Here is a 144,179-nt window from a genome sequence, read left to right as displayed (position 1 = left end):
TTTCAAGCCTCGATGGCGCAAAAGGCAGGCTCGTTAACTCTTAAGAAGCCCCCGGTTCGATACCCGCCATGTACCAGTATTAAGGCGACACTAAATGCCAGCGACCTTGAGCGATATGAGTTCACGGTGGCAGCCGCCATCTTTGTAACAAAGCCAATATTTTCAAAATTCTTGTGGGGAAAACAGTTTATATGCTTACAATCCTCGTCATTCACTACTAATCTGAATAAATGAACCTACACAAAAAAGTACAAGCTATAGGAATAATTTTTCTGAGAGAAATACCAAAAAAATGCATCACGCCATGCCAAAAAACTTGTTTAACTTCATAGAAAAGTGGTAGTTCAAAAAGGCTCGGCAGTGCTAACTATAACCAACAGCAAGCATTAGCAACCTACAAATAAGACTTAAGGATATGTGTAACAGGATTAAGTAGTATTCATAGCTCGAAATGCTATACTTTCACCACAAAACTTGTCTAAAAACACCATGTTTGCGTGTTTTCTGCTTACTCTTCGCCTTAAAGTATATAGTTCTATTTTAGGACTTCAAAATGTATATTGGATGCATAATGAGACCGACAATACTCTTATTTCTCCATTCTTCCATCTGGACTCATTTGTGACGATCAGTTGACCCAAAGGGTCCTTTGACGTTTAATAAAATCTGCTACAGATTATAATGCACCAAAGTGTTTGTAACGTCCTCAATACACGGAACTTTTAACTTGTATTTTTTGTCTATAGCATAGCGAAATACTTTGTCTACTCTCAATTATGACCAACTGTCACCTAATTAGTAGAAAACGGCTGCCAAATAGAAGCATTTGCCCATCAACGTCTCAATCGCCCATAAGAAATCATCAACTTGTTAAATAAAACATTGCCAAACAATAACCAATTTTACAACCGTGGATTAAGGATTACATCAGTATTTCAAGCAACTGTCTTTACCTTTAAAACACAATTTTTAAATGTATCTTAAAATAATGGCAGTAAGGTTTGAATTTGTCTAATGTTATCAAAGCCGTTACAATTACGCTAGAGTTATTGCTAACAGCAGGTCTATTGCTCCGTTCCGAAATCAATCAAAAGGGAACCTGTCAATATGTCCACAGAAAAAAAACAATTTCATGTTCTGAATATAGTCATTATTGTTTTTTATTGATTAGTAATTGTTTGCTTTTTTGGTAAGCCTTTTGGGTGAGCCGTTAAAAACTTGGGTAGAGCAATTTACAAAAAATTCTTTGTTATAACAAAAGACTACGAATATAATTGAGTTTAGCGATACTACAAATGAAATAATTAAGTGTACATCATGTTAAAACCGTTAAATTAATTATTCTAGCACTATTATCATTAATAAGACAATAATGGTTTTTGTTGAAATAAAGTCAAATCTATAAGTACTATTTCTTATGGATGTGGAGGATGTACGAGCGTACGGTCATCTGAGTTAAGTGATCACCGCCGTCCACACTTTCCCGCCGCAACACCAGGGGAATCACAGGAGCGTTGACAGTCTTGAAAAAGGGGGTGGTTGAAACTTGAAATATACTAGAATAACAACACATAAAATCCCAGGTCATTCTAATCAAACCAAAATTAAATCAAAAATATTTTATTTCATAGGTAAATCACATTACACTTTAAATATGTAATTTTTTACATACAGCTCATTCGGAAGACAGATTTCCTTAGAGAAGAACGTGCAAGAAACTCTTAAGGTTGCTCTTTACAAAACAGATTAGGTCAAGAAGTTCAATACAATTTACAAATCATTTTAATTACAATATATGCAAAGTGATGCAACGAAAATACTCAAGCGTCAAATTCTACACAAATAAGTAAAAAAAAAATACGGGTTGCACTCCGGGAGTGCCGGCAGAAGTGAAATTGGACATTAAACGTTTTGCACATTTTGAAATGGTTGGGAAATGATTTCGCAAGAATTGATTTATTTATCAGTATAAAATACTATGCAATTATGTGTTTATATATAATATTCTTTTATTACGCTATCGTACACAAAAATGACAATTTATTTTACATAAGAAATTTAACACTTCAGATCTGTTACAATTATTTTACATTAAAGAGTTTATCTCTCAGAAAAATTCACTTTCATCCGTAATAAACTGAAAAAATATTTCAAGGCTGAGATTCGACCCCGCGGTATTTCGGCTTCGCAATCACAATAATTCAACCACTGATCCAATGACCGTATGATCAAATAGCTAATAGATCAAATTTCAAATAGCCTATAACATCGATCAGGCCACGTGTCCTGGCGCGAATTTAACATTTTATACCGATTCCAAGACTAGCTCAACGCCGCTAAAGAAGTTTTTGATTTAAAAAAAATATTACGTAAAAATACAAGATTTATTGCAGTTAGGAGCAACTCACTAGAAACATATCAAAATATTATCTAGTTATATTATGTATTTAGTTAACAAAGCAATCGTGAATGTTATACAAACTACATACATGGCTTGTCTTACGGCCGTTTTCAATAAGGTATCTCTAGTTACCGATACCGTGCTGTCACCGTTTAATAACAAGATCTTATCTATCCAATATAGTTATAGTCCAATGCTTAAGGTCGATAGGTTATTGAAATGTAAGTAAGCGTAAAAGGATAAATTTATCTACATCTAGTAAGTTAAACTAAGGATAGATAGGTTATTGAAAACGGCCGTTAGCAGAACTTACAGACTTAACCGAGCTTTGACAGCTATTGTAACTTCATACACAATCAGATATAATCAGTTAAGTAGTTGATGACAAATTTGGTTTATTACCGGGTTCGATCCAAACTTTGTACAAGTTCTGACTAACAATTACGAGTAAAAGGTTATACTCCGGGGATAAAAAGAATAGTGAAGTTACCAGTGAGAGACTCTTTTGCACAGGATGCCGGCTAGATTACTTATTTTACTTATAAGATTTTTTATTTTAATATTTTACATTACTTGTATTTCTTCTACCATACTTAAACATGTTATTATTTATGCTATTGGCATTACTATTGTATCTGCTTTTAGTATTATTTGTAGTATTTATAGAATATGTCATTACTACGCTAAAAAAGTTACTGCGTGTTTTTTCCATTTGCTGATAATTATGTTTATTGTTGTTCATGAGTATATTTGTATTTGTTATTTATCTATTTCGGGTAGCGCTGACTGGTATATGGAGTATATGGTTCGGTATACAAATGATTTATTCCAGTATATCATTGATGTATTTAGAAATTGTCTTGTCGGTAACAGTGTTTAATCTTAGTATTTATCACCAAAATGTACGGGGGTTACGAACTAAAACAGAGGTATTCTCAAGAAATATGTCTTTGAGCGATCATGATGTGATAACACTCACTGAAACATGGCTGACTGAATCAATCTCTGACAGTGAGCTATTTGATAGTAGGTATTTAGTCTTTCGGCGTGACCGTGATTACTTAGCACAAGGGCAATCACGTGGAGGTGGTGTCCTTGTAGCCATTAGACGTGATCTGTTGGCTACACCCAGAATTGAATGGCAGTCGTGTGCCGAGGATGTGTGGGTTACACTGTTGATAACTGCATCTAGTCCGAGAACAACATTTAAAATACACATATGTACTCTCTATCTTTGCGAACAGAACCTTGGGAATAATTTTGCTGCTCAGCTTAACAATTTTCTATGTAAACTAACATCTTTGATTAATAACAATCCGCTTGATAAGTTTATTATTATGGGAGATTTTAACATGAGCTCCATATCGTGGGTTCCATGCGAAACTTACTTAAATCCAATTGCACCAACCACGTCCCACATTTTGCACTTCGTAGATACACTCAGTCTGTGTGGACTTAGACAATTTAATAGTAATTATAATGCATTTGGCAAATTATTAGATTTAGTTTTAAGTAACAATGAGCTCACTGTGTCAGCATGCACTGATCCGTTAGTACCAGAAGATCCCTATCATAAGTCACTAATTGTGCACTTTAACTTTTCATATATACCACACTTGAAACCAGCTGAGCGGACAATTTTTAACTATAACAAAGGTAATTTTGAGGAGATGAGTGCGGAACTAAGTCAGATTGACTGGATTAATATTCTTACTCAAAACTCTGTAGATGATGCCGTTAATCATTTTTATTCAATAGTTTATGATATAAGAAACCGTCACGTGCCGAAACGGATCATTAAAAATAATAAATATCCAATTTGGTATAACGCGGCCTTAATTAAAATCCTCAAAGAGAAAAATAAATATCTTGTGAAATATAAAATATATCATAATCTCAATGACTTACATACTTTCCACCTACTTAGAGACAGGGCTAAAGTTATTGAGCGTAGTTGTTTTGATCACTACATTAGTAAAATTTAAAATGATATATCTAATAATCCCAAGGCATTTTGGTCCTTTATGAAAAGTAAACGTAATTGTTCAAATATACCATCTAATATGATCTATGGAGACACTGAAGGCAATAAAGGACAGGACATTTGTGAGCTTTTCTCAAGATATTTTTATTCGACTTTCCAAGAATCCACTACCACATCCAAATCCTATAATTGTTCAGATGAATCTATTATTAGTAATATAAGTTCTATCGAAATTGATAAAAAACAAATAGAAAAGCTCTTAAAATCACTTGATCTAAATAAATCACCTGGGCCAGATAGTTTACCAGCACTGTTCCTCGTCAAATGTTCTAAAGTATTGGCATTACCTGTCACCTTGCTTTTTAAGAGATCAATTAATGAAGGTATCATGCCGATCAGGTGGAAGGCGGCATTCATATCACCTATACATAAAAAAGGTCAGAAAGACAAAGTGGAAAACTATCGACCGATTTCAAAATTATGTCTTCTTGCCAAAGTGTTTGAGCGCATCATCTATAATCAACTTTACCCTAGCCTTAAAAATGTGTTAAACCAACAACAGCATGGTTTTATAAAAGGAAGATCAACGGTTACTAATTTACTTGTTTTCACCGACTTCTTAACTGATTGCATGGACGGTGGTCAACAAATTGACGTTGTGTATACAGATTACACCAAAGCTTTCGACCGCATAGATCATAGAATCCTTCTTCAGAAACTTGCTGGTCTTGGTATTAGGGGTAACTTATTTAGATGGTTAAGTTCGTACGTAAAAAACAGAACTCAGGCAGTTGTTTTAAATGGCTACACCTCCTCATGGATCACGATACCTTCTGGAGTTCCTCAGGGCTCACTCCTAGGTCCTTTATTATTTATCTGTTTCATAAATGACATCGATACATGCTTTCATCATTCCAATTATTTACTTTTCGCTGACGACATGAAGATATTTCGGCCTATCAACGATATCTATGACGTTGATCTCCTTCAGGAAGATCTCAACAGACTAGCAATATATTGTAGTAATAATAAGCTTTGGCTTAATATACCTAAATGTCTTTTTATAAGTTTTTCCCGTAAAAAGCTAATCATCAAATTTAATTATACTATAAATAATCAATTTCTATTGCGGGTCGATTGTGTCACAGATCTAGGTGTAGCTCTTGACTGCAAGCTAACATACGAATGTCACATCGACAATATTGCAAATAAGGCATCACAAGCACTTGGGTTTATAATACGTTCAGCGAACTGCTTCAAGAGAATGAAAACATTAAAAATTATTTTTTGCGCTTATGTTCGTAGTCATTTAGAGTATGCTAGTCAAATCTGGAATCCGGTATATATGATACATAGTAAAAGAATTGAACAAATACAGAAAAAATTTACGAGATTTTTAAATTATAAGTTCAGAATTCCCAAAACAGATTACAAGACTCGGTGTACTCGATTTCATCTCCTACCATTAACACTCCGTAGATCCATGGCTGATATTACGACTATTATGAAAATTGCTCAGGGTAAGATTGACAGTCCAACCTTGTTATCTAAAATAAACCTCAATATACCGTACCAACATTCTAGAAAAAAGAATCTCCTCCATATTCCACTCATGCGCACAAACTATAGATCACACTCCTTTATACCACGTACTTCGTATAATTTTAACAAACTAAAATCATCCGAAATAGATCTTTTTTGTTCCAGTTTAGGTAGTGTTAAGAAACATATTATACAAGATTATTTGCAAGTCACAGAAAAGTAATACAATGACAACATAATATATGTATACTTTAAGTCAATTTAAATTGCAAATAAGCGTAGTTAACTAGTACATAGTAATGCCTTTAATTAGTTTAAGCATTTGTAAAAACGTAAAAAAAAAATACTATTTAATACCTATTTGTGGAGGCTTTTAATTGGCCTATATATAAACATGTAGATATATGTTTTTGTATTGACGGCTGTTAGCCACCCTATGAAAATAAAATAAAATAAAATAAAATAGATTACGGGTACTACAACGGCGCCTATTTCTGCCGTGAAGCAGTAATGTGTAAGCATTATTGTTTTTCGGTCTGAAGGGCGCCGTAGCTAGTGAAATTACTTCACAAATGAGACATAACATCTTATGTCCCAAGGTGAATCAATTGTGTCCCAATTTTGGAATCTTAAAGTTTCGTTTAAAATAAGTTTTGCTTTTTTCCTATTTTATTAAATTTATTCTGACTGACTTCTGACTTCACTAGTTTTAATTTACCAGAAAGAAGGTTGAGCTATGTAACTAACTTGAGATATCGTATTAACGGTAGTCTTATTTGTATATTAGCAGTCTATTTTTGTTTACGAAACAGTCACACAATTGTTAAACTTTTCAAAAACTACATAATACTCATTAACAACCTTAAAAATACTACGTGCCGTTTTTAAAATACGAGTGTACAAAGCGAGGTTGTTGGGAGGATTAGCGAGGGGCGAAGAAAAAGGTGGGGGGACGCAAGGTCAAGTTTATGAATTTGTATTTTTGTGAGATTTGCCCAGTAATTTCACTAGCTACGGAACTGGTAAGCTATATGTCGTCCCATTGACAGAGCGTGCACGGATAAGGTGAGTTACCTTATAGATAAGTTTATTGGGACAGAAAAGTCAACGATAGTAACGATTTTTATCTCAAGTAGGAGATAGACTAAATATTGGGAATGGGCGGTAGACATGTGAAATGAAATGAAATTATTTATTTTACTTTGGAATAGGGTATGTCCAGATCTTAGATATTCCTGTCTCCTCCATCAAGCTTGTATTAAAAGCATGCAAAAATTTAACAGTTATTTAAATATTTATCAATACTATAAAAATTATTAAAATCTTTTGTTACACAGCGATCTAACTATAACAACGTCAGTGAACTAACAATAACGACGTCTAAAATGGTACTTTTCTTTTAATTAATTTAATACAAAACAGTGTTTAGCTTGTGTTTAACTAAAAAGACGTTAGGCACAACATAAACTGAAGTGTAAGTCATCTGTCATTGTATAATTTAAATGTTCCTTTTATGAATATGATCTATCCGTTAGACACATAAGACAACATTCGACTCGTGTTTAAAAATACAGCAATTACTAAAGATTTTTGAACGAAAAACTTCAAAAAGACACAGATTTGTAACAGAACTTTTTTAAAACCAGTGTTGAACACGTCATGTTTAACTTTTTTGTAATAACACAGAATAAATTTAAATTTGGAGTAACTTAACTTCGCGTTTATGAATAACACAGGGGGGGAAGGGGTGTAGAAACATTTAAAAGCTGTTGGGTATATTAAAAACAGGACAGCTGTGAAAAAAATAGATAGAAATAACGTCTATTTAGAGCAATTCACGCACACTAACACAAAGTGTCATACAAATCGCGAGTGTAAGACGTACCTTTCACGCACACTAAACTAATATTCCTGGCAGTGGCGTGCATTGGTTTTCTAGCAAGGTATGCATAAACTCTAGATCTAACTAGTCGTAGTTGAGCTTTGGAATATATTACCGTAAGAATATCTAGGAGTATCTAGTACGAGTATCTGGCGTAAGGTAAAAAAATATGAGTAGGTGTTAAAAAATAACTTTGGATATAAAATAACGGAACGATATGCACGCCCCTGATTCCTGGTCTGGTTTTATCAGTTTTCTAACAGCAATAGTCTATCTAGACGTATAAGAACTAGACTAAACCAATTAATGTGAAAAATGTGCGCGAAGCCAATTATTGAGACAATTTAAAGAAATTTCTAGAATATTACATTAAATTTCTATCGTGAATGTTTTGTAGAACAGACAGCTATGTAAAGCGCTTGACATTTTTTTTATACCTCATTGCATTTTTTAAAATAACGAACGCAACCCTAATTTGAAACGTCTTAAGAAATAGGGTTGTCACGGTAGTCTTAACATCCTGTAGACGCGTGCCTTACACCTCCCAGATAATTAAGTCTTATTGCAATATACATAGAGGCTATTGTTGTGATAACCCGTTTGTAGAAATTGGACATTTCCGTTCTTGTGGCAGACGTGTGCCGTCTTGTGTGCACTATGCGTAACTTACCAGCTGTTTTTGAATTCATTTGCATTTAAAAAATGTTCGTTGTACATCTGGCTTAATAATAAAATAAAAACCAGTATAAATCCACATTTGTCTAATTCTGGAAAAAGCAGAAATTTTTCATTATAATATGCAGAGAAGCGAAGGCAAAAGCAAGGTCTTTCACTTTACTTTTTGATGTGAAAACTTTGTTATTTTAAATTGAATTATACTGACCCGTCACGCTTGAATATGTAACGCTCGGGTAAAGTCCGTTCCAGTTGTCTAAGCCACTGATGGGAGGCTCCTTTGCACAGAATCTCTATAGTTTTCAAGGAACTTACCTCCGCGTACAACTAAACTATGGAATGAGGTATCCGAGGTAGCTTGAGCGGTGTTTCCACGACGATACGAAAACGGGACCTTCAAAAATAGCGTGAACACTTTTCTTAAAATCACTGAACATCTGGTGACCCTCCCTATTCTTCTCTTCCTTAAAAGAGGACAAACGAGGGTACAGGTCACCTGGTGTTAAGTGATCACCGCCGCCCACATTCTCTAGCAACACCAGAGGAATTACAGGAGCGTTGTCAACCTTTAAGAAAGGTGTACGCGCGTTTTTGAAGGTACCCGAGTCGTATCATCCCGGAAACATGGCAGCTCATTCCACAGCTTTGTAGTACGTGGGAAAAAGCTCCTTGAAAACCGCACTGTGGAGGGCCGCCACAGATCCAGATGATGGGGATGATATCCTAACTTGTGGCGTGTCGTGCAAAGGTGGAATTCGGCGGCAGGAATCAAGTTTACCCCTTCTTGGCAAATGCCTGATACATATAAATCCACATTGTTCTGTTCTCTTGCCAATATGTTCCAGGTGAATCCCGGTGCTGATTTAAGCTCATCTTTTCACCTTTTTGGCTTGTCTTCCTCTTTTTCACCCCTACCATCTTTTCCTGATGATAAATCAATCCCAGTGGTTTTACTGGCTACGGCACCCTTACATCTGTAACATATATAGTTATGATTCAAAATTCATGCAGATAAAAAATATTACACCAATGATTGTCGCAGTTATTCATTTTACCAATTACCACCATTTCAGAAAGCAGCTGAAATGAGAAGAATGCTACAATTATTAATCAGCTTTTTTATTTACAGCTTCATAATTTTACAACAAAAAAAATTTAAGTAGATAATAAAAAGAAAACCCCAAGATATACAAAGTATGGGTCAATTAAGACAAACTGTAAATAAATAAAGGTGTGTTAATTGAACACTTGAAGTAAATAAATAAAATATAGCTTTAAATTGAACAATAAGAAAGGGTTCTGTAGGACAGGATCACTATTGGCGTCTAATGGACATCGCTTACCTCGACCATATTTTAGAGTAGGCAACGACCCTCCCCGTGACGGCGCCACAAGCAACATCATTTAAGCAAGCATGACAAAGCCTGCCACGAAAACTAATGCAGAAAATATTCGTTGTACCAATCCAGCAAATCTAAAATCAGAATAGTCACTGTCGAATATAATATACCTAATAAGGTAGGTAGCTTTTAAATGCTAATTTTTGAATTGATTGTGTATGCCACAAAATATTGGCGATATTTAAATATTACATTTATAAGGTAGTAAAAATACGTTAAGACAGTCTTGGTTCAGTAAGTATGTGTTTCTTAAATTCATAACGTACGCACAATATTGTACTGTTGTTGTCAACATTTGGCATCAACATTTTATGTTATGTCACATCAAAAAGCATTAAATATTATTTATTATTAACACACTGCAAGCCACACGCGTTTTTATACTTATATTTAAAATTCAAGCATAAAATTATAACTGGATTATGTAATAAATTGTCTAATAATAAAGAAGAAGCAAGTCGTCATTTATTTTTAAAAAATTGGTAAAAATACACCTAATAAAGGATTTTTCGTCAGAATGTCAGGTGACAGGAGGAAAACTTAATCAATGTATCTGGCATCTGACTGTTTAGATAATTGGAATATAAATAAGACAGATATAGGAATACTGATAATAAGTTTAAAATAATAGCTTTGTAGATTATTGAAATCATCTGAAAATAACTTCTGAAATTAATTTAGTACATAATTGAAATAGCTATGAAATACCTGATATTGATCTAGAGCGGTATCATTGATCCATATACGTAAAAATAAGGTCTTACTCGTGGTGGGCGTGAGTTGATGATCAGAGAAAATATATCAAAATCCTTAAATGACTGTATACATTCGCTTCGTTCACCGCTTAGGATCTATGCAGATCTTATCGTATAGTGTTTTGCAGCGGTGGTATATCTTTCAATCTAATCGAATAAGTAGGTGGTACAAATTTTCTGAAATAAAACGGCAAATCGCATGGTGTAGCATAAGCCTATAATAAATACTACAGCTTCTTAGTGGCTTAAATAACTTTCATTATAAAAATTAAATTAAAAACTGTTCTCCAAATGTTGAGGACGTCTTCATAAAACCGCGCGCGTGCGATGTGACCGTTAAAAATAAGCCACCGTGCATTACTTCCTACGACAGAGACGAACTCAACAGAAAGATTACTTTGTAAATAGATACCATACAGTCACATAATAAACAGACAAACCACAGATTGAATTTACTGAGTAGATTAAAAGACATAATATTCATAAATAAATTTATTTTTTAATATAGATTCCTTCAGAATTCTTTTGTTTTGATATTAATTCATACACTTCCACTGCTTGGGCATTAAAGGATGCTCTGAGAAAGAGAATATCTTTATAAATAAAATATATCGCACAGTGATTCGACGCGTATCGATCAAGCAATATATCAAACTGTAAATCTGCTTCTTAGTTTATTATACATATTTTATTCTTCTTTCTTCTTCTTGTCATGTCATTTTTATTCATGACAAACTGATCAACAGTTAATATTATCAACGGAAGCATTAAAAATAGTATGATTGTTGAAAAAAAATTGAGACTGTAAATTATTATACATTGGTAATTGCAAGTTACTCGTTTTTCAAAATTTTTCGATTCGGTATTGACTGACAATACATCTCAAACTGCGAGCGTGTACAGAAAGAAAAAGTAACGCATGTCAATCGGTGCCTGTATTATTTTTTTATGTTTGAATCCAACCCTGTGAATCATTGTCGCTTTATTCTCAGCAACAACATTGGATCGTGAAGAAAACTTACCCTACTAAATACATTTTTTCTCTCTCACCTGGTCTAAGTATTGCTTGTACCTTATTATGTTAATAATAGAGACTAATATTATACGAATTTCTGTTGTAAGCTTTCGATATGATTAGAAAGAACTGAAGGGAACGTCGCCCTTTTCAAAATTATTTGTATATTCTTTAATTCTGAACTAAATGTATGGAATATAATACTAAATATATTTTACTTTGTTAATATACTTATATATTTATTATAATTCTAATAATTATATTATAATAATTAAGTTATGAAATTATTTTCTCTAAAAGTGAATTTGTAAAATTCTTATGAGAAATAAATTCTTTAACCGTAATTCGAGTTGATATTACTATTACTTTATTTTATGCATAAGTTCTGTAAAATATCGAAGTTATAATTAACATTTCTAAAAATGTTATTTATAAAAAATATAGATACAAGTACTTAATAGTATCTACTTACCTTACCTTACAAAATTACCTTGTAACATAATCACAATGTTAGTACAAAACCTACCAAATCTAAAAAAGCTTTAAAAAAGAATTTTATTTTACAGATAAAAACTTAGGTTTAATAAGAGATACAAAAATAGATTTTATAGAACAAAATAATTCCATAAATATTATAACGGCCACTTGAGAGCACCATTGTTATCACAATTCAAATAAACGAAGGGGAACCAAGGGCTCTATAACGTCTTTTTACCCTAAGACGAGTTCCTTACCGACCGCCTGCCTGTAAGGGCCGAGCGCAGGACATCCCGCCAAATTTTAAAAATAGAATAGTTTAATTCTATTCAGCCAATATTTACAGTGAGGTTTTCAACATAGAGGTTCTCTAGTTAGTGCAATAAATTAATTAAAAATATTAAGTGTCCAAGTCTGATAAGGTGCTTGTGTTATTTAGTTTTACATTATTTTAGTCTGTGATACATTTATATGAAGACTGCAGCTTAGGATTTGTGGTAAGTAATAAGAAACTAAAGAAGTCTTTTCTATTATCTATTACTAGAGTTTTTCTAAATTTTTATCGACATTAAAATTGATTTCGTAAATATTTCTTTTTATTATTGATTGGACAATCTTGGTAAATATTTATTTCTTAGTGGTGTACTTAGAATCCACTAGAGTTTTTGGCATTGGTTGCAAAACGTTGAAACTGAGATTTGTACAATTAGATTTGCATTAACTTAGGAATAATGAACGACAAATCTAATGCGTTTCTAATGAATTTATTATATGCATGCACTTGAAAGAGCGAATAATAATATTATTCGTATATTTATAGATTATTAATAATTATATAAAATAGTTATAATACATTTAAATTATTGCTAAAAATCTTGTTGTGTTAAAAGGCATAAGCGAGGATCCAAATATATATTCAGGATAATATTATCACAGGTCGGGCAGGTAACATGATGTCAGGTGATGACATGAAGGTTGTCAACCATAACAGTTACCAGGAATGATAGGTGGCCACTCGGTGACCTTTGCTTCAATTCAGTCAGTCTGTAATTTCTTCGGATAGTAAAAATAACTTACTTTTATCCATAATTTAAAAAAAACTATAACGAGCCTTAGATAGTTTATATTTCTAGATACAGTCTCTTGATGCAGTGGAATGAAAACAGGCTATGCTTATTACTTTAGTGTGCGTGATAAGCTACGTTTTACACTCGCGATTTGTATGACACTTTGTGTTAGTGTGCGTGAATTACCCAAAATAGAGGTTAGATTTAATCTCACTTTTTTTGACGTTTTCACAGCTGTCATAGTCTAGACGTATAAATGATCCAAGGTTTTTATCCTATAACGGCCGTTCCCAATATTCAGTCTGTCTCTTACTTGAGATAAAAATTGTAACTATCTATACTATAACTAATTATAACTTATCGACGGTACACGCTGTCTGTCAATGGGACGACGTATAGCTTACCAGCTATAGAAGTTTGTATTGAAATTGCAATTCACGCGTCCCAATATAAGGCAATAAGAATGACTTATCGGGTATATTGGGACAGTTTCAGATTATTGACAGCTAATTACTGACAGTAGTAGATACTATATTGGGAACGGCCGTAAATAAGACCATTATGAATGGAAACTAATTTCATATAATCTTCTATCAGCGTTGTCGCCCACGCAGTAACTTCTTTTCTGTTTTACTTGTTTATATTATCTTTAATTATTAAGATTATTAAGATTACAAAGATAAATCAAGCAATAACCCTACTGTATTATCAAGATGGCGGAGTTATTTATCAGCTGTTCGCTTAGAATAATAAGCCCATGGGAGATGGCATTGACAGGAGCTTAAATAATTTATACGTCTAGATGGAGCCTCGAGCTGCTAGACAACCGATGAAAACAGGCCAGGTTAACTGTCAACCTTTATTTTTTTTGACATTTTGACAGCTGTCAAATGTTATGTGTAATATTGTATATTGTCATATACAATATTAATCGCCCGCATAAAATTGTCTCTTCATATATTTGAGGAATTATTGTTTTTTGATAGCTCCTTATTTTGCTTATGAAATCAAATCAAAATAACTTTATTCATGTTGGTCACGGAAATGACACTTAAGAATGTCGAAAAAAAGAATTTTTTATTATCGAATCTACCGCTACATCGTAAAGGGTTGAGCTAATGCGAAGAAGTAGCAAGAAACTCATTGCCACTCTTTCAATATTTACATTTTCATCGTTTATCATTGATTTTAATTACAATATAATATGTAAAGTGATGCAACGAAAATACTCAAACGTCAAATAGTCAATGTCTTACACGAGTAAGTCAAAAAAGTAAATGTAAATTAATACTAAACAAAAGTTATTGAGTACAGTAGCTGCATCATCCAACCACACCGTAAATAAATAAAGGTACCTATTCTGGGTAGGGGACGACCCGTCCCATGTCGCCGCCACAAGCAGTGACATTTAAGCGAGCATGACGAAGCCTGTTACGTGAACTCAAGCGAACGTCAAAAAAAATCTTATTCTACATATCATTCAATTTGATACATACAATTAAACGGTTAACATCAATATCTACTCAAACATTTGTTATTAGATGCGCATGAATATGTAAATATTATCTATACTTAAAATTCAAACTTTTACGAAACTCATTTAAGATTTTCAAAAGTTGTAAGCAAAGAAATAAAAGAGTTCATCAGAGCTGCATCATTATCATAAAACATAACACCTTTTCATCACGGACTAGTAAAAAAAGAAGGACTCGGCGCCGTGATATTAGCAAGTGAAGCACCTTTATGCTAGTGTGTGTGCGGTTACGGGGTATACCAGTGACACAATTATTTCTCCCTTTAATAATCATATATCGACAAACACTCTTATAGTATTGTTTATACACTTTTCCACAACGCACGCCGGCATTATTAAAATATTTTTTGCGACGCAAACTGATCTGTCACAGACGATGGCAAATCTCATAATGGCGGCCGATCGGCTTGTATTAGTGTAAGTGTATGCGTGGGGCTATGTATTTTTACGTTTACCGGCTTGTTTTGGTGCCTCACTGTTATGTAAGGTGACACGGAGTCCTTATTTTTTTACTCGTCCTTGTTTTTCATTAAGGATTTGGTGTTCCAGTAAGTAAATTGACCGCACTTAACAAGTCGATGTCGTTTCGGTGATGGGAAAGGGTAATCTAGGCATATTTTTTTAAAAGTGAGTGCTTTCGTGAAAGACTGGGCTTAAGACCCCAAAGGTCCCAAAGTTTAATTCCGGCTTACCACCACTAGAGATCATTTGCTAATGTCAATGTCCATAAATAAAAACCATTGAATAATAAAAGTGAGATTCGCGTAGTAAAAATCGTAACCACAGACAATTAATTAAAACAAAAACGACACAAAAACGAAAGAGTTCACATTAAAAAATTATCACACCCAACGCCCTTGACACTGGCAATTACAGTGTATTCACCCAGAGCCGAATCAATAACTCATTACACTTTTATTTCGTTTTAACGTTAAAAATAACGCTTTTTTCGCTCTCCCGACTCGATATTGGGTGAAGGTTGTATCGGCCAATATGACGTCATCGGATACATGACGTAATTACGAATCATTTGTGTTTATCAGTAGTGAGTTTTTATATGGAAGGGAGGGGGGAGTGTTGGGAGCTGTCCTCCCGCGTAGGGGGGGGTGTCTCGCGTAGTATACTATTATACAGTTGTTCTTTTCTGATGGCTGGCCAGTTCAGTGTATCAACTGATCAATCAATGCTTGTCTCCCTGACGCTGCGGCGTCGCCAATTAGCGTCATATGTTGCTGCACTAGCTATTAAAAAAACTCGAATTGATATAAAATAAAAATAAAAGAAGCCTTTTATTTCTCGAATAATATTAAAAAGTGTGTGTGTCAGCTCCGACGCACAACTGGAGTTTACTCCTCAAGAACGATTGTCTTTGAAAGGTACGTAGGTAAGGTTTGTAACAGACTGCATTGTTAAGTACAATGCAGTCGGTTACAAACAGAAATACAGCAGAAGCTAATAAAAGCGTATTAATTAAAAAATTGTCTAGTTGGTGTGAAATGTGCTATATATACTCTCCATATTAAATTAAACATTTAATTATGTGCATAGCTCATATAATTTTGTATGAACTATATTGATAATTCAATATTTAATAAATACAAAGCAAACATGTTTATATATACAATACATGTCATATTAATGTATGAATTGTAACTTACTTAGTGCCCACGTGCTTATCAGATTTTCCGGCACTATTATTAACACTACTTTCTTATTTTCTCTCCATATTTTTCTCATACCGGGCGCCTTATATGAAAATCGATTCATTAAGAGAAAACTTCAAAAAGTAAAATAACAAACTCTTTTTTTATGTTATTTATTATTTTAGTTATTATTAGTTAAATTACTGGGGATACCAGTGGGAGGCTTCTTTGCACAGATTGCTGGCTGTGTTTTCTGCCGTGAAGCAGTAATGTGTAAGCATTATTGTGTTTCAGTCTGAGGGGCGCCGTAGCTAGTGAAATTACTGGGCAAACGAGACTTAACACCTTATGTCTCAAGGTGACTGAATTCTTGGTTTTTTCATACTGAATCCTAAGCAGCACTGCATTGTAATGGGCAGGGCGTATCAATTACCATCAGCTGAACGTCCTCCTCATCTCGTCCCTTATTGTCATAAAAATGAAATGATAAATTATATAATATTAAATTTACCATTTGTACCTGTAATTTTTAGTGCAGGCGTGCGAAATTGATAGATTGACAGATGATAGCTATAATCTTGTAAAAAAACGGATATAGCCTTTTTTAGCAACTGTTCGCTTTCAAACTTAGCCGGGTTATACTTGTCGCCAATCGCCATACTGTAATGACTACTATTTCAAACTTATGTCAAATCACTGCACGTTTCATACTAAACTAAATTTAAATTTTACTTGGGCAGCTCCGCCTCTTATTACGTAGTATTTACATCCTCTTTGATGTTATATAGTAAATTATGTCTTGTTGCCTTAGATGTCTTTCTCTTTGTAAAAGTAACCAACACACTGGCCGAATAGTCTTGTCTATGTCCAATTCGAAATTTGAATTAGAAATAGCACAAATAGTTTTCGAATGACATTCAAGTGCGTAGTCAGTGGTCAGTGGTCACAAGAAAGCGGGTAATTGGCCAGAGATTTACGGCGAAGGAACGTGTTTGCCAAATTGAAAGTTCGCTATAAATTAGAATTCGGACTACGAGCTTGCTAATGTGGATTCCTTGCGGTCAACTTGATTTATCTCTACAACCGGATATTTCAATTTTGAGACACAGATGGTGCTTTTGCTAAGAAAACTAATCAAGTACTTTTACGTTGCTTAGATACATATATATTTTTTTTTCTTTTTATGATAAAAACTTAAGTTTTATCCTTATAATTCCAATCGAGCCTTAGGATAATAAGCAATTAAATTTTAACTTAATTTACTAAGTGGAGTAAATATAAGAAAGTGTCCATTACCACTATTCTTATTATCTCTATTAAGGGGAAGACACTATACTCTTGTATTCTTTACAATTAGTACATTTCACTTTCACTATTAACTGCACTATATTACACTAAATTTTCACTACACTAACTCAAAAGATTAGTTCTATTGAGTCCCCTCACTAGATTCGTGCTGTCGAATATTTATGTGTGGCGAGATTTTTTAATTAGTTTATATAATGTTAAAAAAACAATTGTCTCACATACATCTTTTTATTTTTTTTATGAAGAACAATCGAGCATACGGATTACCAGATGTTCAGTGATCACCGCCGCCCACATTCTCTTGCAACACCAGATGAATCACAGACGCGTTGCCAGCCTTTTAGAAGAGTGTACGCGCTATTTTTAAGGTTATTATTTCAGATGATAATGACATTTAAGAAGAAAACCCGCTGAGGTTCTTGTGCCCATTCTTCTTAGGTCTGAATTCATACTTTTTCGAATGGATGCTAGTTTTATACGTGCAGTAATTGATTTGAAATCCCATTTTGAAAAAAATATATATCAATTTCGATGGCGACACTTGGCCCGTAGGGCCCAGAGGCGCGGAGAATGTTCAAAATACTATCTTCGCGCCTCAATAAGGCTACTGGAAACCCAAGCGCTGGCAGCTATCTCGGTCAACGGATCAGCCTAGCTATCAAACGCGGAAATGCTGCCAGTATTCTTGGTACCCTTCCACGTAATAATAGTTTTAATTTTATGTAGTCATGATATTGTAAATATAGTTATCAGATTTGTTTTTGTTTGAATAAATTTATATTTCGATGACATAAAGAATTAAACAAAAATTACCTCACTTTTCTTAAGTATGTTTATTATGTACAATTGTACTTTCTACTTTGAAGAAATTAAAAACTTAAAAGCTCTCATTAGCAAGCGGAAAGAACCGCAATCCTCCGCTAAGTTCTTTTGTGGAACTTTACAAACTGGCCCACGCCCTTGCAATATTATGTTTCGCGGATTACTTACTACCCTTTCTTTCTTTGTCTTCGGCGGAAGCGACTTTGTAAAGTCTTTTATTAAAAAGTTTTTGAAAGTCCTAAACTTTTGGTCAGTGTTTTGGAACTTGGAAGTTAATTCCCTATACAATGCGTTCCACGGCTATGCCACATGGAGGGAAGTGCCTTAAATATTGAAAATATAACATTTAACTGAAGGCTTTGTTTTAAGTTAAAAAATTAGGGAATAATTTCGTATGAATTGGTGTATTTATCAGTATGAAAATACCAGCATTTATATGGTTAAATACAATATTCATTTATTGCGCTATCGTACACAAAAATGACAATTTATATTACATAAAAAATTTAACACTTCAGAACTATTACAATTATTTGTCATTAAAAAGTTTACCTCAGAAAAATCAACTTTCATCTATAATTTCAACGATTGTCTTACGAATTTCCTATCAGATCACGTGTCCTGACGCAAATTTAACATTTTATACCTCATCCCAAGAAAATAATTTAAACTGCGTTCATAGATTTTTTATTAATTGTTCATGATTGAACCGGGAATCGAATCCGTAACTTTAACCCCTGTAGCTTAACATACCGATCGAATCGAAGGTTACATCATAAGGCTTATGTTTTACTTCTTAACATAGCATCAGAAATATAAGGAACACCATGAATTTCAACGTCTGATAATCATATTTTTTTTTGTATTGAATTGTAGTTAAGAGCTCAAAAATGGCGCGAATTTACTGTTAGCGCGTTCGATACATTCTCAGCTGCATGCCATCAATATGCGTGGTTTTAAGCTAGCATTGTGAATTGAACCTTACGTGAACGCGATGAGATTTAATTTTCATTATTAGATGTTTTCAATGTTGACACAGACACTTTTAACTGTAAGTTTTGTATGGAATCTTGATTATTATGTAAATGAGTAAATGTAATCTATTCCATTTTATGCCGTGCTACGTTTTTTGTATATCAATGCGTGCTACGTACTAATGTGAAAGCATTTTTAGGGTTTAGGAAAATGAAAGCTTTGTCAGCTGTCACTCGCTTTGAAACCTTTCAACTTTTCTTTATTTGTGTCACTGCCCACTGCCACTGGTCATAAAATGGCGGCTACTGCTAGCGTTTGCGCATATATGAAGCTCTCGTGTTCCATTTTGCATATTTACACTACTAAATCAATCCTTTCTGTTCTATGTTGTGACAAAATTAAATAACTAACTCTACGCGCAATTTCGATATGGTAAAAAATTAACATTAAAAAGTAGAGTTAGTTATTTAATTGTGTCACAGTATTAAAAATGAATTTTATAATTTGGAGCTTATATATAGATATTTTCGGGGCCAATCTCCAGATGGCACTAGTTTTCAAATAGACAGCTCATAATGCGTAGAGAGGGCTCTCTTTTCCCTATATATTATTATACTCTTTGCCCGCGACAGATGGCAAGTGTAGACGCGTACGCAACTTGTTGTATAAACATGCCAGTAGTTAGTAGTTAGTGCTAAAACTTGTCGAGATTTACGAAAGTTACGGATGTTTGTGGGACACGAATAACCACGTACAACACATACTTCCACGGGCAACATGACTGAGATGAGTGACCGGTGTGGAAAATGTCAAAATGTCTCGCGACATGGCTCGAACGTGTTCCGAGATGTTCCAAGAACACGTACCTACCGTAGATATTCTTGAACATGTCTCACAAATTGTCCCCTAGTGAATACGAGGCTTTACTCGGCCGCTAAGCAATCTTGGGGAGACAAAACTATGAGTGCCACGCTAGACGCCGCCGTGACTAGTCGCTGTCTGATTTAAATTAGCTGTATTTAACAACCTGCTAAAGTTCTCTGCCTATACGTAGGTATAAATTTTAATCAGACCACTGAGTTACGCCACTGTTCTATTCCTTGTATTGTGGTATCGCTGTAGCTTTTTCTATCTCAAACTCTATATCTTTTTTTTATTTACCGCACATAGCATTTGTCATGTAATGACCTAATGCGACAGTTACAAACAGACTAGAATATATGCAAACAACAAACAAATCAATCTATAAATAAGAAATAATACATCACACCAGAAAATACAAAAACGTTGAACATAATAATGTAATAATAACTATTTACCATAACATACTACATATAACACAAACTAAATTCTTAACTGTGGAATGATCACAGAGAGCCCTTTAAAAAGTAACATTTCTAAAGCCAAGACTATTGTACTGAACAATTATATAAAGACTGCGACGTACTACCCGTTAGAAAACTTTATGTCCTTCATGGTGCTCTTACCTTTTGAAAAGGAGAAAACATGTTATTATTAAGCCAACTAGTGTAAAGACCACTTTTGCAAAGCGACAGTTTATAAAACAATCAGAACATGTTTATAACCTTATTAATGAAAAACTCAAGATCTATACGCGTAACAAAGTGGAATGTAGACGAAGTTTAACCACTTGGTTGAAATCCATGAATTATGTGGAGAGAGCTTTTTAACTACACGGAGTAGATAAATTTTAGGTATACCTTCTTGATAGTAAAATAAGTAGTGTTTTACGAAAAGTAACAATGACACACACCACACAACGCACACCTAAACACACACAGACATCCTGTTTGTATAATATTTTTCTTTTGTTACATAATATTTTTAGACTTAATTTGTGATCCCTAGTTTTTGGTACTGTTAATTTTAATTGATATGGAAGAGCGTGGCCTTCTGGCACAGCTGTTTCTCACTTAATATAAGGTCACATCCACTATTATGTTTGTACCATTTTTGTTACTGAAATAAATATTATTCATTTTTCATTTTCATAACAAAACCCTTGCGAGTTCACTCCACGTACACCCAAAAATGTCCACATTGTTGTGGAGTTCATTTATATGGCGAAGGGCTATAGCCGACACATTAATTGTTCTCGCCATCGGAACGTATAGTAGTGGCGGATGGAGGCGCCTCCACACTATCACTTACACCTACCTACTTATTACAGGCAAATGGCAAGGGACATCTAAAGTCTCCGAGTGACGGGCGCAGAATGGTGTGTTTGTCATCATAATTATGACATTATCAATAGGTATCAAAGAGTCTTAAACTGTTTTGACCACGTGAAAACGTAGCAAAGTAATCTGTTTTAAATTTTAATGCTAACTGTTCCATAAAGCTAAGAATATGGCGCTTGTCAATCTAAATAAAAGAGTTTTTATTTTACAGCCTCGCGAAGACCACTTCTACATTAAAGATCGCACTTAACCTTTTTCAAATGACGTCTCGTAAAAACGAAAACAAATCGTCACCTTAGGGCTCATACACACCTTGTAACGGCTAACAAGGAGCTAACTTCTTTTTTATAGGGACACCTTAATGCTTACGCTTACCATGTCGTGTATGGGTGCTTTTATAGCGGACATATTTCTCAATCTATTCTCAACCTTATTTCATTGTGATACCGTTTATAATCAGTTAACGCTACACAGCGACTGAATTTCATCGATAGATAAAAACTTTAAGCTTGTTTTGAACATGAAAGGACTCAAATGCGGTCTGTGATTTTAGATTTCATACTCTATTTAAAGAGAAATACAGTTCAGTTTTTATTGTACTCTTTGTGTAATTTGAGTTTTAACATGCAATATATGAAAGTATCGTAGATTTTGTTTCAAAATATCATGAAATGTCGTTTTTGATGTGTTCGGTTAAGCATTGTTCACTTATAATGTTAGGGATAACTGTAAAGTCAGTTTATGGCGTCTATAAGACCACAATTTGCATCAAAACAATACAACATTTTATTTGTTTATTTTATTTTAAATGTTGCTATAAAGGAATATAATTTAAGGTTCGGAACCGAGAGATGGATTATGTCAGTCTTCAATAGATGTGAGCAAGGCCCACTTTTTGATCAATAAATCATTAACAATAAATAACTAAATATCCAGTGGATTCTTTGAATATGATGCTAATGGTCACCACAGTCAGGGGCGTAGCTACCGCCATATCTGCCGTATCAATTATACGGGGCCTCCGCGTCACGGGGGGCCCCGACGTGCATAAGCAAAAATTAATAAAAACTTGCAATTTTTTTAATTTCAGAAATGACAAAAGTATAAATGTTTTAGTAAATGAGTTTGCCGAAAAAAAGGCAAGGAGATTATATATTTAACTCGAATTATAATAATAAAATAATATATAATAATTTTATTCAAACATAATTCTTTCTTTTGTGAGAAATCTTTACCCTTCATAAGGGCCCCATAACAATTTTTTACGGGGCCCGCCAAGGCACGCTACGCCACTGACCACAGTGCATTTTGCTGCCGTCAAGCAGTAGTGTGACCACTATTATAATCCGGTAGGGCGCCGAAGCATTATGTCTTCTATAAAGCGTACTTACACTTTGCTCAGACTTAACATAAGTAAAACATAGCTGAGTGTGTTAAAACACGAAGTTCACTTTTGTATTGGGCTGTTTTAGCTTAAGCTCATTATAATTTCAACTGTCAAAATATGACTAAAAATTATCTTTTAGCTTACACTCAGCTTTTACCCCATGAGGGTACACTCTACCAGAGCCAGTGGTATTCTGGGGAGGACACAGAACCGCGCCTCTCAGAGCACAAACGAGGTATCAACACCACGGCACCCCGCTCCACGCCAAAGTATGCAACATTAGGGGAATCCACTCTTCCTTACGGAGACGCGTCCGAGCGACACGGCATATTTAACATAACCCGGGTACAATATTGAGCATAATTTTTGCCTTATGCCGGGGTATGTATGTTCATTAGCGAAGATATCTGCTATTGCCGTCTCGGCAAATTTGAAGCACCTGTCTTCTCTCTAACTTCGTTCGTAGACTTTGAAGACCGTGTCCGCATCTATGCGTGTGTCATCTCATGGGCTGCGTTCAAAAGGCACGCTTGCACATATCTCCTCCGATGAAATCGTAGACTTGGGTGACTTGGCAGCAACGGGCATAATGCCGAATAGCTTGGACCACGCACATATGTGTAGATATACTAAATTTTTCAATGTAACAGTGAACGTAATTGCTTTGCAAATTGATTACAGACAGTTAGAATTTCTGCCACAGATCACACCCTTACTGTGAGTCGTTAAGGAGTCCCATTGATCATCATATTCGACTACGACAATTACTTGACCATAACTATGTTATGGTAGATGACTTAAATATCCGGATAGCATAAAAAAGGTTCGGCCGAGTATCGTTAATTTGCTCCTAACAATTGAAGAGTTCCGTTACTATGTCATGGATTCCGTAATCAGAACCTAACCAAACTCTCACCAAACTATCTTTGAAGTATATCCTTTCCAATAAAGAAGAATCATCGAAATCGATTTGCGCGATATTGAGTTATTCGTAAATTTATCATCCACTTTGCTATACGTAGGTACAGCAAATTTAAGACTTTTATGGTTTCATGGATGCCATTGTCAGATCCGGACTAAATTACAATGGGACCACACGGGAAACACCAGCTTTCAAAGAATTATCAAAATCGGTTCCCCCAGTCGAAAGTCTTGAGGTAACAAACATAAAAAAACGAACATATCGACGTATTGAGAACCTCCTCCTTTTTTGAAGTCGGTTAAAAATCCTTAATAGTTTTTCGGCGGCCTATACCATTGGGAATCGTCAACAACCAAGTACATGGTTTGATAATTTTTATAAATATAATAAAATCTTAACACAGTAAAAACTGTACATTGAATATTGTATTTAAATAATACTTGCTTTGTGTTCTTTGAAATTTTTGTCTGATGGTCTGTTTGTCTATGAGTATGTACGGACAAAACTACCCAATAGATTTAATTCTAATTTTGCTTGAATACTAAGAAGAATTTACTATCGGGACAACATATAGGCTACATATAATAGATAAAGTACTATTGCTACTATATAGCGTCCACGCAGACGGCGGCGTCGCGAGGAGCACTTTGTTACCAGTGGGAGGCTCCTTTGCACACGATGCCGGCTAGATTATGGGTACCACAACGGCGCCTATTTCTGCCGTGAAACAGTAATGTGTTAACTTTATTGTGTTTTGGTCTGAAGGGCGCCGTGAAATTACAGGGCAAACGAGACTAGATAGATATGACATAGATCTTATGTCTTAAAGAGACGAGCGCAATTGTAGTGCCGCTCAGAATTTTTGGGTTTTTCAATAATAATCCTGAGCGGCACTGCATTGTAATGGGCAGGGCGTATAAATTACCATCTAACCGTCCTGCTCGTCTCGTCCCTTACTGTCATAAAAAAAGTTTATAATAAATTAAAATCAATAATTAAAATCACACTTGCCACGAATGAAGCCGCGCGAACAAGCTTGTTATGCACACATTTCATAACAGAGAACGTACTAGAAAGAAAGTTAGCTTTATCGACAATGTAACTTAACAATTTCTTTTTTTCTGTAACTACGAATGAAACATAAAAATCTTCCTTAACTAGTTTTGAGATCGTAAATCATTATTACCGTGGAACTTATTCTCATGTTATTGATGCTGAACAGGTTAGGGAGGACAGATGTTGTAAGACTTTTATATCATGAAGGGTTCCATTTTGTGGTACGGGGGACATATTTCTAAGTACCGTAACCGAATTGTTTTCTACTAGAACGGAGACATTTGACTATGTCAGAATTTAATTTTAAAATATCATATATTTTATCAATATCAAAACGGATATTTATTACAAACAATTATGCGTTTCCTTAATAAAACTATTAACTTTATCAAGATAGTTTAAGAGAGCAATGTTATTAATAATTAAATTGCATACAATTTTTTTTAACAAATATTTTTTTGGAATCTATTTCTATCATCTATATTTATCATTTAAGCATGAATCGGAACATTTAATTAAAATTACTTTTTTATCAGTTTATATTACTACTTTTTTGTTATTACGAAGACCTTGCGGTTTTATACATATTTGTTTTTACAAATAAACTTTGTAAGAACAAAAAAACAAAAAAATTATTACTTTCCTTTTTGTACGCGCTTTGTGTGTACGCGCTTTTTTTGAAAGTACCCATGTCGTATTGTCCCAGAAACACCGCACAAGGAAGCTCATTCCATAGCTTTGTAGTACGAGGGAGAAAGCTCCTTGAAAACCGCACTGTGGAGGACCGCCACATATCCACATGGTCGGGATGATATCCTAATTTGTGGCGTGTTGTGCGAATGTGGAATTCGGTGGCAGGAATCAGGTTAAACAGCTCTTCGGAACACTCCCCGTGATAAATGCGGTAGAAGACACACAATGATGCGACGTCTCTACGCAACGCCAAGAGATCCAGCCGTTCACAGAGCACGAGTCCCCGACAATTCGAGCTGCTCTACGTTGCACGCGATCAAATGGATCGAGCTGATACTGGGGTGCGCCAGACCAGAGATGACAGCAATACTCCATGTGAAATCATTTGATTAGTTTTTTTGAAATTTTTTTTTTCAAATCATTTAAGTATATGCGTATAATATCTTTTAATTGTTTATTTAAAATTGTGATTCTAAAAAATGTGAAAATACCAGTATATCTTGTTATTGTTGATATAATGGTAAAGGTTTGTTTGTTTGTAATCTTATATAATAAGTTTGTAAAAATTAGAATAAGTGTTTCATTTGTCCAGCAGAAGGCGTCTTCCGGCTGATGATGATGACGATGATGTCTGTCTATCGGGCACAGAGGATGCACAAAAATAATGCTTAAATATAAAAAAAAAAATATAGTAAAAAACGATTATTCGTAGGATAATATATATAACATTTATTCACACAAATAAATCTTATAACTATATTTACACTACTATGACTACATAAAATTAAAACTATCATAACGTAGAAGCATACCAAGAATACCAACTGGCAGCATTACCGCGTTGGATAGCTAGGCTGATCCGTTGACCGAGATAGCTGCCAGCGCATGGGTTTCCAGTAGCCTTGTGGCACGAAGATAGTATTTTGAATATTATTTGCGCCTCTGGGCCCCACGGGCAAAGTGACTCGACACCATACGGTATAAAGATGTATGACTCACTGAGACCAACATATTTGCGACGCTTGCCGTCTTCGTCAGTCGAAGCAGCAGCCATGAGAAGGAGCCAGAGTGTCGACTCAAGTCGCGTTCCACACCAGCGCCCTTCCCCGTGCCCAAGCCACCAGCGTCATTCCATCAGGACGCTTGCCATCGCGGCGGGTAATATCATTTGGCATTTGGCTGTAAAACAGCTGGTATATTAAGAGCGGCAAATGCCCTGCGGATGACTTCATTAATGCTGCCGATTTAAAGCAGGATAACCCGTGATGCCCAAGAGCATTTACCATTAGAGAATTAAATACATTACATAATATTATATTGTAGGGAATTTTAAAATATATTTAAATGTTGAATTAAAGGAGTAGAAATAAGTTCCTTGCCACTTCTTCTCATTTAAGCTCAACCTTTTCCGAATTGGTGGTAAATGTAAAAAGAAAAGAAAACTTTTTACATTCATTTTGATTTGAATTAAAAAAATTATACTTAAGTATAGTTACGTAGGTCATACTAAAAGTTTTGCGTAACTTAAAAAAACAACATGTTATAACCAAAATACTGTGTTTATTGCTTTTCAAAATACTCTCCTTTACATTTGAAACATTTTTTCATGCGATCGAACCATTTTTTAAAACAGGAGGACCACAGATCTGAAGGCATGTTCTCTACGTGCAGATTGAACGCTATCACTGCCTCTTCGGAATTGGTAAATGTGAAACCTCTCATCAAATCTTTGATTTTGGGGAAAATACAGAAATCACAGGGTGCTAGGTCGGGGCTATGTGCAGGATGGGTGACAAGATGTAATTTTTCGGAAGCTAAAAATGGCTTGGTTTTGTTGGCCGTGTGTGAAGAAGCGTTGTCATGATATAGGAGAACGTGGCTTTTTTGGTCGTCTTTCGTGATTTTTTTTAAAAACCTTGGGTAAACAAATTGTAAAATACCACTCGGTATTAACACTCTTTTGATTTTCGAGTGGAAATGTGCAGATGAAACCCGTAGCTGAGAAAAAAAATGCGATATTTTTTTTACCAACGTTTCTCGCCTGCCTCACTTTTGTTGGCCTGTTCTCATTTTCAAACACCCATTCACAAGATTGCTTCTTTTTCGGGTTCATTACAATAAATCTACGTTTCGTCTCCTGCGACAATGTCATAAACAGCATAAGAATATCCGTGGTCGTACTTCAGTAGAATCACATTAAATTCCATCAGAGTAATTATGGCTTAAACTCTCCCCTACAGCTAATGTTACAATTATATAATAGTAATTTCAATATACATGAAAACATTGATATCTACTTTATAAATTTTCTTTATTTAAAAAAAATATGTATATTCCTCTCCAAAATTTGTAGATTTTAGATTTTAAAATATCACATGTATTTCTTATAGTAATGTTGTGCCTACCTATAATTTAAGTACATTAAAACTATTTTATTATATTTGATTAATTCTCAGAGCATAAGTTAATAAATTGTATTTAGTTGGTAAGCCTTTGTGAATAAATAAATAAATAAATCTGTGAGCACCATTCCACGCGAGCCCGCTTCTGCTCGGCTGTCAGTTCTTGAGGGATCCAACGACAACATAGTTTCCGAACTTACAATTCTTCGGGGAAAATTTTCTGAATTTGTCTCATACCAATCCCCAATATCTCATAGGTAATCTGCGGGTTTTTTTCAATTAGCCAAATTTTTTTCGTTGACGGCAGTTGAAGGCCGCCCTTCACGAAATTCGTCATATAAAGACGCCCGACCTCTCTCAAATTCAGCAATCTATCGCCTCACGGTGCTCAAGCAGCAAGGTACTTCTCGCCCAAAAGCATTTTGAAGACGAACAGCAGTCTTGCGAGGGAACTTTTAAAATCATAAAAAATCGCTCATAAAATCATAAAAAATCATCGCTCCAAAAATCTTTTCGACTGAATTCCATTTTCGTTGCGTACGTAGAACTTTGATGTGTGATAAAAAAAACAATTGACAAATGATTTCCCGCCAATTGTTTTTTTATTACTAAGAAGGTTGCAACTAATAAAATAATAAAATATCGTTTTCCAATATTTACTAAATGTTGAGATAATTATTAAAAATAACCGGTTAATATTGGCAAAATTTCCAATTATTTTATTACTTATACCGGAACATCTTAAATCGTTGGCGCGACGCTGACGGTAGCAAGAGTTAGAGAAGTAAATAAGAGTAGAGTGCTAGTGACAAGCATAATAATTGCAATCCGACTCAGAATATTGAGGTTCTATCAAAAATAGTCAGAAGACATAAATATATGAGGAAACAATACTATGGCATGCAAAGCAAATTACTCTTCGCTCACAGCATTATCAAGTTAAATTAGAACTACTACCGCCATCTATTATCGTTGTATTGAGACAACTCATTACAATCTAATTATTAGAATAAAAATGTTCGTCATAAATACAATTTCAATCAAGTTGTCAAAATATAAACGATATTGTTTGTTATTGATTTGATGTACGAGTATTTGTTCATGTTTCACAAGCATTTTTAAAAATAAAAAACGTTGACATAACATTTTACCCACTTCAACAAGTAACATGATAAAAATATCTGTGAAACAGCAATGAGAACCAAAAAGAAAACTGCAACGAAACTGGTCGTTGAATACCCGGTGAAGTGAGCGTTGCACTTTCACGATAAAAAAAAAAACAAAAAAGTCCAAAATAAAACTACGTGTTGGAAATGAACCATCTATAGTTCCAATTTGTGTCGTCTGTAGTGTTGTGGCGCTGGAGCCACTGGCGCAGGTGTAATTAGTTACGCTATTCGCCGCCGCATTCAAGGGCAGCACTGGCGATTTGGAATTGAAACTTTATAGCTAATACTGCTGTTTTGATACAATTTTTTTTTAAATATCTTTTGAAAAACATGTACTTTACGATACCGATATATAGTATTGGTATAATAAGATCATAATCATAAGAAGAAGAGGTACATACACAAAACTGACGGGATATTGAAGAAAGCGTCAGATTGTTTTGTTTTATCGAAGTAATATTTAAACCTTATAGTAGTATAAAAGTTACGCTACAGAACTGTGTTGCCATTGCCTTGATCCATGCATTCATAAGTCACGTTATACGTCCGCTTGTATTGATAATGGACCTATACCGTATTGAAAAAAAAAACAGAAACCTTCGATCAGGTGTTCGGTCGACAGATCGAAACGGGTCAAGCACAACAGGTGAGCTGTTGCAGAGTGCATCAACTAAAAAATAAAATATCGAAATGCGAAAAAATAATAAAAATCAGCAAATATAGTAAATTGAAAAAAGAATAGGGCTATCTTTATCGCGCGCGCTAGTTTTATAATAGGGTGTCTCGTTCGCGGGCTCGCGCACGTGGTTTTCGGCGGTTGCGGTGCGGGCGTGCGGGGAAAGCACACGGGGTGCGCGGGGCAACCCACGATTCGGACGCCACATCTCGTCGCGGCCCTCGCCGACCGGCTGCGTTGCCCGTAACCTCTATATGACCTCATTTTTTTTTCTTCAATGTAAATATTCGGCTTATTTTGCCGCATAGTGTGTAAGCGGTATTAGTTCCTCCATCAAGTCTACACTTTTTATTTTATATTTATTTTTGTATCGGCACAAGTTTGGCGGTGTACAGGACTTTTCGGTACTTTAAAGTGATTTTTGTGACTGTGTTGGCAATTAAAGAACTTTGTAAATATTTATTTTTTCAAATAAGAAAACTATTTTTATTTTAAGTGGTGCTTTCGGATTTTTTGAAAATTTCTCAAAGTTTCATAATAGTATATTGTTGAAGAATTGTGTTTATAAAAAAAGGTAACTGTGAGTTTGTTTTGAGTGAATGTTTTCGTAGATGCTACTTTTTCTTTGATTGTTATATTATTTTGTGTTTTTTTCCTTTTTAATATTTGTAAATGTAAATTACTCCAAAAATGATTTAAATTGTTCATACGACTCCTGTTGAAAAGATTGAGCAAAAGCGTCACATATGGACTTTTGCTCCAGCAAAATGAAAGGCGTTAAAATAATTTTTCTTATCATCGCTTTATTCCTGGATGGTTTTAAATTCGTATATTTGCAGTTAAACCACTTTTCGTTGTTTTATAATTATAAATAGCATTGTTTTACTCTTAATAAAACTGATGTTTCAAAATTTTTAAACTTATATTAAATGATGTTTTTCTTAATTTACCTGCTTATGTTTTTTTTTCCTTAATATATTATAATTTTTTGTAACTTAAATCTTAGTGCTTTTTTTTCAGTTGTAAAATTTTGCTAGATTATTTTATTTTACTTCTTAAAATATCTTCCAAGCTGGTATAATTATTTGTTAATAATATTTTTCTTATTACGTTAGCTTCGCCGTGCTAAAAAATCAATGCTTGAATAAAATCTCTGCCAGTTCGGCGACCTCCGCGTAGGTTGAAGCTCCGATAAAGAAACAATAATTGTTACACATTTTTAGCAGTTATATTTAATTATTCAAGTTTGATTTTTTTTATCGATACGCATTGCTTTTTGTATTGTACAATCTATCTACAATAGAAAAAGACAGCGCGTACATACCCATAAGTGTCTGCTGTAAAAATGTATTTTACTAGTAAATTACTAGATGACAATAATTTTTTTCTGGATTATTTTTGCTTTTTATCCACTTATGAAATTCGTACTGCAGGTATGACAAACCGTTTATTCCAAAATATTTCTTAATGGAATGTGTAGGTAATTAAGAATGAGAAGTAAAATAATTTTTCAACTTGATTTTCGTATAAGTTTTGTTTGATTTGTATAAAATCTTACCGAAACTCTCCCCGAATGATCCGAAATATTTTAACAGACTCAATAACTCCAGGTTCTTGTTATATAAAAGCACAATAATTGTTCGCGGATCATATTCTATGTAAATTCTTTTTTTTTTATTCATTTGAATGGCGAGGAACTGTCAGTAATTACAACTTACTCTACGGGTTCTTAGAGGCTAAAATAATAACGGTAATTGGAGTTTAATTTTAGAAAAAATATCATAGTCTTTATAACTAATTTAAAATTAATTCAACTAGTTTTAATGAACGACTATTTTTTTTAATTAAGCATTTTTTATCGCTTCGTTAATAATATCACCCTGTCAGTGATATGTGAAAAACCGTTCTTTGTTCCTTTTATAAAGCAAAATTTTGTCGTTTTATGCCAAATATCGCCCTCTAGTTGATTACTGATCTATTTAAATTGCTTGTGATCGGTAAAATACGGTGACCACAAAAGCCAGTCAGAGTTATAAGCTTTCGGTCAGACAGTGGCAAAGCCAAAAAAAAACCCACTTTATTCATTTTTGTAATAAATTGATACTTTGTTTCTTCTATAAAGCAGAATTTAGGTAGCCGATTTATGAATAGTATCAAACCCTAGTTCATTACTGATATATCTAGATTGCTTGTGATCGGTAAAATACTGTGACCACAATAGTCAATCTGAGCCAAACTTTCGTCTATACAGTTAGTGGGAAACCAAAAAAAACCTATTATATTCATTTTGATACCGATAGGACCCGATATTAATTTGGTTCTCATTTCAATAACTTAAATTAACTAATGTGCATTTAGCAGTGATGTTAAGTTCAGGACTCAATAAAAATGACTCGAATTATTTGAATTTACGGTTGATACTATGTTTTTTAACATATAATTTGGTCCTTTCTGTCTTTCTTACTGATATTGAGAGAGTGACTCTGTAAAATATAGGCAGATATTATTAGAGGGTCCTGGTTAATACAATCTGCTTTGACGTCACAATTCACAAGAACTGGCCTCACTTAATAGTATGGATCACTCCCATCCATTTACATCAATACTGATCCTTCGATTAAATCCGACGAATTAGTATCATATCATTGCAAACAAAGGAAATTTGCGAACTTCAGTATAAATTTTTTTTACTCCAAAGTTTAAGGTTTAATTGTCCATTGACAAGTGATTAGCTCTAAAGGTGCGATTAACAATAATCGGCCGATTTGAAAAGCTAGTAATTTGGTGTTGATTGTACTTTTAAAATACTTACGAAAAAAAGATCGCGAACACGGTAATACATCCTATAATTGTTGTATTGTGTACCAGAAGATTTGAAACTACCTTAGAAGCTCCATTTCCCAAAACAATCATTAATATGAACCGTAAATATTCAGTGGCCAAATATTTCACTTGATATTCAATAAAAATAAAACTCACGCCAACCGCCATTATTATGCACAAAATGTGTTTTAAATACGCGTCTCTCATTGATACGGCGATGGCGATTACGCTGATTTTTTGCGAATGATTGAATTTTATTTACAATTAACACGGCCTCCGTATCGTTGAGAGTGAAAGTGACGATTAAATGCCATTTAAAAATAAAACAGCTGCCTCCATTTCAATGAATTGTTGATTATTTTTAAGCATCAGTTTCTTTTTTTCGATGCGCGTCGGTTTATGAGCTTATGTATGATGGTTGGCATAAATGTTTAGATTATTCGATTAATTGAGAATGTAATAATGATATTTTAAACAGTGTTAAAATTAGATCATAGTTGAAACTGAATTCTTAATTTTAATTTGAGACATTTGAAGTTTATTAAAATACAAGTCAAGCGTTTCTTTGTTAAGTATTCTTAGATTAAGTAAAAGAAGTCAAAGGCGTGAAAAGCGAAGCAAACGTCTTAGTCGCAAGAAACCGCCCAAACGCAAGGCTGAATGTGGAGGCCCGGGACCGCCTAATTTGTCTAAGGCGGAAAAATCGCGCGCCGATTACAAGTGGCTCGTAACGAAGTCGCCCCGCGGCGGGAGAGGCGCGGCAAGTCAGGTTGGGGGTGTAGGGGGGAGGAGAGCGGGAAGCTAGGGGATGAGGGGGGTGGGGGGGCTACTGGATGCAAAGCAGGGTGGTGGCGCGACAGGCCGCAGATAGTCTCAGTCGTCCGTCTGGAGTCGCGGCGGCATGCCGTGCCGCGCGGCGCATTATACGTTCCTCGTGCTCTTGTGATTGTAAATTTAATACACAAATATAAAAGTTCGCTTTACTTAAAATCGGTGATCGCTCGATGATATTATATCCCATTAATTTTTAATCTATCGTTGGCGTATCGAAGTGTTTTTGCGAAATTTTTTAATATTTACGTCGGTTATATTTATAGGTAGCCTACACGTTTGGACATTAAGAATATTTTATTTCAATTCGATTTGAACTAAGAACGAGAAGTTAAGTGAGCAATAATTGATAATATAGCAAATTTAATAGTTATATAAATGTTAAGGACTTGAAGTAAGTAATACAATACATTTTAGTCGAACTATTGTGATCTAATAAACGGAGAATTGACAGATACAACAACGACACTAAGGTCACTATATACCTACTAAGTTATTTACGTAGTGCTAAATTATTATGAAACTTATACGTAATCATTAAATTAAAAAAAAATGAGTAGATCAAGCTTGGCATGTTTTAGTTTATGTAATTTTTAAATATGTTTTTTAGTGTAACGGTGAACTTGGCTTTTTTAGATTGTCCGTCGGGTGAAGTTTTTATGTTCATCTCACTTTTTTTATTTCTATTGTAAATATTTTTAGATATTGTTTTTTGTTTATTTGTTTTTTATCAATAATAAATATGTGTTTCTGTTTTGTTTTATTTTAATTGCCTTTTCAGTGTTTAAGTTATTATGTTTATCTCAATATTAATTCTGCATGTTCTGATAGAAAATTGTTTCGCCTAAGTGCAGGTAAGAAAATATCATTAGCATATTTACCTATCAATGATTAAATCTATATTATCTACACATATATATAAGAGATTTCCACGTATATAGTCACTCATCACGATATCTATATCTCTGGAACCATAAGTCGTAGAGATTTGAAATTTGGTAGGAATATTCCTTTCGCCGAAAATATTTGACGAAATTCTGCAAGTTTTTTTTTTATTATTAACAGAACAACGTCTGTTGGGGCAGCTAGTTATTAATACTTTCGTGAGACATTACAAACCTTATTTGTCAAAAACGGCTAAACTCAAGGTTTGTCGGAGTTGGTACCGACTAGTTTCGGACCATTCGGAGGTCCTTCGTCAGGGTGAGTGTAGTAACTTCGCGGTAATGTAGGTACCTGTGATGTCAAACTAATAACAGGTCCGAAACTAGTCAAAGTCTAGTAGTGCCAAAACTCTGACAAACAGTGATTAGTGCCGTTTTCAATAAATAAACTATCAACGAAGTTAAATATTGGCTTGGTACCTACCATTTATAAAGTTGACAAATAGGTTTTTAGTTTTCGTCTGCAACTTTTATTATTTTAACCCCCTTTTTCATAATGATCCGCTAACTTAAAACAGCCGCTAAGGAGTGTTTTTTCTCATTCTGACTTAGGTCAATAGAAAAAGACAGAGTGAGAATTAGCAATGCTTTAAGTTAGTTGCTTATGAATAAGGGGGTAAGTAGATATTCCTAGCAAGGACCCTGATGAAATCGTTAACGCATGTAAAATTAAGCTTTGGAGAGAGAGAGAATATACTAGTGTTTAAGCTATGCTTGTAAATAAAACATTGCTGTGTTAAGGCATTAGCTGCAAAAAACTAATAGATATGTGTTTTAAATTATGTGATAAATCGAATATAAGACGTAGTAAGTACTAAGCGCCATGATTTTTTTTTTAATTTTTATTCTCTTTAAGGCTAGCAATAAGTGTAGTGTAGATTTCTAATAATTATCGATGAAGAAGAAAAGTTATCGATTCATTACATTATTAATGTATTAGATGCCTGTTTTAACCCTAGGTACTTGATATGAGAACGTCGACCGGTCACGCGTACCTTTAATGTTATTAATACGTAAGTAATCTTCTCTTATAGTTCAAGATAGTACCAATAATTCTTCTACGGCAAACAACTAACTCGAATACCATAGGTACAGTCAACATAAAAATTGACGTATTACATCGAATCGGTTATGGAAGTGCATTAAGAACTTATTATTCGGTTTTGTTCTTAAATCAACTACCACTTTAATGGTTTTAGTTATTCAATACTTACTTGTTGAATCAACGAGTTAACAACGTTTTTTTACACCTAACTTCTTATTCGAGTCATTTACAAGCAAAGTTTCAATAGAAACAAGTTAATTTTAACCACAATTACGAAAAACATAAAACCAGATAAAAGTCTTGATTATTACTTTTTATTAAAATGTTAGGACCTAGGTGCTACTACTTTTGGCGCTGAGTGTACTAACATGATCTCCAAATGTAACCTTAAAGAAACCTAGCTATGAATTAGAACTTTCATTCAAACCTACATCCTTGTCAAAGGAACAACACGTTTGTAGAAGTTTTGAATAGTGTTCGTCAAATTCTTCAATAAAAAAGTTTAGTTTCCGTATTTCCAGCACTATAAGACAGGAGTACTATATTATAAAAATATTCATCAGCTTATATGGATTAACGCTAAATATTAAAGATTCACTGATTCGTATTATATTTGATTGAATATTTTTTTTTAAATAAAATACATAAAAGTAAGTAAATAAGTATATAGATAATCTAAATAACAACGCCACCTGTCAGTTTAATTATCAAAATCCAACTTTTAATAAAATATAAATAATAAAATATAGCCTTTGGAACTCTCTCTAAAAATAGCTTTATTTTTTTTAAGTATGTGGTTAATATGTTATACAAGCGGTTAGGTATTGAATAAAGCAGAAACAGAACCTTGTGACTAAAACAACTGAAAGGTTGCGCCTCAGAAGACACATTGCACTTTGCAGTGTATTTGCTGATATATTTTAGCAGGCGTTATTTAAATTTACTGCATTTAGATATTTATTATATAACTCTTATTCTTTGCCTTGGATAAAAAAGCAACTGATATTGATGTTCAATTAATATTTTAATGATATAATAAAGATGTTAGTGATAAACTATTTATTTATGTTCAAATTAATAGAAGTTTTTAAAAATTACTGCGTGCCTTTTTAGCCCTAAATTCATGAGATAATAATATATTATTATTTGAATGGTAAAATTAAAATCATGTACGAAATATTAATCTCAGCATTATTATCACATCTAGAAATGTTATTTTCTAGTATCAAACAATTGAATTCATTTTAAAGCGCCATCTATAAAAATTAACATGCACCTCAACAATCGATTAGTTAGTAGCATGCAACAAAGCTGTGTTTACATAGCTTCACTACTAGATGGCGTAGTGTAAATAGACGCAGGCGCAGGTCGCATAGTTCCACTCATTTTGTATAGATGGCGGCGCTGGCTGCTAGCATTATTATTTTGTTATAAAGAATTATTATAATATATGTATTTAGTTTTTTGTAGGATGTTGAAAAATCTTCATTTGGCGACTTAATAAGAAGAGTTATTGAATAGAAAGATAGATAATTTTTAATTATTTTCAATAGAGACTTGTCAATTTCAAGTGTTTAAGTTTATGTACCGACTAGCGAATACCTACCTTAAGTAATAAAGGCAGGTACCGAATTTCCTTTCTGCTATTTTAATAGCCAAATTAATAATATTATATTTCCTTATAACTATCCCATTTGCACATTCATTTTAATGATTTTCCTACTTCTAACAGGGTTTATAAGATATTTTATAGATTGTAGGTAGGTACACCTATTTTTTAGAGAGAGATATCCGTAACACTCTTTAATAAGCATGAGATAAAGCTTAGTTTGACAATATTTTAAATATTAAATTTAATATTTAGGTATATTAAGTTTTTGATACACAAGTGTCACGATAGATGTCGCTCTGTACATTATGAACAAAATAATCTTTAATTAATTAACTATTGATATATGATTAAATGTACTATTATATTAAATATGAGAAACTAAGTGGGTAGGAGGTAATACGTTAAGTTACTGTTAAGTTTTGTCAAGCAGCGGCCCTTTGAGTGGACGCTTTAAGACATTGGGCGTGGCTAAGATATGTGTAGGAGGACTAATCTAAACTTCTAAGAAAGAGGGCGTGACAAGACGATGCCGTTCCTTGTCGTCGATTGGTTGTGCTTAGAATAAATTATATTGTGTTATAATAACTTGACTGTGATTTGTAGAATTGCGTGTATTAAAATAATATTTTCTATTGGTCGTTATTCTTTTTACTGAAGTCAAAGAGAAAGGAACTGGTAGATACGTTACCTACCTTTTTTTTTAGGGAAAAGCGGACAAACGTGCGAACGGGTCACCTGTTGTTAAGTGATCACCGCCGCCCACATTCTCCTTTAAGCAGCCTTTAAGGAAGGTGTACGCGTTTTTTTTGAAGGTACTACCCATGTCGTATCGTCCTGGAAACACCGCACAATGAAGTTCATTCCACAGCTTTGTAGTAGTACGTGGAAGAAAGCTCCTTGAAAACCGCACTGTGGAGGACCGTCACACATCCAGATGGTGGGGATGATATCCTAACTTGGGGCGTGTCGTGCGAAGGTGGAATTCGGTGCTACCTGTTAATTTTTTTCGGCCGAAGCCAGAAACACCTTACATCCTACTATCAGAAGGTACCTATAAGTTATCTAGGTACCAATCATTAATAATTCTTCTTGATTCTTGACAGTGTAAATAAAACCACAATTTTGTAAGTACATACCTACCTAACCTACTTTTAGGTTGTAGGTAGGTACCTAGTAGGGAATGTTTAACCATCTTTGGTAAATAATCATTTAAATAAAAAAAAATTTTTAAAGTCAAATTCACTTTATTCAATAAGGTTTTAAGCGCTTTTAAATTGTCACTATAAATATTTCTTTTAAATTACTATCTTCCTACCATATTATGTTCGGAAAAAGTAGAGCTCGTGAGAAGAACATACAAGAAACTCAACGGCCTGTTAACTTAACGATTTATATAATATCTAATTATGAGTATCACAAATAGTATATATTAAATATCCATTATGCCCGACACACTAATATTAGGAATAAGTCAAGACTTGATATGTTTTAATAAGTAGACAAAGGTAACAATCACTACTCAATCGTGCAAAATTAATAAACAATTAGATTGATAGGCAACTACTGGCTAATACAAAAGGCTTATGTACCTACAAACCTTCACAGAAATCGTTTCAGTCTCGGGACGCCCGACAGTAATGATAACTTAAGGTGACACTAAATGCCAACGACCTTGAGCGATATAAATACACGGAAAAGCCAATATTTTCGAAATTCTTGCGTGTAAAACGTAACATTTTAACTTTTTGTTTATATGCCTACTAATCCTCGTTATTCATGACTAATCTGAATAAATTTACCTACACAAAAAAAGTACAAGCTATAAGAATAACTTTTCTGAGAGTAGTACTCAACAAATGCGTCATGCCATGTGAAAAAACTTGTTTAACTGCAAAGAAATGTGGTAGTTAAAAAAGGCTCTCGAGTGTTAACTATAACCAACAGCAAGCATTAGCAACCTACAAATAAGACTTATGGGTATTTATAACAGGATTAAGTAGTGTTCATAGCTCCAAATGCTATATTTTAACCATCAAAATTTGTCTAAAAACACACCTTGTTTGCGTGTTTAATGCTTACCCTTCGCCTTAAATAAGGTAATCTAAGTTAAACGCTTGAGAAAAGCTTAGGTAATTGCTTAAATTTTATGAACATATATGTAAGGAAAGGTTATTTATAAATAAAATCTGTACTTGAATAAAAACTATATATTTTTTTCTTTGTTACAAGTCTTGAATATTACATATACATTATTAGTATCATTATTTATCCTATAAAAGTAACAATTGGCTTATGGTAGCTATACCTACCTAATAAACAGTGAAATTTTTACATTGTACCTACTTAAATAATCTAAAAATCCTGCAGACGGCTCTGACAGTTAATAATTATTGATTATTAAATAATATGGCTGTATGGGTGTGAAACCTTTGCCTGTTCTAATGGGCAAAGAAATCAAAAATCATTTTAAAGCCATTAAAAAAATTCGGTTAAAAATTATTGTTTCAGGAAGGTGGATTATGGTTTTCGGAAGGAAATATCGCGTAATACGGTTTACCCTCCCATAAGTAAGTAGTTATTACTTCAAAAATAAAACAACAATAATCCTTTATTTCTCTTTCCACAACAAATGCACTCGCGTTGAACTGTCATGTCTTTGCCAGTCGCACGTGTGTGACATGAGAAAGTTTTATATACCTATTATCTATTATATATTTATGGAAAAAATTTATTATTCTTCTTAACCAAATATGCGTTTTGTTAGGACTATCCCTACCTTCCAAAGAGGATATAAATACCTAATAAGAGACGGGACTAAGTAAAAATTGAAATTAGTTTAGGTAGTATTCAAATTCAAATTCAAAAACACTTTATTCATGTAGGTCACGGAAACGACATGAAATATGAATGTCAAAAAAAAAAATATATTGTTTCTTATCTACCGCTACTTCGTAAAGGGTTGAGCTAATGAGAAGAAGTAGCAAGAAACTCATTTCCACTTTTTTAAGTCAAGATTTACATTTTCATTGTTTTACAAATCATGAGTATGAAACATGCAGTCATTTGACATAAGTTTGAAATAGTAGTAATTACAGTAGGTATAGCGATTGGCGACGATGTATAATCCGGCTAAGTTTGAAAGCGAACATTTGATTAAAACGTAGTGTATTTTAGCTAACTCCGTTTTTTACAAGATTACATAATATAATATATAGGTATGTTATCTGTCTTACTTTTCTGTCCCAATAAACTTATCGACGGTAATTCACCTTATCCGTACACGCTGTCTGTCAATGGGACGTCGCGGACGTATAGCTTACCAGCGATAGAAGTTTGTATGGAAATTGCAATTCACGCGTCCCAATATAAGGTTATAAGAATGATTTATCGGGTATATTGGGACAGCTTCAGATTATTGACAGCTAATTACTGACAGTAGAAGGTAGTTATTTATCTCTATCTGTAGATAGTATATTGAGAACAACCGTTAGAGAGTTTCGCTAGGCTGCTACATTCTATTAGAAATTGCATTAAATTCGTCTGAAAAAGATTAGTGATAAGCTCGAGCGATAGTCAAGAAAAGTTATAAATATCAGCCAATAGGAATGTAGGTCACAAGACGAGAGCGTGGCAGCCCTGAGGTTCCGGTGGGCGGGGTCTAAGACGTAGGCGTGTTTCTGTATTCTTTCATCGGAAATATTCTTGTGAAATTACGTGATAATTTATGTTTCATTATTAAGTAGGAACTATCAATGCTATATGATTTACGATCTACATATTCACTTAGGTAGGCCATATAATAATTTTAATCCGCTTTTCTTAGGTGTATAGGTGCCTATTTGCCGTATCAATAATACGGGGCCCCCGGACGACGGGGCCCCCGACGTGTCTAAGAAAAAATTAATAAAAGATTTGCTGCTTGCCGAAAAAAAGGCAAAGAGAGTGTATATTTAAATTGAATAATGTGTGAAAATTTTGGAAATGTGACAGATAGATAATTATGATGAATTTTTCTTTACATTTTATGCAATTTTGTGAGAAATCTTTACGCTTCATAAGGGCCTCGCCAAGGCACACTATGCCACTGATAACCTATCTATAGTACCTATATTTAGGTAACTAACAAATTTATAACTTGTTAGGTATCCTAACTACCAACCTGATGCAACACCTAACATTACCCAAACAGTGTTGGGTACACCTTGATATACCTACATGGGTAACGCCTAATACAAATTAATGTTGCTTAAATTTTCGGAGTTTATCCAAGGTGCGTGGGTAATACCTACTAGTAATACCCGGGTAAATCTAAGTTTACTAAACTTTCTAGCATTACCCGCAACATATTTTAAGTAGGCACCTATACATATACTTAAATCAAACTTGAAACTATTTCATACCTAAGTTACCTATCTGTTAATGTCTAATAATGTTTTTTTCTTTTCAGCAGAAAACCAACAGTCGGCATTTGGCCGGAAAATCTGCAGCTCACTCCATTACCAAGGTAAGCATATATATATCGAATATAAATTTAAATCCATTGCATATTGTATACACTTCCTCGAACTGTGAATAATATTGATGAAAAACATCATTAAAACTTCAAAAATTATTTCAAATAAAAACTCTTTACAAACGCCGCTATACACAGACCGAAACAACAAAACAGAAAAAGATATATTTAAAAAAAGAATAGAGAAACATAGAATATCACAGAGTATAAAGGTGTCAGGCGCGCCAACGATAGCTTAGATTCCCGCCTCATCGCGCGAGTTCTTAATTCGAACGTTCCCTTAATGAGATCCACCTTCGTGTCTGCGTACAATGAAACGCCATGCGTGTTTCTTTTTTATTTTTCTAAACCGATTCAAGGACCGCACATTCAGCCGGAGCGTTTTAAAAGATGCAGTTTAAGTAATGGAGCACGGAATGAGGTTGCATACTTTTTAATTTCGTTAGTGGGTTATTGTTTAGTGCCGGTCTTGTGTGCTCTATGTTAGGGCTTGTCTATTTTCTTCTTGATACAAAAAAGTATTCAAGTATGCTAGGATATTGTTTGATATCTTTGAATGACTTTTGCTTATGATATCTATGTTGTCTTTGTGTTCTTTATTTAAATACTTACGTTGAATAGCAAATACATATTTTGTTATTCTATGATCTATCACTTGAATAAATACTCACTCAGATCGAGTTCCATTCCCAATGCGTAAATTATTTTAAACTCTCTTTTTTACGATACCACGATACCTATGTGGTAAAACTTAGAACTCTGAAACAAGATGGTTATAGATATTTTATATTTTGATGATGAAAATACAAAGCTATTGACTTCATTTGCCACTATCCAATTGGTTCATGAAAAGAAGTGAAGAAATCAATGACGTTCTATAATAAGAACATAATATCATTCGCAGTTTGATAGCGGAACGGCATAAGTGTGCTTAGAGACAATGTAAGCACACTTATCTCTTTAGTCACTACTAATGATGACACACTTGTCAACTGTCACTGTCAGAATCAAATCTGAACTGAAAATGCTTTACATTGCTGCTTATTGACCAAGAATATTTTAAACCTTTTATATCACATAAACGTCTTATATCAGTCGAATATTTCGGCTTTGTTTTTTTTTAAACGACGTGACATGTCTAGGCATATGAATAGAACGTCATTGGGAGAAATATATATGGGAGATTGTTTGTTTGTCTCATTTTTATCAATTTTAAATGTTTCTTACTTAAATGAACGCAGTAGATCCCATTTGAGTTAGCTAGTTGTAAGAAAACACTAAATAAAGCTGCTCAAACAAAGCATTTCATTCCAAGAAATAACAATGGCAAAAGGCTAAGCGCAGAGGCCATAATTAAAGAAACAAAATTGTGTAAGTGAAACAATAAGACAAAAAGGCGCGCACATTTAGTTTTTAAAGTGTGAGCAGGCAAAGGAAAATTTTTAAAAGGCTCACAAATGGCAAAAGACTCGGGCATCTCCATTAAAACTGAGAGACTGAAAGGTTGATGCGACGCTGCGATTAAAGACTTAAGATACATTTGTAATTACACGTTAGATGCTTGGATTCTCTGTTGTGCTATAAATATCATTTTTGTTTAAACGGTTTAGCGGGTGAAATAGTAATTATATATTCTTATAGCACTATCCTTATACTTATAAAAAATACTTAGGCTGAGATCTATAGACTGTATAGCCGAGTGGTTAGCGATCCTACCCACTAAGCTAGAGGTCCCGGGTTCGAATCCCGGTAGGTGCAAGCATTTATATGATGAATATGGATGTTTGTTTCCGAGTCATGGCTGTTTAAATGTATTTATGTATGTTTATATGAATTTATGTATGTTTAAGTAAGTATATTGTATTAAATATATCATTGTCTTGTAACCCATAACACAGGCTATATATGCTAAACTTGGGGCAAGATAATTTGTGTAAAAAGTGTGTCAATATTATCCTTAGCTCCGTGTAAGCCTAGCATAATCTTTGATTTTGTTTTTATAGTCATTTGACAGCTAGAATTATGTTGAGCTTAAGCATAATTTTAGCATGGTCTTAGTTTAAACTAAGACCAAACCTACCTACTAGTTATGATAGTTATTTTTAACTAAGTTACTATACTTGGTACCTATTACAACCGTGAAGTGTGGTAGTTAATAATAATAATTATGAAAATATTACGATTTTGTTACTATATTCAGGAATTCTTAAATTTGTATATCGCAATATTTAAGCTCTGTATGGCATGCATCTGATTCATAGTAAATTAACTTGATTTCCAAAGGCCAGCTAAAATGGACGATGGTGAAAGAAAATCTTGCCAAATCAGCGATATGATGAATAAATATCGAACCAAGCAAAAATATTCTCAAAAGCCGGAAACGTTATTAATTAAATATTGAATACTAGCTATTACCCGCGGCTTCATCTGCTTTTACCAGTGTTACCCTATTAATTGGTGTTCAAATGCATATATACAAAACAATCATCATATTATATCTCTTATCGTTCGTAAGAAATATTTCCGTTCAAAATTTCGTTTTTCGAGCCTACTAGATATCGTCCGCGTAGATAAACGATTTTTAAAAATAATACGCAAGTTTGGAATTGAAGATTATCTCATGTCCCATTCCAGTTCCGGTTCCCGTTTTCGCTCCCGTTCCCAACATTTTATATGAATCTTATTTCGAGGAAGATTGCTATGGTAAACTAAACCTACCTACTACTGGTACAGTTATAGCTCGTCGCCGTGAGCTTCAGTTTTTCAAAAATCCAGTGAGAACCATGGATTTTCCGGGGATAAAATGGCTATGTCCCTTCCCAAGCTCTAGTCTATCGCTGTATCAAATTTCATCAAAATCAGTTCAGTAGCTCCGGCGTTAAAGCGTAACAATTAAACTTACATTCACATTTATAATATTAGTGGGATCACAATAGTTAATAATGTGGCTTTCTATTGGTAACAGTATTTTTAAAATTTGTTCAGTAGATCTAGAGATAAATACAATCTTAGAAACTCACGCAGTAAAGAAAGAAAGAAAAATGTTTATTGACGTCATTATACATTCTGATAATTGTTCTTAAAGTTATACTTATCTTATTATGATCTAATGACGCCAATGGGCTCCAACTCAGCATAGTTGTGTGGTTTCGAAAGAATCCACAACGCTGGTCTTCCGTGGAAACCCAGCACGCACTCTCACCCTAACCCTCACCCAGTACTCATGTACTCACCCATTTATAATTATTAGTAAAGATCATTACTTTGATAATTCAAGGGAAAATGTTCGGTAGTGATGACTTATAATGAGGTGACCACTAAGGTTGCTAGTCTACCTCTTAAAATTATAAGTCACGCTCAATTAATGAAGCATGATTGCTTTTGGTTTTCCAAAGAAAGTTGTAATGAAACTTTCTTCAAATTAATCGCTTTTTCAACGTCCCAGTGTCGTCTAATGTGAAAACTTGTGCTCGTAAGTGACGACGCGTGAAGTGTTGGCACCCAAGTTACCGTGTAAGCGTGTGCTTATACTTAATATGAGAACATACGGGCTTCTAATGTGGGCGGTAAAGCAGCGTCACTCCTGTTAGTAACCCTTAAGATGACCAGGAGCTGTTTAGAAACTTGCGCTTCAAAAACTATTCATATTCATTTTAATATTATTTTAATTTAAAGAATGAACTAAAGGCAATTATTGTGCGTGTAAATTTGCGCGCGATTGAAGTAAGACTTCTTTGTTATTTATGACATATCATTAAAACGATTTTACTTAATATAAATAACATATAATAGTTCAATTATATTTATTATTATTGATATATTTTACAAATAGTGATATAATGTTATATTGATAGATATTATTCATTAAAATTCGAAACGTAACTCTTTCTCTTCCTATCTTCACTAACTTATCACACCCGATCACACTTTTCGTAACGTTCTCTCCAAGTCAAGGTTGCGTAAAGAAGTTTTACTTCACAAATTCACCAAACCATGAGAGCCATGTAATTTTCTACTAGAATATGAACAATCTATATGAATAAAAAGAATGTACATTTATCATAGTATAGAATAGTGGAGAGGTTTGGAGAAAATGATATTCACACTAGTAGAGATTTCTAAAAGCAGCTTACAGTTACTGTTCTTAAAAACTAGAAAGACAGGCTCTTTACATAATATAAAGAAGGGGGCTCATGCCCCAGTCTCATATTAAATATACCCAATACTGAAAATATAGGATAGGCATAGGCTCAATATGAAATTTCAAACTTAAATAAATTAAGTTTAAGTATTTATATTTATACATAATTGTGAAAAAAATTTCAAAATGGGTGGTCCTCCGGTCCGGTTTTCCGTTTCCATCCACCATGTCATATAAAATCACCCATGCTAATAAGAAAATAAATGAAGTCGGAATAAAATATAGCACCTTAAATTTTCCTAAATAATTTATGTCAAAACATACAACAGTTATGTACATAAATATTTATTTTAATATTAATAATATTTTTATGTAAATTAAATCTTAGAAAAAACAATATTTATAATATAATGTTTGTAAGTATCTTCTGAATAATATCAAAAAATAATCTTTAAAAGTATCAAATAAATCTAAATGCTATAATAATTCTAAAGTTGATTTGCAAGAAATTATGAATGCACGTCAGAAAACCGAATTATCGACCGTATTGTCACACATATCTGTGTGTATTCAATTTACGTTGTTGTCTAGAGTTATTTCTACTTTGATCTACTTGCCCCCTGCGGGATTCCTTTCTTCACACAACTGCTTATTCACGCAAAAGCATTGTTAAAACTTTTCGTGCAGGACTAATAAATTAGTTTAAGCAGCGACAAAATTTTATAGCAAGATTTATTATAATTTTCAACTTACGCAATTAAAACTCTTGATAAATCCGTAACAGTACGTGAAAATAATATTAACATGTGTTTTTATATGTCAGACTTTGACACGAGTCAATTTCAGGGTAGATGAATTGCGTGTCTTCAGCCGAATCGATCATGGGGAGTGTTCCAAAGACGTGGCGTTCCTACACAGAGCGTTTTTAAGGAGCTTTCTTTCACGCACCACAAAGCTGTGGAATGAACTTCCTTGTGCGGTGTTTCCGGGCGAGACGACATGGGCAACTTCAAAGAAAGCGCGTACACCTTCCTTTAAGGTCGGCAACGCTCATGCGATTCCTCTGGTGTTGCAAGAGAACGTGGGCGGCGGTGATCACTTAACACCAGGTGACCCGTACGCTCGTTTGTTTGTCCACCTTTTCCATAAAAAAGATGATCACCTCCAATCAATACGTTTACGGTTTATTTTGTAGCTTGTATTAATATGTGTAGTGCGGTACAAACAAACTCTAAGGAATTAAGGAAAGATTTAATTATTTATTCCATTCCGTTTTTTAATGTCATAAATAGGTAACCGAATAACAGCTTTGGCTTTTACTTATAATTTAGTTGAACAAAATCTAGTGTTGTCGATTCCAATTGGATAAGCAATAAGATTTTTACATATTATATTGTAATTGAAATGATTTGTAAATCGATGTAAATGTAAATCTTGATATAAAAGAGTGGCAATGAGTTTCTTGCTACTTCTTCTCATTAGCTTCAACCCTTTACGAAGTAGCGGTAGATTCAATAAGAAAAAACCTTTTTTTTGACATTCATAAGTGTCATTTCCGTGACCTACGTGAATAAACTGATTTTGATTTGATTTGATTATTAAATGAATACCTGATGCTTATTCCGTATTTACGGCTACCAGTAAATAAATAAACAGAAAAACGAAGAATAGTTAAGCATTGATAAATTAATATCCTTTTTATTTAGATAAATGCTTCTATAGTTTAAATGAATGCAATAGCCATAATTTCTGATATATTAAAGTAATTAATTGAGATTGGTTAATATTTTTTTATGACCATAAGCGACGAGAGGAACAGGTCGTTCAGTTCGATTTTGTTCATTTCTTTAATTTCGTCTGATCATATAGGGTTGTTTTATAATTTATATTAATTTTATATAACTGTATAGCCGAGTGGTTAGCGATCCTACCTACTATGCTAGAGGTCCCGGGTTCGAATCCCGGTAGGTGCGAGCATTTATATGATGAATATTGATGTTTGTTTCCGAGTCATAGATGTATATATGTATTATTGTATGTTCAGAATGTATATATGTATGTTTAAGTAAGTATATTGTATTAAATATATCGTTGTCTTGTAATCCATGACACAGGCTATATGCTTAATTTGGGGCAAGATAATTTGTGTAAAAGTGTGTCAATATTATTATTATTATAACTATTTCGCTCATATATTCGCATGCGGAATTCACCTTAAAAGCTAATTCGTCTTATAAAACTCGAATTATATTACCTATAAGTTGACTGTTAATCAAATTCAATAATTCAATATCAATTCAAATTCAATAATTCTTATTGGAAAGAATACGTTAGAAATATTTATAGTTTATGCATTGTCGGGTAATGTGTTGCTCTCATTTTTCAATTTATTTTATATATTTGCATCATGGTTACCTACATGCAGTTCTAAAAGTTATTATAGAACTTTATTTATTAAGTTTTATTAACACACATTTTAAAGTTGTAATTAAATAATATCATAAAAAACATAAGGTTGATTTACCAGTACAGTCCAGCTACAGAATTACATGACACGGAGAAGTGGGAGGCTCCTTTGCACAGGATGTCCGCTTGATTATGGGTACCACAACGGCGCCTATTTCTGCCGTGAAGCAGTCATGTGAAAACATTACTGTGTTTTAGTCTTGAGGGTGCCGTAGCATATAAATTACCTACTGGGCAAATGAGACTTAACATCTTATGTCTCAAGGTGAAGAGCGGAATTGTAGTGCCGCTATGAATTTTTGGGTTTTTCGTTTAGAATCCTGAGCGGCACTTGTAATGCGCAAGGCATATCAATTACCATAAGCTGAACGTCTTGATCGTCTCGTCCCTAATTTTCATAAAAAAAATGTCGAAATTTTGAATAGTTTCCAAATATGCGGGTATTTGGAAAAAAAATGACAAAAGTCGCGGTCATAAGTTGTGTTTGTTGTAAAGTACTTAATTAACAACATACATCCTCCGGGTGCTAGGTAGTGGGCCCACGCCTCATTGTCGGGAGTCAGCCCGTGTCGACACGGTATTGGCCACGGCATCCGTTTCCGATACCATTATACGATTATACATTCCGGTGTCGCCACACCACTCACCTGTGTATTATAATAATAATAAAGCCTTTATTAATGATTTTCCATTTGATTTTCTACATTTCAGTGTTAGTATGTTAGTACGGTTAGTCGACAAACATGATTATTTTATTATTAACTTTTATGTTAGTAAGTTATAATGCATGCACTATGTTAGATTTCTTCATAATTTTCAAATGGATCCTAGTTGGGTAAAGGCCTCCCCATTCCTTTCTATTTTTTCCTTTTTCGAGCCAGTTAGTTCCGCCAATCTACTAATCTCATCGGTGCACCTTTTATGTGGTCTGCCCACATTTCTCTTTCCTGCAGGTCCCTTCCTGAATGGTCCATCTAGCGTCTGTTTGTCTGGAAATGTGTCCGGCCCATTGCCACTTTACTTTTAATGCTTGACTTAAGGCATCAGTTAGTTTTGTTTTCTTGAAGAAAACAAAACACCTGTGTATTACTCGTCGGTAAATATACTTTACTTAGATCATTTATACCTCTACTCGTATATATATGACAGCGGTTTTAACGTCGAAAAAAATAAACTCTAGAACTAACTTCTATTTTGAGCAATTCTTTTTTTTTATGGAAAAGGAGGACAAACGAACATACCCGGTGTTAAGTGATGTGATGTGTGAAGTGAAGTGACTCCACCCACAATATCTTGCAACACCAGAGAAATCACAGGAGCGTTGCCGGCCGGTTAAGGAAGGTGTACGCGCTTTTTTTGAAGGTACCTATGTCGTATCGTCCCGGAAATATCGCACAATGAAGCTCATTCCACAGCTTTGTAGTACGTGGAAGAAAGCTCCTTGAAAACAGCACTGTGGAGGACCGCCACACGTCCAGATGGTGGGGATGATATCCTATCTTGTGGCGTGTCATGCGAAAGTGCGTGGAATTCACGCACACTAACAGAAAGTGTCATACAAATCGCGAGTGTAAGACGTAGGTTGTCACGCACACTAAACTAATATTCCTGGCCTGTTTTTATCGGTTGTCTAACAGCAAGAGACTCTATCTAGATATCGAATTATCTAAGATAATTTAAATAATTTTAGCTTAATGCTGAAGTACAGATCTAAGTTATACCTACCTACCTACGTAGGTTAGCTAAGTATCTTTTTTATACTTAATCAAAGTGTTTTTTTAACTAACTTAAAATTTTACCCTTCAGTTAAGTACCGTCTTCTAAAGTATATAAGTTTGAAGTCTGTATTCTGCTTGGCTTAGATAATTTATACGTCTAGATAGAGCCTCTTGCTGTTAGACAACCGATGAAAACAGGCCGGGTATATTACTTTAATGTGCGTGACACGCTACGTCTTATACACGCGATTTGTATGTCAGTTCGTGTTAGAACGTGCATTGCTCAAATAGAGGCTTACTGTCAACCACAATTTTTTTCGACGTTCAGCTGTCACAGTCTATCTAGATGTATAAATGATCTAAGGTTTGTGGTGGTTTTTATGACAAGAAGTGCCGAGACGATCACGTGCCGTACAGGATGCTTGATTGAACCCAAACTGCGCAATTGTGCTCGTCAGTTTGCGATATAAGATATTAAGTGTGACCAGTGGGAGCCTCCTTTGCACAGGATACCGGCTAAATTACGGGTACCATAACGCCGCCTATTTCTGCCGTGTAAGCATTACTGTGTTTCGGTCTGAAGGGCGCCGTAGCTAGTGAAATTACTGGGCAAATGAGACTTAACATCTTATGTCTCAAGGTGACGAGCGCAGTTGTAGGGCCGCTCAGAATTTTTCGGGTTTTTCAAGAATCTTGAGCGGCATTACATTGTAATGGGCAGGGCGTATCAATTACCACCAGCTGAACGTCCTGCTCGTCTCGTCCCTTATGTTCATAAAAAGGGTCATTAGCGCAGTTATTTAACTAGCTAGGGCGAAATTCAAATTGGAACACAATAAAGAATCATTGAGAGCAAAATTTAAAGAAATTAACATCTGGAATTAACATAGGCACATATTAGTGAATTTGCTAGAAACTATCATAACCATAATGTTAACACCAGGAACAGACATTAACTTATAATGTCTTCTACTCGGCTAAGTCGAGTTAATAAGTCTTTTGTGAGGCGATGTATATGCTTTTACAACAAGATCCCAGACAAATATAGGAAATTCAAAAAAGTTGTTAAAAAACGTTTGTGTGGTAAAGGTTATTATAACATAAATGATTTTATTACTGAAACCGCAGACTGGGAAAGGAGCAAACGCCCTCTATACTGCATATATTGTTACTAAATTAAGGAAAAAATATAAGCCCGCTGAGTTTGTTGCGTCCGTTCTTCTCAGGTCTCAGGCATACTTTTCCAATGGGTGGTAGTTTTTGACTTACAATAAGTGATGTCATATCGTATTTTAAATACAAATATTTGAATTTGAATTTATGGTCAGATAATACCGCTAATAAGCATCGCAAGTCCATTTAATGTGTTATACAATTATGATTATTTAAGAGTGCATTCAATTATTTCTCGTATTGTGGGGAGATGCGCCAGCTGCCAATACCAGTTGGTGTGACTTACTCTTCGACACGCGTTCTTTCATTTATATTGTAGGAATGCACTTGGGGTGATTGGGGTTATGGCGCATAGCAACATAATATTTATTTATGATTATTAACATAGAAAAATTACTTAGGTGTGATTTTTACTCGTGCATGCATAGAAAAAGTTTTAAAACCCAGCATCGCCCAATTAAAGACTTATTTACTCGACTTAAACGAGTAGTATAACAAGTTTATGTTTATTCCTCAATATCATTTGATTTTTTATTAAAAAACACAGGCCTGCTGCCGTCATGAGAATATGTTTACCAGTGTGAGGCTCCTTTGCACAGGATGGCGGCTAGATTATGGGTTAAGTTTTTTTTGCTTAGTACTTACTACCTAGAGAAAACTGCTTAACATCAAGGTAAAAATGTGAAATATCTGTCCAATAGTAATAACAAATAATCTACAAGTAATATTAAAATGTAATGTTATAGAAAATCTAATAAGAATTTCATCTTTGAATAAAAATTTATTAACAAAAATGAACTTTTGTTGATGCTTTTTATGTTCATTACCTTGATGTTAAAATTTTCTTACTTCCACTTTCTATTTTATTAAATCATCAATTCACGCCTGTTTCCCAAAGGGATAACTTTCTATACTGCTCAAAATAGAGTTTAGTTCTAAACCAATGACGTTCTATACATATGGACATATCATTAGCAGTCTGATAACGGAACGGCAAAAGTGTGCTTAAAGCAAATGTAAGCACACTTTTCCCTTAGTCGTCGTGTGTCAACTGTGTGTCAGTCAACAAGCCTAAGTGTGCTATAAAAAGTGCTTAAATAATACATTAACGACACTAAATAAGATAGTGTGACTTATCTTCGGTAAGGTTATTTTATTATATAAGATTGATATGCAAAAAGCGGAAGTAATTTAATAAAAAGAAAGAAAGAATAACAGAATGGGACAGATGTAAGGACACAATCAGAACTATTATGGTGTCATTTGTGGCATGTGACATATTTCGGCTTTGATTTTGTATAAGGTGCATTGTCTATATGTATAGAACGTCATTATTCTAAACAGAATTTTTTTCGACGTTTCACAGCTGTCATAGTCTATCTAGATGTATAAATGATCTAAGTATTGACAGGGTTGAAACCTGCAATCCTCAATACAAAAATGATACTAATAAATGTAATTAATTATTATTGGAATTGTTTATACCAGAGAGAAATTCCACAAGCGATTGCCCGTGGCGTTAGTCCTTAGAAAGAATAATAAACGGCAGAAGCTGTCTCGAGGGCGCCACAGAACGCGCCGCGTGGCTTGCCAGGTGTTCAGGGGTTCCCCTAGTGCCCTACCCCTGTCACCTCACCATAATGCTTATTATTATAACTCCTTATTATTTCTTGTTTTAATTGTGCACCCGACTTGCCTTTTACTCCTTTTGTTAGGGTTTAATGGTGTTTATAGCGACGCGTGCCCGGCAAGATCACGGAGGCAATTTAAACATTTTCACAATTACAATTTTTGTTGTTTGGCGCAAGAAAACGAAAAATGCGATGTTAATTCTCATTGTTCGCTTGGTTCTCGTGGTTCCTATCGCAGCTCGTTATTTTTGGCGGTTTAATTAATTCCATCTGAACCCCAAAATGACCTTATTATTGAAGGAGTTTTAGCTCAATTGTTGACTTAACAGTTTCATTGCGCAGGGTTTTACTTAATTATTTACCTTTTATTTCTTTCTATTATTATATTTATCTATCTTTATAATATACTAGCTGACTCGACAGAGGTTGTTCTGTACATAATAAATGAATAACTATTTTTTTTTAAATTCGTCAATAACATTTGATAACATCAAGAATTATTTCGTAAAATATTCTCCCTGTTGTTTTAGTGATATTGTTTCACATCAGAACTGTCAAACCGTGCGTCACTAAATTCTCTCATAGAAAATATGTCCATACAAAACAAATATTGAAAATAAAAATAATTATGGTTCTTAAATCGAAATAAAAACTACCCTTTCTCTCAAGTTGGACTAAACTGCACTCCATGTTGTAATCCCCATTTTAAATCCGTTCATTAGTTTAGGAGTTCATCGTGGACAAACAATGTGTCATGTAATTTATATATATTAAGATAATATTATAATATTATATTGACACACTTTTACACAAACTAGGCATAGCCTGTACTATGAGTACAAGGCGACGATATATTTAATACAATATACTTACTTAAACATACATAAATACATATAAACATCCATGACTCGGAACCAAACATCCATATTCATCATATAAATGATTGCACCTACCGGGATTCGAACCCGGGACCTCTAGCTTAGTAGTCAGGGTCACTAACCATACTTTTCTCTTTTCTCATTTCAATTCTTGCAATATGGATGAATGCTTAATTCTTTTCTGCATTTTATTCTTAGATCATTTATACCTCATCATCATCATTAAATTCAGCTGTGAAAACGTCGAATAAATAGAATTTAGAGTTAACCTCTATTTTGAGCAATGCACGCACACTAACACAAAGCGTCATACAAATCGCGAGTGTAAGACGTAGCTTGTCACCGCGCACACAAAATTAATATTCCTGGCCTGTTTTTATCGGTTGTCCAACAGCAAAAGACTCTATCTAAACGTATAAATTATCTAAGATTTAATTTATTTTTTATTTATAAAATAGTTGAGTAGATATTATAAAATAACTTTTAGAATAATACTAAATCATTGACTTGGATTAAGATTTTAATTCTAACCAACTTGAAAACACTTTGGCAAACTTACGTTGCAGTTCATTTTTATATACAAATTTCAATATTTGGTTTAGGCCGTTAAAATAAAGTTTTGTCATATATTGAATTAGGTATATGAAAACTGTTTTTACAGGTAGGTAATTAGGGACAAGTTTATTTATGTAGCGTGTATCAGAAACCCTTACGTTAGTACAGGTATAGCACTAATATAAAAAATATATGTACCTTTATCACATAAACTTTTTTAATAATTTTTTTTAAGTTTCGTAACACATTTGTTATGTATATTTCCTGGGATCTTGTTGTAAAAGCAAGCATCGCCCAATAAAAGACTTAATTACACGACTTAAGTAGGCATAACAAGTTTATGTTCGTTGCTCAATAGAATTTTTTAAAAACATAGGCTTTCTGCCGTTATAAGAATATGTTTACCAGTGGGAGGCTCCTTTGCACATGTTGCCGGCTAGATTATGGGTACCGAAACGGCGCTTATGTCTGCCGTGAAGCAGTAGTGTGTGAGCATTATTGTGTTTCGGTCTGAAGGGCGCCGTAGCTAGTGAATTTACTGGGCAAACGAGATTTAAAATCTTATGTCTCAAGGAGACGAGCACAATTGTGGTGTCGATCAGAATTTTTGGGATTTTCAAGAATCCTGAGCAGTACTACATTGTAATGGTCAGGGCGTATCAATTACCATTAGATGAACGTCCTGCTCGTCTCGTCCCTTAATAAAAGAAATTGTGGACAAAACAATGTACCGCGATATTGGTTTTACAAATTTGACAACACAATCATAGGTCAACCCTAAAATACCGCTATGAAAAAGATTTGATTGTCGAAAACAGAAAAACGCACAAAAAGCAAACAAATACTCGCAGGGCTGTCCAACATTTGGCGTAAACTTTTTCCATTCCGCTTAACTTCTACATTTAGTCGTTTCAATATGTTACTCATTTCGGAGAGGTTTTTCGGGCCTTCCATGTCATTTCAATTTTAACTAAATTTCCGAAGCTGTACCTACACTATTGTTTTATGACGATTTCAATTTAGAGTTTAGGCGTATTTTTAGATACAGTTAGTCTGAATCAAACAGTACTTTGCTGACTTATATTTAATTTGTCCATTTTAATCAACACAACTAAAACCGATAAAATGCTTTTGCTTTCCGAGAGAATAATGTATTTATTGTACTGTTAATAGTTATTTATTTTCACAGAGGATTTATTTAATTACTGACGACTCTTTGATCTCTTATTCACGTATGTATGTATTATGTAGGTCCAAAGTACAACATTAAAATTTTAATGTAGTGTAACGAGTAATATTACATATTCGACAATATTTAAGGTATCATAAATATGTTTTGACTTAACATAAAGTATGTTGGAATTCTTTACAAATACAAAAAAAACAAGGCAAGCGAAATAATGGAAAATGGAAAGCAATCGTCTGGAAAATTATCATACCATCAGGAATGAGGAAAACGACACATTGAGGAGGAGGATGTTATCATTCTTAATTGTAGCATAATATAAAAATAACCTCAAATAATTATAATTGTTATCAACAATGAGATACTAAGAGAGAAATCCTTAGCATTTAATTTAATAAATATTAAAAGATAAATGATATAAACACACAAACAATATAACATTAATGTCTCTTAATTTTCAGTTTTGTGTTATTTAGCTTGATATATTATGTATATAGGTGACAGCCCTATTTAGATAAGATACACGGTTCATTGGCCTACAGAGTGCCTCCTGTGATCGCAATGTGTATCTGTTTGTTATATAAATACAACGAAAGTTTCGTAATATGACACTATCTGGAAAGGGTTAGAATTTTTGTAAATAATAAACATTTGAATCAAAAAGGAAATTCAAATAAAAATGATAAAAAGTGGTTTCATTTGTGCACACAGTTTTTTCCTAGGTTACAAGAGTTTTACCTGGTTTTTAAATTATGTGTTATTTTATAGTGATTTCCCTCGCTTCTTGATTTAAATATACTTAAATTTAATGTAAATACTGCTTATTCAGTATCTCTCACCTTCACTACGATATACCTTATATTAAGTACTTTAGTAATGAAATATTGTTAAAAAAGGGCTGGAATCAAAAATCTTGAAATCTGGTATGTATTGTACTTATTTTAGATATTTTTTATACAATTTGACTTTAAAACGTCTAAGGCTGAGATCTATTGAGCGTATTTAGACCTTACTCAGACTTTACCCACCTACGTAAATCTTAGCTAATTGTGATAAAACTCAAAAATTACTTTTGCATAGGGCTGTCTTAGCTTAAGCTCAGCATAAGTTCAGTTTCAAATGACTATAAAAACGAAATAAAAGATTGTGCTAAGCTTACACTAAGCAAAGTTTTACGTAAGTAAAGTCTGAGCAAAGTCTTAGTACACTCTATACATATCAACATTGCATAGAGATGTGGGTTCTCTCTGCATCTTCTACCGCATTTATCGCGGGGAGTGCTCAGAGGAGCTGTTCGGGTTGATTCCAGCGGCCGAATTCCACCACCGGACATTACGTGCAAAGTACCATCCGCATCACGTAGACGTCTGGCATTCCACAACCGCGCGTTTTGTTAGAAATTTCTTGCCTCGCACAGCCACTTTGTGGAATCAATTACCGGCTGCTGTCTTCCCGAACAGATACGACTTAGGGACCTCCAAGAAAAAAACATACTCCCACCTTAAAAGCCGGCAACGCATTTCTTGGCACACCTGTTGTTGCGAATGTCCATGGGCGGTTGCCTCACCCCTCCCCATCCCGTGAGCCTCTTACTCGTTTGCCCCCTCTTATATATAATAAAAAAAAACATACGAGTAAGTGAATGCCAAGAAGAAACTCAAATCTTAGCTTTAATTTAATTGATTACTCAAGTACTTTCTAGCTGAAGGTAGATAAATAATAGCTAATCAACCGGCCGCGGCGTTAGCCATTTTTACTTGCTAAGATATCTAATAGTTATAATTTAATTGTTTTCATTTATTTTAAAACTAAAATCGAAATAAATTTTTAAATACCTACCTAACACTTAATAGCTGGTTGCTAATAGTCTTCACTATTAATTTATGTTAGGTATTTTGGGGTTTAGGTATAACAATAATACATAATGTTGACTAACACACATTTAACTAAGGGAAAGTAGTTATAAAATTAACGGCATATTTCAAAAATAATACAAACGCTTTGCGAATCGGCTGAATGGAACGAATACAAATATGATTCATGATCTAAAGATGCAAAACCAAATGTTCAGAAAGGTGTGTTCGATTACAGAACGCACGCGCCGATCCGACATGTGTTCTCATTCACAACGATATTCGCAAAAAAATGATGATCCGAAAATCAAGGTGTTTTATCTCTGACTTGCGAAACAGCTTTCGCGTGTTTTTTCGAGAGTTTTTGTTTGTATGACGGTGTTTTTATAGAGAACCCTTTAATGTTCTATTTTAATGAAGATTTTTTTGACGATAAAATTTCTGGTCACAATATGTTACATATTTAGCTTAACTAAAGCAGAAGAAGTGTTAAAAATAAGTTCTTTTTCGTTTTCTGTTTTGCTTTCACTAAAAACATAAATTAATTTTATTATTTATTAAATTTTAGGGTCTGGCAAGGATCTAGTTAACTCTTCAACCCAAAAATAGCCATTGCTAAAATATATCTGATAAAATGGACCACTTTCTATAAATATAATGTAAGAAAAAAACTAAAAGTTACTACTTAGTTATATATTTATCAATAATTAACTCATTATAAAAATGAGATGTTCAATTCAACCCTCCCACGTCGCGCCGGGATCTATTAAGGAGCACATGTCGCGCTTGGCCGACCACAAAAGACCACTTAAGGGTAAAGGTGAGCACACAGAGCCAAGTAGCGTTTTGAAGTACTTCCGATGAATTACTAAGAACATCAGAAGTTGTTAATGTTATATTTTATTAACTGAAAGGGGATCTTTGACTCATTAAGTGGTTTTAATTTTTAATGTTCAATTTATTTTTCATGTGCCTGATATGTCAAAGGTTTTCGATTTAGTGTTCAGTATGAAATCTTTTTTGTACAATCAATAAAGAAATTTGTGAAAATATATAAGTGAATGATCAGTTTCTAAACTGTGAAAAACTTAATTATTTTCATTTTTCATAATTAAAATATATACTATGATATTATTACCACAATAGATATAATGTTGATTTCAAGTAATTAATCTCGTGGCAAGGTAATCTGTTAAAAATTATTATACGAAGTTAATAAATAATACCAAATTACGTATATATTAAATAACACGAAAACCAGAATTCACCATCAATACGGGTAAAGCGAACGAATTGCTTTCAGTTATGTTGTATATTTTTTACTCTATAAAGAGAGAAGTAATAACATGCTCAATACAATGTTATATATTTAGTTATTATTTTTTATAACATTTAGAATACCCAATTACCAAACAACAACGCTTCCATTATGAACAAAATTAATATTTTTTATTAAAAACGCTACCCTCTCCGCTACACGCTCTCTTGGTCAATAACAACTACCTTATCGTTTACAAGCAATGTTTACTCGTCTTAAGAAAGAGGGTTAAGACGGGACAGGGCTGTCACGCTATTATGGTTAACAAGTTTACACGTTATTTGCTAATTTGTCTTGTTTATTTCTTTCGTCACGCTACAAGCACTTTGTGGTTATTAATATAATTTTGCTTGTAACAATTATGGAATTGTTTATTATTGGAAGCATTGCCTGTTTTCCTACTATTGATTTTTATGGAATAGTAGGGCAAACGAGGGCATGCTTCACCTGATGCGATCACCACCACCCAAACTCACATATATAAGATTCCCGGAAATAAAAAAATGATTCTCTCAATAATATTCAAAGTAAAAATTATAATTCAATTACTCGCACATTAATATTGAAATTTCCGATGATGACTATCATTTAAAACGGCTTCACTTCGTCAATGGGCGCTCTGCGCCAGGTTAATAATCGTGGTCACGTTAATTTCTTCCCTGAGGAGTCATATCAGGTCTTTAAATAAATTATGATTGACGTAAAAACATTCCATATACTAATAACCAAAGAGAAGACAATGCTCTAAAGATGCAATTTACTGGCAATAGCAAACGACTCTGGATGTAGGTATGCTGGTTAGTACAAATTTGGGTATCGGTGTTCGCACGCATTGTTATAATTTACTCTCATAATATTTCACCAGCGTTCCAAAAGAAGTATAGATAATGTTTAATCAAAACTCACACTCACTCACACACACACACACTCCCAGAAACACACACACATACATACAGAGTGCACTTTTTGACCTTTCGGTTCATATTGTTAACTTTAAAATGTAAATTGGTTCAGGATAGGCTACGCCTAGTGTAGGGACCAAATATGATGTTATATTATATGTTAAATGTGTCTGTATATAATAAATAAATAAATATATTAATAAAAATATATAACTTCAAAAATGTTCATGGTATCTTATGCTGAGAGAGCGTGATCAAGGTATTTAAATAAAATTCAGACGATATACTATATGCATCGTACCGGGACCCCATAAACTTACACGCGGGTCTCAAGTCTCTGGCACTCTTCGGGGTTTCTCTCTCCGCCACACGAACGACCCGTCATCCAAGGAATGCTAACATGCTCTTTTTATAACGTTCCTGGTAGGAAAAAGCGAAAGAGATCTCTCAGAATCGTAGGGTAATACATTGTGTCTGTCTAATCTCCCAGGAAAGAACCGGTGTGCGTTTTTTTTTGGATTTTCGGCATTAAATAACAATAATAAATGAGTGGCAGCCCTACACTGGTCGTTTATCTTAATATCCCCTCAAGATATCCTCTCCGATGGGAGTTGAAGTATTCAAGTGTCTGTTCTCACTCCTTCAAATCGTCGGATACTTTAAAAACGTTTGACAACTTTATATTGACTGATTAAATAAGGTCATGGCTTTACACGACTGAAGTTAAAGAAAATATTAATTTAAGTAATCATAATAATATATTAAAATAATTAAAATAATCAAAACATCTTCGTTCGCGTAACGCTCTCGTCACACATTCACCATCTTACTAGTTACTAGCCAAGTCAGGTGTTACTACAAAATAACCTTATGTTAATTATAATAAGTGGTATACTGGCTGACCCGACTGACTTCGTTCTGTTCATAATAAAAAAAATCTTGCGGGTTTGCGGGGAATTTCGTAAAATTCTTAGCTAACCTCTACTTGGCAAAAAGGAATATTCCTACCGAATTTCAAGTCTCTACGCCTTATGTTTTCAGAGATATCGTGATGAGTACACAGGTAGACATCTTATGTATTATACCTATAGATTAGGTAGAAGCTGTAAGTAATAACTATAATATTATGTTTGCAATTAAAATTTTATGGCGTATCGATATGTACTAATTTTGAATATCGCTTTGTATTAGCTCGTCTTATGTATGTATGTATTTCCAGTAGGTACAAATACTTGATTAAAAATTACCGATAGCAATACAATATTTTCATTTGTTTGGTCTCCTATTGTAACTCGGATCAACAGGACAATAAAGAAATGGTAAGCCTACAACATTTGTTATTATGACAAATAAAAGAAAGACAATGATAGAAACTACACAAAATAAAGGTCATTTCCATAGCGAGGCAAACTAAAAATTAGAAGGCTTATATATTCCACCTTCGCACGACACGCCACAAGTTAGGATATCATCCCGACCATGTGGATGTGTGGCGGTCCTCCACAGTGCGGTTTTCAAGGAGCTTTCTTCCACGTACAACAAAGCTGTGGAATGAGCTTCCTTGTGCGGTGTTTCCGGGACGATACGACATGGGTCCAACAAACCTTCAAAAAAAGCACGTACACCTTCCTTAAAGGCCGGCAACGCTCTTGTGATTCCCCTGGTGTTGCAGGAGATTGTGGGCGGCGGTGATCACTTAACACCAGGTGACCCGTACGCTCGTTTGTCCTCCTCTTCCATAAAAAAAAATATACAGTAGCATTTACTTTAAAAAGTTGACACGTAGGAATAGCTCGTTTATTAAGAGTACTTTAAATATGTTTTATTAACTTCAGTAATATTGGAGTTACGTAACGTAAAGATCTGGCAAAACAATTGAGTGGTATACATGTTGTAACATAGAAATACAATTTATAAGATAAGAAATTTAGATAAACCCCCTGACTTCCGGAGAAAGTACTTTCTAATGACTAATACGTATGATAAACGATAAATAGGGCAGTTCTCCGAGTTCGGAAACCACGAGAATAATGAAAAAGATGAGATTGCATATTTTAATAAACAATAATGAAAATAATCAAACGTTTGAAAACGCGAAAACCATTTCGAAAGCTCAGTACTTAGATAATGATACATAGTCTTACGTTGCATTCAAACCTTTGTCCAACAAAAATAGAAAATTATTATCATAAATAATTGCAAGCGTGTAACACAAGATCGACGGAGACAAAAAGGCGCACAATAATGGGAAAAAACAAAAAGTTCGAGAAAGTTTTGCAGCGGCACATTTTACGCATTATCAACTACAGATCGTGCAGCAAACATTTCACAATTCCTCGGGTATCGCATCGAAAGACACGCTTTTAATAACGGAGGAACGCTGGAGACAATCCTCTTAATCAGCGCTCAGACAATGGAAACGGGGCCACGCACATACGAGAATGATTAGCCGCTTTGTTGGCGACTGTACCGCGCACTTTTGTTACCAGCTCCACCAACTTTAGCTCGTACGGATTGTGACGCGCTCCACTCACTAATTGCTCTAGCTTTATTAAAAAACGTTAGCGAAATAAGTCGATTGCGTAGCCAACATTCAAGTTATCGATTCTCGTGTGCTTCACGCTACGCTTGCCTCGCTGTGTTGACTTGCGAGTTGACGTTCGATCGCTCAAAGAAGCTTAATTAAAACTTTCGTAAACGATGCCGCACTCGCTCTAGCATTCTTAAATCTGAGCACTCCGCGCGTTCCACAAACGCATCTCGACGTGTTATTAAAAATAAATCAAGCAAAAGACAAAAGGCGCGGCGAGATTTCGCTTTATTGCGAGGGAAAAAAATCATTCGGTTACATAGGAGAGGAAGGCGGGTAAAAACACAATAAAGAAACTATGTAAACAAGTTAGGGTGTACTTGAGTAGCTAATTACAGGCAGATGCACCGCATTAGCCGTTTGTGTCTGCCTGAAGCCACCGCGGCTACCGACGGATCGTTGGCCTGCGACAACAACCTTATTTTTAACCTATTTCGGCTTAGATTATGCTTTCATACGACGAGCGGCTTTAATTAATTTAATATAATGACGATTCTTCTTTTGACTCTGTACAACTACAGTTCGCTCGACGATTTTAAGATCATGAAAGAAGCTTTTATAATTTATTATAATGAAACAAAAGGAAGGCTTTACGTCTGTATATAGCCTTTATGTGAACGGGAATTCACAACGAGCCGTGCGATGCACTTATGTTTTTAGATATAAGCAATAATGATGTATTATGACTTTTGTTTCATTGTTGAACGTTTTACTGCAAGATTATTAGCAGCCTTAGGCATTGAAAGGCTAACTAAATGGAAAACGGTATATTTACCTGTAAAAAAAGCCGCATGGGTTGTTTTTTGTCTACTATTAATATGGAAAATATCGCAGTTAATAAAGAAACTGCCCCAATGGCTATCTATACGTCGAGCTACGTGCAATGTCCACTGCCACTTCAGTCATGAAATGGTCAAGTCAGGTATAGTGTTTTTTAGTCATGTATTAAAATAGATTATTAATTACTTTAACCTATAAATACGACTCGTACGCCCTATAAGCCAGGTCACTGGTCTCAGTTTAACTTAAAAATTTAATGCACTGCACTGTAGTAGAAAGGCAGAAAGACATACTATTTGGGTACTGTAATAAATATTTTGCTCATCTCGACAATTCTTAACACAAATATATATATAAATATGTTGTTTTGCATTACTTTTTAGGTTCGATCCTCGCCTGCCATATAAAAATGTATTTTCACTTTTTGAATTATTTGTTCGACACTTTATAAAATTGGCATCTTGTGATTCCTCTGGTTACAATATATCTGCTGTGGTGATAACTACCATCACCCGTGACCCGTAAAAGGAATAAAAAGGCGTTGATTTTGACAAAAATTTTTACTGTCATCTTTTTGATGTCATTTCGAACATTATCACCGCTTCGGAAACAAATGGCGGTCTGACAGAAAAGAAGCGGCGCAAAAAACTCTCCCAGCATTCTTTTTTGCGGTCTTATTAATAAAATATACAATATTGTACTGCCATTGTTATTCCTATAAAATAATCATAATCTAGTGTCAGACTGTCCGTAGATTTACGACAGAGCCATTTCTTAAAAAAACGTTTAAATTTATTTATAGATAGTGCCTGAACAGTGGCTGGGACCTCATTATAAAAGTGAATTTACCCTGAAAGCTATTATGTATCTACGTATGCGCGTTTGTCTTCCTCTTCTATATAAAAACTTGATTATATATAAATGTATTCGATAATACACAAATATTTTCGTAAACAATGACGTATTGCGGGCACAACAAGCATGCGGCTCGTATCTGTACAATTTGATATTAGCGACAAAGAGTACACTCGAATTTAGACACTCAATGACATTTTGTTTTCGAATTGTTTATTCCATGTCATTTTTCCTTTTGTTTTGTTTATTATTGTTTTGTTTGGTCTGAGAGCTGTAATTGTGTAGACTCAAATCTGCTTCGTAGAGTGTCCTCGGGTATTCGAATTCATTGAAATGTTTTTTTGTTAAAAATTGTAAATTTTTAGCTTCAATCAGTCAAATGATTCATTATTAGTGTCGGTGCTGCTGTGTGTTATTCTATAATCTATATACGAGTAGTATATCGTTGGACATATTGTAGTTCTCAAGTCTTATGTCATTTTATCATTACGATTTTTTTAAATTTTTCGTTTCATTTCCACTTAAATCTTATATCAAATATTTATTCATATCTGTGAAAACTTTTAATTATACATCTGTAACTACATATGAACCTAATTTCAATTTAAATAAATGTAAAGACTGATTATTGTTGACTAACGAATTATGAAATACTTTTAAAATTCAAATACGCTGTGCGTAGTAGCTAGCCGTATTTCACAAATATTATTAATCAAATAGGTCTCAATGCCAGTGTGGACCTGGTATCAATCTTCGTGAGGACACGGACCTGGGAGACTCAAAAGAACTAACCCTTGCGAGTAAGGTGTGAATAGAGAAATGTAGGGAGAGTTTTATTATACTAACAAAATAGATCACTTAACTAGAGACTTAGAGAGAAAGTCATAATAAAATTAATAACTAGGCCATTAGCTTGGCTAGATCGTAATGTTAGCAGCAATGTGTAAACATTACTGTATTTCAATCTGAAGGGCGCCGTAGCTAGTGAAATTACTGGGCAAATGAGAGTTAACATCTTATCTCTCAAGGTGACGAGCGCAATTGTAGTGTCGCTCAGGATTTTTGGATTTTTCAAGAATCCTGAGAGGCACTGCATTGTAATGGGTAGGGCGTATCAAATACCATCAGCTGAATGTCCTCCTCCTCTCGTCACTTATTTTCATTATAAAAAACAATATTTTTCATTAATCAGTCTTGAAATATAATATATTAAGTTTAAAATTTTTCCTACATATAAAATTAAAATGATAATTTAAAAGATAGCGCTTTATAAACTTGACTCTAACACAATAATTAGGTGTTCGCTTATTTAAATTAAATCAGCTCTTTTCCCTTAAATAACTTCGCACGACCAATGTAACCCCAGTATCGAATCATAAACGCTAACAATCAACAAGACATCAATAGCGTGCCATCGCAAGCGATAAGCTTAGGGCGGAAATAAGCGACTGCGGACCGGAAACGGGCGACGCGATCACGTCCGGTTACGTCACGCATCGCGGACTTACCATAGAGCACGGCACATGGTAATTTGTATCTTAATTTATTCAATTACTATTAGGAATATTTGTTGGACCTAGTTCGAATAAGAATAATGAATTTATGAAAAGATGGTAAACAACATTTTTATTTTTTGTGTATGTTACTTTTTGTTTTATAGTGACTTTGATTTTTATGTAATTTAGAATACGTATCGTGATTAATATACATATGTATTAGCATAAGTATATTCGTTACAGACGTTTGATTGTAGATCTCGAAGCTTCTTTTTGCTTAATCACAGTTTTAACTACAGACCCTTATTTGGATGGAAGGTACTTCAAAATATACGATTTCTCGTCAAACTACTTAATAAGGCAACAATTTGCTAGTAAATACAAAGAAATGCACTGCAATCAAACAAGAAGACAACAATACAGATTCACGAAGACTCAAATATTTTGAATGAATAAAAAACGCAATAAATAGTAAGTTCATAAACCTGTTCCAATCGTAATGACATGATACGCGAAACTCAAGCACTTGATTGAAACCAGAGTATTGTAAGCAGAGGAAATAACAAGTTGATCACTTGTCTCTTTCTCCGTATAGTTCCGTTATACGATAGCATAATTATATGTTTTCCGTTCATCACTTTTGTGCTTGGGTCTGTGCGCACTGCTTCCTGTCTTCTATAAGCCAGTGTAGTGTAATTCACAGGCGGAGCAGTTTTATTAGTTTTACATTATTTTGTACAGGTATTTTAATATGTTTTAATATTTGCCTTTGTAAAAAACTACCTTCGCTTATAATGCCTACAAATATATCTCTACTACCTATCGCTGTTTTGTCATCTAATTTTAAAGTACAATTTACAAAGCACACGAAAAAATTTAAGTTTAAATTTGATTTCAACTATTTACTCGGTTTGCTATTGAAGCGTTTTTTATGTTTTACAATAATACTTTATTTTCTTCTTTTATAAAAACAGCATCAAATTTCTGTAATAGGAAAATGTATGTATGGGCAATACAATCTATTTGATTCATTTCTGGCTGCAAAGTAAATTATTAATATTAATTGTGGTGACCCTGATCAAAATGCGTACTATGATTGGTCATAATGGTTAAGCGCACAAATAGATAGGCCATCTTAAAGGTGGTGAAAACCACTGTAAGAGTTAATCTATAAGCCGTATCAACGCGTACACTCTTACTAAGACCGGGAATATTCTTATAAAACATCTGGTATGTGATTATTGTCGATGTTGATTACTTAACATCACATGACCTGAAAATGTAGATGTAAACAGTTTTAAAATATTTAAGATAAATAAAAATTCATGTAATTATATGAAGTATTAAAAATATAGTAATAAGAAATATTTTGCTATTAATATATGTTTTAAATTTTTTGTTGCAATGTAATTGAATAAAAGTAATTCGATAAATTAGAAAAAAAGACGTGTAGCACTCGGGGACTGCCACAGTAAAGCTATTGCATAGCATTTTTTATCAGCTTATGCAATTATAATTATTTATTTATTTTATTTATGCAGTATTTCTCTTTTGATATAATTAATTTAAAAAAAAGCAAACGGGAAGAGAGTAAAATTTAACTTGCAAGATTTGATTACAGACAGACAACGGGACAGGTGAAATTAATTAATAAAAATGCTTGTCATAATAATAAAAATTAAAAAACGTGATAAAAAAATAAAGAAATTAAAAAAATCAAGACATACCCCAGGCTCGAACCTGAGACCTTCTGCACAAAAAGACATAGAAATATCTATATAGATCTAGTAAGTAAGTGTTAGGTTATTTTCGTTACGGAATTTCTGGATTCGGTCTCCACGCTCAAGGCCCGCGATAGAAGCTATGCCATAGCTTAAAAATGTCAATACTGATTATTAATATTATTTTATATGCCTAATTATATAAATTGTTCTCTTTCTTATGCATTGAGACACACGCTATTAAACACATGCAGTTTAATTTGAAGGGGGACGAGATTTATACAATTTTATTGATAAATTATGACATTCATCTTTTGCACTTAAATATCTTAAATGAAGAAAGATCTATGCGAAACAATACAAAGAGATGTTTTTTTCTTTAATTTATTTCAAAAGACTTCAGACATTTAGACTTATTGAAGAAAAAAAATGATATTTTTCTGACTGTTCAAAAGTTAGAATACTTCGATAAACTTTAAATACTGCATTATAAACTCTTTTCTAAAACAAATATAAATAAATATTCTATGACGCATAGATGAATTTTATTATTTTTTAAGTAATATGTAAAATCGGTTACTGATGATATTTGTAGACCATAGTACTTAATTAATAACCACGTTATAACCCAAAATTATTAGTTCACACATCTATTGCATTTATAAAACAATTAAATCTTCTCCTATCTTATCTTTACAAATACAAGCGTAATTATAATTAAAATGATAGGGAGTTAATATCTCAATCTTATTTCTACATCCAAAGTCATGTGCGAATCTAACTAAAACTATAACCATTACAAAAACCCCAGTATAAAGAGAAAAAACAAATAAAAGAATCAATAACAATAAAAAATATCTAATTATAAAACCTTTAACTAGCGATTAAGGGTAACACCAAATGTCACGCATTTCTCCAACTACCCTCAAGACTGTACAAACAGATGGCTATGGGAACTGATAACACCAGTGTAACGTGAACTTTGATGTTTCCTAATCGACGGACATAAAGTTGATTATCATTTAAATTTATTTATTTATACGTGGTCATAAATAATAAGTACTATTTAGGTTTCTAAAATAAACCTTATTTCCAAAGCAGAAATGGAGTTTTTGTGTGATACACATGTCTAAGATGGGGTCGCGTGCGATTTGAAATGAAATCGATTATGGCATGCAGATTGTTACACTGACATACATAAATAATGCTCTTGATACTTGGAACTTATGAAATAAGCCAATACAATGAACTGTGATTTTCAGGATACTGTGTGAATATTAAAATATGCATAAGTAAATAGCTTCGGATAGATTACTGTCCCAAATGTACTGACTAAAGTGAAAAGTAAAAACTGGTTCTTTGGTTGTCAAAAGGCGGTATTTGTAAATAATGAAGGAGATAATTTGGTATTTATATTACCAATATATAAATGCGAAGTAAGGATGGTGATGTTGGGGATGATAGCCTAATTTGTAGCATATCGTGCGAAGGTGGAATTCAGCGGCAGGAATCAGGTGAAACATCTCTTCGGAACACTCCCCGTTATAAATGCGGTAGAAGACACAATGAAGCGACGTCTCTACGCAACGCCAAGTTCTCCAGCCGTTCACAGAAACAAAAAATAAACTTCCTCACTCTTTTGTTTCTTGACAGATTAGTATTTTTATCAATTATTATTACAACTTTGAAACGCTTATGAGCTCATCGTCAGATAAAACATGAAAATTTTCAATGATATTTAATGACTTATTTATGGGACATGTTGTTCTATTTTTGCAACCAGAAACACAAAGTAGTGGTTATAATTAAAAAAACAAAGTAAAGCCTACACTCCTAGAAAGCTTTAAGAACCCAGTCGATAACGCATTACGTTAAGTGGTGATAGCTTCAATATAAAATCATACCGATATAACGTTTTCGATCGACATAATACAAAAAAAAACCTTCGCTACAGTTTAATCTAGCATCCGACGTACCTGCCAATATTGCACATGTCAACAAAAAATAATTAAAGATGACCTACTTGAAATTTTGCACCTTTCGCCGAAGAAAGAGTTCTTACAATCCCAGCACCTTGTCTGACATATGCGCGCCCGCATTGATCTATTTAATATTTTTTGTCGTGCCATCATTATTGAGGGTAAACTTTGATCGTGTATTTGAAATATCAAAACTTTCACGTGGCGAAAAATGTTAATCTTCTTAAAAATTATTTACGATAAAATTAGGACTTTGATCCAATGCATTGCCATCAAATTTTGTTATTGTAGAAATGAGAATTTTATAATTGTTCATTTTCTTTATAATTATTATGGTACTTCATAGTCAGCCATTACCTACTTGTATTGTCATTTTATTAGGTAATTTACTTAGGTATTATACATTTATACCAAAGTTAAGGAAGAAATACTAATATTATAATAACTTGGAATGTTTTCTTTGTTTATAACGCTTTTACACCTAAATTACGATATTTTACATACATTCTCAGGGCAAAGAAAAGGACATAAGGATACATTTTATCAAGAAAACTATATTATTTCCAAGTAAAAATTCGTCTATATCGTCTGACATCAATGTGTACATAACTCACATACTCGGGAGCAATTTAAACGAACAATTATCAGTTTTTAATGCTTTATATTATAACCCTAAAACGGTTATCCTGGTCAGAAAAAATGTGAAAATTTTCAGTAAAAATTAATGATATATTCACGGGACATAAACGCGAGCGAAACCATGGATAAAAGCTAGTTATTAATGAAAAGATATTGTTAATATATATAATTCTTTATTACAATCGTGATACAGTTTACAATAATGTAGAAAAGGGTTGAAACTTGGGAACACCTTTCCATCTATTTAGCGTCTAAGCATCGCGTGCTTAGGAAACATTCATCGGAGCTAAACACGCGGTGATTCCTTGCCTGTTGCATTTATTGAAACAACGGCATGAAATATAATCATGTTATAACAAGCTGACCCGAATAAATTTTCTTCTATCGAAATAGATTTATTTTATGACTACAAAACTACTAATAGCTGTTGGAAATGTTGTAAACAAAGCAAAGCAGTGGTTGCTTAAAAAATGATAATGATTATTACTTTGATTTTAATTTAATAAACTATATTATTGTAACTAAGCTGAAGGAAATGCGGTGACAGATCTTGTTTCATAGTATAAGTATGATATAAATAACTATAATTAAAATATATTTATTATTGAAGTAAAACTTCTTTACGCACGCTTGACTTGGGGAGTAAGCTGGTGAATGTGTGACGAGATCATTACGAACGAATGCTAGCGTTACGCGAACGGTATTTACTTTGATTGTTTCGTAATTATAAAGTAAAGTATAAATTAATATTTTGTTGTACTACAATCGTGTGGTCTAAAGGACACACTGTTTGACTCGCTTACTCTGGAATATCTATTTTAATAGAAATATAAAATAAGTAATGATCTTAAATTTAACTAACTGTTACCTGCGACTTCGACATGCATACATACAAAATAATTGTACTATATCTCTCATCGATCTCACCGTTCGTAAGAAATATTATTTTTGTTAGTCCGTTTCTTGTCTGATTTTGCAAATCCGACTACTACGGCAAAAACTTTAAAATTCATTATAACAACATTATAACAGAATTAATCACAGCATTCACAAATAATGTGACTTTCCATTGCTGACAGATTTTTCGAAACTGGTTCAGTAGATCCAAAGATTGCCTCCAACAATCTCATAAACTTTACCAATTTATAATATTAGTAAAGATAACGTAGTTAACAAGGAAATAGCAATAGCTACTAGTAATAATAGCAATAAAATGCTACCAGCCGAATAAATCGATAGAATATGACCGGTGAGAGGTATCGATCGGTGACTCCCCTTCATCTTACCCCGCAGCTGCGCCGACGCAGGGTCAAAGGTGCTTGGTAAGTGAGGGGTAAGTGTGCTTTGTACTCTCTCTGCGCTCTGTCTAAAGGATTACGACGCTGCATTCGATCGATAATGCTTACACGTCCCATGTACCGCATAGCATATTTACTATTCATATCGTTTAATGTGAAGGTGCTTATAAAATATCTAAAGGCAATGATGACCATGATTAAAGAATTATCGTTACTAATTCAATGCATATTAGTTAAAGTATAGGACCAAAAACCGTTCCCTGTGAGATACCCGTTGAATATTATTTTAGAAGAGCTCTATGATAAGATAAAGCACATAATTATGTAGATACTTGGTTTTCTTAATGCGAGTTAAATACTTTTATATAATCAAGAATTAAAACGCATGTTGACAGAATTGATTCTTCTTCATAACTTACCGCAATGCATCAGTGATACCGTATTCAAATCCGTTTAGCCGTTTCTAATACAAGCGTGTACAGAAAAATAGACAAAAATAAAAAAATTAACTATTTATTTGGTCTCGTTTGTATAAATGTGCAGACATGGTATGTACGTAACAAAATCAACATTATTTATCAAGACGTTCAGTTGTTTTTATAGTACCTATAACTTACTTGTTTACTAATATTGACTGGAGTCGATGTCCTCATCTTTTTTTTGAAGAGGTTAAAATACTATTTAAAAAAACTAAATATTTCTCTAAATTAAAGGCTTTAATATTATCAAAACTATTCAATACCTTTTTAAATATAACAAATCTTAATTACCAGGTATTATTAGAGTAATGATGAAAACAACGAAAACAGACTTAACGAATGAATCCCTCCTTATTTCACTTTCAACCATCGAAATTCAATCTTAAAATACATATAAAAAACCCGAAAGGTAACCGCAACTAAATCGCCCGGACAATACGGAAATAACGTTTTTTATCGAATGACCGAAATCCCACCTGGCATTATTGTCTCAAGCGCCACGACTTGTACATCTGATATACAAATACATTAAGCACCGGATCAAACACCACGTGAATTTGAAAGAACTATTATGAGTCTTACCTACGACACAATAACAGAGTATTTCATTCAAGAAACCTTCCTTACTGCGTAAGGTGCCGGCGTAGGATCAGCTGATTCAACACTGTCATATGATATTCTGTCGTAAGACGTGATGCTAAGACTGCCTTTAAGCAAGCAGAAAGAAATTGAGCACTGCTGAGCGATTTAGTTCCTTGTAACCTTATAATAAGACCTATAAGTTTCGTTAGTGTAAGATTTCCCGAGAAATACGTATGTGCTACGTATTTACGCGTGACTTTGCGATAACGCCGTGAACATTAATTGTAGTTCAAGGTTGAAGGTAGAATTCAAAACAAAAGATATATTGTAATAGTAATAAATATAAAGAACCACTAAAGTAACTTTCAATAATCCTTGGACAATAGACAAACATAAATACAAAAACAAGTAAGAGCATTACATTACGCTCATTTTGACGTAGGGTGGCCCTCTTTGGGACATGTGCGCACGCGTCGCTCGACAATCACTGTAATAATATCTAAAAAATAATAATAAATCCGGGTGAAGAATAAAGAAAATCACCCCCTGGCTCCCCGTGCCTTTATCTTGCAAACAGACTTCAAAATGTTAAAGATAATAGGGTGGTCGACCCCCCTGCATATACGCACACCTTTCGCGGGGGTTGCAAGCTTCGAAAGCGACTGTACCGTTGACGTATGGGGAGAAGTGACGCTTCACGCGTGCTATTTGGCGGTTAATTTGAATTTCGAATCTTCACGGCTTTAGTATTTATGGTTCTTAGAACTATTGTTTTATTTTGTAGCTTTGCTATGCTTAGTAAGTCAGAATAGTATAGAATACCGTTCTTATTTGACCTGTAAATCAAACAGAAATAAATTCTTTCGGACTATATGATCAATCAAAAGGCAGACTTGTTTCTATACTAAGTGCCAAATACGTTAAAAATACCACAGTTTTGAAAACAAGGTTTCTGAATTTTTTTCTTTGGAATAGAAAGACTACTATACTCTCTTAAAAGATCTGATAGACCACAGGAGCCTTGTCACTTTTTAGTTTTTTACACTAAAAATAAGCATTTAGTAAAAACAATTTTAATCTTTAACTCGATCAAATAAAAAGGCAGCCGATCTCCCATAAAATCGATTTGTAATCTTATGACATGTTATCGAAAAACTGAAAGGAGATAAAATCAAGTTGAATATAAATCGAAAGCCAATTACTGAGATATGAAACAGAGGCGAAGGTAAAGGTTTTGGAAAGCCCGAGATGGGCTTTGTGCACACCTTTGATTACCTTGCCTGAACTGGACAGAGCGCCGCGCGACCATAGACAATGCTCGGGTAAAAATGGAATAAAGGATAGTTTTGTTTTCATTTTACCTTTTAACAGACGTTCCTTTTTACTTTTGTTGCCAACTGATCGTCAACTAAGACTCGATATTTCAATTAACGGATCTCCTACAGTCTCTCCGAGATTCTACGCTCTACTAAGCGCGCTGTTACGAACACTTTTAGCTCATACATTGATCTCTCTGATTCTGAATTTGTTGCCGATTCCTTAATTGAATCAAATTAAATCAAATCAAAATTGATTTTTTCACTCACGTCAAAAAACAACAGTTTTGATTTTTTTTTCGTGGCTCTACTTATGGTGGCATGTTGTTAAAATTGAAGTTAGTTAACATATTAATATTTATATATGTATGTATGTATGTCTACGTATTTTTTTTTTGATAAACGCAATTGTTACATATTAAAATAAAATACTTTCAAGAGGATAAGACGCGTGTAATTCTGTGTTTTTTTTTACATTACATTTTGCGAAAAAGTTAATTTTTTATTATTTCTTTATTTAACAGCCCCCTTTTATTATTTTCTTATTTATTCCGGGTTTTAATCATTTAAAAAGTATTTTATTTAAATATGTATATCTTTATAATCGTTATATATAGTGCTTCAATAATACCTTTATTTATGTTGTGTGTTATGGTATTGATGCATCTACTGTACTAAATAACTCTTGTAGTTTTATTTTATTTTGTTATTTAACATTTAATTTCATTACTTAAATAAATGAAATAAATGTATAAAAAGTAAATTTTATCAACAGATTCAATATTTTTTTTAATAAATATTGAATTTTAAATATCACAACCCACATTATCTGTATATTTTATAACTCCAACTTCTTTATCTTTTAAATTAGGAGGATAACTTCGTACCGTCGTTCGTATCACTAAATTAGTAAGGTATTTTTCGCTACGCGGAAAAACTATTAGTAGATACTTAATATAAATAAAATCAGTGAAACTATTAACTGGCTAAAAAATGGCTCTGTAGTAAATCCTACTACTTTACAGCTGAATGAAAGAGATCGGACAGCCTGGGACTAGATTATGAATATTCTATAGCAATAACAATAACAGTACAAATTTGTACATTTTAAATAGAGCATCATCATAAAAAGAGCGCAAAAATAAGCTTGGAAAGTTTCTTGCGTCGCTTCTTCTTTTCAGACGCCATTTGTTTCCGAAGCGATGGTAGTGTTAGAAATTACATCAAAAAGAATTCTAAAGGAATCAATTTTTAGAAAATAAATGCCTAATTTTATCAAAAAGTGGCATTAATATCGATAGGGTCTTGTTTTCTTACACTCAAAACCAACACACTAACAGTAAATAAGATCGTAGGAAACAAAACAACGTTTTATTACATTGACTATTCATCTCAAATATTAATTAGTAGCCCTATTCTGTAATCAAGCATAAAATTAAACCCTGGCACACGCCAAGCAGCGAACAAAAGTAAGGGTGTGTCCACACAGTACCTTATGGCACGGCAATTTGTTCAAGACATCTGGCCTCACACCTGCCCGCACCCCTCTTATGGTTCCATACCGATACTTACCTCATTTTAAATCAACCAGTAATTACATACACCGTTTTATATCGGCGTAGAGTTCAAAATCGCTCAGCAGTGTCTGTGCTATCAAAATTTCTAGTGTTTATGGTTTTGGCAACGTCCAATGCCCCTGTCATTCAACGTAGCATGTACAGTCATTAAAATTCGGAAGTGACGTACCGTTTTTCGAGCTCAATTGTTGTAGATGTGGTCAAGCGAGACTTATGACTGATGTCGCTCATTAAGTTGGTAGTTCCTAGTTCCGTGCTAAATGTATGAAAGTTTGCATTCGCAGTCCAGTTGTCAATTACAATTTAGGAGATGCTGTTCATTCAACGTCAGTCTTAATAGTATCAGATCCGGAGAGCAGGATAAGCGTTTCGTACGTTCATTCACACTTGCACGCACACTTCTCCGTATTCGCTGTAGATGTGTGCGTGCCCATTCAAGACACTGACCTTCTTACGTCACTTCCTGTGACGTCAGCGTCTTCACAAGTGGGCGTGTGAATTCCCCCCAATGTCTGCACGCTTTTTATGTTGTGCGATGGAATTCGAAGATATGATAGGGTGTTTAAGATATGTGATAACTAGTAATTTACTCACGAATTCAATGGCACTTTGCATTAAAATTTTAAACTGTTTATTGGTGCCACGTGGCGATTGAAATCTCAACCTTAATATTATGATAATTTCTGTTACCCACTCACTATTGAATTACAAATTGGGTTTTTATTGATACTGCTTTAAGTGTTGTGAAATGATATCTCGATAAATATAATGAAAATGGTCTTTGTTTGAGGCTCAATCACGCCTAAAGCACTAATCGTATCGACATGAAACTACCACCATTCGATGCGAAATTTATCCTAGATGGTTTATGGCTACTTATTTTTTATTTCCAACGTTCCTTCATTATGCTATGTTACTTAAGTTAAAACTTAAAAAACCGACTACAGTCTAATAAATATACATATAAATAAGCATAGCACGTAAATGATTAAATTCATTTCATTTCACTAATGGAATAACACATACCAATACAAAGAATCCAGACATTCAACCTCCTTTTTTTTTTAATAATATTGACACACTTTTACAGAAATTGTCTTGCCCCAAACTAGGCATAGCCTGTACTACAAATCTGTTTAAATTTATAAATCCTTAAAGATGCCTTTTTGCAAGGCACACAAAGCTTAGTACTACCTATTTAAAACAAAATATATTTGATTGATAATGATGACCCGTAATATATATACATATACAAAAGTATGTAATCAAACATGTTAAAGAGATCGATTGAGATTAACTCTTCTCTTCAAAAAAAACATGGAAAGCATTAAGATAAATTTTAAAATCATATTCATTGTCTCAAAATTGAAAAGTTATAATTTATTCAAACAATACAAATCTTATAACTATATTTACAATACTATGACTACATAAAATTAAAACTATCATTACGTGGAAGCGTACCAAGAATACTGGCAGCATTTTCGCGTTGGATAGCTAGGCTGCTCCGTTGACCGAGATAGCTGCCAACGCTTGGGTTTCCAGTAGCCTTATTGAGGGGTGAAGATAGTATTTTGAACATTCTTCGCGCCTCTGGGCCCCACGGGCCATGTGTCTCGACACCAAAGGGCACAAAGATGTATGACTCACTGAGACCAACATATTTGCGACGCTTGCCGTCTTCGGCAGTGGAAGCAGCAGCCCCAGCATAATTAAATTGAAAATCATAGAATAAATAGATTAAAATTTGAAATTCAGAATGCATACTTCCATCTTTTCCTCGCTGAGTTCAAACTCAAGAACGTAAAATATTGTTGTATTGTTGAATATTCTATTATGGATGTAGAAGATGTTATTTTATTTTTATAACGATTCAGTAGAGAGTTAAAACGAGTTTCCTCATTTACAATCTATAACCACAGAGTATCCTATAAACACTTACGTAGGTACTATAACCAAAACCATTCAAATGTTCTATAGGAATATGGTCATAAAAAGTTCGTTTGTTACTTAATCTTTCAATAAGATTTGATTAATTTATATAGTCCGTAACGATATGATTGCCAATTTCATGAGAAATAGTATACGCTAACGTTTTTTTTATGACAATAAGGGACGAGACGAGCAGGACGTTCAACTGACGGTACTTAATACGCCCTGCCCATTACAATTCAGTGCTGTTCAGGATTCTTGAAAACCCAATAATTCTGAGCGGCACTACAATTGCGCTCGTCACCTTGAGACATAAGATGTTAAGTCTCATTCGACCAGTAATTTCATTAGCTACGGCGCCCTTCAGACCGAAACACAGTAATGCTTACACATTACTGTAACGAATGCAGAAATAGGCGCTGTTGTGGTACCCATAATCTAGCCGGAATCCTGTGCAAAGGTGTCCCACTGGTGCAACTTAAGGTAATCTTCACCTCAGCTAGCGTAATTATTAATTAGTGTCATTTAATTTATCCACATGCACCTACGTAATAGTTATTGGTATCTAAACGTCCTACAGAAATATTAACCTTTAGCACATCTAGAGTTGCCATATGCCTATTTCTTATACATATTATCTATTCTACAATAGATTTTTCTGATAAAAATGTATTAACGCGAGTAACTCTGGGGCTATTAAATATATTATATGTGTTTGAAAGGACTTATTTACTTTTATATCCACGCTATTCACGTTAGTCGTATTCTTGAGTATTTCAACCTACAATTCTCTTTAAAGAAATGTGATTACTTCATCCGGTATATTTATGCAAAAAGCAGTTAATTTATATCCCAGCGGGGGCCAAGCATGCGGGATATAGCGGTAATTTGGGGTAACTAGTCCAATTCTCAGTCCCATTGTGGTTCAAGTGGGTAAGAACTGTTTCTTCAAGTATCCGCATTTGGCAAACATTAAATAGATGTTTTACATAGCGCTTGTTGAAGTTAGCTCCTTGGATATTAAGAAATTAAACTTTAACAGAATTCAACTGAACAATAGATGACTATTTGATGAATTGATGATTTTTTATAGATAATCAGGAGAAACGAGCGTATGAGTGACCTGGTGTTAAGTGATCACCGCCCCAAATATTCTCTTGCAACACCAGAGGAATCACAGGAGCGTTGCAGGCCTTTAGGGTGTACCTATACGCTTTTTTTGAAGGTAGGTACCCAATTCGTATCGTCCCGGAAACACCGCACAAGGAAGCTCATTTCACAGCTTTGTAGTACAATATTCGTCATAAAAGTACAATTTGTTATTCGGAAGTAAGCCATAGATTACAGAATTAACACATCTGCACGCATTGTCAAATCCTAATAACACGAATCCGTCTTATCATGAAAATAGCACGTCTTTGATGTCGGATTATATTGGGCAACACACTTACTACTATTGTTAGAAAAAACTAAGTATTTCTTTGTTTTTTTTTATGGAACAAGCCGACGATTACACCACATGAGCCCAAGTCAGCTATGAGGTCACGGCTACCCTTAATCTAGTGTAAGCATCAGAAATCAATGGAGTTTTACTGGCCCTAAAGAAAGATGTTCACAGGTTCAAAAGTTCCCATGTCATAGTAACTTCACGTTTATCCTATCGCTTCATTGCGTATCTTCTACCACATTTATCACTGGTTGTATTCCGAAGAGTTTAAAGAACCTGATTCCTCCCTCCTAATTCCACCCTTGCCATCCCCACCTTCTGTATATCTGGCGTTCCTCCACAGTGCTGTTTTCAAGGAACTTTTTTTCCATGTACAACTAAGCTGTGGAATACGCTTCCTTGTGCGGTGTTTCACGCCCCTGTGATTCCTCTGGTATTGCATGACAATGTGGGTGATCACAAAACATCAGACCGACATTTATCCTCGTGTTTCATAGAATAATCTGATAACACCACAAAAAGAAATTCAATCAACAGCTTGGTTGTACGTAGAAGTAAAATAATGAATCATTAAAACATGAAAAGTTGGGTAGGAATTTGTTATTTGGGTCTCTGGTATGTGATGTTGGCAAACAGTTCAATTAGCTCTTTGGTACACTCTCGGTGATAGATGCGATGGGAGGCAATAAAGTGACGAATCTACGCAACACCAAGCAATCTAGCAGTAGGTATATGTTATGCCAGCTGTTCTGCGGACCCTTTCAGTTCTATTTGATGACTATAATCTTAATAGCCAAATTTAGAAATATCATATAATAAATTTAAGGACATTTATACGTCTAGCGTTTCTGTTTTCAATAACCTATCTTTCTTTAGTTTAACTTAAAAGAGGCAGACAAATCTATCCTTTTACGCTTACTTACATCTCAATAACCTATCGAATGATAGCACTGATAGCGTAGCATAGATAGCATATAACTATGGATAGATAATATCTTGTCATTAAACGGTGTTAGCAATATATCCGTAACTAGTGATACGTTATTGAAAACGGCCGGAGGTAGTCTATGACAGCTGTGAAGAAAAATTGATTAAAGTTAATCTCTATTTTGAACAATGCACGCACACTAACACAAACTGTCGTACAAATCGCGAGTGTAAGACGTTGCTTGTCACGCACACTAAAGTATTAAACATGGCCTGTTTTTATCGTTTGTCTTACAGAAAGAGACTCTATCTAGGCGTATAATTAATCATCTAACTAATAAATACTTATATATATTTATTGTAAAGTCATTTCATCATTGGTTTTATAAGAAACTCATATCACAAGTAGTTGAATTCTATCTTTGTCTATTATATCTATGCTGGACATTGTGGAATATGTTACCAGGGGTACAGAACATTGTAGAGCTGCATTCGTACGAGAATTTGTTTGATTTGTATAGTCTGTCTTTAGGCTGGAAGATAATTTATTGTCAAACACAAGTCATGTGTTAAATAAGTATTGACTGTACGTACATGTAATGATATATGTATTTGAGAAGTATAGATGGAAGAAAACTCTTGAATGAATTATTCAATCGCCTATGTTTCAGCCTGAAGGGCGCCGTAGCTAGTGAAATGACTGGGCAAAAGACTTAACATCTTATGTCTCAAGTTGACCAGTGCAGTTGTAGTGCCGCTCAGAATTTTTGGGTTTTTCAATAATCTTGAGCGGCATTGCATTGTAATGGGCAGGGCGTATCAATTACCATCAGCTGAACGCCTTGCTCGTTTTGTCCCTTATTTTCATAAAAAAAAATTGAATCAAACAAAACAATTATAATACTCAAGATGTCATTTTAAAAAAATGTTTTGAAAAACAATTATCTACTTCCGAAGAATAACCTAAACATATTTCTTAAGAAGTTTATTCGCAGATGTATTACAAATTCTTAATAATGTATAACAAATGTCTTCCGGTGCTGAAGAGCTACCAACATTACGCCGACAATTAGCCACTTCAATAAAGGAGCAATAAAATATGTTACATGGCAACACACGCCTTCACAGCTGGACGTGGTAGAAAGATTTATGGCGACCGGTGTGTTTACTAATAAGTTACTAAAGGCCTTAAAGTATGGATTGTATTTCGGCTTCAGTTTGGGCGTCAACAATACTTAGAATTTAGAACTTATCTTTACAATTTAGGACTGAACTCCCCAATTATCAGAGCCGGTGAAAAATATAACATGCTTATTAGAAAACACCCAAATGTAGATATATTCAATTACTCTCTTGGCTCACTCAAAAATAAAACTAACTATAAACTTAGTAACTTAAAATAATTTTCACATTTACTTTCATTTGAACTGACTCTAAATTATTTTTAGTCAATGCTGTGCATTTCTCTTATAAGTGTGCATATTAGAATTTTAAATAATGTTACGTTTATATTTGTAAATGTATTAATATGTATTCTGTTGAAGTGCCCTAATAAATAAATACTTAATGTGAAGAGGTGCGAACTAATGTTTAGTGCGTAGAAAAGCGACTGACTTATATTTTCTCTCTCAAGAAACATTTACCAGTTAATGATCCCGTATAAATAAAAAAAACACTAACGGCCTTACAAATAAACTTCGTCTAAAGTTATACGTGAAAATAAAACAAGAATATCCAAAATGCTTACAAATAGACATTTTGCTTTCATACATTTTATGATTGGAAAATTTAGACGTTTCCCCCTTTTTTTTGCAAAGGCTGCGTGACATACGGAAAACTTCAGAATTGTCATTGTCAATCTGACTTGAAAACAGTCGGGGAAATTAATGATTCAATTCACTCCTACTTCGCAGCCCGTTGTAATGCTACATGCGATAGGTGGACGAAAAAATTTGAGGCTATGTAATTTTTGTTAAATAAACCATTTTACAATATACTCGATTACAGGAAAAATAATTAGGCGTTAGCAAATGAGGTGATTTTATAAAATTTTCACTTTAAAAATTGTGCGATAATTGAATTTGGAATAAAGTTTCTTAAAAATTCAACTGAAGTTATACTCTACGTAACCAGGTGATTGCCCTCCTGTCCCAAAAAAAAAACGCTAGAATCTATGACCATCTAGCATACGGGCGCTTTAAGATGCGACAACAAGGATTAGGGCACGAGCACACTATGGGTGGTCCTCAATACACGTGCCAGCCCCTATTGATTATATCTGTTATACCTTAATATTTGGTTTGACTAGAAAGTGCCAAGTACGTGTTGGATTCACACATGAAGGGTTCTGTTCCAATGTATAAGATGTAACTAATAACACAATGAAATATTACAATACTTTCGTAAAAGAAACAAGAGATGGCGCTATAACAATATTTAAACATTTTAAATCCATATGATTTAAATATATATCATTTTATTTATATAATCCTTGTTTAGAAATGCAAAGAGGCAATGTTGCCAGCTTCTTGGATAACTTACCTGCAGATTGCAACCTTAATGTGGTTTATTATTTATAATTTTGCAATTTCATTTTATTGTATAGTAAGATAATAGTTTAATTTATTTTAGTATCACTTTTATTTTTATTGAAATCTGTAAATTTTGATCGTTATTAAATTGTATTCTTTACATTAAGTATCAAATTAATCGTTAACCCAAATAAAGTTATTAATCCTTAATCGGATTCGTTGAACCCGCTCTTGACTATTTTTTTTTGCATACAAAATACTGAGAAATAAAATATAATAATTGTTACAGAAACATCGGACGCGGTCGCCGCGGGCAGTTTACTGTGCATCGGTGTTCAAAATTATATTAATGGTGAGTACATATATATAAAAGTCTTTGTTACGTGCATGAAGCTAACATATACGACTTTATACGTGGGACAACTGCACAGATTCTGCCATAGATACACCTTCATACGTTGTGCATCCATAGAAATCTATATACGTAGGTAATAGGCATTTTATAAGTGCTAATCCTTGAGATGACTGTTGCCTATCTATACTATGCTATACGTAGTATAATGTAGAAAAATATAACTGAGTTCAAGAAAAAATCTGATTTGAATTCAAGCAACTCAAGAAGAATGAAAAAACTGTACATGCCGTTTGATAAGCTAGCTAGAGTTAAGCGCTCCTTCATAGGTCTTTTGGTATTCAATTTTACAATAAAATACCAGACGGTATACTAGGACTCACTGAGTACAAATTCAAGAAATATATTCAAGCTTCTTTTACAAAAAGGCTTACTATAGTATAGTAGATTAGAAACAGGATAATGATTCATGGTTCTTGTCTGCTTCAGCGTAGGCCGCCTAAAACTGTATAATTGTAAATATTAAGTAGGCTAAGTTGTTATATTATGATTTTTAAAGATTTGCTGGGAGTTCCTTAACAGTTCTTCTTCCCATGTTTTGACATGACGTTCCATCTCTTAAAAGCGTTCAAATTGTAGTGCTTAGGCTATAGGGTATAGGCGTTAAGTTTGTGTTGGTGAAATGCGAATTAAATCTGTAAACACGTTTACACGCGTAAACTTAGTTTAAAGTGTTCTAATCGCGTTTTACTTCAATGGTGAAATCAGCCCTTAACATCTTATAACTCGATGTGACCAGAGCAATGCCAGAGCCACTCAAATTTCAAATTAATTTTGGATTCAATCAAGACTCTGGAGTGGCACTGAATTGTAAGCGGCACGGCGTATAACTTACGATAAGGTAACACACATACACGATCGTCTCGACACTTTAACTCTTAAAAAAAGTAAAATCATTAAATTAAAAACGAAAATAAAGAAATAAAAGGTGCATCGAAAAGAGTATTGTTACATTGTACAATTGTTTGCCTTATTTTTGCATAAAGATATAGCCAAAAACCTTTCTTCAGACACAAAAGCAAGCGTAAATTCTTTTTTAATATTAAATACAAAACGAATCCATTCGGGCTGGAAATTTGCGTTTTATTTTCTCGCACTAACCGAAATATAATATTTTAAAGCAACGTATAACGTTTTAAGTTCACTTGAACTAATTTATGTTTTATAAAATTGAAATGGCATAGTTTGAGTCGGGGCTTGAATATTTAGACATAATGCTTGCTTAGCTTGCTTTTCCATTTAGTAGTAATTAGACTTGTCAAGTCCGGGCCTTCATAAAGGTAAATCCTTTATAATGATGTTTTTTTAGATTCAGAGCGTTACTTTGAATACCTTTTTATATTTTGAAGTGGCTTTGACTCCGCATCTTTATTGCAAATAATCATTCATAACTTGGACAGCGAAGTCGGAACTCAACTAGCTGTTTTGCAAGATGAAATAATTCAAGAATTTATTTTTTCATAGAATCAATACTTATTGTTAACCTAATTTACTTTAATCGGCTTTACTCTTGGTTCTTCGGTGTCGGTACCGACTAGTTTCGGACCATTCGGAGGTCCAACATCAGGGTGAGTATAGTGCGCTAATAATGTCTCATGAAAGTTTTAATCATTTAATCAATACTTATCCTTCAATAGAATCAAAATTAAAATTTTAATTTAAATAATATGTTGACTAAATGCGCTATCTGTGATTTTACATTGTAGAAAATGTATTTCAATAAAGTCTCGTTTAGTCCTTAGCTATAATATGCTGTCATTTTCAAATATAGAACTAGTGTATCGTGTAAAAGAGACTTGTGCATTTCTGGCGAAATTCAAATTTAGAACAAACGTTTCAAAATTGCACAAACAACGAGAAGGTAAGTTTTATTGGAAGTGCATTCGATATCGTTGCGTTCATGAACCGATAAGGCATACATCAATCAAGAAAACGGGTTTTGAATACTCGACACCAAAACCGATCATATCTCGTATCAACGCGTTGCTGTTACGTTTCTATACCACGGTATTACCGTAGTAATCGATTTTGTATTTATAAACTAATTCCTAATGAACGATTGAGCAAAATATAAAGTACTTTATCACATGCGTCTTTGAGTAAGATATTCTTGAGAGACAGACAGACAGACAATAGCGATGATCCTTTTTCTTTTTTTTTTGGGAGTTTTGGGAGAGAAAATGATTGTGTGTGTATGTGTTTTATTTTCTAGATATGGGTTTGTTTTTATTTAATTTTTTCCTTCCTTTCTTTTACTTCCTTCGGGCTGAAATTGACAGTGTAGAAGATACTGCTGTTTCAAAGGCAGTATGTTATATTATGTTCAACGCATCTCTTGCACCCTGATCTTGCCGATGTCTAAACATAACGAAGGGTTGATTTTTGCCTGTCCATCAGGTGAACCAAATTCCTGTTTGCCTTCTATAATAAAACAAAAGAAGAAAAAATGTAAGGTCTTACACGTGTTAGCCACAAAGCGTAACAAACCAATATTGGCTACGATATTTTCCTCTTTATACTGTTGGGATTATTAAATTTTTTGGGTAAATAATTTTTATAATCTGTCAACTATTGAAAAGTTATTGAAAAGACACAGGCAGTATTCTCTTACTGAATACAGTTACTATCATTTAATAACTTATCTATTTAATTTCATTACGTATTGTAAAACTCAATTTTAACATTAGAGATAACAAGGCAAAAATGTTTGCAACACCTGTATCAGAAAAACGCAAACTAATCAATAATCAGATAGGTAGTAGACGCTATAATTCCCTTAATAAAAATACAGGGAGGAGGCTGGGGTGGTTCGGGAAATTCAGCCGTTGAATGGGAAACGCGATAGACAAACAGCTAGCTGACCTCGCCCACGCCACCCTAACGTGCATTTTGAAATGCCCCCGCGGCCAAACGTTTTTCAGACCTGCCAGACTGATTACGTTACTTACGATAATTACTTTTTATTGATGTCTAAAGTTTACATTCGGAAATTAAGTATCTATGCGAACTTTTTATTGTTATTAGATATTTGTTTTTTTATTTTTTATAACAGTATTTTGTATCATTTAATATTAGGTATTAGGTAGGTATTTATTATCTTTAACTTAATTCGCTACTGTCTCGTATTAATATTGAGGTACGAATTGATAGTTTTACGCTGATAGCTCAAAAATCCTAGATTTTTTTATGTTGTCGTAATAAAAAAAATCCTATACTATCCTCTAAAAGCCTTAATAATAATTGAATAACCTATATATCAGCATTTCAAGATTTTTAAATCATAAAGTGTAGTTCTCGATCTGTTGAAATATAGAAAATAAAAAACATGAAAAGTCCAATCACACTCGATACATGCAAAGAGAACTTAACAATATGTACACAAAAGCAATTTGAATTTCGAACATTTTCAACTGAAATTTAAAAATGGAATGCAATCCGGAGATGACATACGGCACAGATTATCCAATCTTAGCGTTAGCGCGGCACGCACAGCCCTTGTAAATCAAGTCGACGCGAAATGGCTGACCAACCCCCTCCTCCTCTTTCCACAAATCTATGCTATAGCTGCCTGCAAAAGTGTGCGCCATAAATTTTATACAAGCTAGCTACGGAAAATGTTCGACTCTATGTGTGTGTGTGAAAATTCGTGCGCCTGTAAAAGGAGTGGACATCATCTGTGTCGCTTTGAGTTCGGCTTCAATAGTGTTGTACGGTTAATCTAAATAAATTGTCGACATCGATGTCTGGCTTGTCGGTGCTAATTAATTATTGGGTCAACCGTATTTCACAAGTTAGTTCCTAAATGTCAATTTGGCGGTCTGTGAATGGGGTTTCGAATTATTGACGATTTGATTAAACAGATATTTTAATGTCATTGTGGTTTATATATAGTATAGATATAATCAACTTTAATTATTCTGATATATAGATATAATAGATAGATATAATAATATAAATATTTGCTGAAAAATGTAAATAAGAACCTCCATTAAAAATACTTTATATTTTGCCAATGTTCATTCGAAACCTTTTGCGGGAACGGCGGACCTTTTTTCTTTTTTTCTTTCCTTAGTTACGATGTAAACGTCCTTTTATGTTGCTTTCCATTCGGCCGGTTCAACTGCAGAGGCAGCCAGGTGTGCTTAACTGAAAGTCCAATGGACTCGCCAACTTATCTATCACAATTAATACCTCTTTACACCGAAACCTCACTGAAATTCATCGGCATTTGCCCCATACGCATTGTTTAAAAAACAATTTTAAAAAGTATTTTTCGAATTTCGAATAGAATTCAGGGATCAGGGAGACTTTGAATGCCACGCACACATGCGCCTTATTAGCTATCAGTTACGCACTCATATTTTAGCAGTTAGCGCAGTAAAGCGGAGAGATGTGCACAAAAACGCATCTTCCCCCCATTCCCCCTCCACAGCGGCCGGCGGGCGAACGAATACATTCGACTAGGCCATTTGCAATATCGCATTGTGTGGGTACTTGTATATATCTACACAGGCCGCACACAGATGCAACTTTGCTTAGCCCGTGCGTAGTTTTACGTTGCTAGTAGGCACGTATACGCGGTATTGGTTTTCTGTAGTACCGAGGGCTTTAACAAATTTCAAATTCACAAAATCGTGATTGGTCAGTATTTTGTTTGAATAAGCGGACGCATCTGAACGCGACTCAGATTAATAATATTTCGTGTTTAATTCGTTTGTTAAATGAGTTTTATTTGATATATCAGTTTACAATGGAACTTGCTGGAGGGTTTTACGTTTCTAACGAACACAATATTGGACGAATAATAGACTATATAAAAACTTTATTTGAGTAACTTGTAAAGCCCTGATATTTATCAAAAAACACTATCTATCAACAGCCTTAGAATGACAATATACTGGCCTATAGACGAACAAAGTGCAAAACATCTGTAACATAATTACAGCAAGACAGAAAATGAAAGGGAACACAAATAAAATTTGAAAACAAAATTTATGAACGATCCGGGACTCGAACCCGCATCTGACCTTGAACCTGAGAGTTGAACAAAGCATACAAAATTTATCAACAATACGTTACTCGAACGGTTGGCTCAGTTGGAAGAGCGCTCGCACGGAACGCGATAGGTAGCGGGTTCGAGTCCCGCATCTTCATATATTTTGTTTTAAAATTTTATTTTTGTCATTAATCCCAGAAGTGGGGGTTATCACTTAAGAACAACAAATTGTAAAGATAGGGAATCTGTTATTAGTGTAGGTAACCTATTTTGATAAGACAAGTAAGTAGTAAACAGTCAGCCACGCATGGAATTAGTTCCTTAGTATTTTAAATATTAAATTAAATAGCTGACCACAATTTAACACAAAACCGCGTATATTTGTCGTAACACATCCATCAAAGACTTTTAATAAAATTTGATCTTTTAAAATAAAATGAAAGAGGTTATCCTTTGTGCGCGCATCACGGAGACAGTACCTACTGGATATCTATGCGGTACATGAAATCTTCTAAATTGTATTCCCTAGATCATCATCATTTTATCATCATCAGCCGGAAGACAAAGGCCTCCCCCAAAGATCTCCACGACGATCGGTCCTGCGCTGCCCTCATCCAACGTATTCCGGCGATCTTGACCAACACGAAGTCTTCCGGTACGTGGTGGCCATTCGAGGAATTTACTGCCCCAACGGCCACCTGCCACTTTAATTTCGCAATTATTTGGACTATGTCGGTAATTTTGGTTATCCTATGGATCTCCTCATTTCTGATACTCAAACTCATCTTCATTCAATATAAAGTTATTAAAAATTTAAGAAACAGCTATTTTAATAAGAACTACGTGCTCAGACATATGTGTACGCGGACGAAATCGCTAGTATGAGCTAGTCATTTATAAACCAGTATTCTACCACTACATACACATTATCATCCTAACGAAATACAATTCGTCATATTTATCGAAATATGTTTTAAATAATTTTCTCCGCTGGGGCAAATTGAATAGAATTTAAAATAGTCATCATTGATATAACTATTTCTACTAGTGCAGAACACCCAATTTCATTTAACTTCCTATCCATCATACCATAGAGCATTAGTACAAATGAAGCAATTAAAGAGGACACACACGACTAAGCATAGACAAGCGGAAGACAGACGCTAATAGACCAAGAAGTCAAATATCAATTTCTTGTGAAGCATTCGTGCGTAGGTGGCACTTAAGACACCGGAAGTGAGGTAAAAACAACCCATTCAACTAAAGAAAATTGAATTCACTCATTTTAAGGCGTGACTTTGTTGTTTTGAAATTATATTTTACAAACAGAATTGAAATAGAAAAAGAATAAGCAACATAGCTAATATACGAAATTATTGACAATTATAGTATTTTTGGGAAATATGAATCTGAATTTAAGACATTACTAAAGCTAGAATGATTAAATTGTAATAATTATGTTTCGGTCTGCGTAGCTAGTGAATTTACTGGGCAAATGAGACTTAACATATAATGTCTCAAGGTGACGAGCGCAACTGTAGTGTCGCTCAGAATTTTTTGGGTTTTGCAAGAATCCTGAGCGGCGCTGCATTGTAATGGGCTGGGCGTATCAATTACCATCATCCTGCTTGTATCATCGTTTATTTTCAGAAAAAAATTAAATGGTGTTAAAGATTTTTTTATGTTACACATAAGGGCATGACAGACTGAGGATGTTTGGTAAAGTGAAAAGATAAGTAGGAGAAGATAGCATAGATAGAACATATAACATAGATGAACATCTTGATGATAGATGAGCCTGTTGGTAATGATCACGGCCCCCACATTCTCTTGCAGCACCAGAAGAATACGTGGAAGAAGTTATTTGAAAACATTACTATAGACACTACATTACCCATTGTGATGGTGAAGATAGTTAAGTATGAAAGGGGCAGTGATTTGACATAAGTTTGAAATAGTAATAGTTATAGTATAGCGATTGGCGATGAAGTTTAATCCGGCTAAGTTTGAAAGCGAACAGAGAAGATTTGGGCTATCTCCGTTTTTTACAAGATTAAAGCCGTCATCTGTCAATCTATCAATGACTGCACGTTTCATACAATCGAGTGAATTGCTTTTTTTTAGAGAGTTCCGCTAGGTTGCGTATTAGTTCAAACAGCTTTTCAAACTGTCCGTATAATATATCTGATAAGTTATATAACATACATAAAGAGGTGACGTCTCTACGCCAAGCGATCGAGCTTTACAAAGTACTGGTTCTGTGATTCAGGAATGTATTGATCCAATTCAGGCTTACTTAAAATAGGTATCTATCGGTGAGATCTATAGAGCGTACTTAGACTTTGCTCAGACTTTACTTACGTAAAACTTATCCGAGTGTGAATACTCGAACTTGACTTTTGCCTTGGGCTGTCTTAGTTGAAGCTCAGCATAATTTCAGCTGTCAAATGACTATACAAACGAAATCTAAGAATATGTCAAGCTTACACTCAGGTAAGTTTTACTTAAGTAAAGTCTGAGCAATGATTAGTATGCTCTATATCTTAACCTAAGATACGTGCATTGGTACAATGGAAGTAGAAGAAACAAATTATTGGTAAAATCTATTTGGAAATAGAGGCATAAGCAGATGTACACATGAAGTTGCATGTAATTATTTCCCCTGTATTCGTATTTTTGTATCTGTAAAATATGAAAGTAAATAATACGATAGGTAGCATAAATAATACCTAAGTATCTGCATTATATATGGAATAGGAGAGAAATAAGAAGTCGTGATATCAAAGACAAATAGAACGTCTTCATTTTAAATTTGAATTAAGAATCTTGAACTCATAGACAATGAGTATCGTGGAATTGACTAACAATTATTGCAAAGTCACTGCGCACATGTTCCATAGCATATGGTGTAATTTTTAATTGAACTCGAAAGGGACTTGAAATTAATTAGTTAAAAGATTTATCTTTATTAACAATAAATGCTACACTGTGTAATTTTATTTATCTTGGGACTTCTAGCGATATGTCATAAAGTTTAATAGGTACATTGTCTAATACAATATAATATTCACGAGCTTATCAAGAAAAATAATTATAATGGGCTAAAAATAAAAATACGATTTTGATTTATAAAAAACTCATGTTGAGGTTAAATTTGGAAATTAAGTCTGTTTTTACATAATGTAAATTAAAATACTCTAATGTACAACCTACACTAAATATTTTGAATTTACGTTTTAATATTTGAGTTCTGTCACCAAGAACTCCAAGGTGTGTAAGCCTCGAGTATGGGCTGTCCATCTAATGTCACATTTTTGAGATATCGAATCGAAGTTTAAATATTTTCGCATCGAATGGTTATAACTCTGTAATTTGCGGAATATATCTGTGATAATAAAAAATATTGTACTTACTTATTTTTTAATTCCAATGATCCTTCGCCATTTTTTATTTTGTTTTATTTAATATTGTTAAAACTAATTCATTGTAGTATTGTATAATAGGAGTTTGTAGAGTTGTGTAACTTATATAGCTTGTTATTTTTTTGTTAATTTGTATTACTTTTGATTTTTGGTTTTATTTTAACTGAAATCGTTTTTTTACCTTTTAACTGAAAGTGTCATATATTTTTTGGAAACTTCGCTAGTGTGAGTTTTAAGTTCTGTAAATATTTATCTTTATAATACTGTTTGTTTGTTAATGAATAAATAAATAAATTGTATAACATTCTTTCTTGTACTTTAAGATTGAGCCACAGCGAAATGCGGCCGGGCAGTTAGCAGTATATAAAAGCGTTCCTATTCAATAAATTTCTGACGTTCTCTGTCATAAGTAATTTATATTGTCTTTGGTATATAAGGCATAGTTCACACGGCGAGGTCAACGGCGAGCGACAGATGCGTGGACGCGGCGGTGTAAACCACACGACAGCTTGACTATCCGTTGACTTAATTAACTAAAACTGAAGGTAAACGTTTTCTAACGTCTGCCACGCCGACATTCGATACTGTGTATCTTGTTTTATGATGGGGTTCACTGAGTGATTCGATATGACGGATGCTTTACTTTGAATTTGAGACCGGCCTAACATAGTGTCATACAGAAATTGCCAAAGAGAAACGAATTGTTACTTATCTACAAAACTTCACAAATTCGGTCTTGATTTAAAACATAACACAGCGAGTATTCTGAGTGGTGGTAATAGATTCCGACGAAGTGAAGAACGTACATGGAAAGATGTGGGTAAGAATCGTAAAGGGCGGATTTACACATTGCGGTTTTAATTTTTGAATGTCTACTGGATCAGCGACGAATAAGTATGATGTAACAGTGTGAGATATATCACCTACAAGATCTGCTTTACCTAAGATGTAGCCACAACCTGAGAATTGAACAAGACATACCAAAATGTACGATCCGTGCGTCACTTGAATGGCTCAGTTGGTAAGGGCCCTCGGGCGGAACCCAAGCGATGCAGGTTCAGTCCCGCATCGTTCATATATTTTGGTTACAAATTTAATTTGTATAATTAGTCCCAGAAGTGAGGGTGTGTAAAAGAGGTATCACTTTTAAAAACAAATCGTTTTTAAAATGAGTATTATTCCGATCGGTTCAGTAGGTTTTGCTGAATAAACGAAGCAAAAATAGGTTCTCTATTTATAAGTATAGGTAGAATAATAAGCATTGGTATTAATACCAGAAGTATTTTTTTTTATGAAAATAAGGTATGAGACAAACAGAACGTTCAGCTGATGGTAATTGATACGTCCGGCCCATTACAATGCAGTGCCTCACAGGATTCTTGGAAATCCAAAAAATTCTGAACGGCACTACAATTGCGCTCGTCACCTTGAGACATAAGATGTTAAGTCTCATTTGCCCAGTATTTCACTTGCGCCCTTAAGACCGAAACACAATAATGTTTACACATTACTGCTTCACGGCAGAAATAGGTGCCGTTGTGATACCCATAATTTAGCCGGCATCCTGTGCAAAGAAGCCCCACACTGGTAGTGAGAGTTAACACTTCAAAAATATTTTTTTTTATATTATAAGCACTTTGTAAATATTTAATAGCTAATTACTTTTTTTTTTTTTTTTATATTGTCACAGTACTCGACCACTTGTATAAAGTGCGAACACAATATTTTCCCCACGGCCGCCATTGTGACGGTTTCTTCCGCCGCTTTGTGGCTGCGGTCGCGCTATTGTTTCTGAGATCGTCTGGTTTCTTGAGAGCAAACAGAGTATTTATTACAAACTGTCTTTTCCCACGCTTGAACCATGGGCTTAGTTCAAGGGTTATTGTGGAATAATAATGTATAAATGTTTAAAGAGTTTTGCTAGGGATGTATTATTCAAAGCAAATCTTATAACCAAGAGTATATTTACAATTCTTTTCTATTTACATAAAATTAAAACTATAATTACGTTGAAGCTTACCAAAAATACTGGCAGCATTTCCACGTTGGATAGCTAGCCTGATCCGTTGACCGAAATAGCTGCCAGCGCTTGGGTTTCCAGAAGCCTTATTGGGCCCCACCTGGGTCTCGACACCAAACGGCACAAAAATGTAGGTATCACTGAGACCGACATACTTGCGACGTTTGCTGTCTTCGGCAGTCGTAGCAGCAGCCCCAGCACCAACTGAAGTAACTTGGACATGAGAAGGAGCCAGAGTGAGATACGGACTGCCGATTTTAGGCAGGATAACCCTAATGCTTAAATGTATACAATGTTATAGTAAATTCTCTGGCCTTTATTCAGATAAATTCACTGTTTTATTGCTCAAGATTTAATGCTCTACGCTTAATTTAAGCATTGGTCTCCGCTGCGCTACAACTAGATAGCGCAAGAATAGTCGTAAAGTGCGGCGGTCGCTAAAACTCGAGAACGGCTGGACCGATTTGGCTAATTTTGGTCTTGAATTATTTGTGGAAGTCCAGAGAAGGTTTTAATAAATATGAAAATGATGCTAAATTAAATAAAAACAACAAATTTGATTTTCCTTTGATGTGTCCATACATAATTTCTATGAGAGAATTTATTGACGCATTGTTTCACAGCAGAACTGTTAAACAGTTCTGCTGTGAAACAATTTCATTACGACAGCAGGGTACATATTTTACGAAGTAATTGTTGATGTTATGATATATTATTGACAAATTCATATAAAACATTATTTTATTTATTATATACAGAACAACGTCTGTCGGGTCAACAAGTAATTAATATATTTCTTTACAATATTGATTCCTTGTGAATACTTTTTATGCATGTTTTAAAAAAAAAGAAAAAGCCCCTTTTTCTCATACCTGAGGCACAATTCAATCTTTAGCACCGACCACTTCCATTAAAATTAGAAAAAAAAAATACTCTAAGCTTGGTGGTCTATTTTAAAATGACATTGGCTAACTGGATGTATATCTTCCACAGAAGACAGAGTAGATAGAATAGAATAGAATATTTTAAATTCGCCCCAGGTGAAGTCGGGTGAAATAAGTAGCCTATATTTTATTTCGATACTTCGCTTATGCGAGGAAGGTACACAGAAACCCACGATAGCTAAAATTAACAAAATATTAAAATTGCTTACACAAACTAAATTTGTAAACAAAATTTATGAACGATGCGTGACTCGAACCCGTGACTTATCGCGTTCTGTGCGAGCACTCTTCCACTGAGCCAACCGTTCGAGCCAAAAGTTCAATTCCAGAAGTGAGGGTCATCACATCAAAAAATAACAAATTGTTTAGATTAAGATTACTGTCATCAACAAGTTCCTGCCTATCAATAAAATCTTATTTGTTCAAAATGAATATCCTATAGGATGAGTCTTTACATAATTATAAAAAAAACTACATTGTTACCCGTATGAAGGATCTCACAAGCGGTGGTTAAAAAACCGCACTTGTATGAAGTTACTTCCGAAACGTCATTACCGTACTTGGTGTCAATAGTTCCGGCGTTGGCGCGGTTCTCACAATCAAAAAAAGATTTGTCACTTAAGGAGGGGCTGGAGTCCGGAAGGAGCAGTTCAGAGCGCAACTTATAAATACAGGCAGTGTCACTTATACTAACTGACCCTCTTTCTGGTTTTGGGTCAAGCACTTAATAAATATTAAGTCGGTAGGGAGTTCGAATCCTAAATATTTAACATTTAAAACAACATCCTCTAACATCCTAAAAATTTTAATAACTGCAAATTTAAAGTTTGAGAGAAATTTTATAGCAATGCCCTCACGATTTTCGGTTACGCGCCATGTTGTTTTTGAAGTGAAATCTTCTTTAGATGTGATTCGAAAGTCAATGAAACTAAAGATCGACAGTAAAACGAGACAGGCACATAAGTTCATAAGATTTAAATAATGAGATAGGAAATATTATTCAGTGTTTCTTATGTTCATGGTTCTCTTTGCGTTTCTTTTTAATTTTTTTCTTTCTCATGTAGGTATGAGGGCCGGTAGAGTTGCAATCTACGATAATTCGAATGACGAGGCTCTTGTGGTTACTCCACAAATGGAACTCAATACACAACAACTGAAAACATTATCAGTACTATTTTGGTATTAATTCTAGCTATCTACATTTCTCCCAGCCAAAGAATAAATACAATTATTGAAATAATTCACAAATAAAATTTAATTAAACACACACTAGAAGTATCACGCATTCTTGAAAAATATTACGATAAAATTCTGATGATTGTTGGTGGCCTAATTAAATTTGAAAATGTGCAGCAGTCCGTATTCCAAAGATATATTGACCATACTAAGACAAAAGTATTTATTTCATACTTTGGTCTTTCAAAGTTACTTTTAATTTATTTAAAAAACAACCTAAGTTATGAACAATCATAATGACCAATGCTTCAGAAACAGACTTTTAACTTGTCATCGAAGGGCTAACCTTACAAATCGAATACGGAGTCCACAGGAAGGAAGTGTAAGCTTAGCTCGTGAGAACCCCGCGCGCCTCGTGAGAAACCTGCCCACTTAACTACTATTGACGAACTATCTAACCTCACCTTCCTTTGTGAACCACACGATGGAACTTCTGTAAATAATAGCCATTACACTATAATTGTATCATACAAGTGGCTACAGATTACATTTAAAATATCGTGTCTGTACATTAAGTAATAAAAAAGCAATTTACTCATGGTGTACGTAACCGAGACAAAAAAAAAGTCTTTAAATAAATAAATAATTAAATATTGTTGGTTGTTTTTAAAATATTAAGGAGTTTGCAAGTAAAGAAGGTTCTACAAGGTGGACGTTCAGCCAATGGTATTGATACGCACTGCCTATTACAATGTAGTGCCGCTCAGGATTCTTGAAAAACCGGCATCCTGTGCAAAGGAGCTACTGGTGAAACATTAGTACAGACAGTATTTAATAGTATAAGAAATGGCGTCTTGTACAGCAAATTAACAAATTGTTACTTGACGTTTTAAAAAAATGATGCCATAGCGTCTAGCGGGGTTTTTAATTATTAAAATTTAATTAAAACTCCACGTGCAAGTGAAGCACCTTTATGCTAGTGTGTGTATAAACTCCTATTTAATCGATGAAATAAATCTTGAATATATTTGATAACTATTAAAATTTTCTCACATAATGAAACGCGCATGAAATTTAACTCACCTTTTAAGTGTATAAGTATTATGTACGAAGAAATCTCTATCGAAAGACAATCAATGATGAATTTAGTATACCAATCTGAGATGGATTGACATGAAGAGTTCAATAAAAAAATGGATCACCGTCAATCGTTCCGTGCCGTACCGAAGAGTTGAGTGACCTTGCTTGGCGCAAGTCATAAGAGTTTACTTACTTACAATTCAAACCAAATCAAAATCACTGAATGTCAAATAAATTTTTAAAATTTTCTTATTGGATCTACACTATCTAAACTCCGTTACTATGCTAGAAATAACATTAATTAAATGATAGACGCCAAGCTTACGTTGGTATTGTGTTGTATTATTTAAAATGTTAAACTTCTTCACTTCTTCTTCAGATAATTTTTAAATATGGCGTATCTGATACTTCTCAGATCGCGATATCATTATCAAAATGAATCCAAAATGTCAGATCTGGTGGCCGTTTTGGAACATCAAATTTGTTACATTAATGTTTACGTCAATAACAAATATGTACATTATTAATACTAAAATTAAATTTTACATTGTAATTGCTATAAATTTAATACAATAATTGTATTAATTGCATAATCTACGGGTACTGGAGTTAAACAATAAATGTGTTATTTAATCATCATTATTTGCAGTTATCGTGTTAATCTTTCTAGACTCTCCTTGCTAGGGCTTAGGATATTAAGTGATATATAAATTAATTTGTGTTACTCACCTTAAGATAAGTTTACCGTTTCGCCCAGTGTCTCGCTGTCTCCTGTCCCCAACGCGAACCGGAAGCGATCACGGCTCGACAATCTGTGCGTCCGGTGGAGCCACTTCCGTTCCGAAGACGCGGCCGCCCGTGACCTGCGCAGTGCCCGGCCCGATACGCGCTCGCGCACCTCCTCACTAATTACACGCGCTTGTCAACACACTAATCTAATCTACTCTTGTATTCTTTGTAATCTAACTATCGAATTAAATATAACCGCAATATTCTTTGTTTGTTCATTATAATCATAATTTTTTGACCAGCTATGAATCTGTTATTTAAAATATAATTCCTTAAGTAAATCACTGAAATAAAAATTAGAAATGGAATCCCTTTGAAAAACTTAGTAGGTTTGTATAGTCCTGAAATTAATATACCATTTATATAAAATGACTTACGGTACGCAGACGTAGTCGCTAACTATGGGCATGATGAGAAACCTCCTGGTCGCTCAGAGGGCAATGGAGAGTGCTATGCTCGGAGTTTCCCTGCAAGATTGAATCAGAAATGAGGAGATCCTAAATGATTGCGAAACTGAAGTGGCAGTGATGCACAAGTGCACAAGATGGACCGACGATCAGGTCAAGATCGCCGGAATACGTTGGATGAGGGCAGCGCAGGACCGATCGTCGTGGACATCTTTGGGGAGGCCTTTGTCCAGCAGTGAAAGTCTTCCAGCTGATGATGATAATGATATAAAATGATTATACCTATTGATTTTTCATGTGTGATTACAAAACTTTTTATCATAAGAAACTATAAAAAATATATTATTTAAAAAAACCACTAACATAATTATTTGCATATATAAAATAAAACCAAAAAGTCTTACCCAAAACTCTCTTTAAGTCTTCAATTCAGTGAGAATCTTCAAGATATTTTTTGTATTCTAATATGCTGTCCTCGTAGATATTTTCACAACAATGGAAGATGTGGAAAGCACTCCTCGTTTATAAAGATCAGCTGATGTATTTGTGGCGATCGGGTATACCCCGCTGAGAACCAATCGGGATACACATAAACTGCAGGAGTTAAACGAAAATATAATGTATACAAATAACATTCGAAGTCAGTACACATATAGAATGCATAAAGGTGTGAATTGTGAATCCATTTTATATACTTACGAGCACGAATAATTCGTATGTAATTCTAATTGCTAACTGTATTTCTTTAAAAAAAAATGGAGTTGTAGAGACTGTTGATAGAAGTGAAAACTTAAAAGTTTTAGGATTAAAATTTGAAATTGCATAATGTTTAAAAATAATTAAATATTAATTTCAATTTTTTGTGTAGTTTAATAATTATATCCCTTCTTGTTTTTTTTTAATTTCAATGCCGTACCAGTCTTTTGCCAAAATTTCTGGTTAGTCGAAGCGGATGTAGCCGATGATGACGGCTGTCCCAATAAACTTATCGACGGTAACTCACCTTATCCGTACACGCTGTCTGTCAATGGGATGACGTATAGCTTACCAGCGATAGCAGTTTGTATGGAAATTGCAATTCACGCGTCCCAATATAAGGCGATAAGAATGACTTATCAACTATATTGGGACAGCTTCAGATTATTGACAGCTAATTACTGACAGTAGAAGGTAGAAATTTATCTCTATCTGTAGATAACGGCCGTTATCCTATCTTATATCGTCTCTCATGGATCTATTCCGTACTCTATGTTTTGGAGATGTCCCAAAACTTGTCAAATGTCCCATTAATAAATCATAATCATAACGATGTTTCTACAAAGAGTATGTAATATGTATAATATTCAGCCGGGTGTTGAAGGCGTGTGACGTCACCGCAGCCGGATAATTGCTTTCCTTACGTAATTATAATTGGCGCGAAAAGTGTGCGCATTAATTATTCATTACCGTATAACCCCTCATTTGGCAATGACTTGAGACACGCTAGTTAAGCAAGAGAGAGGCGGCAGTATTGTTATTGCGGCAAATTTTTATAATTTTCCTAATAATAATATAATAATAATAAACCATTTAGTATTTTCTTTAATTAACGCGAGTGTTACGCATTTAAATAAAACACTTTTAAAGTATTAAAACGCGTGTTATTGTAACTGTGTTCTTACATTACATTTTTATTTTAGTTAACCCGATGATTCAAGACCTTTCCAGATCTCGTATTCAGGGGGACTGCAGATGAAATGAGTCATTTGTAAATAAAAATAAAAATGTAATTTTTACGCAATAATCCAATGTAAAAACACCATAGACTAATTTAAAGTTCTAAAATGTAGTGTAAGTTTTATTTAAAGTGACCACCAAATTTTTTTTTTCGTATATATAGTTTTGGTTATGGACCCATTTTGGGTATAAGCCTCCCTAAATATTTTCCGTTTTTCCCTATCCTTGCGCTAATCGATCCAGTTTCTTCCCACCGCCTGCATGATGTCATCTGCCCATCGCTGCTTTGGTCTACCAGTGCTTCTTTTACCTGGTGGTCCTTTCCATTTGGTGTGTGAATAGAGACCTATTCTCCAGCCCATTGCCATTTCAATGTTAGTGCGTGTCTTAGTGCATCGGTAGTTATGTGTAGTGGCTTTTTTTTATAATTTTCTTAATAAGTCATATATAATCTAAACATATAATTAACTATATTCGGTGTGGTAAACAATGAAAAAAAAGTCACAAAACATAAACAGTCTTTTAATAAACGCGTTAAGTTACTCCAAGTTTAAAATTAATAATAATAATCATAATATTGATACACTCTTACAAAAATTGTCTTGAAGACTTAAAGAAAAGGCATAGACAACGACAAGAATAAACATCCAATACTCACATACAAACATCGGGATTCGAACCCGAGACCTCTAGCCGAGTAGGCAGGGCTAAAATTACTTCTCCCTTGTCACTTGTCATGTAATTTTGTAGTGACAAAGGTACGATAAATAGAAAAAGTTTTAAATTTGGAATAACTTTACTTCGCTTTTATTAATAACCCAGAAAGGGCTTGACTAAAGAGAAGATTATGAACGCAAACAAAATGTTTTTTTTTCTCTTCGGTTGTTATACATATCCGAAACTAATAAAGGGTTTTCATGTAACATACAGATGGAGGGAGAGATAATTGGGATCAAATAAAAACTACCGTTCTTTGAACATATTTGCAAATCATTTTAAAACTTTAGTTAGAATTATGATAATTTTATAACAGTAGATTCTAGCTGACCCGACAGACGCTGTTCTGTTAATAGTAAAAAAATATGTACCTAAGTATTCGGGAATAATCTAGTCTAAGGCCATCGGAAATTAATGATTTTATAATATGTACTTAGTAAAAAAATAATGAGTATTAATATAGTATTTTTGTAAACAGCTTTTACTTTACCGCTTTATAATAGGTATAATAGGTTATCTTTAAGAGATAGACATATGCCATTGCGGACTTTTCTGTAGAACTATATAAGATACACAATTCCACCATACAATATTTTGCGATATAGCAAAGGGTTTAGACAGTGTTTTCGTAGAAAGCTCCCAGAGGTCTTATTATTTTACGACACCTCCAGCAAATATGGTTACTATAAACAACAATGTATACAAAAACTTAACAAATTATATACCAAAACCATCCTCGAAAACTACGGTATCCATTGGTGAAATCAACATGAAAATCGGTGCAAAAGGTTTTGAGTTTTTTGCAAACATACAGATAGACGCGGCGGAGGACTTTGTTTTATAAAAAGTGATATTTAGTATCCGACACAAAATTTGTTTTATTCAGAATTTGTGTTTAAGTGTCGGCAAACAAAATATTTTGTGTGAACTGATATCGAAAAACAAGTAAAGTTTACGAGCTTTTCAGTATCAATTACACTCATGAACCATAGTTGGCCATGTACCAAAGAAAGCGGCCAAACAAAGGTGTGTCTAGGTGCGTGAAAGGGCAGACAATGTCATGTATCAAGTTCACCGAGAAGAGGCAAGCCAAGCGTTCGGGAACACTGTACAGTCGTGGTCACAATACAGTTTTGTGTCTATTTGCAGTTTCTTTTCATGCTAAAAGATACCTCGCAAAAATATTGAGGAAACATTATGGTTTCCATTGTATTTACAACTTGCGTTCCACGCACAGCCATTTCTGGAGTGCATTTCTTTTTGCGATGTTTTCAGGTCGATGTCATATGGGCACTCTTAAAGAGTACGTAAAAGAAAAAGTTGAAGAGGGGGGAATTGTTAACGTCGTTCTTACATTGTTGCAAAAGGGAAGCAGCAAAAACTAACAATCTTATAATATACTAGGCAAGCCCTGTGTGACCAGATGGGCAGATGAAATAGTAGCAGTGCCAGGGCAAAGTTTGTTAGAGACACAACTAAACAGAACTGAATGGAGTTCTTTGGAGGAGACTTTTAAGTTATTGTAAATATTTTGCATGGAATTTAATAAAGCTTTATTATTATAATTATAATTATACTTTGGAATATTTCATAGATGGTTAAAGAGTAGTTTTACTTTTTAGTTTATAGTGTACTTGAACAAGAGGCAACAAATACCTAGCGCTTAACTTCATAATGACACCTATGACTAATACTATCTTGACTCATTTCAACTGCAGTCCCCTTGAAAACCTGGTCTGGAAAGGTCATGAAACGTCGGCATAGCTAAAATAAAAATAAAAATGTAACTTATATGCAAAAATCTAATGTAAAAATACAGTTACAATTACAAGCGTTTTAATCCTTTAAAAAGTGTTTTATTTATATGAGTTTTCGATGCGACTGTACTTGAATGGTGGCAAGTGGTAAGATTTAGAAATGACAAAACAAAACTGAGAACAATGCGAACGTAATACAATATATGCGGAGTGTGGGAATAACTAGAGCATTGCTTATCACTAACTTAAAATAATTGTACTTAGTTTTTTTTAATGAATTTACGGGACGAGACGAGCAGGACGTTCAGCTGATGGTAATTGATATTTAATGATTCTTGAAAACCCCAAAAATTCTGAGCGGCACTACAATTGCGCTCGTCACCTTGAGGCATAAGATGTTAAGCCTCATTTGCCCAGTAATTTCACTAGCTACTGCCTTACACATTACTGCTTCACGGCAGAAATAGGCGCCGTTGTGGTACTCATAATCTAGCCGGTATCCTTTGCAAAGGAGCCTAATACTTAAAATATATTATATAACTTATCTTTACTTTGTTACCAAAAAATTAAATTAAATGTTAGGTTATTTTTGTGATTTTAATTCAATAATTAAAATTTTAAATAATAAATTTTTCGGCACTTATTTATCGCATCTAAAGATGGCAATGATCATCAAGCAACATTTGACCCTAATAATTATTTTTATCGTTCTTCGCAACATGTTAAAGTGTTAAAACTCAATGATTCTATTTTTGGAATTCCATTTTTTAAAGACAATCTCTAGTAGATAAAATAATTATTACTTAATTTATTTATTTTTTAACTATTTTCAATATCTTTTGCGGCATTTGAAGTTGCTGATAACTATATGAGTCGTGGTTACTTTCATTGTAAAAGTCCCATTACTTGTTTTATAAGCACATAAAAATATAAATAACGTTGTTGTCGAGGCTAAAAGTACTTTTATAATTACAATAATTAGGTTTTCAATTATCTCTTACTGTTTGACAAACACGTCTTACGAACTTCTGCCTTGATTTTATTGCCAGACGAAAAAAATAAAATATCTGAGCGCTCCCGATCTGTCTTTTCATTTTTCTACTTATATTTTGTAAATACTTAAATTTAAGCTCTGTATTATGATTTTTAATTACTATAATTGATAACTTCTGTTGTGGGTCTACTTTATACTTTAGTATGAAATCAAACAAATCAAATCAAAATCACTTTATTCATGTAGGTATGTCAAGGAACAAGGGAACTACACATAAGAATGTCAATAGTTTTCTTTTCTTTTAACATTTACCACCACTTTGGAAAAGGTTTAGCTTAATAAGAAATAACTAGAAAGAAATAAAATAGAAATGAAACCATAATTATCCAATAGTCTCGTGCCAGAATTTGGCGAGTCAACATCTCATGAGGATGCCTCGTGTAGAGACGAAACACGTGTTGAATTGATTGAAGACGAATCTTAGCGGAATTTACACTCAAGAAGGCTTACAACAATTGGATTTTAATATTATTAATAATATATTTAGGAATTACGAAATAACACAATTAACTATGAATTATTTAAGCACCATATGCTATATTTAAAATCCATATTAAATTCATAAAACTAACTTTCCTAAGCCTCTTGCCCGTTTGACCCTTCTTATATAAAAAAAGATTTCAAGAAGTAGGTTCGACTATGCATGCCATCCTAGCGAAATTCTCTAAGAAAAAAGCGATTTCACTCGATTGTATGAAACGCCATTGATAGATGATGACAGATGACAGCTATAATCTTATAAAAAACGGAGATAGCCGAAGTTCACTACGTTTCAAGCAACTGTTTGCTTTCAAACTTAGCCGGATTATAGTTCGTCGTATTCTAATTACTACTATTTTAAGCTTATGTCAAATCACTGCACGTTTCATAATTAACTAAATTTCAATTTTTACTTTGGCAGTCCCGCCGCTTATGCTTCCAACAACGCCAAAATATTGAGACATAAAATATCAAAACATAATCAATAGGAATGCTTCTGAAAAAGGTTCTGAATGTTTCGGTCTGAAGGGCGCCGTAGAAATTACTGGGCAAATGAGACGTATCATATATTTTTTGGGGTTTTCCAGAATCCTGAGCGGCACTGCATTGTAATGGGCAGGGCGTATCAATTACCATGAGATGAACGTCCTGCTAGTCTCGTCCCTTATTTTCATGAACAAAATATAAAAATTAGTTATTGTAAAATGCGAAATATACATACATAGCTTCACTTAGCTCAAGCATTCGTATCAATACATATTTTATTTTTAATTTACAGCGAGCAACTACAGGCATTGTGGATTAATAGTTAAAAAGGAACAATAGAGGATAGATTAGCAATATGCTCGATCGCTATTAACGAAAATAACTCCGTCAAACGCAACGCAACATTTTAATTAACGCATTTCTTTTATACATCGGAATATGTTACGTCTGAAAGATTTTAATAAAAACTGCACAATATTATATCGTGCACAAGAATTTGAATGTTTTAATCAAAGGTATTGTTTTGGTGCCCTAGAATGCAACAAAAGTGGTAGATCTAGAATATAATACATGGCAAGATGGAATGATCGTACCTTACAGGGGTAGTCAGCCACGAACGAACGCTAGATTGGTTATAGCTGTCTCGTTCCCGCATTATTTTTTCTTCCACTAAAGTCTAGGCAGACTTAGGGAGCCGTCTTACCCCTTTTGGGGGGTACTTGAGACCCTTATCTGTTGTAAGTTTGTACAGCGTAGTGGTTTGTAGGGGACCCCGATGCATCTTGAGTTGCACGTTGCGGTTCAGTTTGATGCAGCCAGACATTTTTAATATTGACTTGTTAAGTATTTTAAACGATATAGTTAAGTCAATATGTTAAAATGTTGTTATTAATTATATTATAAGCCATTCATTGTTGTACAAAGATAGTTTTATACTACTACTAATTAAAAGATTTTGTGCAACATACAAATGAAAATAATAATTTCATTTAACCATAAATTGCAGACAAATCCATATATTATTAATTGAGAAACACTATTCTAGTTACTTATATTTAACCAATAATGTAAGTCTAACTTATAAACAATAAAGTATTACATATTACTAGACAAGAAAATGATTAAAACAGTTTTAACAAATGATGGACAGTTTTAAATCAGTGTTAGAACGGATATTTCAGCTGATAAATCGTAATAAATAAATAAATAGCTAAATCAAGGTTTAACCGTAGCACGCGCCTACTTATGCGTGTATGCAACTTGAGGATATTTTTTATTTCTTCCCCCTGGCCGTCTGGTCTCTACATTTTGAGCCATCATCTACAATGCTCTGATTTCCCCGCACTAAGGGTGTCTTCGTCGATTTTTAACACCTCCCCCTTCCCCCCATCGAAGTATAATAGCTAATAGATACTTGGATTGGCAATATTATTGAACAATACCTATCGAAATTTAATCAATAAACACCGATCTTTACGGAGATGGTATGTGTTTAAACTTTAGCGGTTTGGCGTACTTGTAACATAACAAGAATCTAATTATACGAAAAATAAAAAAGAAAAAGTTTTTGAAAAAAAAAGAAGTTTTGGGCTTTTCAAGAATCCTGAGCGACACTGCATTGTAATGGGCAGGGTGAATCAATTACCTGTATGTAGTATCATTATCAGCTGAACGCCCTGCTCGTCACGTTCCGTATTTTCATAAAAAAAAAGCGACATGCCTTCGTTAAATATGTCGCCTCACAGGTTACACATTATAGACCTCTAGTTAGTAGTGATTTAGTATTAATCGCAACGGCGGACGTGAAACAACGCATTAATATGGTATTACAGTAAATGTAGAAACTCTTCCATGATATGCGACTATACTAATGAAAATATTACATTTTGTCAGTGAGTCTCATCTTATCTTAAACTAAACTATTGTTTTTAATAAAATATACAATACATTATAAGATTTTTATGTATTCATTCGTATTGCCGCCATTTTTTTAAAGAAAATAAGGAACTAGACGAGCAGTACATTCAGCTGATGGTAATTTATTCGCCCTGTCAATTACAATGCAACGCCGCTCAAGATTATTGAATAACCCAAAAATTGAGCGGCACTACAACTGCGCTCGTCACCTTGAGACATAAGTTGTGAAGTCACATTTGCGCAGTAATTTCACTAGCTACGGCAGAAATTGGCACCGTTGTGGTATCCATAATCCAGCCGGCATCCGGGTCAATAGAGCCGGTGAACTGGTGAAATTCTTACATTTAATATCCGGATGTAATGTAATTTATATTTATAAGTACAAAAATCAACCTGTAAGCAATTAACACTTATAAAATTTCTATTATCTTCTTTTTTGGATTCCTACGCCGCGTTGCGTGCCATCGTACGAGATATGAAACTGTGTATTTCGAAATAAAAGCAAGAGAGGGCGCTTTAACTTAATTAAAATTATATAAATTGAAAGTTCGCTATCTGTGGTTTTCATTTGCTACACACTCTACCAAAATATCACCTGTACGGACGGAAGGTAAAAAGATTATTAACACAGTTTATTTTCTCGAGCAGTCCCTTAATCGCATGGTTTCTGTGTGTATAAATAATACACATAAATAACTTTCCTAATGATACCACTGATTGGGAATTGAGCGATTAATTAAGTTTTATATTTGATTGCATCAAATTAGATGTAAAAGCAGAATCCCGCTGAGTTTCTTGCGCCCGTTCTGCTCAGGTCTGAGGCATTCATTTTGGAATGGGTGGTTTCTCACTTTCAATAAGCGATTTCATATCCTATTTTGCATAAGAATTGGAATTTTAATTGAGTTATGTGTGTATTAGTGATGGTTTGAAAGGTGCCATAGCTAGTGAAATAACTAGGCGAGTGACACTTAATAACTTGTAACTGCATTGTAATTGGCAGACCATTCAACGACTTGCACTTCTCATTTTCTCATAAAAAAATCTATTCGTAAGTTTATAGTTATAAAATTAGCTTTAATAGTTTAAAGTCTGCAAAAGGCCTTATTTTAAATTCAAACGTATATATATAAAATGATTTTATCATTCCTGCAGAAATCACTGTTAATCCCACGGAGCAGAAAAAACTAGTTATTCTGTTCTGTGGTTAAACCAATGCCATACGAAAGCCAAACGTGTTCATATTACTAACAAAAACAACGTACGCATATTGCAAAATATTTCTAATATATAACTATTATTATTTCTAAGTTAATGCTCATAAAATATTCAATACAAACTCAAGGTATCATCTAGAAATATCAACATTAAAAGTAATACTCAACCGAATGTAGTTAGTATTAACGAATGATTGACGCGCTTTGAGCATCCTACAGAGCCTTCGATTCTCAGAATTACTGCGTCCTATTAAAATGAAATAAAAAAATGTAGGCCCACTAGTGATGGGGTCCGCCTTGCAGTTAAGATTGACAGACAGGGTGGGGGGAGATAGGGGGGAATTGAAAGAGAAAAAATTATACGTGGCACCCGACGCATCTTAACTTCCGAAGCTGCATCCGCGCTAGTAATGCCGCCTCCTCATTGGAAAGTGCACTGGCTTGCCGTTTTAATTATTACTTTAAAACTATTTAAGTGTATTATGAAAAATATTACAAATCGCTGCAACGATATCCGTGTTTAATCTACGCCATCTTGTTTTGGCGGTCATAAGGTTAAAGGAGTCTTACTATAACGTGCCATGACATGACCGTGCTATGAACGTATCAGGCACCACTGAAGATTTAAGACTTAAAGATTTTTATTGAACTTAATAACGTATATATTCAAAAATAGATCGTAAGTAGCCGCATTAGTTTAAACCTCGGGACAATAGTAACGTTCCAAGGTTAGAACAAATACAATTTGAGGCTATATTAGTAAAATTAATAACTATTTTAATTATGTTAGTTTAGTTTAAGATTTATATATATAGTTAATACGAAATTAACGTTGTACAATAATGTTTGTAAGTGTGATAGTATAAGTAGGAAGTACAATAATATAAATATACCTGCTATATCTATATGTATAAAAGAGAATGTATGTTTGTATGTTCCCTGATAACTCCTAAACAATTCGACCGATGTCAATGTAATCTTTTGTAATAGATTCGTTGAAGCTCAAGGAAGGTTTACATAAATAGTTTGTCGTGTCACGATCCCACCCACGCACTCGCCCACGCATTTACCATATCTCTCGAACCGTTTGTTGACAGAACAACGTCTGTCGGGTTAGCTAGTTTACGTATAAAAAACGACACTAGTTACGGACTAGAATATATGAGCACCGAATCAAACGAGAATTGTTATTGACGCTCCTTACACGGCACGCGACTGTGTTGGTTATTGACGGAACGGTCACGTAGATGAAATCTCATACTTTTCAATATTAACTGTATTTTTTCTGCCTGACACGGTCCTAATGCGGTCATCGTATGTTACTTGCAGTGAACAGTCGCCTTTAATCAGAATGAAGTTAAGTAGTCTTATTTAGCTCTATGTAGCATTATATCAAAGATTAAGATCAAAATCAGAAGCATAAACCTTAGATCATTTATACGCCTTTAGAGTTTAGAGTTAACCTTTATTTTGAGCAATTCACGTACACTAACACAAAGTGTCATACAAATCGCGAGTGTAAGACGTAGCTTGTCACGCACACTAAACTAATATTCCTGGACTGTTTTTATCGGCTGTCTAACAGCAAGAGACACTATCTAGACGTATATATTATCTATAGTATAAACGAAAAATAAAAGATAGAATAGAACTATTTATTTGATTGAAATTGTTAAAAATTATTAATTAGGATTCCATGTAAAGTAATTAAAAATATAATAGGTATAAATAATAATAAAAGGTAATATGTTATGATTTATTTAGTAGGTATTATTTATATAATAATAAATATATATATAAATAATACCTACTAAATAAATCATAAAACTAATGTTTCTTTTTCTACAAAAAAAATCACAAGAATTCATCGAAATTAATTTTGTAAAAGTAATAAGTAAATAAAATGAAAAAAGAATATTCAAACTTATTTCTCATAAAAGAAATATTTCACAAGAGTGACGTACTAAACGAACATAATCTAGTTTTTTTTCTATTGTCATTACGTTCATCTTCTTTGTCTATTATGTAATTTATTGTCTCTGGATTCCGTGGAGTCGATTATCCTGCTCTCAGCATTTTATACAAAGACAAAGTAAAGTGCTCTAATGAATATTCTTTAATTAAAATAATTGTTTTGTTCAAACAGACTTTTAAAAAATCAAAATATATCCTATTGGATATAATTATATTTAGTTAGGTAAGTAGGATGTAGAAATGACATATTCGTAAAAAATTACAACGTCATCCAGTTAAATCCAAAATACAAATTGTATTTAATTATTAATAGTTGTTAAAAAATCATACTTGATTGGTTTTTATTTATTTGTTTGTAAATTGATTTAAAAAAATGTTGTACCATGATCAATAAATACTCGATAAAAAACAATTATCGATAAAAAGTCGATGTCAACTCCTTGCAGTTTGGTAAGTATGAATTATATCGCGCGGTGTATTCGGTAAGGGCGGATCTATTCACTCTTTTTGTCCGCTGCCGGTTAAGGAGGTCCAAGGGAGGCCTCCCCACCCATCCCTCGCTGAACTTGCGACTCGAGAATATTTTTTTATACTCGAGAACGTTGGAAATCGACACACTTGGCGGTAGTTTGTTCCGCTCGCTATGCAATGATAGTTCGAGTGACTCCGCAATGGCGGAATGTTGAAATTTATTTTGAGTAATTATTTTTTTTTCTTTTCACAGTCGCTTGTTCTTCACGGTTGATGTAAGGCGGCAGGATCTTTTGTAGTTCTCCTCTTTTATTTCGCTTCGTCTCGTCAATGCAATTGTTACTTTTGTTCTAGTCAATAGTTTGAAATGTGTATACTAACGTTTTTATAACTCTTGGGGTTATTTATTTGTGTTGGAGTATAACATTTTTTTGTAGAACAAAGGGTGATTGAATTATTTTATATATGTCCGTATTATTGAGATTGCTATAAAATTGGAAAGTATTATTTATAATTATTGCTTACACGTCAAAATTGAATACTAGCAAAATATTTGACTGAAATACATGCTAAATTCAAAACAAACTCAATAAAATATGATACGTAGCATATAACACTTAGTAAATAAATTTATTATATTTAATTCTATATTTTATTTTGCTCTCATACGTTAAGTTTAAGTAGGGTAATATCAAAACCCTCAAACGATTACAACTAGGAAAATTAATTAAGCAGCGTGACAGCGAGATGTTTTGACATTGTTTTTTATAATCTTAGTTTTCGATATCGATAGAAGAAGCAAGCACATCACTATGGTAGATTGTAAGACGGTAATGAACTGAATTCCCTGCTCTTTGAGCCCGAGTCGCGGCTACTACTTGAATTGCTTTCGTCTTAAGATGCGCATTTTTATAACTGCTTACTTATACGTGCTTTTAACTCCTTTGTTTACCGTGCTATTGTTATGAAGTGAGACTAAGCTGTTAACTTAGTATTATTGTTGGCACAAATGGAAGAAAATATAACATTCCTGGACATTTTTAAATTATTTGCTATTTTTATGTGCTGTGTGTCACTTATGGCCATTCCCAACATACTATCTACAGATAGAGATAAATTACTACCTTCTACTGTCAGTAATTAGCTGTCAATAATCTGAAGCTGTCCCAATATACCCGATAAGTCATTCTTATCGTCAGTTCACTATTGCAATTTCCATACAAACTTCTATCGCTGGTAAGCTATACGTCGTCCCATTGGCAGACAGCGTACGTATAAGATGAGTTACCGTCGATAAGTTTATTGGGACAGAAAAGTCAGTAGTTGCGCCGCTTCTTCTCTCTCAGAGCGCCATTTGTTTCCGAAGCGGTAGTAGTATCTAGTAGTAATTAGAAATGACATCAAAAAGAATTCTAAACGAATCAATTTTGCGAAAATAAATGCCTTTTATGCTTTTTTATGCCATCCTTTCACCGGCCGGTTGTCGATAGATCCTAATATCTTGATACTTTGTTTGTTAAGATTTTCGTGGTCAAAGCACTGGGGTGTATCTCTGGGGTCTAGCTTTTGACAAACTTTATGGTATATCAATTAATTTTTTTCATTTTAAAAACCCTAACGTCCATTCCCAATATATTCAGTCTATATCCGGTTGTGGACTACTTGAGATAAAAAATCGTAACTATCGTTGACTTTTCTGTCCCAATAAACTTATCGACGGTAACTCACCTTATCCGTACACGCTGTCTGTCAATGGGACGACGTATAGCTTACCAGCTATATAAGTTTGTATGGAAATTACAATTCACGCGTCCCAATATAATGCGATAAGAATGACTTATCGGGTATATTGGAACAGCTCAGATTATTGACAACTAATTACTGACAGAAGAAGGTAGTTATTTATCTCTATCTGTAGATAGTGTATTGGGAACAGCCGTTAGTCCGGTTCTCTTGCAGATTTCGGTGTTCCGAACGTGATCGCGTAGAGAAATCCCCAACATAGCTCTTTGGGAGACTTGTAGTCGGTGGACAGGCTGCTGAGTCAGCATCCTAATCTCACACTACCTAGGTACTATGGTTACAAATAAAAGATATAATAGTCTACAGATGTATTTCAAGGAGAGGTAGAAGCTGACTACACAAATTAAATTAGAAAACAAATCTGCGTAACTGTGGAATTCGAACCCGCGACCTCTCGCGTTACGTGTGAGCGCTCTTCTACTGAGCCCACCGTTCGAGTGACGTATCGTTCAAAATCCTTGATATGTCTTGTTCAACTCTCAGGTTATGACTTCATCTACAGGATCTACTTTACAGTTGATAACCTGTTCAACCATATATTGACGCTCAACCGAAGCTTATCTAAATAAATAAAAAATATTTCATTTTATTACTTGACCGCTTGTTCTGAAAGCTCTACTAAGTTAGCTGTTATTTGTTCAAGTTAAATCAAAGTATTAGCAAATTTAGCTGTGAGGGGATCTTATCTTGCTTAGTATTTAACTTGAAGCACACGGCAATTCCGATTTCAGATAAGCTAAGTTCGTAAAGTTTTCAACTTAGACTCCTTGGGAACTTAACTGTGCTTACATTTCAACTTGAGGCTTACTTCAAAACTTAAGGAGATTTTAGCATTTTCACTAGTTATGAAAAATGTATTTAAATCTAGCAAGAAGGAGCTTCAACAATCTATGCTTGGCTATTAATTGATGTAATTCAGGAACCTTGGAAATTTTTAACAAATAGATTCCGACTGGGCAACGAATTTTCGTGATAATTACTAAGATTCGTGAAACCTAATAATTTAGAGATTTTTTTCGGAGTTTTTTTTAGATTTCTCAATATCTACTGGTCCCAATCGGTCCGAATTGTATTCAAAATCTAAGTTTGGTCAAGCCCTTTCGAATGGCGCCAAACGCGCGATGAAATTGGTCGAGTTGTTCAAAAGTTATATGAGGTATACATCCATACAAACCCACACACTTATAAACACACATACGTACAGATGTACGGACACTATCGCGGGAATAGTTTGGGAAGCTTCTTAGCTGCTTAGATCTAATGAAAACTTAATTTTTTAAGAACGGTGTAAAACCAAATAACTTCCCGATTTTTGAAAAATTTCAAACCAAAATCTTCAAAACATAAAAAAAACTCGAGAAAGACTTCATTAAAAATACCACGTAACTGCAAATTTGCATTCTTAATACAGGCACGGACTCGTTGAGATTTTTACAAAATTATTAAAAGTAAACAGAAATAGAACTATTCACACGAACCCAGTGATACACAAAAGTGTCCGGATTAATTACAAGTCTGAAACAAGACGAAACCAAGACCTTCAGCGGGGAAATGAATGGAGTCACTTCAAGCCACCTTCTGAGTTAATGATGTGAATTTGTAAGAAAACCTCAAAGATATTCTTATGACTAAATTAATGTGAAAAAATGTACTCGCCTACAGAAAATGTCAAGTTCTTTTCGCTTTTCGTTACTTATAATTCAATTTAAACTAAAATTTTGTTTGCAAGACTTAAGTTTCTATTTAAAAACAAAATAACTAACAACACTAACAAAATATGTAAGGCCAAAACAAATGGTTTTAGAACTAATTCAACTGCCTGTTTTCACTTATATATTGTAACAAACCCTCCATTATTAATGTTTGTTTCATTCAAATCAGGTCAAAAAAAAGAGCAAAGTTAATTGAAATGCTAAAAACATGATAACTCAAAAATGGTTCACTTCACCCCCAGTCACACCTTCCAGCTCCTAATGGGAATACGTCGAATTATCAATAACTCTTATTTAAGTAATAACATTTACAATATCATTGTCGTCATCATCATCATCATCATTAGCCAAAGACGTCCACTGCTGGACAAAGGCTCCCCCAAAAATCTCCACGACGATTGGTCCTCATCCAACGTACTCCGGCAATCTTGACCAGATCGTCGGTCCATCTTGTGGGGGGCCACCAACACTGCGCCTTCGGGTACGTGGTCAACTACAATATATATATAATCATAATTTTGTATAAATTACTTTAATAAATTTTGCTTTGACTGATCACGCTCCCTTAGTTGACTCGAGCCAAAAATACTTGAATGAGCGTTACATAGTCAAAGGTGTCAGTTTAGCCCGACTCACTACCCACAAAATAAAGCACAGAGTGCCTTAGCAGGATTCCAGTTCAATAACTGTATACAAATTTGAATTAACCTGCTACGTTATAGTATATGCTATGCTAATTATGTCATATTATCCAGAGATACTAGAACAGGCCATGACCTGCACAATACGTCTAGAAATCAATTTGATAAAGTTTATATTTAGGCAACGGCGCTTTGCCATTCAGCCGCGACGAAGAATTGCTTAATCACTCATTAAGGATTATATCCTTTTTACCAATTTGTATCACACTCAATTCACGGTTTAGTTTCGCATCTGTAGTGGATGTACACACATGGAGTTTTTGTGTTAAGAAATATTTTTATAAACAGCCGAACGACATAATAAAATAGGTTTTTGATGTTGAAATGTGACGAGACTAACAAGACATTCATCTGATAGTAGTAATAAGCCCTGCAAATTATAATGCAGTGCCGCTCAGTATTCTTGATTGAACCCAAAATGAGTGTGAATGAACGAATGACCACCTCAATAACCAAGCTCGTCGAAACATAAGATGTCGTCTTATAAGCCCAGTAATTTTAATTTATTAACAATTTTTCTTATTTTTTCTCTGATAATTGTTTTTTTACGGATTTTTGTTTTGATACGGATCACCTGGTTCCGTTTTAGTTAGTAGAAAAGTAGTAGTTTAGTAAGTAGTATGATGTAGTGTTAGTTCTTAGTAATTAGTCATACCAAATACCTTAATAAAAAAAACAAAATTAATTTTCGATACCCACCATGTGTGTTCAATTTTCGAACGTTTATTTGAAGATATTACAGTCGAGAAAAACATCGTGTAGAAATTAATTAATAGCTAGCTGTGCCTACGTAGCACCTGATCAGAAGTTCAGCGGAGAAAATAAGCTGGATTAACTTAAATGAAATTTCTTTTTTCATTTAGCTACAATTTGTACACTTCTGAAAGTCAATTATGATGACATCGGTTCAAGAGACCTACATGAAACGTGCAGTAATTGATAGATTGACAGATGACGACTATAATCTTGTTATAAAACGGAGATAGCCGAAATCCACTACGTTTTAAGCAACTGTTCGCTTTCAAACTTAGCCGGATTATACTTCGTCGCCATCTTGTAATTATTATTTCAAACTTATGTCAAGTCTGCACGCTTCATACTAAATTCAATTTTTATTTAGGCAATCCCGCCTCTTGTTACGTAGTATTTACATCCTCTTTGATTGTTAATACGGTCATATTTTGTTTTTTTGAAATCTAACTCGTCGCGGCCAGTCTCAAAGTCTGTACACACACGCTCAATTAAAACGTTTAAGTAGGAAGCGTGCGAGGATACACCAATATGGATTTAACCTTTGCCACATCCTACACTGTCTTGACAATTAGTTGACACACTCAGTGTGAGTCAGTTCTTCCGGTTCGCGAAATGACCTCATTTCTCTAGGATTTAAGCGAACGTTCATTAAGAACGGCGCAATTAATGTGTTGATGCCAAGTAATTTATTATCATAATATGAAACTTCCTTGGCGGTGTTTTCAGATCGACTTAAGGAAGTTTTTTTTTTAATTATAAGATGTGGTAAGACAAGTGTTCGCTTGATGCCAAATGATACTCTAAGGCTAAGATCTATAGAGCGTACTCATGGCCGTTCCCAATATTCAGTCTATCTCTTAATTGAGATAAAAATCGTAACTATCGTTGACTTTTCTGTCCCAATAAAATTATCGGCGGTATTTCACCTTATCCGTACACGCTGTCTGTCAATGGGACGACGTATAGCTTACCAGCGATAGAAGTTTGTATGGAAATTGCAATTCACGCGTCCTAATATAAGGCGATAAGAACGACTTATCGGGTATTTTGGGACAGCTTCAGATTATTGACAGCTAATTACTGACAGTAAAAGGTAGTAATTTATCTCTATCTGTAGATAGTATATTGGGAACGGCCGTTAGTCTTTGGTCAGATTTCACTTGCGCAAAACTATATGATAAAACGCGAACTTGACTTTTGCGTTGGGCTGTCTTAGCTTGAGCCCAGTATTATTGAACGTAGTGTTTAATTCTCTTTGTTTCTTTAATTTTTTCTATTTTTTCAGCTGTCAAATGACTATAAAAACCATCTGTAAAAATTTATGTGTGTATCTTCCTTAACACTCCAAAAAATGTGGAACAATTTTGATGAAATATTCAGAGAATGTTCAAATCAGCCCAGCTATTATGATATGTTGTTGCAATAGGATCAATATATTTTTTTTATTTTTTCGTTACTCATTCCCTAGTCTGTTATAAATTCTATTAATTAATGGTTGTAATTGTCTTCAAATAAGTTAGCTTCGATACATTCTACAGCTACACATTTACATTTAAGATTTCCTAGTTCGAGCTGAATATGAAAGCAGTAAGACATAAGTCCTAAATGCTATTCAAAGCTCTAAGGCTCTAAGAATCTAAGCCGTAAACTAGCTCAAGGCGCAACGTCGCAAGCCCGTTATTGCTACACATTACACTTACGAACAACGAACATTAAAACTGCAAACTTATCCCGTTACATATTATGCATGCAGTTACCGACCTCTGCTTGTCTCATTCATAACCGAAGTTCATGGGACACACTGCGCTCGGGGATGTAAAACATGTGTTTAAATGTGAACGGTTTCCGATATCCTTTTTATTGAAGGGATCGTTTTATTATTTTAGAGACATGATAAATATTAGAGGTATGATAATAAAGTATTCATATTAGAGGTAAATCAAACTTAGCTTACATGATTTTAGTATATTCATCTGGCAAAATATTTCGCTTGTTAACTTTAAGTTAGTAATGAAGTCTACAGATTTGGTATTAATAGTCAGTTTTATATTCTTAAATATAAGATACGATCACATTTGGTGCCTGCCAAGTGGCTTTTGCCGATATAATATGTATTTATGTCAAAATAAAAAAAGTATGTAACTTAACTTATCATTTAACAACAATTACAGAAATATTATAAAATACCCAGATAAATAATAGCTTAAATCTTTGGAAGTTATATTAGTTAGTATATTACGTTTTGCACAACAGTGTCGTATGAATAAATATAACAATTATCCGTTTTATATACGATTATATCCGATTAAATCGAAAATTTAAGAAATATACATTTTTATTTGCTCTTTATTGGTGTCAGCACTGTGTCATATAAGCTAGGAGACTTTGGACGTTGGCCAGAAGTCTTTTTGGCCTCAAGATGTCATTTGATAGAACTTTTGTAATCCACAAGCAAATCTGTTTAGTGAACCGTCGCGTTATTGTCTTGGCTAAATCTAGAACATTCTATAACTTCTTGTCTTTATGTCACGGCTGCAAGATATTGCATTAGACACAACATACTAAGACTTTACAGGAAACCATCAGCATCTACAGCCTAAACTTTTGAAGTGAAATCTTCTTTTAACGCCATGAGTTTTGTTTTGTGTAGATTGAATGAGTTGGGGTCAACAATCATTCGGCTAAAGTCGGCTCTATTTAGTGCAGAATTGCTCGGTAGAATTGAGAAATGGTTTTAAATATTATAATCATTTGGAATATAGAACAAAATAATAGGTATATTTCGAATTATCAACTTCGACTAGCTGAAGTTTTTACTTCTGTCGTGTGATAATAATTTGATTTTTTTTATAACTTTTTATCTATACTGCTTCCTTGTGTAGGTTGGTGACCATAATGGCGATTTTGACTTTGCACGCAGCAGATAGGAATTGGGATATAGAGATCAAACCAAACCAACCTCTCAGGTTTTCAATATCACGTCTCCATCCGTTACCCGCCTTTTTAAGAATATAGTAATTTGTCTTACAAAATAATTGGAAATGAAGTGTTATGAAATCATTGTCATATTGAGAGCCATAAAATATGTTGATGATATTCTATCCCTTCAATCCTAATTCTTGAAGAATATTCATATTATCATCATAGATGTATTTTTATGACAAAAAGAGACGAGACGAGCAGGAAGTTCAAATTATGGTAATTGATATGCCCTACCGATAAAAATGCAGTGCCGCTCAGGGTTCTGGAAAAATCCAAAAATTCTGAGCGGCACTACAATTGCGCTCGTCACCTTGAGACAAAAGATGTTAAGTCTCATTTGCCCTGTAATTTCACTAGCTACGGCGCCCTTCAGACCGAAACACAAAAATGCTCCACGGTAGAAAAAGGCGACATTATGGTATCAATAATCTAGCTGGCATTCTGTGCAAAGAAGCCTCCCACTGGTCAATGCCCTAAAGATACCCTTGAACCTGGGACTTCCCTATTCTTTTAATGCCCCGAGGAAGCACAGGGCAAAATAGTGTTACCCTTAGAATATATTTTGAAGCTATATGATTACATGATACGTCAGAATACCCAACTGAACTTACTCATAAAATTTATCGGTATTTATTTTGCAAAAGTTTATTATATATTCAAACATGTTAAATCGAATGTTTGATGACATACTCAGGTTGTTTGCAGACAAGTACGTTACTAAATTGAGCTATTAGTGGCACCGTACACCGCGGCCGGGACCCAAGAACGCTTGCTCAATTGTCGAGCTAACGAGGAAACAATCTTGTACGCGCACCGCTTGCGACCTAACTCTACTCAATGTACAAGTTCCGATCCAAGCTGTGGACACACCGTCCGCGAAGAAAAAAACACAACGCTTTCTCAACGTTAGAAGTTAAAATATATTTAGGAGCGCGGTGTACTTTATTTGTTGGCATTGAATGACTGAAAGACTGATCCGTTATTTTTGTTTGGAAGTCGGCTCCAGTCGAATAATGGAGACTTGAGCGTTCACATGTCGCATTTAGCAACAACATAAGAACTACTGTGTAAATGCCAATACGTTTATTTGATATAATACACGTGTGTGTGACTCATCGCGATATCTCCAGAACCGTAAGGCTCAGAGATGGAAAATATTAGAAATAATGTAGTGGTCAGCTAAGAACGGATCTTATGAAATTTCACCCGCAAGGGAGCTTAATGGGGCGTTTATACATAATATAGACGAATCATTGAGGGATATGTTTTTTTTAGTTTATAGGATACGATTACAATTTTTTTTATTGTGAACAATACGTCTGTCAGTTCAGCTACTATATTTATATTTGTATACTTTTAAGCTATTGCAAAGCTTCTATCGCGGGCCTTAAGCGTGGAGACTGAATCCAGAAATTCCGTTACGAATAAAATAACCTAACAATTACTTACTAGATGTATATAGATATTTCGGCACAGTCATTACAGTTGCCCTGGAACAGCGGTTATTACGTATGCTTTTTGTGCAGAAGGTCCCAGGTTCGATCCTGGGGTACCTGCTGATTTTTTTACACTTATTATTATCACGTTTTTTAACCAAGAATGCTTTCGTAAGCTTGAAGCTTACGAAAAGCTCTATCAAGTAATAAATTCAAGCTAACCCGAAATCAAGAAATATGGTATTAAGAATTCACAGGATTATCTTTTCAATATTCGTGAAGTATTATTTATTCACAATCGTTATTGCTCCCAAAGATCAACTCGATTCACCAAAAAGCATTGAATTCAGTCGAATAAAAAATAATTTAATCTTATATGAGTGTAATTGAACAAAATATAATAAATCAACACAAATTGGTGATGAAAACAAATTAATGAACACAAAAAATATTGGTATCTGTTTAAAGATTCATGAAATAAACACAACACAGTTTATCGGGCGTCGAAAATTAAAAAGCAATTTGATATTTTCCATTGCAGCGGCAATATTAAATATATTTTGTATTGGATCGCTGACAGATGTGTTGATAAGATATTTGTTTTTATGCGAGTTTATCACGCTTCGCACTAATTCTTCCAGGACATTTTATTGCATTTTATGCTAATACATACATTTCAAGTGAATAAATAATATAGTTTATAGATTTCAATAGGCTTAAATGGACAACTTCAATTTCTCATACATTTTAACTACAACAAAATTAAAAAAAATACGTATAAATAAGTCGTTTAATTATTTATTAGCTTCGATAATATTATAGTTATATTGCAAAATAACAAATCGAAATTATTTCAGCTCAAATCGTATTCAACTATACAATTTTGCATCAGTTCGAATCTTTGTTCGAATTTGGATGTTTGTTTCCAAGTCATGGATGTTTATATGTATTTATGTATGTTTAAGTAAGTATATTGTATTACATACATCGTTGTCTTGTGCCCATGTACAGGACATGCCTAGTTTGGGACAAGATAATTTGTGTAACACACTGTTAATATTCATATTATTATTAGTTAAACATCTATTTATGTTAGAGGTAAGGGTCATGCAGAATTTCTTCGATTCAAAAGGATACGGATTCAATAAAGGCTGGCAACAATCTTTTGGTATTGTAATTCTGCATATAAAGCAGTTAGTCATACCATTAGTTTAAGAAAATTTATTGAATAAGGCGTTACTTTGCGGAAATCCATAATTATACAAATTATTTAAGTTTTCTTTAGTGTTAATTCCGCCAATATTTGTCTTTAAAACAATTCGACACGTGTTTCGCCTCTACACGAGGCATCCTCAGGACGTGTTGTCTCGCCAAAATCTGGCACGAGACTAATAATACCATTAGTTTACCCGCAGTATTATTAACATTAAAACGTGGTTCATGCAGTGTGTACACAGCACGCGATATGAATGTGTGACCAACGCCTGGCATCGCAGAGGAAGAGACAATTTGACGGCAGTTAAGGTGGAAGTCGGGCGCAGTGCTTGTTTCCACTTAGATGTTGTGACTGGCCATCTCCTGTCGTGAGCATACATACAAAATTACTTTAGTTATTACTCTATTTAAACCATCAATAGCTAAAGGGTCCTTATTGAACCTGATGGTCTTACAACATGTAGTTATCTTATGAGAGCTATTCCCGGTCCTGTCTATCATCAACGCGAATACGGTCAAAAAGCATTATGTTTCATCCAACGCATACCGTTGACGACAAGCAAGAGAAAGTGATAACATAGAACGAAAAAAAAGTGTGAAGAAATTCCATAATCTATGGCCAATGTTAATAACATATTTTATTTACTTAAGAATTAATATATTTATTACGGTATCACTTTAGTAGATATATATACATAAAACTATATTAATTGCCATCCAAAATTGCTCATTAGTGTGATAACATACAAGCTACTTATCATATTAACTATGCTTGTCGCGGTCCATTTGAATTCGTAAGAAGCTTAAATAATCTTTTTACCCACATTCAATTATATAAGATAAAATACAATTTTTTTTAGTATTGTACTTACCACAGATACAATAGAAGCGACAAATGACAGATTTTTTGCAGATATACCACATCCCTTTCTTCGATGCCTCTTGCCACAACTAGGATGATGTATAAACCTGGATGTAACAACTAACAAAAAATAAAATTGAGCATGAACGTGATTACAACATACAAAAACTGTTAAGAATAGAAGAGGAAAACTTCAAATGCCACGAACACATTGGTTGTGATTGTAATTTCAGTCAGTATTTTAAGTGGCAAGTGAGTGGTGCATATCGCTCATGTTAAGAAATATATGTTATATATATTAGGCTGTAATAGCCGTATTGAACGGAAAGTAGAAAGCATAGCTTTACATACGTATAATATATATAGCTTAGTTAAAAGACTGATAATAAGGGCATTAGCTTATTAATACGTGATAATCAGTAGTATCTAAGTACAAATTATCATTCCCGAAACAAAGGCTCAGTTTATCTACCATGTTGTATTGCATTTCAATTTGTCCACGCTATAGAATTGTTTGTCCCTACTATTATGTAGCAAATCCAGTTCATACTTCATCTTAGACCACAACGCTTTCTTCGAAACGTATCGCCGCAATGATTTATGACATAAGCTCAATAGTTCGCACGCGTCGACCACCGAACATGTAAACAATTAATCCTTATCAATAGGAAACGTCAAAATATTCTTAACTCGAGTCGTTGTTGCTAATGAGTATAAAAACTTAAGGACGGAAGCATTATTAAAATGTCGATATAACAATGTTTTCGTTTAGTGGCAGCGTGATAAGGACACAGATGTGGGCGTTTTGTTTATTGTTCTTGGTAACTACTTATATCATGAGACTAATGAGCTAAACTAACAAATAAAACATTAACGGAAAACTGGACATGTGCGTGTCATACTCGAGCCATTAACTCTTGCCAAATATTATAAGTACAGGCCAAATTATAGTATATAGATAATCTTAACTACGGTCTTTCTTTTTGTATCTTCTTTGACTCAGAAGCTTGAGCGAAACTCTCTAAGAAAAAAGCGATTCACTCGATTGTATGAAACGTGCAGTCATTGGAAGATTGATAGATTGACAGATGACGGCTTTAATCTTGTAAAAAAAGGAGATAGCCGAAATCGACTACGTTTTAAGTAACTGTTCGCTTTCAAACTTAGCCGTATTACACTTCATGGTCAAACGCTGTACTGTTATTACTACTATTTCAAACTTATGTCAAATCTCATTGCACGTTTCACACTAAACTAAATTTAAAATTTTACTTAGGCAGTCTCGCCTCTTAGACGTAATACTTACATCCTCTTTGGCATTGACTGAAGTCCTTCAATAATATTACCTTAGATCATTTTAATATGAAATTGACAGTTAACCTCTATTTTGATCAATGCACGCGCACTCACACAAAGTAACATACAAATCGCGAGTGTATGACGTAGCTTGTCACGCACACTAAAGTAGTATACCTGGCCTGTTTTCATCGGTGTGTAAATTATCTAAGAAATGATGTTAGATACTTGAAGAAAAGCATCATATTTCTCGGCTATTCGATTTTGATCCCAGTGCGTGGCTTTTACATGTTGTGTCATGACTTGGCCTGTTGCCTTTTACGTGGTGCGTAATGTTGGCCTGTTGCCTTCCCTGGAGGCGATTGTTGGTCTCCGATATGCAGGTGGTAGTTCTATTAGATTTTCCAATTCAACTCCACTACTGGAGAGCTTAACAAATCTTTCGCGATCTTGCGCCAAGCGAAATGGTATTGCTACGCTGTTGGTCTTCGTCCATTCCCGGATGTTAAGCCACCAGGACTTTTTCTTCTTCCAGCGCGTCGTTGGCCCTCTACTTTGCCCATCATTTGGAGCAGTTGGTATCTCTCGTGTCTCAAGACGTGGCCCAAAATTTAGGCAACTTATCTCTTCTTGACGGTTTGCAGTAACTCCCGGCTTCTCTCGACGTGTTGAAGTACTCTCACGTTCAGGACTTTATTTATGTCCAGCTGATACATTCTGCGGTAACACCACATCTCAATGGTTTCGCGATATATCTGGATGTCAGGTTTCAAAGTCTACTAGGCCAGACATAGCACTTAGCCAAATATTCCAATTCATATCTAAGTGTATTCAATGCCTTTACATGTCAGAAAACTTCATGAAATGGAAACCTACATACACCTTCACACGATTTCAAAGGTTCTATCTGAAGTGACTAATAAGCACTAGGTTAACTTGGTCGATTTAGCCTAACCTATTCAGGGTAGGAGAAATTGTGAATAAATGATTTACGTTCCTTTAAGGTAAATATCGAATTCGCAAAACTTTTCCTTAATTTAAGGAAAAACAATTAATTATTATTTATTGAAGTTTTATTAGGTTTGTTGGCGAGGAAAATTTAAGACCTATAACTAAACGAAATAGCACTCCTAATATAGTTTATCTCTAAACCTATGGTTTGTATTAATTATGACAATATTAATATAGAGCTGAAATTACTTTTCCTTATTAGCATAATTATTATTTATACTATCTAACTTACCTTATTCTTAAACTAAAATTGCACGGCGCGAACGCGGCTAGGTTGTGCTTTATAACCGACCTGTCAAGGTCACACGATTTCCACTCTTTAAATTTCATATATTTTTTTCTATTACCAATATAATATATTATCCATATAAAGCTGAAACACTAATGAATAATACTTATACTTTTTTTAAGGTGTCGAATACGTATTAATATAAAAAAAAAGTTCATTAAAAAAAATCGTGGATGTGGTTCGCATAAACGGCGTGGTACGGATATCTTGAGAACGACTTGACGATAATACTTAATTTTTTTTCACAATTTTCAGAATTAGGCAGAGAAGGTTCCTTTCGAAAATCGATACTATAGCCCTTCTAGTTTTTAAAAAAAACAGGTGAATCGTTATTATTCGAAATTTAACTTTTAAAAAAAGATATAGCATGAGCGTTCGAGGTGTGCACTTACCTATTTTCCAATTTTAAAGTTTACTACATAGGTACTATAAGTAAATGCCTTTTTATGCCTTTATTAGTAATATAAGCATCGATGTTATTAAATTAACTTGAAGAGTTTAATAATATATTATAAAGTTTTCTTTAACTCGAATTATCAAAGGGCTGCACCTAACAGGAATAGAAGCATGGATGGTCGCTCGTTCCGCCATGTCCGTTCAGCCAGGCACACTTTATATTATATTATAATAAAAAAATCAATAAAGCCTCGTCACTTAGGGCAGGCTTGCTTTGTAAGTTTATGCAGTTAGGCTATTCTGGATACATAACATTATAGACTAACAGCCTTCCAAATAAACTTGGTATAAAGTTTTTTTTAATTCATTTATTTATGGGCTTTTTATATATATGTATATGTCAGTGTCATTATAATCTAAGTACATTTTTATTATTTTTTTATCGATATACATATTTTACAAAATGTGAACAAGTAAGATACATTGTAAAAACCACAGAGGTTTGACTATAATGCATTAGCTTAGTTTACGTCTTATTTTAGTTTTTTACAAAATAATATACCTAATCTTAACATTAAATTCTATACCTACATAAAATTATTAATATCTATAGAATGTAACAACCAGCTACAAGTTACTTACATACTATAATACCTACAAGTAATCACCTACAGATAATATGTACCTTACTAATATTTATTTCAACACGAAACAACCAAAAAACAGATATTTCAAACATTTGCCAGGCATCACATGATCATCTTATTAATTACAAATGTGAAGGGAAGTCTAGGGAATATTCCCTCAGTTCTTTTAAATATTTTTATGAGTCACTGCAATGGTCAGAAATGAGGGTAGTTGATTAATTAGGCGAGGAACAATATAGCTTGGTGTTCTCTCACCGTACAAGTTGTTAGCTCGCAGTGCGCAACCGGTGAACACTCAAAGATGTTTTTCACTTAAAAAACAGATTGAATTTAAGAACACGCGAACTAAGCCAACTGTCATAGAAACGTATCATCCATAAATATTGGTATGTTTGTTCAACTCGCAGGATCTACAGTTGATAACCTGCTGAACCCTAATAATTGCATATTACGAAATTGACTTAAGATTTCGCTCTTTTCAATATAAACTGCAAAAAAAAACAAGCTGAACGTCCTGCTCGTCTCCTCCCTCATCTTCATTTAAATAAAGCTTGTTACGCACACTAAAGTAATAAGCCTGGCCTGTTTTCATGCGTTGCCCATCAGCCAGAGGCTAGACGCATAAATTATCTAAGTATAAAAATATAGTTTACAGTTTAACCGATGTAATCCAGCGGTGTAATCGCAAAAGTTTTAATAAAGACCCATTGCTAAATGATGGTGCTTGTAATCCGCGGATTAAGCAACATATACCTATTAAGGATGTTTATATGTTGTGTTGTAGTTAGTTCAGGTTTCTTGTTAGTATTATTATTTAATCTAAAACGTGAGTGTTTTGTTGAGGTTTTCAAGGTCAAAGAGAAATAAATTTTATTCAGTTAGGCTAAACTAAGCACTATAAATATTGCCTTTAAATTAAACTCAACGGCCACTCTTTCACCGGTGGAAGGCTTTGCACAGGATGCCGACTAGATTATGAGTACCACAACGGCGCCTATTTCAGCCATGAAGCAGTAATGTGTAAGCATTATTGTGTTTAGGGTCTGAAGGGCGCCGTTGCTAGTGAAATTACTGGGCAAACGAGACCTAACATCTTATGTCTCAAGGAGATGACCGCAATTGTGACGCCGATCAGAGTTTTTGGGATTTTCGAGAATCCTGAGCGGTACTTCGTTGTAATGGGCGTATCAATTACCATCAGAACGTCCTGCTCGTCTCGTTCCTTATTGTCATATTTTTTTTTAAATCAAACAGAATATTTTACCTACACTAAAAACGGTTTGTAAGGTGTTGCACCCAATATTCGAATCGTGTTCAAAAATGCGTTTTAAATATCAAATATTTCAGAAATTTTTTAAAACTATATAAATTTAAATTATCGTTTATTGGATGCATCAACCTTTAGAGCTTGAATTCATCGTTTGTGTAAGGATGCTTCGTGGACATGATGGTCGGATTTACTGTCTAAGTAGTAATCTCATCCAACAAATACAATGATTTTGACTAGAATCCTGTCTTCAGCATAGCAACACATGCTACATGTGGACAGCAAGTCATTTAACTATATATAGGGTTACCTACCATCCCATGAAACCTATGATCCGTTGAATACTACCATGAGCGAGACACTAGAAGCCATGTCTTCTGGCAATAAAACTTTTTTAAATTGCAACGTTGGTATGTCGAACAAAAGATAATGAAGGTAGTTCGAACAAAGGGGCAGTGCTTATGGCGTGGTGCGATCTCGCATGCCACGTCAGATATGGTGGCCAATATTAGCCATATGTCACAGTTGATACCGCGCTAGATAATGACTACTAATAAGTGCCTGTCTTCCATCGCACTATTATTAGTGATGTGCGGATATCGACATTTTTTCGACGTATTTAGTTTTATTTAAACACGCATTGACGGTTAATGATTTATATATTTTATTAGTAATTGTGAAAGATCGTGGATTTCGAGCGATCTTTTTAGAGATATAAGCATCTGATGATTCACTCACCACCACTTGTGTACTTTCAATAAAAGTACTAACAAACATATACTTCGTTTTAAACCAAAACACAGTTGCACTAACCTTAAAGTATATAATATATTCAGTGTCATTCAAGCTACGGTGGAGGCTAGGGTTAACTTAACAAATACTTTACAGAAGTAGAGATTTATTCAAACAAAACAAATCTTATAACTATATTTACAATACTATGACTAAATAAAATTAAAACTATCATTACGTGGAAGCGTACCAAGAATACTCGCAGCATTTCCGCGTTGGATAGCTAGGCTGATACTACTTTACTTAATGTTGATACATATAAAAATATTATTTTAATTAACTTTCATGTAAATAACTAGATGACCTCATAATCCTTGTTGTCCAAATAAATTATATTTTAATTAGTATACGCAAATTTCAAAAGTAAACAGAAATTGTTAAAGTAACATATCTACTTGTGTCTGTTAAAGCGAACCGCGTGAATTTCTTTCAGTTTTTATGAGTTTATTGTGATCAGGTATACAAAAGCAACGCAGATTTTTGTAGGTACAATAATAGTACGAATAATGCCAAAATGACAAATTATTATCGATATGTACAGACCGTTGGCGAATCACTCGATATCGATAAAGCCGCAAGCCACCCACTACGATCTTATCTACAGTTTTTATTCTCGTGATATCCAGCGATAAGGCCGAAATGTCCTTTTTCATAGAAGCACAGTAATGGCCCAGAAAGCACGCCATCCTCATAACTTATACATACTGATTGCTTCGCTTCACCCTTTACTGGACACCACTTATTATTTTTAATAATACATCACTTTTATTCCAACCAACTTATTATACATATATTTGTCTTTAATATGTTGTACTGTCGTTTGTTTTATTAAATGACTATTAATGCCTGTTATATTTTAAAGTTATTGTATAATTGGTTTCAATCAATAAAGTTCTATACACTAATGGCCTTACAAATAAACATGGTATAAAGTTATAACTGATGATAAACAATGAAAATGCAAAATTTTTACATTATAGTTGACAACACTGTTAATACAATGATAATTCTGAAGATTTCCTAATGACAAGCTGCCTTGCAAATAAACGCGGAAAACGTTATACGTCCGAACCAACCATTCGTAAGCAAAATGTCTATTTGTAAACATTTTACATATTCTTGGTTTATGCTTGGTTATAACTTTATGCCAATTTTATTTGTAAGGCCGTAAGGACATATTATAAGGAGTCTCATAGCGGAACGGCAATTGTGCTTAAAGACAATGTAAGCCCAGTTTTCTTAGTCGTATGTCAAGTATCACTGCCCTAATCAAATCTGAACTGAATAAATGTTTTACATTAGATAATTTATACATTCAGATAGTCTCTTGCTTTTTTTTATGGAATTAGAGGACAAACGAGCGTACGGGTCACCTGGTGTTAAGTGATCACCGCCGCCCACATTCTCTTGCAACACCAGAGGAATCACAAGAGCGTTGCCGGCCTTTAAGGAAGGTAAGCTGTTAGACAACCGATAAAACACGCCTTTTCACGGCTGTCATAGTCTATCTAGATGTATAAATTATCTAAGTGTTTGACATTGCTGCTTCTTGAACAAAAATATTTTAAACAACTGAAGTAACGGCAATGTATAGACATAGTAGTCCAAGCTTATTACGGTGTATATTGTGGTATGTTGCTTATTTCGTCTTTGGTTTTATACGACGTGTTTATCTATATGTATAGAACGTCATTGGTGTAAACCAGCCTAGCGAAACTCTCTAAGAAAAAAGGGATTCACTTGATTCTATGATAGATTGACAGATGACGGCTATTATCTTGTAAAAAACGGAGATAGCCGAAATCCACTACCTTTTAAGCAACTGTTCAGTTTCAAACTTAGCCGGATTATATTTCTTCGCTATACTGTAATTACTATTTCAAACTTATGTTAAACCACTGCACGTTTCATACTAAACTAAATTTCAATTTTTACTAAAACAGTCCCACCTCTTATTACTTAGTATTTACATTCTCTTTGGTGTCAATCAATAACGGACCAGCATTGCTAGAACGTTCAGAAACCTCTACAATCCTAATGGTATTTAATTAACGTTTACATTAACCATTAAAAACAGAACTTGGAGTGCACAGATCATTTTTCATTTGATTAAACATTGAAGAAACACCAGATGTCCCCGTTATCAATTCCATAGTCGTTAGCTTACGCAAATATTTCATATCAACGAACGCCCACTCGGTACTGTATGGAGATTAACATAAAATAATACACTATCTCTACAATTATATCCTTATTTCCTTTTAATTATAAATTACTTCATGGTACTGCTTATATTTAATTCATTACTCATACGCAATATTTTTGCTCTGGGTTAATATTATGTAAAGTTTTGTAAAACATACTGCCATAGATTCTCACCTATTTCCTAGATCATACTTCCATAGATTACCTATTTCCTAGATCATACTTCCACAGATTCTCACATACTTCCTACCTAGATCGTACTTCCATAGATTCTCACCTATTTTCTAGATCATACTTCCATAGATTACCTATTTCCTAGATCATACTTCCATAGATTCTCACATACTTCCTACCTAGATCATACTTCCATAGATTCTCACCTATTTTCTAGATCATACTTCCATAGATTACCTATTTCTTAGATCATACTTCTATAGATTCTCACCTATTCCCTCGATCATATTTCCATAGATTCTCACCTATTTCCTAGATCATATTTCCATAGATTCTCACCTATTTCCTAGATCATACTTCCATAGATTACCTATTTCCTAGATCATACTTCCATAGATTCTCACCTATTTCCAAGCGGAGGCCCATCCTTAATCTAACAGAACCATAGGTATACATAGGTATTGGTATATCACAATACAATCAAAGTTAATTTTCATTTAGCATGGAGTTACCCATTATATAGAAAAATACACGATTCAGCAATTAAAAAAACATGCGATCCGATATTGCATGACTAGACACAAAATAACAATGCATTTCTTTTACGCTAATCGTTTATAAAATCATATAACTATGCTATATAGGCACCTTATTAAATTAATATGGAAAATATATGCAGATAATTTTGCAAAATTAAAATCAATTCTTATTATTTTCATAAGTTGTCGATCACTTTGACTTTTCATTCCAACTTTATACTAGCGACCAAAGCACAAGCAGATTCTACAATAGGCTGGTCTTGCATTTGGTCTTTTACATTTGAACTATAGTTCTAATCCGTAAAATAATGTATGAGGCTGTTTCACAATGTCCAAGTTAAGTAGCAGATTGTTAAAGGCTAGATAAATTATTTGCAACATAAAAGTTCCAGATAAAACAGATTGCGCTTCACATTCAATATTTAATTACTAGATGACTTATCTGGCAGATCGGTCTGGTATCGGTCACATATGGCCGTTCACAATATTCTGTCTTTCTCTTACTTGAGATAAAAATCGCTTTCGACTTTACTGTCCCAACAAACTTATCGACAGTAAATCACCTTATAACACGCTGTCTGTCAATGGGTGGACGTAGGATAGCTTACCAGCGGTAGAAGTTTGTACGGAAATTGCAATTCACGCGTCCCAATATAAGGCAATAAGAATTACTTATCGGATATATTGGAACAGCTTCAGATTATTGACAGCTAATTACTGACAGTAGAAGGTAGTAATTTATCTCTATCTGTAGATAGTATATTGGGAACCGCCGTTAGCCTATCAGGAACATTTTGGAACTGCCCCTAAATTTTACTACACCAAATCTAATTTTTATCTGTACACACTTTTATTCATTAAAGGATTATAAATCACGTAATGAACGTAAAATCTACCAGCCATTCGAAAAATACGTATTAAACTTAGAAGAACGGGAGCAAGAATTTCAGTCCTTTTGAAGTTATACTTCTTTAGGCGCGTTATGAAAAAATTATGAAATTTTAAGATGCGCGCGCATCACTGAAACCCAAAAGTAACAGGTTGAAGTTGGTTCGTAAAATTTTCTGACGTTTGCATCATTCGTTATTTTTTTTTTCTTCTACCATTATTAGGATAGGCAAAAGGTTCAAGCCCATACAGCCGTATAATGTTATTTAATAATTAATTATCAAAGCCATCTTTGCAAGATGTTCTTTCTAAAAACGTAGAATAGCAGTAGGAATAAATCATTTTAATGATTTTTTCTTCGTTATGACAAAGAAGTATAACTTCTTGCGTGCATACATAACTACACACACACTTTTTTTATTTCGTTACAATATGCACATTATATTAGTCATTCCATTAAATGGATCAGCTGAAACAAACGGTCAACAATCACCTGCCTTTCCTCGTGCCCACAGATGTGTCGTAATTACCTGTGACTTATGGTAGAACCAAGGTAAGGGGTGACGGTTCCCACGCATACCGGGACTGTCCAGGGGTGGCATATGGCGGCTCGATCGTATCGGAATGTGCATTACTTAATGTACACCATACACGAACATTGCAAATTATTATAGGGTCGAACTGTTGTCTTACCCCTACTGCTCATATTGTTATTAAAACAACTGCCTTGTTACGTTATATGTGCTTTGTATACATACTACCCGCGACTTCCTCCGCGTAGATGAAAGGTTCTTAAGAATAATAGGCAAGTTTCGAATTGAAGTTTATCTCATGTCCTAGTCCAGTTCCGGTTCCCGTTTTCGCTACCGTTCCCAACATATTATATGAATCTGATTTCGAGGAAGATTGCTATGGCAAATAAACCTACTAGTGGTATAGTTATTGCTCATCGAAGTGAATTTCAGTTTTTCACTTCAAATCCCGTGGGAACCATGGATTTTTCCGGGATTAAATGTAGCCTGTGTCTTTTCCCAACCTCAAGTCCATCGTATTACCAAATTTCATCACAAATCGGTTCAGTAGCTCCGGCGTTAAAGCGTAACAAACAAACTTACATTCACATTTATAATATTAGTAAGAATTCTTGACTTCTTAGGCCCTCTTTTCTCTTATTCTTTTTAACATATGACCCTATCTATAACTACAAAATACTAGGACTCACTGAGAACAAATTTATGATATATTTGATAGCGTCTTTAACAAAGAAGACTTATAGCAGATTATATAGAAGATAATGATGCATAGTTCTTGCCTGGTTGTGCGCAAGCCACCTAAAATTGTAAAGTATTATGTAAAGTTAAAAATTTTTGTTATTATTATATGCTGGGGAGATTCTTATCAGTTCTTCTCCCCATGTCAAAGCCACTCTACGAACTGATGTAGCTTCATGAAGTTTATCAAGTATTGTAGTAATATGTTATGGTATTATCACTCACTATGGTAAATGAATACATTCCTATTTTCGTTATATCGTTTCAAACCTTAAACCTTCATAGCAACGCACACTAAGCCTGGCGTATTTTGAATATTTCGTAATGTAGCTTTCATACTCTTCAAGAGACATTCACATAACAGCTGAAAATTATTTTCGAATAACTTTAACTATTAGCAATTCAATCATTTTCTTCAAAAGAGTCAAGTTAATGAGCGTAAGGATTCCTTTGAAGTATTGAAAGGTTCGAAAAGCGTCTTTAAAATACTTTTTGAATGTCATGTTTTCTTAGTAACTTGAAATATAAAGAAACTTATTAAAGGTCTGTATTAGAAACTGCCGAAATATACATTTCATCGTCCATTAATTGAACAGGAAAAACAATAATTTCGAATAAGGTTTAATTAAATAAATACTATCGCGGCTTATCATAAACTGCTTAACGTTCGTAACAATTTATGTCAAACTATGCTAGTTGAAGAAATAAATTAATTCTCAAAGACCTCGTCACATGAAAATAATAACAACCACTTAAATAAAACTTGATTTTATTGCATGGGACTTTACTGTGTGGAAACGGAAAGGAAATATTTCCGTAAAAATTAGACGAAGCGCGCTCACGGCAAATTGAACACGGGATTATTAGGGAAGTGGTAATGTCGACAGAATTACACGTTAATATTTTATGTAGCAGTACAGATGTTATGGTAAGGTGACCTATTAGCTTCGGCACTCATACTGATATATTAATACAACAGTAAGTATCGTAATATATCCTTACTTAATATTATAAATATGAATGTAATTTATTTATTAAGCTTTTACGCTGGAGCTACTGAACCGATATAGTTGAAATTTAGTACAGCGATAGACTAGAGCTAGGGAAAGGACATAAGCTATATTTTATACCGGAAAATCCATGGTTCATTCCATTCCATCATTTACCATCAGCTGAACGTCCTGCTAGTTTCGTACCTTATTTTCATAAAAAAAATACAACATATTCTGTCATAGCCATAGATAAACAGCACTAAAGTCTACAACTAAGATGCCCGTGGATCTAATTACGTGTTTTGTTAAAACGATTCTCTGTTAGAGATTAAAAAACTAAATACTAAAAATATATATTTATATCGATAGTAGGAAAGTCGATCGTTCCTACGAGCCCTTACTACGACATGCGTGTAAATCAACAGGTCGTGTCGAATACTTGTTCCTTTTATAGCATACGACATCTGTATATAAAGGTAATTTGGATACGATATTTTGAGACGCAATCATATCGGTTGAAGGCATAAAGAGCCATTTATTTTCTCAAAATTGATTCATTTGGAATTATTTTTGATGTCAGTTCAATCAAATTGCGCTCTGAGAGAGAAGAAACTGTGCAAGAAACTCTGTCAGCATTCTTTTTAATAAAATAAAATATACAATATTGTACAGTCATTGTTATTGCTATAAAATAATCATAATCTAGTCCCAGGCTGTCCGATCGCTTAGATATTTAGCTGTAGAGTAGTAGTATTTTTTAATAGAACATTAAAAAAATATTAATAAATAATGCCGAAACAGTGACTGGGACTTAATTATAAAATTTTATAAATTTATGTGCAAACATATTTTCGTAAATGTTTCCTTTATCTAAGATGTGTTAATATTATTATTGGTATTGTTGGTGGTTGTAAAACAGGTTTTCAGTTAGATATAATGAAATAAACCGTATTTTTATGCGTTGTTACATGTCCGTTGTTCCGAAGTATACTAAATCACTACTTACCTGCTACTGGTCCTATCGCTCACATTTGATGTGACACGTTTACATTCTTATAAATTTATACCTCTAGATAGAGTCTCTTGCTGTTAGGCAACCATTAAAAACAGGCCAGGAATATTAGTTAAGTGTGCGTGACAAGCTACGTCTTACACTTACGATTTGTATGACACTTTGTGTTAGTGTGCGTGAATTGCTCAAAATAGATCCTAGTTCTAAACTCTATCTTTTTCTACGTTTTCACAGCTGTCATAGTCTATCTAGACGTATCTAAGGAATACACAGCAAAATATAAAAAAAATTCATAACACAAACACTTAATTTGAACAATCAACATAAAATATACGATTATAATCGACTACTATAAAATATCGCAATTCCCCCAGTTGCGGGCAACACTGGTCAGTTTGACAGTACATTGCTTATTCATGTCGTGGTACCTAATTATCGAAATTGTTTGGTGCGCGGTGAAATTACGATACATAACATTTTTAATATTAAACAAGGGTGGGAACGAGAACTATAGCGAAATACTGCTACTGTTAACACGAAGCATGTGTTTATTTCTTTATATTTGTAGTTTAAGTAAAACCTACTTGATATTTCACAAGTATAGAAAATAAAAATAATATTGACACACTTTTACACAAATCATCTTGCCCCAAACTAGGTATAGAGCCTACTATTGGTACAAGACAGCGATATATTTAATAAAATATACTTACATAAACATACTAAATACTTATAAGCATCTATTACTCGGAAATAAACATCCATATTCATCATAATATAAATGTTTGCACCTACCGGGATTCGAACCCGGAACCTCTCGCTTAGTAGGCACATTCACTAACCGACTATGGGACAACATTAAAATAAAATTAAACAAAAATAGCCTTTATTTTCTCTGATATTTTAACAAATCGTCGTAAATTCTTAATCTTATTCTAGCTCTTCAATGTTAATGAAACGATTATTTAATTGGTCCATTTTCCATGATCCAGTGCATATGCAAGTCTTCTTCAGCTTGGCGCGTGTCTTATTCGATAGAAGCATTATGTCGCCATTTTTTTCATATCTATTATAGGTTAAGTAACTCAATATAAATATATTAGGTTTAAATAACTTTATTTCATTAAGACCTATTGTCACTTACATGAGAAATTAACATTTTAACGATTAAAGTAGGTACTTACACACAAATATTTTGGTAGGTACTACAATACAATGTTAGGCAAATAGATAAAACATAAAACAACCCAGTTATCTTATTGAAACGTTTCATAATATCATATATTAATAATAATATTATCTATATGCCTTTGATGACTCGTCTTGAAAGAAGTCAATGTTTTGACATTTCCTATTTCTGAGGGAAGGTTGATATAATATAATATCTGAGCTCCCTCAAAGGTTATTGTCTGTTTTCCATAATAACTTTTAACTATTGGCAGCTCAATATGACTAGCTCTTCGTGTAACATTCTGGTTAAATCCTTTTTTTAAAGAACACACCTGTTAGTGTAAATCTTTTTATTTAAAACCTTAGGTAATGCCAATATAACTTTCATCCTCTGTTAACTCAGCCAATACGTGTGTTGAACTACAATTTGGGTGGGATGGTTGGCCAATGGTGGTCGCGAGGCGTGACGCTGCCGTCGCAAGTGGATGGTCATCACTCAGCATCGGAAGTCATCCGCTATTGATAACATCTCATTGTGGCAAATTGAGCCCGGATGTTGCTAGAGACCCGAGATCAAACTGTTTCCATTGGCGACTTATGTGAAATAACTTCACAGAACCTCAGCATTATATGAAATTATAATTCTTTTGGTGCGTTAGGGAAAAACATTCATAGTGATGCACGTGACGATGCGCGCGCACACCGTCACGCAAATTCGACACCTTGACGTTAGCTGGTCAACTAGACCATTTATATGGTACTTCAGCTACCAAGCCTTTTGGAACTTATATTATGTCTACTGAACCACCACCGAAAATTAAATAAATTTCCATTTATACAAGTTTCAAAATAAATAAATGATTTCTCTCTAATTCTACAAAATATTTTAATGATATTTAATTACACGTTATTTAACTAAATTATGCCGCACTGGAACTCAAATAATTGTTTTTTTTTCCTAAAGTCAGTGACAAAAGCGCTAGGTATTTATGGTTAATACTCTCTGTGGGGTCAGCCCCTCATGTCTGAGGATCGTGTTCAGCATTAGGGCTGTATCTGGAGAGGATGATCAGCTTCCACCTGTTTCTGTCCAGTAGGTCTCTTTCAACCGTGAAGAATATGGATGACAAATCTTAGAAGTGCCATATACCAAATGAGCTCACGAGAATCTCTAAGGGAAAACTACAAAGAAATTCATATTATAACCATGTACGGCCAATATTTATAGCAATCTTCTGCACGTACATAAACATAATAATTTATACAGTAAAATAAGCGACAACCATAATTTAAACACTAGAGATAACTACAATAAACTATTCTTTTGCATGGTATTAAATTTTATAATAAATGACTTTAAATATTTTATAAACGCAGACTATATGGCAAAGGCTTCAATTATATTTTTTGTGATTGACGTTGACGAGCAATCCTTATTTTAAATAAAATATTTTTGACTTTGACTTTAACGGCCGTTCCCAATATACTATCTACAGATAGAGATAAATTACTACCTTCTACTGTCAGTAATTAGCTGTCAATAATCTGAAGCTGTCCCAATATACCCGATAAGTCATTCTTATCGCCTTATATTGGGACGCGTTAATTGCAATTTCCATACAAACTTTATACCGCTGGTAAGCTATATGTCGTCCCATTGACAGACAGCGTGCACGGATAATGTGAGTTACCGTCGATAAGTTTATTGGGACAGAAAAGTCAACGATAGTTACGATTTTTATATCAAGTAAGAGATAGATTGAATATTGGGAGCGGCCTTAAGTCTATCTTGTCCAAGAACAACTGCGCAATCTTTTGTCTTTGGTATTTCCAACCACAAGTTTCAATTAAGCTATCATAAGTAGGTTTAATTAGTTACATAAATATACATAGCGACACGGTAATCCGCAAATATATTAATGACCAAGTAACAAGGCTTGCTTAAGTTTTCCTCAAGTTGTCCAACAAGAAGTCGATTTGGCCGAATAAAATGTGAACAAGGTAAATATATTAATACTAGCTGACCCAGCAAACGTTGTATTGTCGATATTAAAATCGCGATACAAAAGTAACTGTTGATCGTAGATGGGTGAAAATTTGAAGTTGTATGTAATTTTTAATGCTGACTCATAACCAAACAAATTTAAAAAAAAATGTCAAAAAAATTAAAAAAAATAAATAAATTTCGTGTGGACCACCCTTAACATTTAGGGAGATGAAAAATAGATGTTGTCCGAATTTCATGAGAATCGGTCAAGCCGTTTCGGAGGAGTTCAAAGTTTAACACCATGACACGAGAATTTTATATATTAGATCAAAATGGTATTATTTTAAATACTTTACCTACTTGGCATATTGTTAGATATATACCTAATAAGCTTGGTTTTTGCATATATAAGGAATTATTAAGCAGGAGTATTCTACGGGTCACTTTTTGAGAGGTGATCACCGCTGACCTCCTTACAACCAAAGTATACAATAAAAATCCTTTTTAACTAAACCTTTACACAAATTATCTTGTTAATTAATCGTATTAAGCCTGTGTTATGTGTTACGAGACAACGATATATTTAATACAATATACTTTACTTAAACATACATAAATACATATATACATACACATAAGCATACATAAATACATATAAACATCCATGACTCGGAAACAAACATCAATATTCATCATATAAATGCTTGCACCTACCGGGATTCGAACCCGGGACCTCTAGCTTAGTAGGTAGAATCGCTAACCACTCGGCTATACATGTCTTCGTTATGCATATATATAAAAGATTTCCACCTATGTATTGACTCATCACGATATCTCTGGAACCATTAGGCGTAGAGACTTGTAATTTGGTAGGAATATCCTTTTACGAGTACAGGACAGCTAAAAAGGATTTTACAAAATTCCATCTCAAGAGATTTTTATACCATGAATTATGAGATTTATATTTTTTTTCGCATTGCTGTCATTTTTAACTAATTAGACCCTCAACATCCGCAGCGATGCAAGCGTATGTAGCAATGTAATGTATGTATGTATATACAGTTGACAACAAGTAAGGAAATAGCTCTTATAACGTTTCTATTCCGTCTTATTAAGATTTCTATAGACGCAACAACGTATACAAGCCTCTAATTGGTGTTTTAAGTGACTCATAATGACGTCATCAAGATGGCTGCCTGTCCCCACATCAACGCGCGGGTGATACAGAAACAAAAGCTATTCCATATCATAAATAACTCTGCAGTCAACAGTTACGTTACTTACAGTAAGCATTTCACTTAAACGTACTTACGGAGTTATAATGAAAGAAAAATACACACTCACATACCGAAATGAAGAAACTTTTCCTCAAACAATAATCGTAGAGTCGACACTAGAGTTGCTTCACAATGCAAGCTCTTCACATTCTAATAAGATTTCATTTCATTCTAATAATATTACTAAGGAATCTATGTTATTGTAACTGATTTTAATTGACAAGTCGTAAATAGTCAGCCATACTTGACATAAGCTCATTAGTATTTTGAATATTACGCCGCAAACGCACACATTGATATATCAATAATAGGAACGCATGATCGAGGTGTCAGGTCGGCTAAACGATAGTATATTCTAAGTACATAGTGCAAACATTGGTATGATGAATATTAAAGTTTTAACTTTATGGTACCATAGCATACACCTAATTTGATAAATAAAACACTTTTTAAAGGATTAAAAAAAACGCGTGTAATTGTAATTATGTTTTTACATTACATTTTCCGTAAAAGTTACATTTTTATTATTACTTTAGTTAACCCGAAGTCTCGTTAACTTTCCAGATCATGTCCCCCTGAAATCGCCCCTTGAAGAATCTCCTTAAAAATCGTCAAAAGCAAAATCTAGTATATAGAAATGACATCAAAAAGAATTTTAAAGGAATCAATTATGAGAAAATAAATGCCTTTTATGCCTTTTAATGTAAAAACACAATTACTAATAACACTCGTTTTAATCCTTTAAAGAGTATTTTATTTAAATTAGTAACACTCGCATTAATAAAAAAAATACTTACGTACAAAATTTTGGTTATAGATAATTATTATCAACATGCAAACTTCGCACCTAACTTAATAACTTTATGACTATTGTAAGCCAAGTATTGTTCTATATTTATTTATTATTGGTGTAAACTCCTTAAGAATCGATTTTCATATAAGGCGCCCGGTATGAGAAAAATATGGAGAGTAAAATCAACTCATCAAATGGGATAGTAACGTTTTTCTCATTTAAATAAAAACAGACTTTGTCTGCTTACAAATAAAGCAACAATTAGCATTGTATTTTCCTGTCGGCCACCTAGCGTTACTTTTGCACAATTATTTTATTTTGCAATTTATTCGTTGGTATACCAAGAGGACATAAACAGAAGTATTATGGAAACCAACAACGATCAAGCGTGTCTCACAGAATTATTTCTGACATTTTTAGATTCATTGTCCTCCATGAATAAAGTCACGCTCCAAAAGGAATTAATGCCATATGCGAACCTTTTGTTAAACAATCATTTTGATCAGGTTTAGTTTCACCGTACAAAATAATTTTGCTACGTACCTATGTAGCTAGCTCAAATTATTCTTATCTGATTCCATGTTTAATGTGCTGCATAAAATCTTTAAAAACACAATTGATTATAACTATACCATATTTATTAGTAGTATGGGCCCCTCTTTGGGTGAAGGCCTCCTCCATTTTTTTCACTTCACCCAAAGAGGGGCCCATACTACTAATTAAACATTAATTATTAAGAAATAGAAAAAAAAAATTAAAATAAAATTATTCTCTTTTTAAGTTCTTATAATATTAGGCTTAAGTTAAGTTTACTAGCAATAATTATAAGTTTGTTTTACTTTATAAATTTAGTTTAACTTAATTATTAAATTTAGTATGGGAATAAAAGGCTGTTTTATTTTTTTATTATATTTATTTATTATACTATATTTAATTAGTTACCTTCATAGGTCTTGCTATTTAATTTTACAATAAAATACCAAACAGTATCTAGGACCCATTGAGCATAAATTCAAGAAGTATATAAAACCTTCTTTGACATAGAAGGTTTAATATATTATAGAATATTATATTTTTTTATTTAAATAAGGGACGAGACGAGCAGGTCGTTCAGCTGATGGTAATTGACACGCCCTGCCCATTAGAATGCAGTGCCGCTCGGGATTCTTGAATACCCCAAAAATTCTGAGCGGCCATGGCGCCCTTCAGACCGAAACACAGTAATGCTTACACATTACTGCTTCACGGCAGAAATAGGCACCGTTGTGGTACCAAATCTAGCCGGCATCCTGTGCAAAGGAGCCTCCCACTGGTATGAAGTCATAGTTTTGTAGATCTTTTATTGATTATAAAATATATTTTATTCTTAGATACAATTCCTATTTAAAAGATGTGCTGGGAGTTTCTTATCAGTTCTTCTCCCCATGTCAAAACCCCTTTACAAACTGATGTACCTTCATGGCGTTTACCAAGTGTTGTTGCCATATGTTATGTTATTGTCTCGCCCTATAGCTATTAAATATATTTCTATATTATATTTCTCTTTATCAAATCAAATCAAATCAAAATCAGTTTATTCAAGTAGGTCACGAAAATGACACTTATGAATGTCAAAAAAAATATAATATTTTTCTTGTTGAATCTACCGCTACTTCGTAAAGGGTTGAGCTAATGAGAAGAAGTAGCAAGAAACTCATTGCCACTCTTTTATATCAAGATTTACATTTACATCGATTTACAAATCATTTCAATTACAATATAATATGTAAAATGATGCAACAAACACACTCAATACTACAAATCGCTACCTCAAATAGGATAGAAATTATATTTTGTTAGCATAAATTATTCGATGACATTTTCTTATAAGATGAAACTGTATAGGCATACAGTTTTTATCATTTTTTTTTTAAATCTATATTTAGAAATGGAGAGCCGTTTTGCCTAGCTAATCCTGCGAAAATTACTGAACCTATCGGAATAATACTTATGCCATAAGATGCAACATTTTTCGGAGAAGGTTTTAGTATATCATATGTTGGTGATCACTTATCCGGAACTTATATTATTTATTAACATTGAAACATTAACTACAATGCTGCACCCATTTTAATGCTTATAGTGGATACACAAATAAAAATTGAAAACAAAATTTTATGAATTATGCGGGACTCGAACCCACGACCGAGTCCCGCATCATTCATATTTTTTTTTCATATGTTTTTTGTATGTTAATCCTAGAAATGAGGATTATCACTTTAAAACATAACAAATTGTCAATAGTGGATATTTACAAGCAATTTTCTTGTGAATAAAATCGCATATATTTAGTGATAAGTAAAATATTATTAAATTAACTTTGTATCTTATTATCATAGCTATAACATTTATAATTGTTTATCATCTTGTGTATCACAAAACTAGCAACGTTCGTGCCATCGATTTATTGATAACAATCTGCATTGTAACAGGAAGGTGTTCGATTCCTAACCTTATTTGAAATCGATACTGTTCTATTGTTGAATTTTTAACGATTGTTTGCTGCCAATTCGTAAATACACATGTTGATACAAGGAGGTTATCTATTTGTGTCTATGATTTAACGAGAACATTTAAAAGTCGAATCTGTGAAGTTTATAATTTGATCTTTTAAGATGTATATACTTGAACAAGAAAATCCCAGAAAATTTGCAAAAAAATGTGTTTATGAAATTTAAAAGATTTGTTAAAAGACGTTTATATGGTCACAGCTTCTTTAGTATAAATAACTTTCTTAATGAAGCCGCAGATTGGTAAATTAATTAAATCATATTTTTTTTATTAATAAAATAAACGAAGAAGCCGCCATAAATTTTCGAACGCGTAGTTTTTGATGTTCCATAAATTATTTAAAATCCTATTTGATTAATAAGTATACCTCCAAACTAAATTCAGATTAAATGAAAATTAATAAGAAATCTAAGTATTTGTGTAATATTATGAAGCTAGTTAGTGATATTAGTGGTATAAGTTTATATGTAGTGCTTAGTGTGCACTGGAGACGAAGCATACGGCGTCTCAGGTCGAGCGCGCACGACACAGTACACGCTAAGCACGAGCAGGTGCGATCCTTTCTGAACGCGCTCCCCTCTCTGTTACAGCACGGGCGATGCGGCTCGACTAGCGCGGTGGGGCCCTGCCCGCCGCCCGCTTGGCCAATCGGGGCCCGTCTAGCCTATGATGTCATCGGAGGAGGAGGCCGACTCACTCGCGCCCTACTCGGATAAGCTCCTGAAGAAACAGAAACGCGTCAGACAGCGCGTGGACGCCGGCGAGCCGCGCAATTCTTATTCGACTCTCGCGACGAACGGACCAGCGCCCGCGCGCCTCGCACACATGAGTGGAGGACTTTACGGCGCCATTTTTGAAGGCCGCCAACACTTCGGCCTCTTCGGACCCTGCTACGCGCCCGCCGAGATGCTCAATGAGCTGCTGGGCCGCGCTCCGAGACAGGAGGACGCCGGAGATGAAGCATCCGGAGGAGACATGCTTCGGGATCGTGTGCTCAGAGACATTTTACAGAGTCGCAAGAAAGAATTCATGCGACTCTCCCCGGATAATAATAATGTACTAGCGAATAATAATAATGATGAACCCAAGGAAGAGAAGAGATCGCCCGAGCGACCTGTTTCGCGTGATTCCCGCGCAGATCTTGACGACGCTCTCCTGAATCTAGACAGTGTTGGAGACTCTCGGATCTCACCACCGCCTGCTCAGCCGTTGTCAGATCATCTCCTTGCTCCCAAATCGGAACCGGAAGATCGCGATAGTGACGCACAGAGATCTTCGCCGCGACCTGTGGATGTGAAACGTGCTCGTGTAGAAAATATTGTGTCGACGATGCGTTCTAGTCCTGCACCCCAACAACCTCAGGTGAATGGGTGTAAGAAACGGAAGCTGTACCATCCACAGCAACACGACGGCGCCGCAGAGAGGTACGGCGCCAGTCACAGCAGCAGTGCACACACGGTGACAGATGACTCGGATGATGATGGAGAGCGACCGCCCATTCAACAAAAGTTAGTAGAAAAAAATGCTTTAAAATCTCAATTAAGAACCATGCAAGAGCAATTAGCTGAAATGCAAGAAAAGTATATGCAGTTGTGTAATCGTATGGGGCAAGAGTCTGAAACGATAGATAATGATGGTGCTTCTAGTGATGCAGAACAAACAGAAGATCCGGTACCAAAGTTAGAACCAGCCTCGCCCGTGAAAGAAGCGCCTCCACCAGCACCAAGTAGTACCGCACCGAACATGCTAACTGAGGTGATGAACAAGATGATATCTGCAAAGATACAGGCACGAAGTATCGCACATCCTCACCTTCCACCAGGATTTAATGGTGCACTTCCTATGATTCCCCATTTACCACCGAATGAGCACATGCATCCGCCACATCCACATCAACATCTGAACAATGCAGCTGCCATGTATTTAAATGTTAGTCAGAAATTATTTATGGAACAAGAAGCCCGCATGAAAGAAGCTAGTGAGCAACATCGAAATAGTGAGCAACAGAGACCACAGTCCAACCAACATTCGCCTCAACAGAGACAAATGGGCCAGACACCTAAGCCACCCATGTCTTCAGAACTAGCAGAACGACTGGATGCACTACGCAGCAATGCCGGTTCCGTCGGACCAGTGTCAGGAGCTGACCTTGAAAGTTTAGCAGAAGTTCTAAAAAGTGAAATAACTGCTTCATTAGCTACTCTTATAGACTCTATCGTAACACGATTCGTTCACCAGCGACGCATAATGGGCAAGCAATCAGAAGCGGCGGCAGCAGCGGCAGAACAATTAAACAAGGACTTAATGCGGGCCACGCGGCTGCTCGACAGGAAAACACCACCGCCAAAAGCTCCAGAGAGACCCTCGGGACAAATTCCAGGTAACCAGCCCGTCCATCACCCAGCTGCACCAAACGGTGTTCATTTTATGCCAAATAACCCGATGTTTATGAGCCACATGAACGGCCCCCGTGCGCCAGGAGGAGCGGCGTTCCCGTTGCATCCAGAGGCGGGCGGGCCCGGCCACAGTGCTCACATGAGACCTCCAACAGGCATGTTCCAGACGCCATCGAAACCGCTGCCGTCGCACTTCGGGCCGATGAACGGACACTTCGATCGGGAGCAAAACGACCCCAGTGAGCCGCTCAGTCTAGTGGTGACACCGAAGAGAAAGCGGCACAAGGTGACGGACACGAGAATAACTCCGAGGACCGTGAGCCGAATACTCGGAGAAGGAGTGGGGCATTCTCCGGAGAGCAAGTTTCCAGAGTCACCGTCACCGCGACCGTTTCCTGGTGGAATGGCGCTGCCGACGTCTGTAGCTATTCCGAATCCGTCGCTGCACGAGAGCCAAGTGTTTTCTCCGTACTCGCCATTTTTCGGGGCGGGCGGTGGGTTAGCTCGATCACCGCCGGCTCCAGAGCGCGACTCCCCACCGCTGCCCAACGCACCAGCTATGCTGCACCCGGTGCTGCTGGCAGCGGCACACCATGGCTCCCCGGACTACCTGCGGGCCCATCACCCCCACGTGCCGCATCACGCAGCGCATCACCCACACCACATGGACTCCCAGGATCCGCACTCAGACTGCAACTCCACTGACCTGCCGTTCGACGGAGTTCAGCCTACTATATCCTTTTTAATAGACAATTCTAATATTAATTTTAAGATTTTTTATGAATATCGTAACTAGCAAAGATCCGACCTTATGTCTGCCGTTAACAAAACGACTTCCATCATAATTTGACCCCGATGGAATGCCTAATTTTACTGTAATCACTTCACACTACTCCAATTCCGCCAATTAGCGTAATTAACACTATAGCCTACCGATTCGCGCTGTTTAGATGTAGAGTTAAATACTTATTAACTGTGAAATATAAATAAGTAATGTCCTCATA

The 144,179-nt window shown here is 34.3% G+C and overlaps 1 protein-coding gene across 1 annotated transcript; it reads left to right on the top strand.

Annotated features, from left to right (window-relative positions):
• Positions 1 to 30,204: 30,204 nt before the first annotated feature.
• Positions 30,205 to 143,971, top strand: LOC126966087 (homeobox protein prospero). The gene is made up of 5 exons (XM_050809962.1): positions 30,205 to 30,560; positions 41,689 to 41,745; positions 82,014 to 82,076; positions 141,370 to 143,159; positions 143,331 to 143,971. The coding sequence occupies exons 4-5, from the start codon at positions 141,446 to 141,448 to the stop codon at positions 143,969 to 143,971; spliced, it is 2,355 nt and encodes a 784-aa protein (XP_050665919.1). The 5' UTR covers positions 30,205 to 30,560; positions 41,689 to 41,745; positions 82,014 to 82,076; positions 141,370 to 141,445.
• The last annotated feature ends 208 nt before the right edge of the window (positions 143,972 to 144,179 follow it).

This window comes from Leptidea sinapis, chromosome 9 (assembly GCF_905404315.1).
Source record: "Leptidea sinapis chromosome 9, ilLepSina1.1, whole genome shotgun sequence".
Taxonomy (NCBI): domain Eukaryota; kingdom Metazoa; phylum Arthropoda; class Insecta; order Lepidoptera; family Pieridae; genus Leptidea; species Leptidea sinapis.
Note: the sequence above shows the minus strand (reverse complement) of the source record. Positions and strands in the feature narration are given on the sequence as shown.

Excerpts from the sequence above, each read along its gene's own strand:
- LOC126966087 (XM_050809962.1), top strand. The coding sequence starts at position 141,446 with ATGATGTCATCGGAGGAGGAGGCCGACTCACTCGCGCCCTACTCGGAT. Across the intron at positions 143,160-143,330 it reads ACCCTCGGGACAAATTCCAG|GCATGTTCCAGACGCCATCG; the intron begins GTAACCAGCCCG and ends GACCTCCAACAG.